This window comes from Pseudorca crassidens, chromosome 11, assembly GCF_039906515.1.
Source record: "Pseudorca crassidens isolate mPseCra1 chromosome 11, mPseCra1.hap1, whole genome shotgun sequence".
Taxonomy (NCBI): Eukaryota; Metazoa; Chordata; class Mammalia; order Artiodactyla; family Delphinidae; genus Pseudorca; species Pseudorca crassidens.
This window is the reverse complement of record NC_090306.1, coordinates 551,563-673,458: the sequence shown is the minus strand read 5'-3', so window position 1 is coordinate 673,458 and position 121,896 is coordinate 551,563. Positions and strand designations below refer to the sequence as shown.

At 48.9% G+C, this 121,896-nt stretch overlaps 3 protein-coding genes and 1 long non-coding RNA gene across 38 annotated transcripts in view; 2 read left to right on the top strand and 2 right to left on the bottom strand.

Annotated features, from left to right (window-relative positions):
• Positions 1-1,314: 1,314 nt before the first annotated feature.
• On the top strand, positions 1,315-67,195 carry BCL2L13 (BCL2 like 13). 6 transcript variants are annotated; one of them, XM_067755945.1, is made up of 8 exons: positions 1,321-1,496; positions 12,557-12,727; positions 37,874-37,981; positions 40,228-40,384; positions 44,531-44,600; positions 49,969-50,112; positions 54,294-54,359; positions 65,054-65,147. In XM_067755945.1, exons 2-7 carry the CDS (start codon positions 12,607-12,609, stop codon positions 54,333-54,335), a joined length of 642 nt encoding a protein of 213 aa, XP_067612046.1. In that variant the 5' UTR covers positions 1,321-1,496; positions 12,557-12,606; the 3' UTR covers positions 54,336-54,359; positions 65,054-65,147. The 6 variants fall into 6 exon arrangements, 5 of the variants coding, with proteins under 5 accessions (XP_067612045.1, XP_067612048.1, XP_067612044.1 ...); XR_010947404.1 differs by lacking the exon at positions 54,294-54,359 and adding an exon at positions 64,846-64,931 and having other exon boundaries at positions 1,322-1,496; positions 65,054-65,193; XM_067755947.1 differs by lacking the exons at positions 54,294-54,359; positions 65,054-65,147 and adding an exon at positions 43,068-43,152 and having other exon boundaries at positions 1,318-1,496; positions 49,969-50,106.
• Positions 67,196-70,471: 3,276 nt separating this feature from the next.
• LOC137233423 (uncharacterized) lies at positions 70,472-86,706 on the top strand. The gene is made up of 7 exons (XR_010947405.1): positions 70,472-71,124; positions 71,216-71,356; positions 72,008-72,342; positions 72,789-72,935; positions 73,630-73,725; positions 84,691-84,808; positions 85,477-86,706. It is a non-coding gene; the product is annotated as an uncharacterized lncRNA (long non-coding RNA).
• Positions 72,720-92,594, bottom strand: BID (BH3 interacting domain death agonist). 4 transcript variants are annotated; one of them, XM_067755949.1, is made up of 6 exons: positions 92,479-92,587; positions 80,841-80,902; positions 77,313-77,517; positions 74,983-75,122; positions 74,099-74,311; positions 72,720-73,175 (listed from the first exon to the last, which is right to left on the bottom strand). In XM_067755949.1, exons 2-6 carry the CDS (start codon positions 80,850-80,852, stop codon positions 73,164-73,166), a joined length of 582 nt encoding a protein of 193 aa, XP_067612050.1. In that variant the 5' UTR covers positions 80,853-80,902; positions 92,479-92,587; the 3' UTR covers positions 72,720-73,163. The 4 variants fall into 4 exon arrangements, with proteins under 4 accessions (XP_067612050.1, XP_067612049.1, XP_067612051.1 ...); XM_067755948.1 differs by having other exon boundaries at positions 77,313-80,902; positions 92,479-92,563; XM_067755950.1 differs by lacking the exon at positions 80,841-80,902 and having other exon boundaries at positions 92,479-92,561.
• Positions 92,595-99,601: 7,007 nt separating this feature from the next.
• The window catches only part of MICAL3 (microtubule associated monooxygenase, calponin and LIM domain containing 3), a 178,404-nt gene continuing 156,109 nt past the window's right edge, over positions 99,602-121,896 (bottom strand). For 17 of the 27 annotated variants that reach the window (XM_067755911.1, XM_067755917.1, XM_067755915.1 and 14 more), the window contains 8 exons: positions 118,939-119,049; positions 116,931-117,024; positions 112,581-112,631; positions 110,210-110,275; positions 104,596-104,661; positions 102,496-102,595; positions 102,266-102,339; positions 99,602-102,192 (listed from right to left, as the gene is read on the bottom strand). In XM_067755911.1, the coding sequence (XP_067612012.1) occupies positions 102,008-102,192; positions 102,266-102,339; positions 102,496-102,595; positions 104,596-104,661; positions 110,210-110,275; positions 112,581-112,631; positions 116,931-117,024; positions 118,939-119,049 (747 nt within the window). In that variant the 3' untranslated portion in view covers positions 99,602-102,007. The other 10 variants (XM_067755921.1, XM_067755923.1, XM_067755930.1 and 7 more) reach the window with 8 other exon arrangements.

Genomic DNA, 121,896 nt, shown 5'->3' with positions numbered 1-121,896 from the left:
TGGTTTAAATCAAAAACTATATGGAATCTAAAAAAAAAAGGTTCTGATGAACCCAGGGGCAGGACGGGAACAAAGACGCAGACATAGAGAACGGACTTGAGGACACGGGGAGGGGGAAGGGTAAGCTGGGACGACGTGAGAGAGTAACATTGACATATATACACTACCAAATGTAAAACAGATAGCTAGTGGGAAGCAGCTTCACAGCACTGGGAGATCAGCTCGGTGCTTTGTGACCACCTAGAGGGGAGGGATAGGGAGGGTGGGAGGGGGGAGACAAGAGGGAGGGGATATGGGGATATATGTATACGTATAGCTGATTCACTTTGTTATACAGCAGAAACTAACACACCATTGTGAAGCAATTATACTCCAATAAAGATGTTAAAAAAAACTATAAGAGCCATTACTTGGAGAATCGGGGGGATTTAATATGGCCTGGTTAATAGGTACTATTAGGGAACTATTGATAGTTTTCGTAGCTCACTAAGTCTCTCCTTGGCAAATCTGTCCGATTTCACTATGAACAGCACCACCCGAGTTCTCAGTCACTCGGGCCCAAAGCTTCGGAGCTCCAACCTTCTTTCGGATTCCGCCACCCACCCTCATTATCAGTTCAGGTTTTTATCACTTCTTTTTTCACGGCTGTATTGAGATATTCACCTTTTTGAAATGTACAACGGAGTATAATTAAATGGCTTCAAGTGACTGTATTCACATAGCTGCGCAACCACCAGCACAATCACCCTGAGAACATCTTCGTCACCCCAGAAAGAACCCTTGACCCCACTAGCAGGCACTGCCCATCGGCCTTTTGTCCTCAGGCAGCCTTCAGCTCCTCCGCCCGACCATGTCAGGCGCCCGGACACAGTGGCTCCTCCAGGGCGCGGTGGAGACACCGCCCCGCCTCCCAGTGGCAGCTGCAGATGCGTTCCTTCCTCGCTGCGCTACGGCGCCCCGCTCCCCCGCCCGCTCCGTACCCTCAAGGCCCAGCCCCCCACCCGGCGCTGCGGCGCCGCAGCTCCCGGGACTCCACGCTCGGTCAGCCGGCTCGCCTACAGCTCCTCCGGCGAGCGTCGCCAGCCTCCGCACCCACGACGGTGGGCCCGTCCGAGTCCACCTCTTTCCCAGCGGTCCCCGGCCGCCGCCGCCCGGAACCATAGAGCTGCTCCCCAAGAGGCGAGCAGGCCGGGAGAGAGCGGCTCTTCCGGCTCACACCTGCGCCAAGAGGCCTCCGGGACTCCGTGGTCCGGGCTTCCTCTTGGAAAGGCGGATCCGCCCTGGCGGCGCGCCCGGCTCCCCGCCCCGACGCCGGCGCTGACGGAAGCACGCCGGGTGACCTCACCCGCCAACATGGCGGCGGCGGTAGATTAGGACCGCGGGTCGGAGCCGCCGCCGCCACCGCCACCGCCACCGCCGCTGTGGGATCCTGTGCGGAGCCGCCGCCGCCGCCGCCACCGCGTTTTCACCTCTTCGGGGACACGGGCCTGGACCAGGTGAGGGGAGCGGGGTTGCGGGCAGGCCTCGCCGGGCCCTTTCCCAGCTTCGCCCGAGGCGTCCCGAGGCCGACGCGGGAGATGGGGGGCAGTGAGAGGCTGAGGGCGCGAGGCCGTTCCGCTGCCCCTCAGACGCGTCCGGGCGCGGGTCGGCGGGCGTGGGCCTCGGGCGAGGGGTGCGTGCGCGGGGCTCGCGGCCTGGGTCCCCGCCAGCCGGCCGCGCCGCGGCTTCAACCCAAGGTTCCCGGTGCCCCTCCCGGCGGCTCCGACGCCGCTGTCATTGCTGTTGCTATTATTTCACGTGTTCGTTTTTGCCACCCTTAGAGGAGGCACGGTTCGCGCTAGGTCGTTTCTTCCTTTGGTCTTTCTTCCACCATCCCAGGCCGACCCCGAGTGTCTCTCCTTCGTGCCGGGACTTTCCGAGATGGGGCTTCCCGCTGGGAGCCGGGGCCTCGGGCCCGCTGTCTTGGGCCCTGGCCGCCGCCCTGCGGAGTCGGCCCGATGCCCGCACGAGCGCGCGGTTACCCGTGCAGCCAGCGCCCGGTTTCTGTACAAGTTCTTAACGAAACTGACGGTCTCCCCTCTCCCCTGTTTCTTTGCGACGTGGGGCAAAACAAGCAAGTCCTCCAGCGAAACTGTCAGTGCGATTTCCCCGGGAGGTTTGGTGTAAACCAGAATGCTGGTCTCTGCCCTGACTTGTGTGACCTTGGATGAGTTGCCACACCCTTCTAGTACCTTCTTGTCTTCAGTCTCCCAGAAAATTAAGCAAGTGTTCGTGTAGGTGGTGAACTGCTTATACCTCACGTACATCGCGGGATAAATAAATGTACACTGTAAATTGAAAATCTTTAAACCACTATGGAATATTCTTCGTTTGATAATAGGCCGTTAGGGACTTTGAAAATTCTTTTACTCTGATTGGTCAAGTACCATTCTCAGTATTTTTTTTTTTTCCAAAGGATGGATTTTCTTACGGAGGACCGTACCCCAGTAATTGAGTTCGGTTGAGGGATACAGACGGTTGAGTCCAAGGCGTTTTGTAGAGAAAAGGTGCTCGTTAGCCCGTCAGTTAGTCAATATTTACTACATATCTTGCTCAGCTTTTAGGACAAGTGATTTGCAACAATAAGTATTTTTTTAAGAACATGTTTCTCTTATGAAACATTTTAGACATACAAAGCAGCAGTTTTAGCCAATCACAGTACCACCATCCTGCTTTTTAATCATAGTTTTTTCAAACTTGATTTTGATGCATATGTTATTCCAAATAAGTGGTCACCAAGAGTTCTTTTTTGTTTTGGCTGCTCTGCGCAGCATGCGGGATCTTTGTTCCCGGACCAGGAATGGAACCCCCGCCCCCTGCCATGGAAGCACAGTCTTAACCACTGGACCGCCAGGGAATTCCCAAGAGTTCTTTTTTTTTTTTTTAACATATTTATTTATTTGTCTGTTTAAGGTGTGCCAAGTCTTAGTTGCGGCACGTGGACTTCTTAGTTGCAGCATGCATGCGGGATCTAGTTCCCCGACCAGGGATGGAACCAGGCACCCTGCAATGGGAGCACAGAGTCTTAACCACTGCGACACCAGGGAAGTCCCCCCCCAAGAGTTTTTTTTTTTTTAAATTAATTAATTTATGGCTGTATTGGGTCTTCGTTGCTGCATGCGGGCTTTCTCTCGTTGCGGCGAGCAGGGGCTACTCTTCGTTGGGGTGCGCGGGCTTCTCATTGTGGTGGCTTCTCTTGCGGAGCACGGACTCTAGGCACGCGGGCTCAGTAGTTGTGTCTCGTGGGCTCTAGAGTGCAGGCTCAGTAGTTGTGGCTCACGGGCTTAGTTGCTCCGTGGCATGTGGGATCTTCCTGGACCAGGGCTCGAACCCGTGTCCCCTGCATTGGCAGGCGATTCTTAAGCACTGCGCCACCAGGGAAGCCCAAGAGTTCTTAATTAATATATGTTAACAGGGTTGAAGGAAGGGGGCTACTTTCAGAGTTGCTGATTTTTTTTTTAAGTAGTGTTTTATTGAGATACCATTAAGTTGTTCACATGTGTAGTCACAGAGTGTGCACCTATCACTGCAGTTTTCATTCCCGAAAGAAACCTTGTACTCATTAGCAGTCATTCTTTATTCCCACACTCCCCCACCTAGGCAGCCACTGTTTTACTTCTCTGTAGATCCCCCAGTTCTGGATATTTCATATGAACAGAATTATACAATATGTGGTCTTTTGTGACTGGCTTTTACCTCCATGTTGTAGCAGGTAGTGGCATTGCTTTCCTTTTTATGGCCACATAATGTTGCATTGTATGAATAGACTACGTTTTTAAAATTCATCAGTTGACGGGCAGTTACTTCCACTGTTTGGCTGTTATACGTAATGCTGCTGTGACCATTCATGTGAACGTTTTTGCATAGACAATGTGTTTTCATTTCTCTGTGGCACATACGTAGGAGTGGAACAGAGAAATTGACTTTCATGTTTCCCTTTTATGTGCGTTATCTACTCATATATGGGAAGCTTGACTATGTGTTTGTGGGGAGAGTGAGAGTGAGGCATTTCTCTTTAAGTACATTATGTTGGAGTGCCAGCTGCTGAATGGAAACATTTTTGGACGGCCCTTAGCACAGGATTGAACTGGCGTCTTCAGTTAGGCACGTTCCAGTTGGAAAGGGACAGTGGACACTGAAATAGTTAGTGTCTGCTGAGTTTTCAAATGCTTAGTTGCATTTCTCAGTTGGACCCAGTGAAATTTTTACAGTTTCACAATTTTAATTAAGATTATGTAACTTTTCTTTTGCAGAAAGTCCTAGAATTGTATGATACCTAATAAAGTACAGATTGAAGAAATAAAGTCATTGGACTTCATGCTACTTCGTGGAGCTTAAAAATTCTTTGCTAAAACCACCAGTGGGTCTGGAGACTGGGATCGGGGAATCAAAAACTTTGTCCGTGCTTAAAACTCCAGAGTTTTCATTTGTGACTGAATTATCTGTGGATTTTCACTTTTCTCTTTGTAAACTGGGATTGTATATCTACTCAACTCCACATTATTGCAGTATTTAACAATCTTATTAAAATTTTATTTTAGTGGGAGGAGATAGTCTAAATACAAAGCTTCTTGAAATAATTACATCATGTTAGATTGTAATATTTTTCTGCTGTGGTTCTATGGGGTTAAGAAATAGAATATAGGTATGATATTCTAAGTTAGTATTTCTGATGTGGGTGCTAGAAATTGGTTTTTTTGGTTTTTTTGCGGTATGCGGGCCTCTCACTGCCGTGGCCTCTCCCGTTGTAGAGCACAGGCTCCGGAGGCGCAGGCTCAGCGGCCATGGCTCCCGGGCCCAGCCACTCCGCGGCATGTGGGATCCTCCCTGACCGGGGCACGAACCCGTGTCCCCTGCATCGGCAGGCGGACTCCCAACCACTGCGCCACCAGGGAAGCCCTAGAAATTTGTTTTTAATAGCCTCCAAGATGATTATGATCAGACAAGGTTGGGAAACAACTACAAAAAACTCATGTTGCTGCGGATTTGCTTTTCATAAGAATTTAAAGTAGAATGTAATAGTTGCTGTATACCTTCTGGTTACTGTTCATAAAATGTGCCTAATTCCCACAGTACTATCTATTAACATCCTGGGATTTGCACTGGTACTCAGAATAGAAATCTGGTTTTAAAGAAAGACGATTTATTGTAAGATTGTGGATATTACATTTGTTATTGAAGGCTCATGGATGTTTCGGAGATGCCACCAACTGTGTGTATAAACACAGGATTAAGTTACCCAGAGCTTCCTCAGGCTGTCCATCTGGCTGACAGCTACCTGTAACTTGAGAGAAGAGCAAATTAAAGGTGTAAGGCAGAGAAAGAAACAGCTGGGTAACACAGCTGTATTCAGTAGGTTGTTAGAATTGTGTAAAAAGCAGGAGTTTTTATATTGAAGATCACTCTTGTATTTAATCACTTCTTGATACCAAGAACACTTATACCTAATTTGAATTCTATAGGGTTCTAGATAAAATTTAAAGAGTAAAAGTAGCTATGTCTTTTTCATCATTTAAAAGGAAGCTTGAGCTGTCTTAGGCATGAACTGTCCTCTGGTTGGTGAGTAAGTAGTGGGGTGGACCTGAGCCTGGTCCCCTGCTTCCAGGAAAGCTCTGGGTGGTGGTCTCAGATCATATTTACTTTTTCTTTAACCTGTCTTTTTCCTTTTTGCCCCCCTGTCCCGTTCTGAAAATTGACAAATTTGCTTCTTTTGGTATTGTGGGTGTCTGATATTTGGGAAATTGCCTTGTTTTTCTACCATTTTTTCCTGTTATCATTAGTGTTAGTGTTTCCACCTCTGTGTTCCTCTCACCCAGCACGTTGCCTGGCTTGCAGGAGATGTGTATTGAATGAATACAGTTAAGGCCTAAGAGTTCGGAGCGGAAGAGGATGTACTCAACCAAGTGGTTGCACTGTTAACTAGCTGTTACGATTTTGGGCAAATAAATTGTCTATTCTTGTTTGTCCATTAATAAAGTTGAGACTGTTATCTTTTCCTTCTGGTGTGCAGGATTACTGTGACAACACGTGGAAAAGTGCTTCAGAAATAGAGGTCTCGTGCAGAGGTGATTTATTTATGGTATCTTATAGAAATGCAAGAGCTCTTTGTGCAATATGCAGATTAGTCACCACCGAGTATGCAGAGGGAGTGATGCCCTCTCTCCCCAGAATACCCTGCAGCAGTGCTGCAGAGTTCACACTTGGCATATTTTCAGTGCCTTTGAGAAATTGTAATTTAATACAAATGCACGAGACCTGTGATAGCATTTCTTTCTGTTTATTTATTTTTAATTGAAGTATAGTTGATGTACAATGTTGTGTGTTACAGTTGTACAACATAGTGATTCACAGTTTTTAAAGGTTATAGTTCATTTATAGCTATCATAAAATACTGGCTATATTCCCTGTGTTGTAGACACATAGTAGTGTTTCTGAGGTCTGCCTGCCCCATCACCTAAACACAGGCCTGAACGAGCTGCTTCGCTGCTATAAGCTGGCAGCTCAGGTGAAGTTAGAGGAGTTGGAAGGATGTTATATCCTGCGGGTCTCGTTTGTTTATGACTGGAACGTCAGAGACAAATTTGAAGCCTAAAGACCATGCACTAAACTTAAATGATGGAAGTATGTATGGTCAGCTTCTCCATTAGTGTGAGTCATTGAGAATGGTTGAGTGTCATGGAAGCAGTCACCAACTGTGTGGACGTATGGATAGTAACATGTGTACTAGAGCTGAGGACTTTATAGTGGAGAATTATGAAATCCATGATTAAAATGGCATTTATGGGGCTTCCCTGGTGGCTCAGTGGTTAAGAATCCGCCTGCCAGTGCAGGGGACACGGCTTCGAGCCCTGGTCTGGGAAGATCCCACATGCCACGGAGCAACTAAGCCCACGTGCCACACCTACTGAAGCCTGTGCTCCGCAACAAGAGAAGCCACTGCAATGAAGAGTAGCCCTGCTCGCCACAACTAGAGAAAACCAGTGTGCAGCAATGAAGACCCAACACGGCCAAAATAAATAAATAAATAAAATTTAAGGGAAAAAAGATGGTATTTATGGTTAGTTGATAGGGATTTGTAAGAAAATTTGAAGAGCACTAGGTTAAAAATCCAGTTTGGATACTTGGTAAACTGTGCTTTGTCTGTAGCATCTGGGTTGGTGTGTAACTAAAAGTGTCTTAAGAGGTACGGATTTTTGATAAATACAAGAAATTTTTTTAAAATTTTGTTTTATTGAAATATAGTTGATTTACATGTTACGTAAATTTCTTTTTCTTTCTTTTTTTTTTTTTTGGCTGCGAGGCTTGTGGGATCTTAATTCCCCAACCCAGGGATTGAACCTGGGCCACGACAGTGAAAGCGCCGAGTCCTAACCACTGGATCGCCAAGGAATTCCCAATGTTGTGTTAATTTCTGCTGTACAGCAAAGTGATTGTTATACGTATATATATACACACACACACATATACATTCTTTTTCATATTCTTTTCCATTATGGTTTATCACAGGAAATTGTATGTAGTTCCCTGTGCTCTACGGTAGGACCTTGTTGTTTATCCATCCTTGATATTATAGTGTGCATCTCCTAACCCCAAGCTCCCAATCCATCCCTCCCCCACCTCCCTCACCCTTGGCAGCCACAAGTCTGTTTTCTATGTTTATGAGTCTGTTTCTGTTTGTAGATGGGTTCATTTGTGTCCTGTTTTTGATTCCACGTGTAAGTGATATATGGTATTTGTCTTTCACTGTCTGACTTACTTCGCTTAGTATGATAATCTCTAGGTCCATCCATATTGCTGCAAATGGCATTATTGCCACCACATCTTCTTTATCCATTCATCTATCAGTGGACATTTAGGTTGTTTCCATGTCTTGGCTACTTTAAATAGTACGCAGCCAACATTGGGGTGCATGGATAAATACAGGAAATTTGATTATAACAAATTCTAGAACATCAATTTTTTTAAATATAAAATATATTTAAAATATAAAGCATTATTCAGAAGATGAGTACTTCTTTTTTCCTGTTACCAAAAAATTCTGAGACTTTTTATACGTTAAATTTTGTTACTGATTTGCTCTTTTCTCCTCTCTTTTGGAACTTAATCATTTATTCCTTGCTCTCTATTTATATCTCATTGGCTTCTCCACTGACTGTAAACGTGCTTAAGTCTCTTTCATTGTATATAAAACAAAACAAAATTAATGAACTCTCAGACCCTTTGTCTCTCTCCCCAGCCTCCATTCTTGTCTTCCCTTCAAACCATGAAAGAATAGACTAAAACCCATTTTCTCTACTGATTCACTTTACATTCACTCTTTTTTTCTTTTCTGCTCATTTCTTCCTTTTTATTTTTAATTAATTTATATTTTATTTTTTGGCTGCATTGGGTCTTCGTTGCTGCACACGGGCTTTCTCTAGTTGTGGCGAGCGAGGGCTACTCTTTGTTTCCGTGCGTGGGCTTCTCATTGAGGTGGCTTCTCTTGTTGTGGAGCACGGGCTCTAGGCGCTTGGGCTCAGTAGTTGTGGCACGTGGGCTCAGTAGTTGTGGCTTGCGGGCTCTAGAACTCGGGCTCAGTAGTTGTGGTGCATGGGGGATCTTCCCAGACCGGGCTCGAACCCGTGTCCCCTGCATTGGCAAGCGGATTCTTAACCACTGCATCACCAGGGAAGTCCTCCATTCGCTCATCACGTCCCTGGCCTCTGCCGTTGCCCTGCCAGTCAGATTAGCCCATCCTGTCGGGGACATCATCTTGACGTTGCATTTTTTTTGGTGTGTTGTTTGTACTGCCTTCTTCCCGAAGCGCCTCCCCCGACTCTGAGCACACCCTCCTGTCCCCTTTATGCCTTTCTGCCTGTCCACTGCAGACCTTAGCGGGCTCCTCTGCCAGCTTCTCATCTTTTTGGCCAGCCCTGAAATGGTAGTTTTGCCTTGAATTCTAATTGGGTTTCTTTTTCAGATTAAACCAGTGTTTCTCAACATGTTTTTTAAAAACCCTTTTTCCCTTTGATAAATAAAAATCTCTGGCTCCTCTTCTGGTGGTGCTCGGGGTTGGGGCGGGGGTAATGTGATTCTTCCCTCCCATCCTCTCACTGAGAGTCAGTGATACAAAGAAGATTGAAGGTTTACTCAGATTTATTTTCTATACCTTATAATCTGAAAACAGTAGGTAATGTTTGCTTTTCCAAGCATGAATATGCTTTTTCAAACCCAGCCACCCCTTCTCCCACCTCCTGGAAACTTTGGCGCTTCCTCCCCTTGGACGTCGCTGCTGTCCGTCCACTCTCCGTAGGTGACGCTGTAGACCCGCCTCTGTGCAGGCCACAGCTTTCTATCTCCAGTGCAGACCTCGTTCTGAGTTGAAGGCCTGTATGTCTAGCGTTTTGTTCATCTCCACCTTGCCGGCTGTGGGCATTCTACAGCTCAGTACGCCCCCAAGTGAACTGGTCGTCCTCTCCACCAAGCAGCTCTTGCTGTACTGTGTGACTTGGGCAGTAGGAGCAGCGCCACGTTCTGTACAGCTGCCTGGTGAGTGCCGTTGAGTTGGTTCACAGATCTTCAAACGCATCTGCAAGTTTTCCCTGTGTCCCCTTCTCCTTCCCTGTGTTCCTGCTCTGGGTCGTGCCTTCATACGCTCCTGTTCAGGTTTTTCCAGTATTACCCTAACTTGTGTCCTTGCCTCCAGTCTCCGTTCTGGCTTCCACACTGCCTCCAGGATGATTTTTCTAGAATATAATCTGTTCATGTGCTTCTCTTGCTCAAAACCCTTCAGTGATTCCTACTGGTGTTCTACAGAGTTCCTAGCGTTTTTTTGCATCATGATCTAATCTGAGAGGCTACCGAAAGAAATTGAGTGGTTTTTTTTCCCTCCAGAAAAAATGCTCATGCGCACAGAATTTGCATACAGTTCTGCGGGTTCGTTAATGGACATGGTTAAAATAATTTTCCAGCTTACAGGATAAAACCCGAGCTGCCAAGCATCCTGTAGCATACGAGGCAGGCCACATGCTGACTACTGTGAGCCCCATCCTCCTTGTATCATAGGACTTTGCCATGTCAAGTGGGTAATTTTTGTGTTGTTCCCTGCTGTTCCAAAACACTTCTGTGCCTTTTCCGGGTCTACTTGACATCTAAAGTTCACGTCGTCCCATTCCCCAGCTGGGTCAGTTGGTGACTAATCACTCACGTTCCAAGATCTGCTCAGATTTTACCTTATAAAGCCTTTCCTGATTTCCACTTTTTTAAAAAAAATTTATTTATTTTATTTATTTATTTTTGGCTGTGTTGGGTCTTCGTTGCTGTGTGCGGGCTTTCTCTAGTTGCAGCGAGCGGGGCCTATTCTTCGTTGCAATGCATGGGCTTCTCATTGCAGTGGCTTCTCTTGTTGTGGAGCACATGCTCTAGGTGTGCAGGCTTCAATAGTTGCAGCACAAGGGCTCAGTAGTTGTGGCTCGCAGACTCTAGAGCGCATGCTCAGTAGTTGTGGCGCACGGGCTTAGGTGCTCTGCAGCATGTGGGATCTTCCCAGACCAGGGCTCGAACCCGTGTCCCCTGCATTGGCAGGCAGATTCTTAACCACTGTGCCACGAGGGAAGCCCTCCACTTCTTTTTTCTTTCTCTCGAGAGAATTACCTGTTCCTTGTTTTGGGTTGCCCTTCCCACTCATGTATACTGACTCGTATCACAGAATTTTATTGTTCTTATTTGTTTCTATGCTTTTGTTTTCCTCTACTTGATAGAAAACTCCTGAGGGCAGGCGATTGAGCTTAAGCCTTTGTGCCCAATGCACAGATATTTCTTAAGATCTTAAAACAGTCTGTATCATTGTTTTCAGTAGAAAACAATTATTTGGAAACTTCTTAATAAGACATTTTGGTTTGAAACAACTATTAAGGTACGTAGTAGGGGTCAAAAGATACAAACTTCTCATTGTGAAATAAATAAGTCCTGGGGATGTAATGTACAGTCTGGTGTCTATAGTATATAATTCTGCCTTGCATATTTGAAAGTTGCTAAGAGAGTATGTCTTTTAAAAAGGGGGGTACATGGTATGTAAAACAGCTGTTAAGTCCACATGGAGAAGTGAATTTTACTTGCATTGATTAGGATACAAGTTAAAGTACCTATTGAAGAGATTCAGAATAAAGTGGCTTGAATAGGAGTCAGAGGCTAGTGGTCAAGGCGGGCAGGGCAGCTCTGCTCCACGGGGTCATTCAGGGACCCAGGTCCCTTCTGTCTCGTGCCGTCCCCTGGAGTGGTGTCCTTGTTTGCATGTCAGAGTGAGGTGTCTGCCATATGCACATTTCAAACCCAGAGAGGAGGAAAGAGGAAGTCTTCAAGGAGAGACCCCCGCCACCACCACATTGCACATGTAACTTCTGCTCTTCTTCCTCAGGCTCAGGCTAACCTTGTAGCACACGAAGCTGTAAAGGAAACAGGGAAATGTTGTTTGCAGCTGTGTGGCCATGGACGTAGCTGAAATTTAGTAGGCTTTACTAGTAAAAGAAATAAGAGAACATATGCTGGCTCTGGGGGGAAGGTAAAGAGAGGGCAGAGCTAGTGTTTTTGCCACATAGGTGAAAATAGAGTAACTAGGGAGAGGTAGAAAGGGAAATTTTCTTTTTTTTTTTTAAGGGAACTTTATTGTTTTTATTTATTATTTTTGGCTGCGTTGGGTCTTTGTTGCTATGCGGGCGCTCTCTAGTTGTGGCGAGCAGGGGCTACTCTTCGTTGCGGTGTGTGGGCTTCTCATTGCAGTGGCTTCTTGTTCAGGAGCACGGGCTCTAGGCACGTGGCCTTCAGTAGTTGTGGCTCACAGGCTCTAGAGCGCAGGCTCAGTAGTTGTGGTGCACGGGCTTAGTTGTTCCGTGGCATGTGGGATCTTCCCGGACCAGGGCTCGAACCCATGTACCCTGCGTTGGCAGGCGGATTCTTAACTACTGCCTCATGAGGGGAGCCCAGAAATTTGCTTTTGATTTGATATCCGAATAAATAAATTCCTACTTGTCAATAAATTAAATTATGTTTTTTAAAGATTACTGAGAAAAAAAAGGCCAAGAAATATTTATTTTGGTATTTAGTTGAATAGTTGGAGTCAATGGGAAAATGTACTGGCACGTAATAAACTTTATTTATTTTCTTTTTTATACGTTTATTTATTTTTACTTTATTTTTGGCTGTGTTGGGTCTTCATTGCTATGCACGGGCTTTCTCTAGTTGCGGTGAGCAGGGGCTACTCTTCGTTGTGGTGACTTCTCTTGTTGCAGACCATGGGCTGTAGGCGTGCGGGCTTCAGGAGTTGTGGCATGTGGGCTCAGTAGTTGTGGCTCGCGAGCTCTAGAGCACAGGCTCAGTATTTGTGGCGCATGGGCTCAGTTGCTCCGCGGCATGTGGGATCTTCCTGGACCAGGGCTCAAACCCATGTCTCCTGCATTGGCAGGTGGATGCTTAACTACTGTGTCTCCAGGGAAGCCCCTGTAATAAACTTTAAACTGAAAAAATACTTTTATGTTTTTAGGTTTTACACATCTGTAAGTAGACCTTTCCGGAGCTCTGCCAGCCGACCCCATGGCGTCCTCTACTACTGTGCCTCTAGGATTTCACTATGAAACAAAGTATGTTGTCCTCAGCTACTTGGGACTCCTCTCTCTGGAGAAGCTGCAGGAGCAACATCTTTCCTCACCCCAAGGTATTATCTTTGGCTTGTGGTGGTTGTATTAAGTAGTAATAATTACTTCATGTGTGCAAAATTATATGTATCTACGTAACTTATAGCTCTGGTTATAAGATTGAATAATACTAATAGGCTCTTAAAGAATAAGAGCCACTCCATCCCTTCCCATCCCCTCATCCATTCCCACAAGCATGACTTTTCATGTTTTTTAAGAGCTCGATATTTTATTTATTTATTTTTTGGCCGTACCATGCGGCTTGCGGGATCTTAGTTCCCTGACCAGGGATTGAACCCATGGCCCCGACAGTGGAAGCCTGGAGTCCTAACCACTGGACCGCCGGGGAATTCCCAAGAGCTCCATATTTTAAATGATTGCCATTGGTACAGGGAAAAATGTAAATAAACAGAAACCCATCTGCCTTTAGAGATTTCATACTTAGCAAGCCATAGATTAGAATTATATAATTATTTTTAAAGTTTATAACACAGTTGAGTTCCTCAAATTACCTTTTTTCAAGGCTATTAGGGTTTTTTTTTAATTGAAGTATAGTTGATTTACAATCTTGTGTTAGTTTCAGGTGTACAGCAAAGTGATTCAGTTATATATATATACATATATATCTTTTTTTTTCAGATTCTTTTACCTTATAGGTTATCACAAAATATGGAGTAGAGTTCCCTGTGCTATACAGTAGGTCCTTGTTGTTTATTTTATATATAGTAATAGGGATATTAGATGTAAACAGTCGATCAGACTTAGAGAGTTTTTAGCGCAGTTCTTTGTATCACGAAGTTGTATATGTCCTTCTTTAAATAATTTGCCAAACGAAGCTTGAAACAGTTACTAGAGGCTGAATTAATCTTCTTCGTTAAGATGCAACATCATCATCTTAAATATTCTTATCCATAGATTTTTACTACAGCCATGGAGGTAGTTCTTATTTATTTGCTGCTATTTTAGCTCAAGAATGGGTAGTGTTGGTACTAGGACGACACGGAATTCATGTCTACTCACAACTAGGGCACCTACCAGGCACCAGTGGGGGACCACGGACACCTAAGGGGACGAGAGGAACCCCCAGCGACTGGGGAGGACGTGGGCATAGGGGGAGTGAAGGGGGAGGAGAAGTGGAGGCCGGATGGGACAGGAGCCCCTGAGGGGTGGCTGGGGGAGGGGAAGGGATCCCACGCCCGAAGGGGGAAATTGGGGAACCATTGGGAGGACAGAGGATCAAAAGGGGGCATGGCCAGGTTTCCCCTGTCCACTTGGGCCCCTGGGAAGCTGTTGAGGTCCCCAGCCTGATCCTCTGCCCACCCAGGCCCCCTCCAGCCACGCGGGTCCTGAGGGAGTGGGAGGCAGGGAAGGGGGAGCAAAAGTAAAGGCCGGACCTCCGGGACCGGCACCCCTGAGGGGCGGCTGGGGGAGGGGACCCACCCACGGTTAGGGGTCCACCCACCCAGCGGGACCCACCCACGGTTAGGGGTCCAGCAGCAACTGGGGAGACCCTGGGGGAGACGGTGGGGGAGGGGCGCGAAGGAATGGATGGGAACGGGGCCAGCACTTTCCCTGTCTACTCAGGCACTGGGGAGCCAGTTGGGCTCCCGGCCTAATCCTCTGCCCTTGGAGCCTCCCTCCTGCCGTGCAGAGCCCAAGCCCCGCCCCTGCACCCCCAGCCAGGGCCCCACCTCTACACTCAGAGACCCCCCCTGAGACCCCCTCCAATGTGCTGGGCCTAAGCCCCACCCACACATGCTCACTCAGGGCCCTACCTCCAGACTCCAGACTCCAGAACCCCACACTCCAGAGGCCCTCCTTTCCACATGCTGCCTCTCCCCTTCTGGGCAGGTCCTAAGCAGAGGCCCCGCCCCACACTGAAGGTCGCCCTGCCTAGGCTCTGCCCCATGCTCACACCCCCACCCCCCACCGCCTAAGTCCCACCCTACCCTAAACCCCAGCCCTGCCTAAGTTTCACGCCCCGCCTAAACTACCCCCCCAAGGCCAAGGCACTTTTTTTTTCTTTCTTTTTTCCGCTGTGGTTTTATTTTACCTTATTGCAGTTGTTTCAATTATAGTTTTATTTGTCCTAATACATTTTTTATCTTATTAATTTTATTTTGTTTTTTATTTTTTGATATTGTACTGCTCCTTTTTGTCTTTCTTTCTTCCTTTTGTTTTTCTTTTTTTTTTTTTCTGTGCCATGCAGCTTGTAGGATCTTGATTCCCAGGCCGGATATCAGGCCCAAGCTCCTGTGGTGGGAGCTCCGAGTCCAAACCTCTGGACTAACAGAGAACCTCAGACCCCAGGGAGTATCAGTCGGAGTGAGGCCTCCTGGAGGTCCTCATCTCAGCACCAAGACCCAGCTCTATCCAACTGCCTGCAAACTCCAGTGCTGGATGTTTCAGGCCAAACAACCAGTAGGACAGGAATACAGCACCAATCATCCAAAAAAAAAAAAAAAAAGAAAAAAAATGACAAAAAAATATGTTACAGACAAAGGAGCAAGGTTAAAAACCTAAAAGACCAAATAAATGAAGATGAAATAGGCAACCTACCTGAAAAATAATTCAGAGTAAGGATAGTGCAGATGATCCAAAATCTTGGAAAGAGAATGCAGAAAATACAAGAAAAATTCAACAAGGACCTAGAAGAACTAAAGAGCAAACACACAGTGATGAACAGCACAGTTACTGACATTAAAAACACTCTAGAAGGAATCAATAACACAGTAACTGAGGCAGAAAAACAGATAAGTGAGCTGGAAGACAAAATGGTGGAAATAACTGCCAGGGAGCAGAATAAAGAAAAAAGAATGAAAGGAATTGAAGGCAGTCTCAGACCCTCTGGGACAACATTAGACGCACCAACATTCGAATTATAGGGGTCCAGAAGAAGAGGAGAAGAAGAAAGTGTCTCAGAAAATATTTGAAGACATTATAGTTGAAAACTTCCCTAACGTGGGAAAGGACATAGTCAAGTCCAGGAAGCACAGAGAGTACCATACAGGATAAATCCAAAGAGAAACACACGGAGACACATATTAATCAAACTATCAAAAATTAAATACAAAGAAAAAATATTAAAAGCAGCAAGGGAAAAGCAACAAATAACATACAAGGGAATCCCCATAAGGTTAACAGGGGATCTTTCAGCAGAAACTCTGCAAGCCAGAAGGGAGTGGCAGGACATATTTAAAGTGATGAAAGGGAAAGACCTACAACCAAGATTACTCTACCCAGGAAGGATCTCATTCAGATTCAATGGAGAAATTAAAACCTTTACAGATAAGCAAAAGTTAAGAGAATTCAGCACCACCAAACCAGCTTTAAAACAAATGCGAAAGGAACTTCTCTAGGCAGGAAAAACAAGAGAAGGAAAAGACCTATAAAAACAAACCCAAAACAGTTAAGAAAATGGTAATAGGAACATACATATTGATAATTACCTTAAATGTAAATGGATTAAATGCTCCAACCAAAAGACATAGACTGGCGGAATGGATACGAAAACAAGACCCATATGTAAGCTGTCTACAAGAGACCCACTTCAAACCTAGGGACACATACAGACTGAAAGTGAGGGGATGGAAAAAAAAAAGATACTCCATGCACATGGAAATCAAAAGAAAGCTGGAGTAGTAATTCTCATGTCAGACAAAATAGACTTTAAAATAAAGACTATTACAAGAGACAAAGAAGGACACTACAAATGATCAAGGGATCAATCCAAGAAGAAGATTTAACAATTGTAAATATTTATGCACCCAACACAGGAGCACCTCAATACGTAAGGCAAATGCTAACAGCCATAAAGGGGAAAATAGACAGTAACACGATAATAGTAGGGGACTTTAACTCCCCACCTTCACCAATGGACAGGTCATCCAAAATGAAAATAAATAAGAAGACACAAACTTTAAATGACACATTAAACAAGATGGACTTAATTGATATTTATAGGACATTCCATCCAAAAACAACAGAATACACTTTCTTCTCAAGTGCTCATGGAACATTCTCCAGGATAGACCATGTCTTGGGTCACAGATCAAGCCTTGGTAAATTTAAGAAAGCTGAAATCGTATCAAGATCTTTTCCAACCACAATGCTATGAGAGTAGATATCAGTTACAGGAAAAAAAATGTAAAAAATACAAACACATGGAGGCTAAACAATACACTACTAAATAACCAGGAGATCACTGAAGAAATCAAAGGGGAAATCAAAAAAATACCTAGAAACAAATGACAATGAAAACACAACTACCCAAAACCTATGGGATGCAGCAAAAGCAGTTCTAAGAGGGAAGTTTATAGCAATACAATCCTACCACAAGAAACAAGAAAAACCTCAAACAACCTAACCTTACACCTAAAGCAATTAGAGAAAGAAGAAGAACAACAACAAAAAAGTTAGCAGAAGGAAAGAAAGCATAAAAGCAGATCATAAATAAATGAAAAAGAAATGAAGGAAACAGTAACAAAGAGCAATAAAACTAAAAGCTCGTTCTTTGAGAAGATAAACAAAATTGATAAACCATTAGCCAGACTCATCAAGAAACAAAGGGAGAAGACTCAAGTCAACAGAATTAGAAATGAAAAAGGAGAAGTAACAACTGACACTGCAGAAATACAAAGGATCATGAGAGATTACTACAAGCTACTATATTCCAGTAAAATGGGCAACCTGGCAGAAGTGGACAAATTCTTAGAAAAGCACAAACTTCGAGACTGAACCAGGAAGAAATAGAAAATATAAACAGATGAATCAGAAGCACTGAAATTGAAACTGTGATTAAAAATCTTCCATCAAAGAAAAGCCCAGGGGCTTCCCTGGTGGCACAGTGGTTGAGAGTCCGCCTGCCGATGCAGGGGACGTGGGTTCGTGCCCCGGTCCAGGAAGATCCCACATGCTGCGGAGCGGCTGGGCCCGTGAGCCATGGCCGCTGAGCCTGTGCGTCCAGAGCCTGTGCTCCGCAACGGGAGCGGCCCGCGTACCGCAAAAAAAAAAAGAGAAAAGAAAAAAAAAGAAAGAAAAGCCCAGGACCAGATGGCTTCACAGGTGAATTCTATCAAACATTCAGAGAAGAGCTAACACCTATCCTTATCAAACTCTTCCTAAATATAACAGATGGAGGAACACTCCCAAACTCATTTTACAAGGCCACCATCACCCTGATACCAAAACCAGACAAAGATGTCACAAAAAAAGAAAACTACAGGCCAGAATCTCTGATGAACATAGATGCAAAAGTCCTCAACAAAATACTAGCAAACAGAATCCAACAGCACATTAAAAGGATCATACACCATGATCAAGTGGGGTTTATCCCAGGAATGCAAGGATTCTTCGATATATGCAAATCAATCAGTGGGATACACCATATTAACAAATTGAAGGATAAAAACCATATGATCAGAAAAAGATGCAGAAAAAGCTTTTGACAAAATTCAACACCCAGTTATGATAAAAACTCTCCAGAAAGTAGGCATAGAGGGAACCTACCTCAACATAATAAAGGCCATATATGACACACTCACAGCCAACATCGTTCTCAATGGTGAAAAACTGAAACCATTTCCTCTTAAGATCAGGAACAAGACAAGGTTGCCAAGGTTGCCCACTATTATTTAACATAGTTTTGGAACTTTTAGCCACAGAAATCAGAGAAGAAAAAGAAAAAGGAATCCAAATCGGAAAAGAACAAGTAAAACTGTCACTGTCTGCAGATGATATGATACTGTACATAGAGAATCCTACAGATGCTACCAGAAAACTACTAGAGCTAATCAATGAATTTGGTAAACTAGCAGGGTACAAAATTAATGCACAGAAATCTCTCACATCCCTATACACTAATGATGAAATCTGAAAGAGAAATTAAGGAAACACTCCCATTTACCACTGCAACAAAAAGAATAAAATACCTAGGAATAAACCTACCTAAGGGGGCAAAAGACTTGTATGCAGAAAACCATAAGGCACTGTTAAAAGAAATTAAAGATGATACAAACAGATGGAGAGATATACCATGTTCTTGGATTGGAATAATCGACATTGTGAAAATGATTATACTACCCAAAGCAATCTACAGATTCAGTGCAATCCCTATCAAACTACCAATGGCATTTTTCACAGAACTAGAACCAAAAATTGCACAATTTGGAAACAGAAAAGACTCTGAATAGCCAAAGCAATCTTGAGAAAGAAAAACGGAGCTGGAGGAATCAGGCTCCTGGACTTCAGACTATAGTACAAAGCTACAGTAATCAAGACAGTATGGTACTGGCACAAAAACAGAAATATAGATCAATAGAACAGGATAGAAAGCCCAGAGATAAACCCACGCGCATATGGTCACCTTATCTTTGATAAAGGAGGCAAGGATATACATTGGAGAAAGGACAGCCTCTTCAGTAAGTGGTGGTTGGAAAACTGGACAGCTGCATGTGAAACAGTGAAATTAGAACATTCCCTAACACCATACACAAAAATAAACTCAAAATGGACTAAAGACCTAAATGTAAGGCCAGACACCATAAAACTCTTTGAGGAAAACAGGTAGAACACTCTATGACATAAATCACAGCAAGATCTCCTTTGACCCGCCTCCTAGAGAAAAGGAAATAAAACCAAAAATAAACAAAGGGGACCTAATGAAACTTAAAGGCTTTGGCGCAGCAAAGGAAAGCATAAACAAGGCAAAAAGACAACCCTCAGAATGGGAGAAAATACTTGCAAACAAAGTAACAAAGGATTAATCTCCAGAATATACAAGGAGCTCATGCAGCTCGATATCAAAAAACCAAACAACCCAACCCCAAAATGGGCAGAAGACCTAAATAGACATTTCTCCAAAGAAGACATACAGATTGCCAACAAACACATGAAAAGATGCTCAACACCACTAATCATTCGAGAAATGCAAATCAAAACTACCGTGAGGTATCACTTCACACCAGTCAGAATGACCATCATCAAAACATCTACAAACAATAAATGCTGGAGAGGGTGTGGAGAAAAGGGAACCCTCTTGCACTGTTGGTGGGAATGTAAATCGATACAGCCACTAGGGAGAAGAGTATGGAGGTTCCTTAAAAAACTAAAAATAGAATTACCATATGATCCAGCAATCCCACTACTGGGCATATACCCTGAGAAAACCATAATTCAAAAAGACACACGCCCCCCAATGTTTACTGCAGCACTGTTTACAATAGCCAGGACATGGAAGCAACCTAAGTGTCCATCGACAGATGAATGGATAAGGTGTGGCACATATGTTCAATGGAATATTCCTCAGCCATAAAAGAAACGAAATTGAGTTATTTGTAGTGGGGTGGATAGACCTAGAGTCTGTCATACACAGTGAAGTAAGTCAGAAAGAGAAAAACAAATACCATATGCTAACACATATATATATAGAATCTAAAAAAAACACATGGGTTCTGATGAACCTAGGGGCAGGACAGAAATAAAGACATAGACGTAGAGAATGGACTTGAGGACATGGGGAGGGGGAAGGGTAAGCTGGGGTGAAGTGAGGGAGTAGCGCTGACTTATACACACTACCAAATGTAAAATGGATGGCTAGTTGGAAGCAGCCACATAGCACAGGGAGATCAGCTCGGTGCTTTGTGACCACCTAGAGGGGTGGGATAGGGAGGGTGGGAGGGAGACGCAAGAGGGAGGAGATATGGGGATGTATGTATATGTATAGCTGACTCACTTTGTTATAAAGCAGAAACTAACACACCATTGTAAAGCAATTATACTCCAATAAAGATGTTAAAAAATAATAAAATTTTAAAAATAAATAAAATTTGTAAAAAAGGGTAATGTTGAGATTGAGAAATGATGGGCTCCAGTACCTTTCTAGCAGAAGGGATGACCAAAGATGTCCTAAGAAAGTTCATTGAAATGCTGACATTGTAACTAGTGGGTGTGTTCTGTTTTTAAACTTCGAATCATATTTTAAGTACCCCGAGGTAGGCTGCTGTTTAAACAAAATTACTTCAAAATGGCTTTAAAAACTCATAAAAGGGCCTTCCCTGGTGGCGCCGTTGTTGAGAGTCCGCCTGCCGATGCAGGGGACGCAGGTTTGTGCCCCGGTCCGGGAGGATCCCACATGCTGCTGATCGGTTGGGCCCGTGAGCCATGGCCGCTGGGCCTGTGCGTCTGGAGCCTGTGCTTCGCAACGGGAGAGGCCACAGCAGTGAGAGGCCCGCGTACCGCAAAACAAACAAACTCATAAAAGAAAATGTGATATGAAACATTGATTATTTCAGCAAACTCACACAGCAGCTATTTTACTCTCTGTTGTCCTCTGATATTAATCAGTATGCACATGGCTTTCAAATAGTTGTAGTCAGTTATTTGCGATTTTTTTCACTGTTTTATCTTAAAACATGTTTGCGTGTTTGTGTATTTTATCTCCGTTGTTGCATGTTTGTGTCATCTTAAACATCAGTAGCACTGCTGTGTACAGTTTTTGGTTTACCACAGAGCACCACCCCCTTTTTTAAATGTTTTAAAAATATTTATTTATTTATTTGGCTGTGCCGGGTGTTAGTTGTGGCACACATGATCTTCCTTGTGCGTGTGGGATCTTTTAGTTGCGGCTTGTGGGATCTAATTCACTGATCAGGGATTGAACCTGGACCCCTGCATTGGGAGCTCAGAGTCTTATCCACCGGGCCACCTAGGTGACTAACAGTGGTAGTAGGAATTTAATTGAAAAAGTCAAGGCAAAAGGGTATCCTAAATAAAGAGTTTATCATAAGAAATTCTAACTTAAAATGTTAATGAATGTACATAGCAATTTTGGTGTACAGCCAAGGCTTTTTTGTTTTTGAATATGGGTCTGTTGATTGGAAGTCCATGTCATCTTTCTACCATAAACCGTACCTCTATATCTATTACCTATTGTTTTAAGTTTATGCTTATTTAAAGTGGAGCAAGAACATAGAGACACTTGTGAAGCAGTTTCTGTGAAGAGTCATTCTAAACTTTTATGATTCTCCCCAGTCTTTTAGTTGTTTCTGTCACACCCAATTTGATGTGGTATTTTTAAAGCCACTTCTCAAAACATTTAATTTAGCTTTCATAGAAATATCACGCCTCTTTGCATGTCATCTTTCAATGATATCTGTGATTTTAAATAAATTACAGAATTTCAGTGACCAGTATAATGGTTTTTTTTTGGCCGTGCTGTGCAGCTTGTGAGATCTTAGTTCCGCAATCAGGGATCGAACCCGTGCGCCCTACAGTGGAAGCACAGAGTCCTAAGCACTGGACTGCTAGGGAAGTCCCAGTATTCCCAGTATAACTTTCCTAAACAGGCTGGGAGAACGATAACTGATTCTTGGTAGGCACACGCCCTGTACACATGTGCTCAGCCCGCAGTGGGTCTTGTAACTCAGCACATCACTTGTGGAGGGTAGTTAAGAGAGGTTCTATGTGTTGCTTTTTACTATTCCCCAGTTACTTACTTTTCTAAATTGTCTAGAGTCAAACTGCTGAATCAGTAATATTTTTATGAGGAGCTTGCCATTTAAAATAAATGTGTCCTATAGGTTGTCATACCATGTAGCACATCTTTTTAAGTTTTTACACATATTTTTTTTGGGGGGCTGTGCCAGGTCTTAGTTGCGGCACGCGGGCTCTTTAGTTGCAGCATGCGGTCTCTTTAGTTGCAGCATGCTGGCTTCTTAGTTGCGGCATGCATGCGGGATCTAGTTCCCCGACTAGGGGTTGAACCTGGGCCCCGCCCGCACTGGGAGTGCATAGTCTTACCCACTGGACCACCAGGGAAGTCCCTAAACATTGTCTTAAGAACTAACTGTAACTTCTGAGAATGCTGGATTCTGTTGTTTTAAGACTCAGGTGTTTAGACTCAGTGAGCATCCATCATAATAGATTTGCTGGGCGTCCAGCTGAGTAGCTGTGTTGATAGTGTTTACTCCGTAAATGGTTAGGTCCCCTGAGGCAGGGATTATGTCTTCAATATTTCAGCTTGGGAGAAAGATTCTGGGAATTAATTTTATGAAACATATGTGGTTTTTATACTTCAACCTCCTAATTCCGTAGATGCCCAGAGTAGACATCGGGACTCAGTGGATTAGAGCCAGACAGTTTAATACTCTAGCCCAGCAAACAGCAGGAGTGTTACTGTGGCGGCAGTGGTTCCCCTGCCCTCAAGGACCATAGGGCAATGCCATGAACCCACGTGGTGGCCTTTCAAGCAGGAGTCGTGGTGCAGCTGAGGAACCCGGTCCTGAGGGCTCAGCACCTTCTGCAGCAGACAGTAAGCAAGTCAAGTTCCCTTTGCCGAGGAGTGAGCAGTCACGTGGTCGTTGGAGCTGCCTGATTGCCTTCACTGCCAGCTGTGGAGAGGGCTGGGTCAAAGGGCAGTCAGGCCTTCAGTTTGCCATGCTCAGCAAGGCCGTACAGGGATGCTTGGGGCTCACAGCAGGCTGCCGCTCCCAGCCATCCACCCCTCAGATTACATGCAGTGAAATCCATTCATTTGTTTCATGTAACACCTGATTAAGGTTATCATCCACAGAACCCAAATGAGCGTAATGGAGAGAATAATTCTGCAGTGTTGATCCCAGCCATCTACCTCAGGACCCCAGATTCAGCCAAGCGAGTAAGTCCCACAGGGACTAGCAGGACTTTTTTCAGATAATCACTTATTTTTCTTCCTTAGCATGTGTGGATTGCTCCACCTAACCAGTAGTAATAATCCAACTCAGCAGGAGGTATTGGTAGCCACACGTCCTCCTCCCTCTTCATCCAGGATGTAGGCCAAGACCAGTCTCTTGTACTCCACACAAGGGCATTTAGGCTAACCTGATCTCCTAGGGCTGCCGTCTCATGGGCTGTGGTAGCTAAAGATAAGGATAGGTTCCTGGTTGTTACCTGTGTGACATGAACTCCCACACCAGGGAACAGTGGACCCAGGAGTCAGCGTGTCCTGGGTAGGATGGCCTTCTCAGTCCATGGGGGTGCCATTGACTCTTAGGGACATTGTCCAGGGCAGGGTTGGCAAACAGCAGGCCTTGTGATTTTAGCTTTAGTTCATGAAGAAACATTTTCAAGTCTGCAGTGAAAGCTAGTTTCCAAAGCTACTCATCATTTGATAATAGTGGTTGAGGGCGGTTCTTCTTCCTCAGAAAAACCTTGGTGTCACTTTTGAGCTCAAAAAATTGCAGTGAAATGCTACCACTCTTTAGACATTGAACTGCTATGTGATAGGGTATGTCAGGATATCCAGCTTAGACTTCTGACCAAAATTCATGAAGCTAATGATTAAGTCCATGACAGCGAGTGAAGTTCACTGTTGAAACTCCCGGTTCATTATACAGGATGGATTTAAATATTTTCCAGAGTACCTACTGAGGAATACAGTGAATGAGCATAGGTGTTAAATACCTTGCATTTTCAGTCCTTGTAAATTCGTCTTTTTCTGCTCCACACAGTTTTGCCACTATCAGTAACACAGCTTGGCGGGTTCCGCTCCGGGGTGTGGTGAATCCGCGTCTCCACGGCTTCTTTGCGGGCGTCCCGTGCGTGGTTGCTCTCTGCAGGCTGTGGCGGCTCTTGAGTCGGTTCCGGCGCGGCGCTGCCCCTAGAACAGGTGACCGCTGAGCCTCAGCCATCTGTCGGGGCCAAGGAAGGCCCCTCAGAGTCGTCGCCTTGTAGTTCAGTTAATTGTTGATGTTGTTCTCAGTGTCCTGAACTCACGGAGCAGCTGTTCTCTTCAAAAGACGAATAGTACTCAACTTTTGTTTTTTCTGGACACATTTCTTCAGCTGCTGCAGTCAAACACAAGTTCCTTCCTTGGCTAACAGTGGAGCCCCTTAGGAACTTTGGTTGTGGCCTCGTTTTCGTTGCTTATTTCACAAGGAAATTTGTGATGAGGTGTTCCATTTAAAATTTTCTGATTTTTCTGATGGACTGTCCAGAGTTGGGAATCCGGTGATGAGCGCCTTCAGCCTGGCAACAGTGGCGCACGTCGTGCTCCTTCGCACAGTCAGGCCACCCAGGACTGTGCCGTCTCGTGTGGTGACAGGATGATCTGTGCTCCCCTGTGTCTGAGGAGCGCGACGTCCCAAGTCCAGCTCTGTTCTTGTGTTGGCGTGTGCTCGTGCACAGGTGCAGTGAGGCTGGGGGTGCGACAGTGCCCTTGTGCCCCTGCCGTGTCCCTGCTGCGCGGGCTTTGTGGACGGCTCGTCTCCACTGTCGCTGGAGCTGCGTGGGGAATGCACGGCTGGGTGAGCGTGGCTCAGTTACGCTTTATTTTCGGGCACGGAATTTCCTGTGATTTTTACATGTCACGAAGTACTAATCTTGCCTTTTTTTCAGGCATGTAAAGACGTAAAAACCATTCTTAGTTTGTGGGCTGTGTAAAAATATGCAGGGGGCAGGTTTGGCTGATGGGCCCTATTTTGCTAACCCCCAATGACAGTGCAGAAGGAACATTGTTCTTCTCATTATTGAGGAGCTCAGTCTATTTATGCACAAAACTAAATGCTGTGTTTTTGTTCTTTTATTTTTGGCTGCGTTGGGTCTTCGTTGCTGTGCACGGGCTTTCTCTGGTTGAAGCAAGCGGGGGCTACTCTTGGTTGCGGTGCGCAGGCGTCTCATTGCGGTGGCTTCTCTTGTCGCGGAGTGTGGGCTCTAGGCACGCGGGCGTCAGTAGTTGTGGCACATGGGCTTAGTAGTTGTGGCACACAGGCTTAGGTGCTCCGTGGCATGTGGGATCTTCCTGGACCAGGGATCGAACCCGTGCCCCCTGCATTGGCAGGCGGGTTCTTAACCACTGCACCACCAGGGAAGTCCCTGTTCTTTTTTTATATTAAGCCCAAATCCGTTTCCTTTAATCATATTTCTTTTTTTACTAAAATAATTCTTTTTAATTGTATAAGTTATATATGTGTATTTGAAAGTATTCAGAGAGGTAAAAAAGTGAAAGAAAAAAATCCTATAATCCAGTAACTGAAATAATGAAATATTAACATTTTCCCATTTTTATAGATACATATAAACTTGAATTTATGGTTTACAAAACTGAGATCATGTACATGCCATTTTGTAACATTTAAAAAATTAACAATAGACTTGAATATCTGTCCACATCAATAAATAGATATCTACGGTCTCCTACTGTAGGAGGTGGTTCACCAGTGTTTGCTGGTAGAAGGCAATCTGTCAGCCTGCAGATTTTCTTTCCAGTTCTAGCTTCATTTACGTTTCTATAACCTTCCCCTGCTAGTTATAGCCTGATAGGTCTAGAAAAACACTATTTAATAGAACTTTATGCAGTGATGAAAATGTTCTGTATCTGCTCTTTTCAGTATTACAGTCACAAGTCACATGTGAATACTTGAAATATGACTAGTGCAACTGAGAAACGGAATTTTTAATTTTATTTAATTTTTAAAAAAATATTTACTTATTGGCTGTGTTGGGTCTTCGTTGCTGCGCGTGGGCTTTCTCTAGTTGTAGAGAGTGGGGACTACTCTTCGATGCGGTGCGCAGGCTTCTCATTGTGGTGGCTTCGCTTGTTGTGGAGCACGGGCTCTAGAGTGCAGGCTCAGTAGTTGTGGTGCACAGGCTTAGTTACTCAGTGGCATGTGGGATCTTCCCAGACCAGGGCTTGAACCCGTGTCCCCTGCATTGGCAGGCGGATTCTAAACCACTGCGCCACCAGGGAAGCCCTAATTTTATTTAATTTTTATTTAAACTTAAAAAGCTGCATGTGGCTAGTGGCTGTAATATTATTAGACACACAGGTCTAGAACTCAGTTTTTTATCTTCCTCTCTAAGCTAGCCCCTGTTCTTACAGTGATTTGTTAAGGGTACCACCTGCTATCCAGGCTTGAAGCACAGGGGTCATCCTTTAACTCTTATCTCTGCTTCCTTCCCTATTTGTCGACTGTTATCAGCTGTTTCAATTTTGTGACGATTCTCCCATTATCCTTCAGGTCCTGCCTCAAAGTATTGCAAATGTCTCCTGATTTTTCTTCTTCATTTCATGTTTTCTCCGTCATGTATTTTGCATGCTACAAGCAGACTGAGCTTCCTCATATTGCCTCTTACATGGAGAACCCACAGTTCCTCCCTTTTCCCTCAGGCTGTTCTACAGAAGAGACTTCCGCTGGTTTTCCTGATCCTATTACCTGTTGTGTCTCATGTCTGTCATTGCCTTGGACTGTAAACAAGCTATGCTTATTCCTATCTGTATTTTTCCCCTTGAGCTGAGCTGCTCTAGAATAGTAGACTTCTCTGGTAGTGGTTCCTGCTGCTTCCCCTGTCTGTTCTTGTCTCCTTCCCGGGCCCCTGGGAAACTGCATTTAGGCAGGACCATACGACTAGTCCTAGCCAGTGAAATGTGAGTGCATGGGGTTTGTGGCACTTGTAGGCTGTGACATTTAAGAGCCAGTATGCATCCTCCCCGTTTTTTTTCCCTTGCCTTGTGGATTTAAGGGGGATGTACGTTCCTAAGGGCATAGCTGTAGTAGGGCAGGACCACCATCAGGCAGGATTGCTGAGTGACTGCATGACAGTTTCCTTGCCTCCAATTTCCCGGGTTAGATATGGAGCACAAGGGAGAGATGGGACCTTTGGGTTAAGTTGCTGAAATTGCTGGCTTTATTTATCACTGCCGCATAGACTACCCTGTCCTAATTAACATATCTCCCATATTTACACATCAGGGTGACCAGCTGTCCAGTTTGCCCAGGAGTGAGTAAAACTGGGAAAATCCTGGGCAAACTGGGTGAGTTGGTCACCCTAATACATAAAGTACTTCCCCATCTACCCAAATTCCACTTATTTATGATATTTCTTAACTAACAGATCTCATGCTCACAAAAAACCAGGCCTTTTCAACCCCTGTGGTTTATTAAGTTTGTGAGGACCTTAAGCAATTACATAAACCTGTGTTGATCAACTTTTTCCCCCCTGCTTGAGCATAGAATTTTTTTCTACCTGAACATTGTAGGATCTGAGGAGTTTACCTGCTTTGACGTTTTTGTTTTGTTTTTGAAATTTGGTTGTTATCCTTGTATTGTTTCCTTAAGCCTAAGTACAGAGTATTACGTCAATACATAAATACAAATGTGTATGCTAACTTCTTAGAAGGAAAAATTAGGTTCTACTTGCTGTCTTTGCTGCTTTGCTGTCCGATTTGTTATCTAAAATGTGATACAGAACTCCCTTCTATGCCATGCTGTTATAAATAGGGCCTGCTGTAGCATGCATTGGTGCAGTGTGGTTAGGGTTTGGTTTCAAATTCATGAAGCAACAGGTGTGAAAAGAAGAGGCTGAAGGATGGGACCCTATTCGTGACTCAAGATTTCTGTCACGTTAAATGTCTTTCATTTTTTCCTAAGTGAGTCATGTGCTGGGTACGTACTTTTCCATAAATAGTTAACTCTGAACTTTTCCAGAAGCTGTCAGCTCTTCCAGACTGTGTTAGTTTGTTGAATATGTTCAAGGTTATATATTCTGACTAGTAGAAGTCCTGTTGACTTGCATGTATGATACCAGATGGTAACTTGTCATGTTCAACTTTGCATCTTTTAATATAGAGCACCTTGATGTTGTAGTCATTAATAGGGATTTAGTAAGACATTTCTTAGGTTAGGAAGGAGAGTAAGTTCATGTCTGTTAATTAGTAATGTGACTGTCAAATACATGTCGTGATGCTGGCTTGTTATTCGTTCAGCCGTTAGGCACTAACCCCCATTCTCCCCTCCTCTCCCTCCCTAGGCAAACACTATTCTGCTTTCTGTCTCTGTGAATCTCATTTGAGTGGAATTGCACAATATTTGTTCTTTTGCGTCTGGCTTATTTTGCTTAGTATAATGTCTTTAAGGTTCATCCATGTTGTAGCCTGTTTCAGAATTTTACTCCTTCTTAATGCTGAATAATGCTGTATGCATAAGCACATTTTGTTTATCTGTTTGTCTACTGATGGATATTGGATTATTTCTACCTGTCGACTATTGTGAACAATGCTGTTATAAACATTTCTGTACAAATAATCTGTTTGAGTCTCTGCTTTCAGTTCTTTTGGGCATATACCCAGGTGTAGAATTGGTGGGTCATTCTATGTTTAATTGTTTAGAGGACGTGCCATCCTTTTTTCCCACAGTAGCTGCATCATTTTACATTCCAGTCAGCAATGCACGGGGGTTCCAGTTACTCCACACCCTCACCAGTGCTTGTTGTTTCCTGCTCTTTTTGTAACACTCATCCTAATGGGTGTGAAGTGGTATCTCACTGTGGTTGCTCATTTCTTTTTATTGCTGAATAATATATCATTGTGTGGATGTACCATAGTTTTTTTATCCAGTCTCCTATTGAAGAACATCTTGGTTACTTCCAAGTTTTGGCAATTATATGTAAAGCTGTTATAAACATTCATGTGCAGGTTTTTATGTAGATATAAGTTTTCAACTCATTTGGGCAATATCGAGGAACATGATTGCTAGATTGTGTGGTAAGAGTATGTTTAGCTTTGGAAGAAACTACCAAGCTGTCTTCTAAAGTGGCTGTACCATTCCCGCCAGCAGTGTATGAGGGTTCCAGTTTCTCTTCATCTTTGCCAAACTTGCTATTGTCCATGTTTTTTATTATAGCTATACTGGTGGTGTGCAGTGGCACCTCATTGTGGTTTTAATTTGCATTTCCCTAGTAGCTAATGATGTTGAACATCCTTTTTTTTAAAAATAAATTTATTTTATTTATTTTTGGCTGCGTTGGTTCTCCATTGCTGTGTGCGTCTTTCTGTAGTTGCAGTGAGCGGGGGCTACTTTCGTTGCGGTGCACGGGCTTCTCATTGTGGTGGCTTCTCTTGTGGAGCACGGACTCTAGGGTGCATGGGCTTCAGTAGTTGTGGCTCGTGGGCTCTAGAGTTCTGGCTCAGTAGCTGTGGCGCACGGGCTTAGCTGCTCTGCGACATGTGGGATCTTCCCGGACCAGGGCTCGAACCTGTGTCCCCTGCATCGGCAGGCGGATTCTTAACCGTTGTGCCACCAGGGAAGCCCTGCAGTTGGAAGTTTTGGTAGGGATTACATTGGATCTGTAGATCACTTTGGGGAGTATCACCATCTCAAATCAATTTTTCAAGACAGGTTCTCATAACCCGATCCCAATAGTGGTTCACAATTCATTATTTCCAGAGATGTGTACTGTTTAATTGTTTTACATTCTTTCTATCAGGAACAGGAGATGTTTGATCCTGACTACTATGAACCCAGAGTTTGAGTGGGTGCTCGTTGGATTTTCTTTGCATTCTTCTCTTTAGATCCGTCCTTCCTCAAATCTCTCCCCTAATCTGCAGGATAGCTGGGGATGTGGTAACACTGGAGCCTGAAAACTACTGTTATGATTGACTATTTTGGAATTTCGTTGTTTCTTTTTTTTTTTTTTTCTTTTTTAGCTGTGTTGGGTCTTCGTTGCTGTGCGTGAGCTTTCTCTAGTTGTGGCGAGCAGGGGCTACTCTTCATTGCGGTGGCTTCTCTTGTTGTGGAGCATGGGCTCTGGGCACGTGGGCTTCAGCAGTTGCAGCACGCGGGCTCAGTAGTTGTGGCGTGCGGGCTTAGTTGCTCTGTGGTATGTGGGATCTTTCCAGACTAGGGCTCAAACCCGTGTCCCCTGCATTGGCAGGCAGACTCCCAATCACTGCACCACTGGGGAAGTGTAGAATTTGTTTCTTAAAAATCTGGTTTCTTACTCGTCCAGTATGGTATCATTTGGAGTATTTGTTTTTTCTGTTGAATGAATAATTGAACTGTGTTGTCTGTACTATTCAGTAGATGTTTGATTATAATCTGATTTGATTATAATTTGATTATAATTATTTACTTATAATTATTTGAGTTGTCAAGAGCAGTATTTGTCAAGTCTAATTGCCTGAACACTTACTAAAACAAAGATTATGGAGCCCTGCCCCAGACCTACTGAACCAGATGCTCCATACTGGGTCCTGGGAATCTGTATCTTTAATTATTACTTCATTATTATTTAATATTCTCTCAGTAATTTTAATGTGCCCCAGTTTGGGGAACCATAGATTTAGAAAGCATTTGCTCTGGAAGGTCTAGGCCATACATAGAGCTGTTCTCAGCTTGTTGGTCTGATATTCGTTTTGAGTGCATTTCAGGGCTGGAGTATGATGATTGCTGACTCACCTGACCCTTCCTTTGACACGGAGGTGGGTGGGATTTAGTGTACTAAAGTCTGTTTATCTTTGAGATATTTTTCTGGGTTTATAGTGCAGGATTTATGCTGCATTGGTGCTACTGCATAGCTCTGTGCTTTTGAAAATCAGGGTGAGGTGGGGGCTGGTTGAATGAAAAGCAGTGAATCTGTCTGTGTCATTGGTTATTAAAGAAATAGCCTTTTGTATCCTGACAGCAGTAGACTTTTTCTGGTTTAGGTTTTCCACATGGCTTATTATCAAGTATGACAACTTGTCGTGTGTAATTAGCATCACATTAGTCTCATGAGAATAGGTACGCCTTTAATCAGCTGCTTTTCTTTAATCGGGCAGGATGAGGCATGCGGTAACCAAGACATTCCTGTCATTTACTTTGCGGCCTGGTGTTGGTGTTGGTGGTGCTGTGATGGGTATGAGGGTGTGTATGTGTCTTAGGTGTGCAGATTTTCCTGAAAGGGGCAGATGGCAGATAAAACATTCATATATTCCTTATTTTTCATTCATTGTACTTCAAAAATTGTAATTGTATGTTTTTGAATTCAGTAATAATTTTACTTATCAGAATATCTACTTTCTAATCTTCTTTCTGTATAATTTATTTGAGCTTGGGCAAGTCATTTCTGAAAACTCTCATAAGCTTGGAGATGGCGGTTGAGGTCTTATTCTTTCCATTCCTCCTCCTCAGTGTTCTCCATCACAATCCATCACCATAAATAAATGTTCTCATTACCGTCCTGTGTAGGTAGTTGTTCTGTATTCTTACTCTCTTACATAAAATGACTACTCGTTTTCTTTATTTCTTTTAACTTTTGTCATTTGAGGTAGCCTCAGAATATACTGATAACTTTTTTTAATTCCTCTGAATCTATTTATAACTTTTTTTTTGGTCTTTTTCTTGTGTCCTTTCTTTCCAGCAGAGTTGTTGTGTTATACATCGTAATGCTTTGAGTCTTCATCACAGTGACAGTGATAGCTATTGCTATCAAGTATTCGTGTACTTTTTTAGTCCTTACTTGACCCAAGTCTAGGACAAAGGGACTACCTCAAATATTTTGTAGTTTGTAATCAGGTCAGATTAATGATAATAAACTATAATATCATTGAATGGTATAAGACAGTATATATTTAAGTGTTAAAGTATGTGGCACAGATTAAATGATATACATGTTCAAACATCAGTGATACATAAGTAGTCAGTGAAGTTACTGTGGAAAAGTAGAGAGACTTAAATTGCTCCTTGCAGGGAATTCTCTGGCGGTCCAGTGGTTAGGACTCGGCACTTTCACTGCCGAGGGCCCGGGTTCAATCCCTGGGAGGGGAACTAAGATCCTGCAAGCCGCCTGGCGAAGCCAAAAAAAATTGGGACTTCCCTGGTGGTTCAGTGGTTGGGAATCCGCCTGCCAATGCAGGGTATATGGGTTTGAGCCCTGGTCCGGGAAGATCCCACGTGCCACAGAGCAACTAATCCCGTGCGCCACAACTACTGAGCCTGCGTTCTAGAGCCCGCGAGCTACAACTACCGAGCCCGCACGCCTAGAGCCCGTGCTCCGCAACAAAGAGGAGCCCCCACTTGCCGCAACTGGAGAAAGCCCCTGCGCAGTGACAAAGACCCAACCACAGCCATAAATAAATATATTAATTAATTAATTTTAAAAAATTGGTCCTTGCAGGGTGGACAGAATTAAATAATCAGGAAAAGGAAGAGCAGTCCAGGTTAGGTAAAAATGTCTTTTTTGGTTAGTGAAGAAATTGGCAGTGAGTTCATACTGGGTGGGAAGAGGAATTAATTTTTAAAAATTTCTTACCATATATCATTTAATGTGCCTTATAATTAATACATAATGGGAATAAATAAATAAATTCCAATCAAGTCAGAATAGGAAGACTCTACATTTCCATAGTGGGAATAATAGATCATAGATATGTAGTCTATAGGGTCCTATACAGTAATCCTAGCATTGAGCAGTGAATTTGGTTCTGAGGCAAAGCCAAAAATAAGTGAAGGTATACAGTAGGTCCTCCTCCATGGGGAATATGGTCCAAGATTCTCAGGGGATGCCTGGAACGGTGCCAGTTAGTACCAAACCCTGTGTGTACTGGTGTTTTCCTATAATAATGGGCGGATAGTGTATACAGTCTGGATATGCTGGGTGTGTTTCAGGTCTCAGGTGGGATGGAGCAGGACCCCACCAGATTTCACGACACTAATCAGAATGGTGTGTAATATAAAAATAACGAATTTTATTTCTAGAATTTACTATTCAGTATTTTCCAGCTGTGGCTGATTGCAGGTAACTGAAACCACAAAGGGGACTATTGCATTTAGTTCCCAGGATTTTTTTCCCATAACCAGAAGCTATACTATTTTCTTTAAAGTGGAATGTTATTCTTTAAGAGAATTGTTTTTTCACTTAGAGCTTTATTACATAAGGCACAGAGAAATGCAGTAGAAAATGTCAATATCAAATACTGTATTACATTTCAAGACACTTTCTTAATGTAATTGTGGATAAAAGCTAAGGAAATGGCACCAAAGTGCAGCTCAGTTATAACAAATAGGTAATATTATCTGGGGATTTTTCTGATGATCCAGCTTAATTTGAGTATAAAATCTAGAATGCAAGGAATGGAGGGACTACTTCTCTTGTCAGGAAGCCTTATAAAAAGGTTCATCCAGCAGGTTGTATTCCCTGGAAAGAGTCTGAAATATTCAGGAGTTCTGTATTTCTGATTAAGGGCAGGTCAGAAGCAAGCTGGCCGATGTTGAGTTTGAGATGTTTTTGCAGAACTTAAAAGGCTAACCCAAGCTCTTCAGCATGGTGCTCACCCTGCTTCTGCTGTGGAAGTGCATGTGAAGGAGGATCAGGTAGGTAAGAGAAGGGTTTGTCTTAAAAGTACTGTGTTCACTGTAGCTCATGGCAGTGACTGATCAAAATTCTTCCATTGTTGAGCACGCCAGAGATTATTTGAGCCTGGAAAAAGTTTGAAGGCAAGTCTCTTTGAGGCAGTCACATCTGCTGGAAATTTGGAAAACCAGGGACCTTCTGGTACTCAGAACTGTAGCTTCCTGGTAAAACTTCCCAGATGAATTTATTGTGAAATGTACCCTTATATTTAAAAAATTAACTTTCCTTCTGTGTTTTTTAATATAAATTAATGAAACTCTGTTGGACATGTGTTCAGGAAAAATATATATTTTAGTTTTATTTTTTTAATATTTATTGGTTGCATCGGGTCTTAGTTGCAGCATGCAGGCTCCTTGTTGTGGTGCGCGGGCTTCTCTCTAGTTGTGGTACGTGGACTTAGTAGTTGCAGCATGTGGGCTTAGTTGCCCTGCGGCATGTGGGATCTTAGTTCCCCGACCAGGGATCGAACTGGTGTCCCCTGCATTGCAAGACGATTGTTAACCACTGGACCACCAGGGAAGTTTCTGTGTTTTAGTTTTAGATCAATTGATATTAAGCCATTCTCTCTTGCAGCAATTGAAGAGTGAGAGTAACTGCTGGTGTTATAACAGACACTTTATGTCACTTAGCATTATCTAAACTGTCAGAAGGTTGTTTCTGCTGGTCCAGACTGTTAGAGTACTTAAAGCAGATTCTGTATAAGCATCATTGATTAGAAATCTATGATAAGCTGATTCTGTTCACAGGGACAAGGTTTGGGGAAAGATCACTGTGCAATGGTAACAACCCATTTTAGAGAGTCAAAAGGATTGGTGGGTGGGAGCCACTATCTTTTGAGCATTTTTGATGTGGTGGAGCTTAACTAATTTATCTCACTGCCCTTGACAGCTTCTCTTTGTGGTAGGTATTATTTTCCTGTTTACGTAAGAGGAGAGGTTCAGGAAGATTATTTTCGTTGCCTAAAGTCACGTGTAATGAGCTGGAATGCTTGGCCTCAAAGCTTACCTTCCCCTTTACTGAGATGCCTTCCAGGAAGCCAGATGGAGAGAGAGAATTTCAGTGAAAGAAATAAGATTGACCCCAAATAATTTCCCAGTCTGTGTTTGCCTTGTTTTAATAATGTTACGTATATTCTGGAAGTCACTTTACCTAGTGTAATGATATTAATTGGTGAAGTTGTAGAGCCGTCTAAACTACAGATTACTTTTAAAAGGAAAACCTGTTCTAATTATAAGCAGTACTTGAGATTTATTACAAGTCTGGAAGTGAAATAAGCCAGTTCCTGAAAGACAAATGTTGTATGATTCCACTTGCATAAAGTACTTAGAGTAGTCAGAATTGAGAGAGAAGTAGAATGGCGTTTGCCAAGGGCTGAGGAGAAGAGGTAATGGACAGTTACTGTGTAGTGGGTCTAGAGCTTCAGTTTTACGAAATGAAAAGAGTTCTGGAGATGGATGGTAGCACAACATTAAGAATGTATTTAATACTACTGAACTGTACACTTAAAAATGGTTAAGATGGTAAATTTTGTGAGATGTATTTTACCACAGTAAAAAAAAAAATTGGAAAAACAAAGCCTATATGTAAAGATAGATGTTTATGCTTTTTGAGAATTTACAAAGATTACCTTATTCATAGGATACATTTTGTCTTCAAATTTTGCGTAAGATTGTGTGTTTTTTTTAAATTTATTTTTGACTGTGTCAGGTCTTAGTTGCAGCATGCGGGATCTTTCTTTGCAGTTCATGGGCTTCTCTGTAATTGTGGCACTTGGGCTTAGTTGCCAGGTGTCATGCGGGATCTTAGTTCCCTGACCAGGGATCAAACCCTTGTCCCCTTCATTGGAAGGCAGATTCTTTTTTTTTTTTTTTTAATTATTTATTTTTGGCTGCATTGGGTCTTTGTTACTGCGTGTGGGCTTTCTCTAGTTGCAGCGAACAGGGGCTACTCTTCGTTGCGGTGCGCGGGCTTATCATTACGGTGGCTTCTCTCGTTGCGGAGCACGGGCTCTAGGCACACAGGCTTTAGTAGTTGTGGCACGTCGCGGGCTCAGTAGTTGTGGCGCACGGGCTTAGTGGCTCCGCGGCATGTGGGAACTTCCCAGACCACAGCTCAAACCTGTGTCCCCTGCATTGGCAGGCGGACTCTCAACCACTGCGCCACCAGGGAAGCCCTGGGAGAGGTTTTTAATTACTGATTCAGTTTTATTACTGGCAGTGGGTTTATTCATATTTTCTTTTTCTTCCTGATTCAGTCTTGGGAGATTGCATGTTTCAAGGAATTTATCTATTTCTTCTAGGTTGTCCATTTTATTGGTGTACAGTTGTTTATAGTAGTTTCTTATAATCCTTTGTGTTTCTGTGGTGTGGATTGTATCCTCTTTCACTTTTTATTTTACTTGGGTCCTCTCTTTTTTTCTTCATGAGTCTGGCTAAAGGTTTATCAATTTTGTTTATCTTTTCAAATAACCAGCTCTTAGTTTCATTGATCTTTTCTGAGTTTAGCCTCTGTTTCATTTATTTCTGCTCTGATCTTTATGATTTCTTTTCTTCTAACTTTGCACTTCATTTGTTCTTCTTTTTGTAGTTCTTTTAGGTGTAAAGTTAGTTTGGTTATTTGAGATTTTGCTTGTTTCCTGAGGTAGGCTTGTGTTGTTACAAGCTGCCCTCTTAGAACTGCTTTTGCTGCGTCCCATGGATTTGGGATTCTTGTGTTTCTGTCTCCGTTTGTCTACAGGTATTTTTTAATTTCCGTTTTGATTTCTTCAGTGACCCACTGGTTGTTTAGTAGCATATTGTTTTAGGTAATGTTTTAAAATTTTTATGTATATAGTTTCAACTAAGATATATTTTATATATATATGTAGGCAGAAATGTTAAATGAAATGTCATTAAATAAAATATATATTAACCATGACATTGAGGGGATCCTTTCTGTTGCATTTCAACTAGAAATACCTAAGGAATTTTATATTTTCCACAAAAAATCCTTTTGAGGGTCTGAGTTTTATTTTAGTTAGTCTCAGCTCAGAAGGAAAGTGTTTTATGTAGCCTGAAGGCAAATTATTTTGGTCAACTTTGAAAGTTGAAATCTAATCAGATAATCTGTGAGATATAGAAATGTTTACTGACCTTTTAGTTTTCAAATGAATTTTAAAGACTTACAGATGCTATAAGTTTCTTGACCTAAATTAAATTAGTAAGCTCATCTTTGAATTCAGAATTTTTTGTTTGCAAAGGATGAAAGCATATTAAAGCCTAAAACCTCTGTTTAGAAAACTTGGCAGTGATACAAACAACTGTAAAAGTACTGGGAATATATAAAATAAATATATTCTGAATGGGAGGAGTGAGCTATCATGGTTGGATTCAGGGTTTCAGATGAAATGATGACACTCTGCCCCAAATATCTGGGGCAGGAAAAATGAGTAAATTGTTCAGCATCTGGTTTATTTTTCTCCTTTGGAGTCTTCCTCTTTGTTCTCCATTCTGTGCTACAGACCAGGACCTTACTTTTCCTTTTACTGCATGAGAATAGCTTGTGCCCCATACTTTTGGTATATTCATGGTTTTCTTAATTTGGAGGATATAAATCTTTTGATGATAATGGGCCTTCTCTCTTGAGCTGCAGTTTGCAAGAAGATGTGAAGGTAAGGGGCCGTGAATGTCATTTTCAGGAGACATTATCACTGATCTAGACAGCCTTTTAGGTTTCCTTTCCTGTTATGTCAAAACTGTTTCTGAACTGTTTCCTTCCTAGCAGCCCAGCCAGATGAGGAGGAGGACACAGGCTGCATCAGTGGCTCTGTACTCACACTGGCCTGAATTCCAGTCACAGCTCCTCCATAGTCGTGGGACAACCTACCCAGGCCTCAGCTTCCTCATCTTTATGTTATCTCCTAGCCCCTAGTCAAGATCATGAGTTTTGATTTTGTATTTTCTGACTTAATGCTTAAAATCCTACCCATATTCTAATGTTTTCTTTCCCCCTCTTTCACTAGTAACCTTTCTTATTGGTTTCAGGGGTTCAACAGGATATAGCTTCACAATCTCTGGATCAAGAAGTTTTATTAAAAGTTAAAACTGAAATTGAAGAAGAGCTAAAATCCCTGGACAAAGAAATTTGTGAAGGTCTCTTTATCCTTATTTTCCTAGTTAATTAGCGGGTTGTTTGGTGTGGTGTTTTTTTTTTTTTTTTTTTACAGTGGAGTGTTCACAACATTACACAGCTTCATGGGTATAGGATTATAGGGGTGAAACTAGAAAGTACCTCTTTCTTTCCTGGGGGAATCTGTTTATAAGTTTCTAAACTATACCCAACAGAGTAGATGGAACCTTTTCTTGTGTTAAGTAATGGACTACACAGTCATGTTAAGGTACTACTTTCCGTTCAGTGTGATTGATATCTTTATATTAATAACACTAAAGGGAGAAATATAAGTATGCGGCTTTCATTTCTCATGTGCTATAGATGGTGGTGGCAGTGATAACATTTTTAACACTGCCAAAAGAAACACTGTATACGTTGACAGTAACTTCCCACTTCTAGTCCCACCAGCCCCCTGTCTCCATCCCCAATCCGTCTGCTTTCTGTCTCCATGCATTTGCCTGTTATGGGTCTACACGTAAATGGAATCATACACTGGGTGGTGTTTTGTGACCGGCTCTTTCACTTAGCATAGTATTTTCAAGGGTCATCCACGTGGTAGCACAGATCGGTACTTCATCCCATTGTATGAAGAATAATGCCCCACTGTGTAGATGCAGCACATTCATCAGCTGATGGCTGTTTAGGTGGATTCCACTTTTTGGCTGTTACGTATAATGATGCTGTGAATATTCATGTACAAGTTTTTGTGTAGATGTGTATTGCCCAGTGATTTTTATTTTTTTATTTTTAATTTTTGGGTTTTTTGTTTTCTTTTTTTTTTCTTTTTTTTTTGGCCATGCCACGTGGCTTGCTGGATCTTAGTTCCCGACCAGGGATCAAACCCGGGCCCTCGGCAGTGAAAGTGCCGAGTCCTAACCACTGGACCGCCAAAGAATTACCTGCCCAGTAATTTTTAACAAGAAAAAATAGAAATCGTGTTTATAAATCAGCTCCCTTTTGAACATTAACAAGACCTAATGTTAATGTTCTCTTTTATTTTCCTTTACTGACATTTTTTTTTTTTTTTTTTTTTTTGCGGTACGCGGGCCTCTCACTGCTGTGGCCTCTCCCGTTGCGGAGCACAGCTCCGGACGCGCAGGCTCAGCGGCCATGGCTCACGGGCCCAGCCGCTCCGCGGCATGTGGGATCCTCCCAGACCGGGGCACGAACCCGTGTCCCCTGCATCGGCAGGCGGACTCTCAACCACTGCGCCACCAGGGAAGCCCCTACTGACATTTTTAACTGATTAATGTTATAATTCTGTTTTAATCCTTGCCCATTTCTGGTAACAGTACTGCATGGCAAAATGGGCAAAAGGCAGAAAAGAAAATGGCAACGAAGGCTTATATGCACTTCCTCATCGAACCTGTATTCCCCAAGACTTAGCATCAGAGTGGGCGTTCTCAGGCTTGCTCAGACCGTGCAGCATCTGTGAACTTTGTAGCCATGTATATCTTTCTTGAAGAAATACATATTTAACTCTAGTGAAATTTGCAGCCTTCTAGGAGCAAGCTTTGCATTAATGCAATAAATGCTTTGTGGAGGTTATTGATAACCCTTGGGAGTGGGTACAAGCCACCTGCTTTCCTGGAGGTCTGTGCCCTGCACCCCATTTGTACCCTGGACCAGGGATGATCTGGCCTCTCCTTCCTGCAGTTAGAGCAGGGCTGCGTCTGTGTAACAGGGGGTGAGGAAGCAGAGGAGAAGCTGGCTGTGTGAGTGGGCAGCTTGTATACTTTTAAAATATATCCATGTGCATGATTGTGAGTTTGGAAGTTCACTCTAAAAGGGAATGAAAGTCATGAGGTCCTCTAAGGTGGAATAACTGATTAGAATCTGGTTTAAGAAGAGCCACATTTGTAAAGGTAAAAACCTTGAGATCTTGAGGGGTGATAGAGCTGGGCGTTGCTCTCACTTATTCTCTGACTGAGCGGGGCTGCGGTGATAGACAGAATTGGTTTGTGTATTTTGCCATGTCAGTTGAACCTTTTTCTTCTCTTGAAACTAAGATTTTTCATAAAAATCTTTCCTTAAAAAAAAGAAGCCTCTAAATTGAAGGCCTTCTAAAGGAAACATTAATATCCCATGACGATTATCTGACATTTTTAACTGGCTTATAACTAACTATTAGCTAGTTCCCGGTAGTTGGCATCTTAACCCCCTGAGCTTTTACAGCACAGCTTCTGACGTTGCTCATTAACTTGGGTTTTCCTTCTGTCGTCTTCAGCCTTCGCCAGCACAGGCTTCGACCGCCACACTTCGCCCGTGTTCAGCCCCGCAAACCCCGACAGCTCCGTAGAGGACTGCTTGGCTCACCTCGGGGAGAAGGCGTCGCAGGAGCTGAGGGCGCCTCTGCTAGGGGCCTTGCAGACGCTCCTCAGCCGGTGAGTCCCCACGGCCTCTGCGCTCTTAAGCCTCCGTTTTAGGTGAACAGTGTCACTTCTTTTCTCACTTACTTGTCTTCACTTTTTCTTTTTTCTTTTTTTTTTTTTTTTCCCGGTACGCGGGCCTCTCACCGTTCTGGCGTCTCCCATTGCGGAGCACAGGCTCCGGACGCGCAGGCCCAGCGGCCACAGCTCACGGGCCCAGCCGCTCCGCGGCACGCGGGACCTCCCCGGACCGGGGCACAAACCCGTATCCCCTGCATCGGCAGGCGGACTCTCAACCACTGTGCCACCAGGGAAGCCCCTACTTTTTCTTTTTTTGCTTTCCCAAATCATCTCTGTTTGTGTTTTGAGCAGTGATTTAATTGTTCCAGCATGAATTTGACCATTTGTATTTACTTGTTGGGCTGTCAGGTTTCAACAAATGCTTTCACCGGTTGTAAACACAAGCTATTTCGCTTGTGCTGACCACTTTTTACCAGCACTCCCTCGTGACCAGCGTAAGTGGAATGACTGGGGTTTTATTCATTGTACTGTGGGATTGACATTGTGTCCATATTTGGAGTGTCCCGGATGTTGCTACACTTTCGGGTTGCACACCTACCTGTGGAACTGATGCCACATTCCTACTGTGGAAACTTCTTTCCTAGCTGTCGTGCTGGCTATTAAAGCCAAAGGCAAGAAGCTCATCATGAAAGTATATTAAGTAGAACCAAGTCATTTATTGTAAACCTTAAAAATTTTTTTCCCTTAATTCTTTTATGAGAATCATTAACAGATTGGTGTGAATTTAAAAAAATGTTTTTTAATGAAGATTGACGACTAAAACAAGGTGAAGACTGTTCCTTCACTCAAGAGGCCAACATTCAGATGCCAGATTACTGTTGCAGTAAAGTAATCCCTTACTTCCACAAAGGCAAAGCTTATACGTTACCATTTGTTAGGAGAAAGCAGTTTGGGTCTAAGGATGATTCAGTTTGTTTCCGCATATTTTGGTGACATGAGCAAATGTAAAAATCCCAGCTATACATAAGAAACAGTGAAATGAAAATCATATTTGGATTTTCTTAACTTTATACATAGAAAGTTTAAAAATAAATGTGGAGAGAAGATTCTGGGTGTGGGGAAGTAAAACTGAGACAGGAAATCTGGAGGCACAGCGGTGGCTTTCAGAGTGCCGTGAGGAGGTGAGGCCCGCCCCACTCTGCTAAGCCAGAGCAGCCATACTCGCATGGAGTTGGTATATTTAGCTTTCATCTTAGATTTGAAGGAGCCTACGCTTCGGCCAATACAAACATAAAGAACTTGTAAAAGCAGTTGGGACTGGGAGTAAAGTAACTGAGAAGCATAAGGCAAAAAGTGGTCTCCAGCTTTGATGCAGACTATTTGTGTCAAGTCATTTCCCTCTGTCCTAGCTTCTCTGTTCATTTCCACTTTACTGGGATACTACGAGCTCTCCAAAGAACAGCATTATAGTTTTATATATGTACAATGTATGTGAAGAACAGTATGATAGTATATGTATTTGGAGTCCTTTTCATGATATACAGGACAAATTGATCTTTTCACTGCAAAGTAAATTGTATTTTAAAAAATACAGTCTTAGATGAATATTTGTTTTGTCTTCCCCCAAAACTTAACAACTTCAAAAAGTTATTAATATCCTGAAAATAACTGATGATGAACTAGAAGTATTATACAGGTTGATGGCAGTATTTTTAAGGTGGAAAATACTACTTATTCCCCCAAACAGTTTTGTTAAAGTAGGGAAGCTAATCCTGAACTCTTCATACAGCCAAGCACCAGCAATCTGAAAAGTTTTTCCCCTGGAATTCCCTGGCAGTCCAGTGGTTAGGACTTCACCAGATTTTCACTGCCGAGGGCACAGGTTCGATCCCTGGTCGGGGGATCTAAGATTCTGTGAGCTGCACAGTGCAGCCAAAAAAAAAAAAAGAAAAGAAAAGTTTTTCCCCTCCCCTTTCTTCTTTGCTGAATTCAAGTAACTCATTAGATAGGGCTGATTTTTTAACTACTTATTTTTCTACGTTTAAGATTTCCTTTGAGGGCTTCCCTGGTGGCGCAGTGGTTGAGAGTCCGCCTGCCGATGCAGGGGACGCGGGTTCGTGCCCTGGTCTGGGAAGATCCCACATGCCGCGGAGCGGCTGGGCCCGTGAGCCATGGCCGCTGAGCCTGCGCGTCCGGAGCCTGTGCTCCGCAACGGGAGAGGCCACAGCAGTGAGAGGCCCGCGTACCGCAAAAAAAAAAAAAGATTTCCTTTGAGTGTTTTAATCTGCTGGATCTTTTATGTGCATATATGTGTGTACGTATAATGTTTCAAATCATGTTTCATTCTGAAGGATGCTAAAGTACTTTAGCCTGATAGACTCCGCGTAAGGCCTGGCGTGGTGCACAGCGCAGCAGGCAGTTCAGGAAAGGCCATGAAGGGACTGATGCACGCAAGCAGAGCTGCAGGGAGCAACAGGCAGGTTAGACGGTGGCGTGTCTGCTTCAGGCCTGTGTTACAACCACCTAGTGTGTCGCCCGGGCCTTCAAACAGTTCTACGCTTACTTTAATGGCAGTGCGATAGCAGGAAGGTCGCACATAACATCTTATTAAGACGGTCATCCCTCATATCTTAACTCCTTCAATGTCACTATGCTGTTACGTTATATTGACTTACAGAAAAGAACTATACCTGTGTCATCAGAACTGTTTCCTGAAACATCTAGAGCCACACGCTGTCCAGCAGATAAAATGCAGGTCACATGTATGTAATTAAAAATTTTCTAGCAGCCACGTAAAGATATTAAATACAGATTTTAAATATATTTTATTTAACTCAATGTGTTAAAAATATTATAGTTGGAACATGTATTTATTATAAAAATTATTGGTGAGATGTCGTAGGTTCTTTATTTTTAGCGAGTCTCTGCAGTCTGGTGTGTTCCTCAATAATAATGAGGATTATTGGACCTCATTACCCTGGTCCAGATGCTCCTTGGCTACATGGGGCATCAGTGTGTCATGGCCCATTTCAAAATCCTAGGAGCAGCGGCGTGTCCCTTGGAGCCAGCACTAACTGGGTGTGAATTCCTATTCCTCTGTTGCTGCTTGCAGCCCTGTGGATTTGGGACAGTCTCTTAGCTTTTCTGAGCTTCAGTTTCCTAGTGTGCAATAGAATATAAAACACAAATGTATAAAAATATAAAACACAGCAGTAGGCTACCAGTAAGTGTACCTGTTATCAATCTTAAATATTCATGGGCTGAAGAGATCACAGACCCGGGGTGGTCAGAGCAGAAAATGCCTTTGGAATGGATTTTAAAATCCTATAAAAGCAAGGCGCCTCTCCTTTTTTACATATATGTTAATTCTTTGCCAACAAAAGGCGGTGGGGGGAGGGGGGAGGTCAATCTTTACTAATCTGTTGTCTGAGAGCCTTGGTGCCTTCATGTGTAAGTTGCTACGGAGTGTCTTTGTCGTTGGTGTTAATTTGCACGTGGGCCCACGCTGAGAATGCAGCACTCACGCCCATCCCCTCAGTAAACGTGTCTGTGTGACAGGAATAATCAGAAGGAGAGCCTCGCCCCAGGGTTGGGTGTCACAAGACTCCAGGTTAAAAATAGAGCTCATTTATTGACCTTGCTTATTCCAACTTATGTCCCCAGTTTGAAAAGTCTTCCAGTGACAGTGTCTCTTTAATTTTTAAATATTTTACATTTTTTGCCTTTAACTTGTTAAAAAAGTTTAACTTGTTCTTTCAATTTTATTAATGAGGTAATTTTTGTTATTTGTTATTACTTGATTCTGTATTAATAACCCAAGTGTTTATATTTATCTCCAACATAGAAGCCTTGTTGGATAAGTTTCAAGCAACTGTAAAAAATTTGTTATTTTATATTTTTCTCTTTTTTGTTGTAAACTGCTTTCCCAAGCTGGTAGCATAAGTCTCAGCCTGTAGATAATGCTTAAAGAAAAACGCATGCCAAATGTTAAAAGCCATGTCTCACAGGAAACTATATGTTGGCAAATCTGTGTTACTTTAGCAAAAAGTTCAACAGCAAAGTAGTGACTGTACGTTTATTTATCTGGAAATGTAGAATTTTCCTTCTTTGTGACACAGACTTTTAAAAAAATCTCTACAGGCCATTGACATATCAGGCATATCGGGAATGTACAGTGGAGACCACAGTTCATGCCAGCGGCTGGAATAAGGTATAAACCAAGTTATCGTTTCTCTTACAAGATTTTAGTGTGTTAGTGATAAAGTACAGGAGGGATTGATAGCATCGTACAAGAGAAAACTGTTAGAGCTTGTTGTTTAATGCATAAATCCAGCTGTGTTATGCAGTGTTTCTGATTAAGGCTGGCGCAGAACCACATGTTCCATAGTTGTGCCATCTGCCTTCCCATCTGTCCTGAATTTCCCATGATCTCTTCATTTCTCTGCCTTAGATGTGACATTTCTTTCCAGGTGGTCATTTGTTCACAGGTGAGTATGTTTTGGGGACACAGCTTCTTGTGGTTCTTACAGGGGTACCATCTGAGCATTACAGCCATCCCTCAGAGATGGCAGAATGAATTTTATTAACTTTCGTTTTGTTGTTTAGTTAGCTAGTCAGTTAGGTCAGGTGATTAATCAGGAAAAAAAAAAGTTAAAGTACTTGCTTAAGACCCCTTGATTAATCAGGTGATAATCAGGGGGAAAAAAAGTTAAAGTACTTGCTTAAGACCCCTTGACTCGTACATTTTGGAACCAGCACTGGAGCTGAGATCTTTTGATTCCAGCCTCAGTGTTCTTCCACTGAACCATGCTGCTGATCCATTGTCTCAGGCTGTATTACCCCCACTTGTCACCTTGCCGGGGCGAGTCTCAGGGGATGCGGTATGGGGTGGTCCAGCTCACTGAGGAGGAAGTCTGGCCCTTAGTGATGTGGTGCTAGGGATGAGAAAGTGCAGTACAGTTATTTTTACAAATAGCCACCTCTACTCAGAATTGTCACTACTGTGAGCCAGACTGTGTGACCTTAGGTACCTAATAGATGTATATTATTTTTACTCACCTTAATACAGGCTTTGGAGGCATTAGAGCATAATCATTAGCATCCTAGGCCTGTAATCGGACTTGTTTCAGTATCAGCTTTGCCACTGACTAGATGCATATCTTTGGACAGGTAAATTAGCACTGGAAGTCTTAATTTTCACATATGTGAAGTGGAGATGATACTACTAACTTCAGAAGTTTTATTAGAACTGAGTGACATAATGTGTGGTTCGGTGCTGATTTTAGTGCAGTGTCTGGACCCATAGTAAGCACTCTGTAAGCAGGGGCTATTATGTTAGATTTGACACACGGAACCTTGTTACCAAATAGTCACTATTATGGAGTTTTAGTATGTTACTTAGCTGTAAAAAAATTTGTTAAAATATCTGACTGTTTCATTCGCTTTCGTGGAATAAAACAAACCTCTCGTTTTATAAATAACAATGAGCTTGGCTATGATATATTTCTTAGTATATCAAACAACAAATATTTAGATACCTAATATGACTCGCCTTCTCCCCCTATTTTATGTTCTTTTCCTGTCACCCTTGTCTAGGACTGTCACAATCAACTCTCGTATGTCTCCCGGCCTTCCCCACCCCCGCCCCCCATCCTATGCTTATCCTAAAAAATTGGCGTAAACCCCAGTCTTTACTCTCCCTCTTCACCCATCCGTTTTTCCCATTCCCTGCTTCATTTTAGTCCCTCATCTTGCCAAGGTTGTGGCTTGAATACCTCATGTAAATGAAGCATGCCAATTAGAATATGACTTGCTCTGATGAATCCAGTATTACTCTCCTAAGTCCTTCAGGGCTAAAAAGAACCTGGCTTATTATGATAGGAAACTGAAATGCCTCTTTCCACCCCAGTCAAAATCAGATTGGCTTATTTAAGCAATTAGCCCATACTTTGCATTTTATGTTTTGCATGAGTGTTTGCAAAATTCTGATATAGCATCATTATATGAATATGGCTATCTGGTAGGTACATAAGACTCAAATAAAAAAAATGTCCACAATCATGTCAAGTTTCCAAACTGAATGTCAGTTCATCTGTATAGGGATTTTAAAAGCATCTTGGTATAATGCTCTTTAAATAGATCAAAAGAAGTGGAGGAATAAAGCTGTCACAAACCCATATTAATAGAATGTTTTTTTAAAGTACATGTATAAATGTAGGCTGTATAGTATGTATATGCCAAGAAAAATAATTGGAATGTGTGCCAAAGCATTAAATAATCCATAGTAGTTATCTCAGAATTGTAGGTTGTTCTTTAATTTTTCCTCATGGGAATTGGTTTTCCTATGAACTTAACTGCTTATAGAAAAAGAGGAGAATGGCCATTAAAGGGAAAGGCTAGAGTGTTAGGGCACAGTGCTCACATGTAATAAACAGACTTTAGAGAGGAGTGAACTGTTTGCCTTGGTTAAGTTTTACTGGCATATTACATCACTCATCTTTTAAAATCTTTCATTATTAAAATGTCAGGCGTGCGCAAAGCGGAGCGAATAATGTAACAAACCCGTGTCCGTCCCTCAGCCTCGGCGGCTTTCAGCATGTGTCTGGTCTTGTTTCATCTGTTCCCCACACTGTACCCCTAGATTACCTTGAAGCACACCTCATAAATACATTAGTATGTATTTCCAGGGATAATTATATCCCTTTTTTAACAACTGAGAATACCATGATTACCTCAGGTATTAACAGTCATTCTAATATCAGCATATAGTCTGTTTATTCAGTATTCAGATTTTCCCAGTTGTTTCACAAAGGTCTTTTCCTAAGCTGATGTGTTTGAATCGAGATCCAGGCAAGGCTCATGCATTGTATTTGGTTGATATGTCTCGTCTTTAAAGATTTTTTGAAATATAATTCATATACCATAAAATTTACCCTTCTGAAATATACAGTTTAATGTGTTTTAGTACAATCACAGAGTTGTGCAGCCATCTCCACTGTCTAATTCCAGAACATTTTTATCTTCCCTGAAAGAAACCCCGTACCTTAGAGTAGTCACTCCCCATTTCCTGTTCCTTCCAGCCCCTGGCCATATGGCTTGACTCTGTCTGTGAATTTGCTTGTTCCGGGCATTTCATGTACATATGATCACATAATACGTGACCTAAGTCTCTTAATTTGCAGACTTACTCTTCCTCTTGGGGTTTTTTTTTTTCTCTCTAATTACTTACAGATTATTTGTTCTGTTAAATTTTCTACCTCCTGGATTTTATTGACTGAATCACTGAGATGCCAGCTAACATGCACAGCTGACCCTTGAACGATGCAGGGGTTAGGGGCACCGACCCTCCCTCCAGCTGCAAATGTTCATATAACTTAAAGTTGGCCCTCCTGTCCTCATACATGCATCCCTCCATACCTGCAGTTCTGCATCTGCGGATTCACCAAACTGCGGATGGGGTAGTACTGTAGTATTTACTGTTGGGAAAACTCAGTGTATCACTTACAGTTAGCCCTCAGTATCCGTGGTTCCTCCAGTTCAGGCCCATGCTGTTCAAGGGCCGACTGTATCTCCTTTCCATTGGTAGGTTGCTCTAGAGGCCTGATCATATTCAGGTTTAATCTTTGTGGCAAGACCGTGTCAGTGGTGGTAGTCTCTATTTCCTGTGGCGTCACACGGAGTGACACATAATGTCTCGTCTCTTAAATTTTATTTTGAAGCAGATATTTCAAAGGCATTCAAACCTAATCAATGGATTAGGTTTAGATATCAGGTGTACACATGATAATAAAATGCGGAATTGATGGAGAAGATCCAGGAAAGGATAACTTAAACGATAAAAACAGTGGAGGAATTGCTATGTGAAGAACGGACTAAATTAGTAGATTTCAGCGTAAAAAGTATAGTGAATGAGAGGGAATGTGGTTAAGGACTAAAGACAGTAGTGAAAGAGGATTACAGATTTATCTCTAGAATATTACATAGTAAAACGGGGGCAACTACATTTGATACATGAAAGAGGTAAATTTGGAACAAATAAGAGTATTATTTTTATATAGCAAGTATGAAATATTTGCAACTCATTTTTTTAAGAGGTAATAGAGCTTAAACATGAATAACTTTAAAATATGCATGTTCGTAGATTATTATGGGAAATGAGAATGTTTTGAGGTATGGAACATCCCAGGCCTTTGGAGCTGGTGTGATGTGAGTCTGTAGGGCTGGTTCACAAGCTCCTCTCCTGCTCCAGCTGAGACAGATACTAGGCTGGATGAACAGCCGTGTTCGTTTCTGTTTTCAAAAGTGTCACAGGCCTCTGATTGTAGAAAAGCCTAACGGTCTTCTCTATAGCTCTATACCCTCCATTGGTGCCAAGTAGGGCTTTTTGCTGCATTTTGGGCTGGAGTTCGTTTAGAATATCAAAAAGTGAAGATGTGTGTTTTTCGCATTTTTCTTTCAGACTTTGATAGAGATTCCTTCAGGGCTGCTTTTACTTAAAAAAAAAAAACAACCAAAGAATATTAGTAAGGACATAGACTCATTGTCTTTTCTGTTTGTCCTCTTCTGCAGAAATGTGTTGTAATCCCTCAGCCATGACTTCGGCGGGTCAGTGACAGGAAATTGGAATTGGTTTCATTTCCTTTCACGTCCTTCCCAGTTGTGTGGAGACCTCTTGATGATTTAGACAGAAGAGACTGCCTGCAGACAGTTAATTGAAAGTACTTAGTTCTTTTCAGTATGCAGGGGTTTTTTTGGAAGGAAAGGGACTCCAGTTAGGGACTAGGGACTCCGAAATAAATTTTTATGATTTTAAAATATTGAGCCATAAGGTTGTTAGGAGTGATGATAACACCTCTGGTTTTCGATGACTTGTATAAGATAGCTCATAATTTTGAAAGTTCTTGTTTTCAAATAGAATAAAAGGCCATGGTACAAAACGCACAAAGTACAGAAGACATACACTGGAAATACTTTCCCACCCTCGTCACCACTTACCTAGTTTTCCTCTTTTTAGGCTGCCACTATCACCAGTTTCTTAGGTATTTTTCAAAAATACTATAGGGTTATACAGACGTGTGTGTAGATGTTTTGTTCTGTTAACAATAATGTTAATAATAATGGTACCATTATTGTACATACTCTCCTTTATCTTTTTTCACTGCAAGTAAATCTTGGTAATTGGGCAGTGGACGATCTTATGCTTTTTAACAACTACTTGATATTTTACTGGATGACCAAAATTTGGTCTGTTGGGTTGTTTCCGGTCTTTTGCTATTATAAATAATGCTTCAGTTAATTTCCTGTATATATGTTGTTACGCATGCACGCGCGCATGCACACACACACACACAGGCCCGGTTGTTTTCATTCATATAATATTATTTCTACCACCCCGTGCTATAAAACATACATGCGTTATTCTCAAAAATTCCAGTAGGGGTCACTATTTTATTTCCTTTATTATAATAAAAATGGAGTTCCATTATGATACACTGGAGTGTATTTTCTAGTAGTTGAACATATAAAATGAACGGTAAGAATTTCAGTTTGTTTTTTACTCTCTCATCTTTGCCTTAAAGGTTTTGGTGCCTCTGATTTTGCTACGGCAAATGCTTTTGGAGTTGACAAGACGTGGTCAAGAACCTTTGAGTGCATTGCTGCAGTTTGGTGTGACTTTCCTGGAGGACCATGCTGCCGAGTACATCATTCAGCAAGGTGGCTGGGTATGCACTTTCAAGCTTTTTTTGGGTTTTTTTTTCTAATCATCTGAAAAGAAAAATAAAATTAAGCCCCTCATGGTTGTTTTTAAAAGCATAGGTTAAATATCATTAACATTATTGTTCAGTGTTATTTAATATTGTGATTGGATGGTGATCAATGGAAAGACTATTCTTGCAGTTTAAGTTAAATTAAGATTTTACTCCTAAATTCATATGTGGTTTTTTTTAATATTTATTTATTTATTAGGTTGCGCTGGGTCTTAGTTGCAGCAGGTGGGCTCCTTAGTTGCAGCTCGCCAGCTCCTTAGTTGCGGCACATGGGCTCCTTAGTTGTGTCATGCGGGCTCCTTAGTTGTGGCATGTGAATTCTTAGTTGCAGCATGCATGTGGGATCTAGTTCCCTGACTAGTGACCGAACGTGGGCCCCCTGCATTGGGAGTGCAGAGTCTTCACCACTGTGCCACCAGGGAAGTCCCCATGTATGGTATTTTTAAGTGGTTATAATTATGAAACATTTCATACTAGCAAAAAGTGTATAAATAACTTCTATATACTTAATATATAAAAGTATATAATAACATATACTGAGAAAAAATATATAATAAGTATATAATAACTTTTATATACTTACACTTTAGAGGTGAGGAATAATAAATGAACACCTATGTATTTATTACTCTTCCCAGTTGAAGAAAAGAACACAGTCAACACTTTTGAGTCTCCTTATATACCTCTCCTAGATATCCACATGTTCCTACCTACTTCACAAGGGCAACTTCTATTCTGAATTATAGTTTTAATATGTATATATCCCTAGACAGTATATTATTTTGTATGTTTGGAACTTTATGTAAATAGTATCATACGTATTCTTCTGTAACTTGCTGTTTTCATTCAGTGTTGTATTCTTTTTTTTTTGTGGTATGCGGGCCTCTCACTGTTGTGGCCTCTCCCGTTGCAGAGCACAGGCTCCGGATGCGCGTGGGCCATGGCTCACAGGCCCAGCCGCTCCGCGGCATGTGGGATCTTCCCGGACCGGGGCACGAACCCGTGTCCCCTGCATCGGCAGGCGGACTCTCAACCACTGCGCCACCAGGGAAGCCCCAGTGTTGTATTCTTAAGATTCACCTAGGTCATTATTTGTCAACTTTTTTTTCATTATCACCCCCCTAAGGTTCCTTTTTAGACATTTTTATCCTTATCATCTCCTTCCTCCCCACGTGAAATTTTAAAAGCACAGGTATAAGTCTGTTTAGGTACTGGGGACTTTTGGAGGGCGACAGGCCTTTGTAATATCTAAGATTGCTCACATCTCCCCAGACCAGTTTTAACCGTCGACTTCATCCCCTTTGAGAACACATGATCCAAGCTGATGTGTTGATGGGCGTTTGGTTTCCATGTGTAAATATGTCACAATTTATCTGCAGTTTATTTATCCACAGGCTTGCCAGTAGACATTCCTTCCTTTCTGCTGTTGGAAAGAGTCTCATCCATATGTGCAGGAGTTTCTCTGGGGATATACTTGGGAGTAGAATTGCTGGTTCCAAGAGTATAGACATGTTCTGATTTACAAGATGATGCCACAGCATTTTCCACAGTGGTTTCCAGCTTGCCCTCTGTCAACAGCATATAAGACTTTTTCTTTTTAAATATGAGAACTTTTGTTGTTGTACCTCCTCCCCAACACTTAATATTGTCAGACTTATTAATTTTAAAAATTATTTATTAAAATAAGATTATTTAGGAATAATTTTAGATTTACAAGAAAGTTACAAAGATAAAGCATCCCCACATGCCCTTCACCCGGTTTCCCCTAGTGTTAACATCGTGCATAACTGTGGCTCCTTTGTCAAGTTGGCTTTTCCACATTGACTTTATATCCAGCAGATTTGTCCAACTATCTTATTATTCTGATTATCTCTGGGCTCCTTTGGGTTTTCTACATAGAACATCACACCATGTGTGAATAATGTCAATTTTTTTTTCTTGATGAGTCTATCTTTTTAAAAAAATGTATTGCACTAATCATCACCATATTAACAGAATTGGTATTAGAATCCATCCTTGTCTTTTCTGATGTTAATGTGAGTTAAATTTCCTTTAATCGTTCCACCATTTAGTTGTATCAGTCCCGATGAGTGAGGTTGGCCTGTACTTTTTCTTGTTTGGTTTCAGTTTTAAGGGTGTGCTGGCTTCATAAAAGAATTTAGAGTTGGGAAGAATGGTTCCTCCTTTTCTGTACTCTGGAACAGTTTGTATGAGACTCAGATCATCTGTGCCTTGCTTCCTATAACATTCCTTCAAAACCACCTGGTATTTTCTTTGAGGGAAGGTTTCTGTTTTTTCTTGTCAACTTTTGATAATCTTTCTAGAATATTATCCGTAAATTTTCAGATTTGTTGGCATAGAGCTATTCATATTTTCTTTTTTTGGAGGAAGGTACAGTGGATTTTAATTTTTTTAATTCTCTTACACTACTTACTTTTTTAAAAAGTTTTCTTTTGGAGAATTTTGTATATATATGAAAACAGACACGAGAGTATAATGAACCCCCATCACTTAGTTCTAGCAGTCATTAATTTACTGCCAGTTATGCTTTATTCACATCCTAGTCACTTCCACTCTTAATACAGTAGTATTTTGAAGCAAAATCCAGACATCCTATAATTTTATCTGTAAAGATTTCACTATGTGTCTCTGAAAAATAAAGGTTCTTTTTTAATTTTAAATCACAATACCATTGTCACATCACAAAAAAATTAAAAATAATTTCTTCATATCATCAAATATCCTGTTAGCATTCAAATTTCCAAATGTCTCAAAAATATCCTGTCTTTAAGTCTATGCAATGCGTGGGTCTGTAGTTCCTTTTTTATTTTATTTTACTTTATTTTTCACTGTGTTGGGTCTTCATTGCTGTGTGTGGGCTTTCTCTAGTTGTGGCGAGCAGGGGCTACTCTTCGTTGCGGTGCATGTACTTCTTATTGCGGTAGCTTCTCTTGTTGCGGAGCACGGGCTCTAGGCACGCAGGTTTCAATAGTTGTGGCTTGCGGGTTCAGTAGTTGTGGCTTGCGGGCTCTAGAGCGTAGGCTAAGTAGTTGTGGTGCATGGGCTTAGTTGCTCCGCAGCATGTGGGATCTTCCTGGACCAGGGCTTGAACTCGTGTCCCCTGCATTGGCAGGTGGATGCTTAACCACTGCACCACCAGGGAAGTCCCGAGGCTTATTAATTTTATTTATTTTCTCAAAGAACCAGTTTTTGGTTTTGTTGATTTTCTCTATTGATTTCCTATTTTCAATTTCATTGATTTCTGCTCTATTTTTATTATTATCTTTTCTTCTGCTTACTTTGGATTTAATTTACTCTGCTTTTTCTAGTTTCCTAAGGTGGAGGCTTAGATGATTGATTTTTGATCTTTCTTCTTTTCTAATATATGCATTCAATGCTGTAACTTTCCACTTAAGCACTGCTTTCACTGTCTCACACAAATTTTAATAAGTTGTATTTTAATTTACTTCAAAAGATTTTTTATATTTTTCTTGAGATTTATTCTTCGACCCATGTTTTATTTAGAAATATATTGTTTAATCTCCAAGTACTTGAGGATTTTCTAGCTGTCTTTCTGTTATTGATTTCTAGTTGCATTCCATTGCGGTTTGAGAGCAGGCATAGTATAATTCTGTTCTTTTAAATTTGTTAAGGTATGTTTCATGTCCCAGAATTTGGTCTGGGTGAATATTCCACGTAAGCTTGGGAAGCAGGTGTGTCCGCTGTGGTTGGATGGAAGTAGTCTATAGGTGTCTATTGTACCCTGCTGGTTGTCTGCCTGCTGGAGCTGTCCATTTCTGGTGGAGGCTGTTGAAGTCTCCCGTTGTCTTGGTGGATTCATCTGTTTCTCTTGCAGCTCTTTGGTTAGGTGTGTACATATCAAAGACTATTACATCTTCTTGGAGGTTTAACCCCTCTATCATTATATAACACCCCTCTTCATCCCTGATAAGTTTCCTTGCTCTGAAATCTGCTCTGTGTGAAATTAATGTAGCTACTCCCTCTCCCTCCCTCCCTTCCTTCCTTTAACATGCAGTATTTGTATTTTAGACATGCAGGGAAAGCTATTTGAGAATCTACTAATTTAAAGCAAGCAGCTGTATACAGATAACAAAAGAAACAACATCTTGTTACAGCTCGGCACACAGCATCCAAAGCAAATAGGCATGAGACTGTGAATATTTGTGTAGCATTAAAACCAGGTGAGTAACATGCTGCAGGGCTGGGAGAGGGAAAATGGAAACGTGAAGACCAGTGTTTCCAGCGCTCTCAGTGTGTAATGCTAAATTTCTCATTTGATGACCCATCCGGGTGCTTCAGATGTGATGTGCGGTGAGAATGGCAAGGAGGGAGACAACCAATCTGCATACCTGCCTAACCTATTTTCACAGGTCTTCTTTCAGTGGTAAACCAGTTTGAGCATCTCTTGAATTTGTTGTTTAATGATAGCTTTCTTATCTCAGGCTTTAAACTCTCTGGATATAAACAGTGAAGTATTTGGTACTTTCCCCTTTATAATAAAATACGTTCCACGTTTCATTAACTATTTATTTATTTAGGCTGCACCGGCTCTTGCGGCATGTGGGATCTTGGTTGTGGCACACAGACTTTTTAGTTGTGGCATGCATACAGGATCTAGTTCCCCAACCAGGGATCGAGCCTGGGCCGCCTGCATTGGGAGCACAGAGTCTTACCCACTGGACCACCAGGGAGGTCCCCATGTTTCATTAAAAGTATACACAACAGGGGCTTCCCTGGTGGCGCTGTGGTTGAGAGTCCGCCTGCCGATGCAGGGGACACGGGTTCGTGCCCCGGTCTGGGAAGATCCCACATGCCGCGGAGCGGCTGGGCCCGTGAGCCATGGCCGCTGAGCCTGTGCGTCCGGAGCCTGTGCTCCGCAACGGGAGAGGCCACAACAGTGAGAGGCCCGCGTACCGCAAAAAAAAAAGTATACACAACAATGATCAAATTCAAGGTTTAAATACTTAGAAATATAAAACCATAGTTAACAAAGCATTAAGTATCTAAACGAAGACTTACTAGATTATAAAACAATAACTAGTAAAATATTGGTATTTAAACAATATTAGAATTTTGACTATATAAATAAACCTCATTAATACTTTGAGAAGGTGGCTTACTATTGAGCAGTAGGTATTGGGGAAAAGCCTTTTCTGACGTAGCTTTCTGATAGTTCAGGGGATTGTTCGGTATCGTGTAGCATAAGTTGATCCAGTAAACGTGGCTTACGAATTTCTTAAGAGCTGTGAGTGTTTACCTTGGATATTATATAATAGTACAGACTTTACTTTCTTCTATTATTTCCAAATACACTTTTATGTGATACATTAGAACACATTAGCTCATATAGACTGTCGTATAATCAACTAAATACAGTTTTGTAGGGGTTTTTTCCCCAGCACTTTGAAGACCAAACCACACTATATTATGGGACTGAGGATTCGACCTAACATTTCAGCTATATTTTCTTTGGTAAACATTTTAACGATTGCTAGGTTTTCCTCTTACAGTATCAATCACAGATGGTTTATAAATGATGTGTGTGTGTTTAATATGAAATACTACTCAAAACAGTCATAGGTCATATATTTTCAAGAAGAAATTAAACCAGTTGTGAGCAGGAAAAAGCTATATCAAGGTCATATATAGAACGAAAATAAAACAGAAAAGAGGAATAAGAACAGGGAAAAAAATTACAGTTGTAAAGGTGTTGGTTCTGCAATGTTCTTTTTTTTTTTTAATTTTATTTATTTGGCTGCATTGGATCTTCGTTGCTGCGTGCGGGCTCTCTCTAGTTGTGGCGAGCAGGGGCTACTCTTCATTGCGGTGCGTGCACTACTCATTGCGGTGGCTTCTCTTGTTGCAGAGCATGGGCTCTAGGCGCGCAGGCTTCAGTAGTTGTGGCTCGCGGGCTCTAGAGCGCAGGCTCAGTAGTTGTGGCGCACGGGCTTAGCTGTTCCGCAGCACGTGGGATCTTCCCGGAGCAGGGCTCTAACCCGTGTCCCCTGCATTGGCAGGCAGATTCGTAACCAGTGCGCCACCAGGGAAGTCCCTGAAATGTTCTATTATTATTATACAAGATAATCAGTCACCAAGCTGAGGATATTTTCTTTCATCAGCATATCAGCTTTGTTGCTCTGTGGATTCCGCACACAGGATGAGTGGCCACTTGGTCCACGGGGACATTGAAGCACTCGTGACGTGGCCCCTGTACCAGATCAGCTTGCTCACTTGCTTTAGGGACACTTTTCTTGAATGTTTCGCCTCCCAAAAGAAACCCATCCAAAATACAGTAAGCCTTCTCAGAATTCAGGATGATATCAAGCTCAAGTGCACAGCCAAGGTCCTTGTCAGGTTTTTCCAGGTAGCAGTGGGTTGTTTCCAGGGCCCCCAGCCCCTGTCCTGACCCTCAGTGGCACAGCAGGCACACAGATGAGCACGTCTTCCGTGAACATTCCTCTCCTCTTACCACTCAGGAAAGCTGCACCTTTTAGGTTTTGGTACTTAAATGGTTTGAACGGTTCTCTTGTCATCTTTTCCTTCTCTTTGTCTGATAGTGGGATGTACCGTTTCTGCAGTTGAAACTCCCCTGTGACGAAGAAGCAGTGTAAACTGCCTGGCGGCCGCGGGCAACAGCTCGAGAGGGCCCGGCTGGTGGCTGCTCCCACTTGCCTCTGACGAGTGTCTGCATGGTCAGTTTACTCTTAACGCGTCTGTGTCTTTACGTGAAGCGAGTTTCTTAGACACAGCAGACAGTCGGATCTTATCTTTTCATCCAGTCTGACAATGTCTTTCTTGTAGTTGGTGTGTTTACACTATTGATGTTCAAAGTAATTATTATTATTATTTTTTAAATTATTTATTTTTATTTTTGGCTGCACGTGGGCTTTCTCTGGTTGTGGCGAGCGGGGTCTACTCTTCGCTGCAGTGCATGGGCCTCTCACTGCAGTGGCGCCTCTCTGTGCAGAGCACGGGCTCTACGTGTGCAGGCCCCAGCAGTCGTGGCACACGGGCTCAGTAGTTGTGGCCTGCGGTCTCCAGAGTGCAGGCTCAGCAGCTGTGGTGCGCAGGCTTAGCTGCTCCACAGCATGTGGGATCCTCCCAGACCAGGGCTCAAACCCGTGTCCCCTGCATCGGCAGGCGGACTCCCAGCCACTGTAATTCATCTAATTACATCAAAGTAATTATTGATGTAATTCGATGAATATCTATCATATTTGTCATTGTTTTCTACTTGTTGCCCTTATTCTTTGTTCCAGTTTTTGTCCCCCACTCTTTTTCTGCCTTTTGTGGTTTTAATTGAGGATGTTGTGTTTCCATTTTCTCTCCTTTCTTGGCATGTCCATTACATTTCTCTTTTTACCTCTTTAAGTGGTTGCCCTACAGTTTGCCATATACGTTTACAACTAATCCAAGTCCACTTTCAGGTAACACTGTACTGCTTCACGCGCACTGTGAGTGAGTGAGTACCTTGTAAGAGCATCCCTTGTGTCATTGCTGTCATTCATGTCACTTGTATAAGCACACATAATCGAATACATTGTTGCTGTTATTACTTGGAGCAGCTGTTATCTGGAAGATCAATTAAGAATAAGAAAAATAAGTTTTGATTCTCCCTTCACCTACTTCTTCCTCAGTGGCCTCTCTTTCTCTGTGTAGATCTGCGTTTCTGACTTATATCATTATCCTTCTCTAAAGAACTTCCTTTAACATTTCTTACAAGGCATGTCTACTAGCAATTCCTTCAATCTTTGCTTGTCAGAGAAAATCTTTATTTCTCCCGTGTGTGTGTGTGTGTGGTGTGTTTGTGAATAGTTTACTTTATTGAGATATAACTCACAGCCACACACTCACCCATATGAAGTGTAGAATCCAGGGGTTTGTATATCTTACTTGTACAACTTAATACATTTCTTTTTAAGATCACATGTCTTGCCTTAATTTTTATTTTTCTTTCTTTTTTTAATATCTTTATTGGAGTATAATTGCTTTACAATGTTGTGTTAGTTTCTGCTGTACAACGAAGTGAATCAGCTATATGCATACATATATGCCCATATCCCCTCCCTCTTAAGCCTCCCTCCCACCCTCCCTATCCCACCCTTGTAGGCGGTCACAAAGCACCGAGCTGATCTCCCTGTGCTATGCGGCTGCTTCCTGCTAGCTGTTTTACGTTTGGTAGTGCATGTATGTCCATGCCACTCTCTCACTTCGTCCCGGCTTACCCTTCCCCGTCAAGTCCGTTCTCTATGTCTGCGTCTTTATTCCTGCCCTGCCCCTAGGTTCATCAGTACCGTTTGTTTAGATTCCATATATATGTGTTAGCATGCGGTATTTATTTTTCTCTTTCTGACTTACTTCACTCTGTATGACAGACTCTAGGTCCATCTACCTCTTCGCAGATAACTCAATTTCGTTTCTTTTTAAGACTGAGTAATATTCCATTGTATATATGAGCCACATCTTCTTTACCCATTCATCTGTCGATGAACACTTAGGTTGCTTCTATGTCCTGGCTATTGTAAATAGAGCTGCAATGAACATTGTGGTACATGACTCTTTTTTGAATTATGGTTTTCTCAGGGTATATGCCCAGTAGTGGGATTGCTGGGTCGTATGGTAGTTCTATTTTTAGTTTTTTAAGGAACCTCCATACTGTTCTCCATAGTGGCTGTATCAATTTACATTCCCATCAACAGTGCAGGAGGGTTCCCTGTTCTCCACACCCTCTCCTTCATTTTTGAAGGATAACTTCTCAGGAACAGAATTCTAGGTCAGTAGGTTTTTTCTGTCAACGCTTTAAATGTTCCCCTCCACTCTCTCCTTGCTTGCTTGGTTTCTGGTGAGAAGCTAGATGTAATTCTTATCTTTGTTCCTCTCTAGGTAAGATACTTTTTCCTCTGACTTGTCACAGAATTTTTTGTTTACCTCTGATTTTCTGTAATTTGAGAATGACATGCTTAGGTGTAGTTCTTTGGACACTTACTGTACTTGGTGTTCTCTGAGCTTCCTGAATCTGTGGTTTGCTGTCTGACGTTAATTTAGGGACATTCTTAGTCATTATCGTTACAGATATTTTTCTCCTGTTCCTTTCTCTCTTCTCCTTCCGTGTTCCAGGTGTGTGTGTTACACCTTGCGTAGTTGTCCCACAGTCCTTGGATGCCCTGTTGTTTTCTTTCCCCCGTCTTTGTTGTCTTTGCCTTTCAGTTTGGGATGTTTCTGTCGAGACATTTTCAAGCTAAGAGGTTCTTTCCTCTGCAGTGTGGAATCTAATAATAAGGCCATCAAAGGCATTCTTCAGGGAGTTCCCTGGCGGTCCAGTGGTTAGGACCGGCGCTCTCACTGCCAGGGCCTGGGTTCAATCCCTGGTCGGGGAGCTAAGGTCCTGCAAGCTGCTCGGCGTGGCCAAAGGGGGGGGGGCGTTCTTCATTTCTGCTCCGTGGTGTTGTGTTTACATCTCTAGCACTTTTTCTTTTTGGTTCTTAGGATTTCCATCTCTGCTGACATTGCCCATCTGCTCTTGTGTGCCGTCTGCTTTATCCGTTAGAGCCCTTAGCAGATTAATCATAGTTGTGTTAAATTCCTGATCGATAGTTCCAGCATCCCTACCATGTCTGGTTCTGATACTTGCTCCCTCTTTTCAAATGTGTGCGTGTTTTTCTTCTGCCTTTGGTTTGCCTTGTCATCTTTTCTGGATAGCCGGACATGATATCCTGGGTAAAAGGTAAACAGGCCTCAGTGACGTGGTGGCGAGGTGTGTGGCGGGCGCGTTGGAGTCCTGTGACTAGGCTCTGTGGGTGAGCCTGTGCCCCCCCGTGAATTTGGCCAGAGTTTCTGTGTCTCTCTCCTCCTTTACATGGGGCAAGACTGGAAGGTTGAAGTGGGCTGCCGGCGAGTATTTTCCTTCCTCTTGGGCAGTTAGGCTGTGGTTAACTGGTTCCCCCTGAGGACACAGCTTGTCAGGAAGATCAGGGCTCATTTTCCCCCTCGCCCGGGAGCAGGGAGCCAGGGGGGTAGAGGTGAATCTCAGAATTGCAGGGCCTCCCTGGGACTGGTCCCCCGGTGACCCCCAGCCCCGCCCATCCGTCTCCAGCCTCGGGACAGCGGTTTGCCCTGTGGCATCACCTCTCTTCTCCTACAGTCTTTGAGATTTCTGGTCATTCAGCTTTTTAACCCACTTCGGGGTGGAGTGGAGACGTCCAGGTCCTTCCACGGGGAAGCTGCAAGTCCCTCGGCAGGTTTTGCTTCTCAGTTTTGTGCACACTGAGCCCCCAGCGCTCCGCAGTTACAGTGTCGGTTTTCTACCCAGTAACCCTTAGCTGATTGTGGGTGCTGTGCCCCTCCGCTAGGCGCTGCCACCCAGAAGCTGAGTAAAATGGGCCCTCCTTGGGCTCAGGGCAGGGCGGGGTGGCATGTTCTGTGCTGTGAGGTGGCTGTGTTACGGGGCTCGGAGGACAGGAGGAGGCCGGGGTCGCTGGGGCGCAGTCAGGGGCACACGTCCGCTGGCGGCCAGCTTTCCAGAGAGAGGAGTGGAGAGTGACTGTCTGCTACTGTTGGTGCGGGGACTGCAGGGTAGCGGGGGGTGTGCACGCTCGCTTGTTTGCTTGCCTTCTACCTTATTTTCTCCCTGGCCAGAGCATGGGCGTTGAGATTGGAATCACAGTTTGTTTGTGGCCCCAGCTCTGCCAAACATTAGCCCTGAGTTTTGGGGGGAATTCATTTAACTTCGCTGAGCCTCAGTTTCATCAATTACAGTATGGAAGAGCAGCTTCTGTAGCTCACAAAAATGATGGTGCGAAAAAGTATTCTGTGAAAACAGTACATTTTTACAAATATCAGCTTTTCAGATGTGTCCCTAAGAGTGTGTGTTTTTCCGCTTCTCGAGTCTGAAGTTTCCTTCGAGTTTTGGTGGTGACTGTCTTTGCTGGGCAGCAGTCAGGCACAGCCGGGTATGAGCCGGGACAGCCCAGCTCCCGCTGCTAGTAGGCCTGCGAGCCCGCAAGGGGCCACCGTGGGGTGGGCTTCTCCTGGGTTTTCTCCTGCGGCATGTGCTAACCTAAATACTTACTGTGAAACATTTAGATTACATGAAAGATTACTGGGGGAAATGTCATCTGTAATAATATTAAATAGTTTGAATAAAATTAATTTTGGGGGCTTCCCTGGTGGCGCAGTGGTTGGGAGTCCTCCTGCCGATGCAGGGGACGCGGGTTCGTGACCCGGTCCGGGAGGATCCCAGTTGCCGCAGAGCAGCTGGGCCCGTGAGCCGTGGCTGCTGAGCCTGCGCGTCCGGAGCCTATGCTCCGCAACGGGAGAGGCCACGGCAGTGAAAGGCCCACGTACCAAAAATAAATAAATAAATTTTTGTCTATTTTTTCCGACTTGAAGCTTCTCATTTCTGTTTTAAGAACTGCAGACCTCAAAAAGTTTATGTTTGTTTTCATCAAGGACGTTTGAAGACTGACTCTTGGGAACTTTTAGGTCAGAACTGGTTAGAACAGAGTGTGGGAGGTGACACATAGTTTGTGATCTAATATCAGTTAAGTGGGTTTTGCAACTGAAGTAGTTTCAGTGTAGTAAGGGTTTGGTTTAGTGTTTCATGAGATCTGTTTATTTTATGTGTGAGTGTGCGTGTGTACTGCACTGTGTTTAAAATGTATTCTTTGTGGTCTTGGTCATCACATTAGGTGGAAAGTTACTTCTCTGAGTCTCTCTCACAGTATTTTCTTTGGGGTTTTTTGTTGTTTTTGTTTTTATTTTTTTGGCTGCGCCTCAAGGCTTGTGGGTCTTCGTTCCCCGACCAGGGATCGAACCCGGGCCCTTGGTGGTGAAAGTGTGGAGTCTTGACCACTGGACCACCAGGGAATTCCCTCTCTTTTCTTATTTTAGGTTAATAGCGATCTAAGAGACATTTGGTCGTTAGTACCCTGTTTGACTGAATGTAGAGAAGCAAGGTATCTGTGTTTGTCTTTTCCGGTGAATACTTGAGAGAGAGATCGTAATGATACGGGTTGGCTGGTACACTCCAGGGGACGTGGGTCTCTGAGCTACCAGGGAGTGGGGTCTTGGGAGTTGGCCCCGGTGTCCTCGGCTGGAACAGTTAAGTTCATTGGCCGCTGTGACCCTGTGTGTGAAACACTGCTTGAAGTGGCAGAATAATTTGTAACTGGTGTGAACCAAAACAAAACTCGAAGCAAATGTGGTTAATACAGACGTGGTGAAGCACTGCCGCACACTTTGAAATGGTTCTTTGAGTCATCTCCAAGCTGTTTTTACTTCGTTCCTACCACTAAAACCAAGGTTACGCTTACATTTTATCTTACGTTTATTCTACAAGAGTCCCTTTACCTCCGTATTTGTTTCTTCTCTACTTCCCTTTTTCTTTGAAGGGTTTCATGAATATATCTTTGTGTATTTGCTTGACGAAAACACCAAGCATAACCTTTTCCATTTGCTTCTTGCTGTAAACTGAGGAAAAAGCACCAGTGTGGAAGTCTGGGGTTGGGGGGAGCCTTGGGCTCGAGCGTTAGGGGAGCACAGTTGACGAAAGCGTGGGCCCTGCAGGTGAACGGCCTGGTTAGATCCAGTCCCAGCTTTGGACTTCAGGCCAATTACTTACCCATCTCAGTTGCTTTAGTTTCCTTATCTGTGAAAGTGAAATGAATTAATTTCAGTAAAATCTTCAAAAGGACACTGGCGTCCAGTTCTCACAGCAGCTGAGGGACCTTGGGCAAGTTACCTGATCTCACTGGGCTTCATGTGTTTAAACAAAACATAGTTTTCTGATTCTTTGTACATATTTATTTACTTATTGGCCACGCCGTGCGGCTTGCAGGATCTAGTTCCCCAGCCAAGGATTGGCAGTGAGAGTGTGGAGTCCCAACCACCGGACGGACCTCCAGGGAGTTCCCCCTTCATGCATATTTAAACTCTAGTTGGTCCCAATCCGTTTTATATTTTTGAGCCCTTGAAGTTACTCCTTTCTGTTTTTTGTATCAGTGGGACTAAAGAGATAGCTGTTTCCAGCAATATACATATTTTGTGCTAAAAATTATTTAAATTGTTGGAATGGATCTAAGCCTAGTTGTAGATGTTAGTCCCCTAATGTGCTAAGTTTTAGGTAAAGTATTTCCCAAAACAGTGCTTTATCTTTTATTGAAAGCCTAGTCTTCATTAATGACAGTAATAGTCAAGGGAGAGGCCTCTATTTTTATATTTTTGCTTCAGATGACCAGGAGTGAAAGTCTCAATGGTCATCTATTCTTTCTTTAAAACTTCTTACATAAAAGCACAAAATTTTTGGTGAATCGTCATTAAAATAATCACGTCCAAAATACAGAAATAAGTCGTAAGGTAGAGAGTCCATGACAGCAAGGAAAGAGGCAACTAAGTCTGACTGGCTTTGCGGCCATATCGTCCCCCAGAGTTGTCACTTGACAACCGTGTTGATCCAGTATCTTGGTTGGATGAAGAAGTCTTCCAGATACGGGATGAAGAATGTTCCTGACTCTCAGCCTTGAGCTGTTAAAAATAAAGAGAACAGTAGTTTTACGCTAAATTCTGTTTTAGTTTGTTAACTTTTCCCTCATTTCTTCACGATGCAACTTGTGAAATTTCCATTTCACTTGTTTTGGCTTCGAGCCCTAAATAAAAAGTAGCAAAGGTCTCCTTTCTGAGGATTAAAATTTTTACCTGTTTTATTACGGTTCCTTTGTTTTGCTTTTTAAATCAGTTCTTGCTGTTGGAGGTTCTGTTTTTAGCCCTTGGTGGGAGTTCCCACTGGTGAGCACGTGGATCTCTCTGACCCTCAGGCCGTCGGCTGCAGATGTGAGTCTAAGGATAGGGGACACAAGGGACCATATTGCTTATCTCCAGACAACTCGAGTGTGACCGGATCACAGAGCAGAACTACTCTGCTTCGTATAAACGGCACCGTAACCACAAAGTAGAGTGGAAATTGGTTTGCTTGCATATGCTCTGCAGACTCCGTAGCATCCGCGGGTGTCGTCCAGACTCTGGGTGACTTCCCGTCTGTCTCCGCCACGAACCTCCTGGTCCCCGTGTGTCCCCTGCCTTAGGGCTGCCGGTGTCGCGGTGAAATGTGTGCCTCCTGTGTCGGTCTTCACGTCTAGATGGTGAATTTGTCAAGAACCAAAATTGAGTCGTGTTCTTCCTTGTGACCGGAGCTGACACAGCCCCCGCAGGGAGCCTGGAGCGCCCGTGGCCGTGTTGCTGCCGTGTGGCTCCCGCCGCCAGGAGGGCGGGAGGCCTGCGTCCCCCGCACCCTCCCCATCGTCGGGGCGGCTTCATCCATGACCGAGTGGCCGATGACCGTTCCCTTGCCGTTGAGTCAGGGCCGTGGCGTCTGCTGCCGGCACCTCCCTGGTCACCGCAGGCTGCTTCCTGTCCCCGGCTGACGTTTCTGGGCCTCTGCTGGGCGGTGGCTCTTCCCCGCCCCTCACACGTCCCTCCGCCAGGCTCCTGCACCTCCCCAGCTGCCAGCAAAGCGCGTCCTTCCCTGTCTGGGCTCCTGACGGCACCAGCCCGGCCGAGCGATAGATCCCTAGGGCACAAGCTGCCTGCCTTTTTCTCCGCTGTGTTGCATTATTTATTGCATTAAATGTGTATAAATTGATTAGAATATAAATCAGCTTTTTGCTTTTTCAGCTTTGAAGAAACTGGTCAGAGGATCGTCTTGTTAAAAATTCTTCCCCTGTGTTGGTCTACAAGCAAACACGTTCAGTCCAAAAACTGTAGGTTTATACAGTGCATTTATCCCTGGAAGTTCAGTTTAGGAAAGGGGCTGCCTCCAGATTTACATTTATTTTAGGTCTGTTTCCCCTTCTTTGCACTGACCGCCCCCCTCATCTCCTAGGGCGCTGTCTTTGCCCTGGAGCCAGAGGACGAGGAGCGCCCCGCGGGCGCCGCGGAGGACAGCAACGACATCTACATCCTGCCCAGTGGCGGCTCCACGCTCGCCAGCCCCCCGGAGTCTCCGACGACCGCGACGGCGTCCTGGCAGGCCGAGGGCTTCCCCGTGTCGCTGTCCAGCAGCCAGAGCTGGCGCACCGAGAGCCCACCGGTGTCCCTGGGTCCCGAGTCGTGGCAGCAGGTCACAGTGGACCCCGAAGAAGTCAAGAGCTTGGACAGCAACGGGGCTGGAGAGAAGAGTGAGAACAACTCCTCCAACTCTGACATCGTGCACGTGGAGAAAGAGGAGATTCCCGAGGGCGCGGAGGCGGCGGCTGTGGCGGCCTCTGCCCTGATGGCGGCCGGGGAGCCTGGCCCCGAGGGGTCGGCCGGCCAGCCAGCCAGTCCCACGACATCTCTGTTCGTGGAACTCGCTGAAGAAGAGGCGGGAGCGGCCAGGTCCGGAGCTGCCGAACTGGAGCAGGAGGGGGTCCCGCCGCTAGAGCCCCCGGTGGAGCCCCCAGCAGCCCCGCCGGGCGGAGGGCAGGCGGTCCGCGGGTGGGGGGGGCTGGGCGCAGGGCCCTCCCCGGGCGGCCCCGAGGAGGCTGGCCTGCCGCCTGAGGGCAAGTCCCTCCTGCTCCTCGGGGGGGCAGCCGCTGCTGTTGCCATCCTGGCGGTGGCAGTTGGGGTGGCACTGGCTCTGAGAAGGAAGTAGATTTTTCGGAGAGAGAACACAAAAAGGTGTAAGGTTTTAGTTGTGTCGACTGGACTGGAGCGGCCAGAAGCTAGCTGGACATCCCTTGGACACTCCGGGGTCAGGAGGACTTGGGTCCGCAGGGCAGGGGGCCGACCCACGTGTTAGGGCTTGAGCTGGAGGCTGCGCACAGTGGTCTGATTGGAGGTCCCAGGCCTGGGCGCCTGCTAGGTTCAGGGTCTTGTGTGTAAAGTGCCCCCCGCCTGGCGTCCACAGCCCCTGGGTAGCTCCCGGGCCTGGGGCCTGTGCCCTGTAGGGTGCGCAGCCTCCGCCCACCAGCCCTGTAGCGCCTTCCCCAGTGGTGGCAGCCCCACCCCACGTGTCTCCCCGTGTTGCCAAACGTCCCCCGGGGATAACGTCATCCCGTGAGAGCCACAGTCTCAGAGCGAGAGGGTCCCCATGGGGGCGCCTGGGGGGCAGACCCCAGGCAGGAGGGCGTGGCTGTGGGCCCCTCGGCTGCTGGCGCACTCCTGCCTGGAGTCTCAGCTCCTCTGTTCTTCCCGCCCTCAGTCCCGCAGCCCAGGTGCTCTGCTGGGTCTCAGCCGCCTCTCAGGTACTGCCCTGCCCGCCTCGCCCCAGGGTGCCCCGAGGCCCCGTGCAGAGGGCTCGCCCGATGCTTCCCGCAGTTCCCCTTGTAAAGATGCTGCCTTTAGTCTTTAAACGTACGAGACGGAAGAGACCTGGGGCCCCTGTCCGTGACTGCGGGGCAAGTTTGTCTCCGCGTCGGAAGCTGGAGGGTGGCTTAGCTGGCCTATCGAGGTTGCTCGCAGCCCTTTTGTCTGTGGGCACCCTTGAGCCGACGGGGACTCGCCAGCCGGCAGCGTCTCTCTTGCTGGGCCTCGCTGTCCGTGACCTGGACTAGCGGGATTCCCAGGTTCTGGCCTCAGCCTCCTTCCCAGTCAGGCCGCTCCTCGGCGGTCTCTTGCCAGGTGATAAAGGTTTCCACATGTGGGCTTACAGACTGGGGAATCATAACTCTCATTCAGTACACAAAGTCTCCTAAATATCATTGAAGTAAAAAGCAGGAAAGAGAGGCTGCCCTTGAGGGTCTAGCTTGGCTTTCAGAGTTCCATAACGGAGGCTCACACTGAGCTCGTCACGGCCCAAATGCCAGAGTGACAAACCGTAATGATCACGGTCAGCACGTGCCCGTGGAGACTCAGCGTAGCCTCATCCGCTGACAGCATCCCTCACGGGTGGACCGCGTCTCATCATGCCTGAGGTCAGTGTCACGGATGGGGACACACGTGCTTGAGACAGGTCATCTCAGATTTATCCTAGTAAATGTAACAGGTTACTTTTTAAATCCTGAAATTTGTAATAAAATTACTTTACCTATCCTGATCACCAAAACTTGATGTTCTAAATGTGCTTTAATTTTTTAAATTTATTTTTTTAAATTAAATATTCTTCCTAAAGCGATACTGTTTAGAAGTTGGTCAGAAAGGTCTGGAGAGTGTGTGTGTGTGTGTGTGTGCGCGCGCGTGTGTGCGCGTGTGCGTGTGTACAGCTTTACCAGGCAGTGTATCGTGCGTTCTGAGTTTTTGGGTCTCGTTGGGGAGGGATGTTGGTCAGGGTCTTGGTGTCCTTCACTGAGGAGCCAGAGGTGAGGGAAGTGGGGTTTTCCTCGTGTGTTCCGACTGCAGCACTGGTGCTTCGTAGGGGAAGAGCGAACTGCTGAGTTGTCTTCATTCTCTTCCCTTTTATGATAGAATATTCTCTTTCCAGTGTTTACATGTAAACTCTGGATCCTCAAGCCCATTGGCTGAACGCACTGAAGCAGTAACAGGAGCCGGTTCGTTTCTGAGCTGCTGGCGGGAGGGCGGCTGGTGGGAGGTCTGCGCTGCGGAGGCTGAGGTCTGCGTTCTCCACGGCGGAGGGGTAAGGCGGGGCCACGCTTTACTCAGCAGTGACCCAGACAGCGTGGCCTTCAAGCACGGGGTTCCCGAGTGATAGGAGGACCTCAGCGTCCCCTCTGGTTGTGGACAGGAGGAGGGAGCGCCTAGTAAGGACTGTGGTGGTAGTGGCTCCCATGTTTTGCTGTGACGTTAAAAACTGCTTCTCAGGTGCCCACCCCCTTTTTGGTGGGACTGGAACGTCTGAGTCTAAGGTAGAGGGAGGATGATGGCGGGACGCAGGTGTGGAACTCAGACTCGTCACCCTCGTTTGAACTGCTGTGTTGGTACGTCCTGCAGAACCCTTAACTGCTGTATTGAATGTAATGATTTCTGATCACTTGGCAAAAGCCACTGAAGGTTTCTTGAGAAAAATACCAGGATTAAAGAATGCTAGTTTATGTTCTCTGGAGTAAAGTGGTGACAACTCCGGGGCCTCAGAAACCAGTCAGTCCCAGCGTGCCTTACGGCCATCAGCACCGCCCCCAGAGAGCCTTCTAGATGAAAAGCCATCTGCTGACCATCTGGTTCCCAGAGGCTGATCCTCCGCTCGCCTGTTCTCTCTCCCTGGGTGTGAACCGCCCCTGTTCATTTCCCATAGAAATTCATTTCCTCAGGCTCTTGCTGATTCCTGCTAATATAAAAGCTGTGCCTGTTCCTTGCCTTTTCCCTGAAGGCTTTGGCATGGGGACAAATGTCATACCCGTAGAATTTTTAAATTATTTTAAGAGATGTTTTATAGAAATGAAAGGTATTGTAGGTAAGATTTTTTCCCCTCTTCTCTTAATTTCTTATGTCTGTTTACACAAACTTTACTTACCAAGAATTTGACGTGGTCATTTCATCAAGAGGGGCTGTCTGGTCTCTTTGTAGAAACAGCTTCTAGCCTCTGGACCAGTTCCACGCAGGCAGTATCTCGCGTCAAGTCTCAGCAACACACCTGACGCCAGGAGAACGTGTCCTCTTCCCCAGAGGACCAGGATCTGTCCTTGGTGGAGCCCCCCTGTTCTCCACTCCCCGCAGGGGTCGGCTGTGAGCTGGGCTTGAGTCCAGGGAGCGTCTCTTTTCCTTTCCCTAAACAAGGGTGGTCATTATCGTCTCAGCAGAGGGGCTGAGCAGTCAACAACACGCCAGGGGCTGTTGGAGGGCCTCCCTCGTCACGCTTCCCCTTCGCACCCCCTTGGGGTCACTACTGTCCCGAAGGCGTCTGGCATCTGTGCGGCAGGCAACAGTCAGAGCTTCTGACTCAGGTCTAGGGCTTCCCCGGCGTCTCCCATCCTTGTAACCTGCAGAGGTACCAGCAGGTACCCTGTCCCGCGTGGAGCGGCCCGTGCCCCGGGGAGGCTGCGGTTGGGCAGGGGCTGAGCCAGCTCCGTGGGACTGCACGCAGGAGCCAAGGTTTCATCAGTCTGTCCCAGGTGCTCACCGCACCAGGCCTCTCCCAACATGGACCTGGCGCCTGGCGGTTCCAGAGCCGCCCCGCTGGACTGGGGTCTCCTTGGCTTCCTTGGGTGGTGTGGGGGACAGGTGCCTGTCTGTGCCGCCCGGGGTGCAGGGGGCACCCACTCGGACACAGGCACGTCTTGGGAGCTGACGCTGGGAGCGCGACCTAATCGGGAAGTCGTTGCTGAAGTGTTGATCCGCATCTCCCCTTTCTTCGCACAAGACGATTATTCCACCGTCCCGTCTACACCGCAAGCGCTGCTGTAGCCCAGGGGGCTGTTCCCCAGGCATCCGCAGGGCCGCCAATCCCGCCGCCCCTCACGGCCACACCGCACCCTCCCGCGAGCTATTTAGAGCAAGTGTTGGCCTCCTTCCCCAGGGAGAGCCAGGAGGTGGGCCCCTCCCTGCTACGTCTGGACGACGATTTCTGGTGAGAGAACTGTACTAAGCGGCTGGGTTCTTGGTCAGCACCGAAGGAAATGACAACTTACTGTTTTCCTAGACCTGCTGTGTTTTCCTTGCTGTCACATTTGTTCATTTCCTCCTTCAGGTTAAAAGTGCCTCTTTCTACCTGACTTGTTCCTTGGCTGCGGTCTGCGTATTACGGATTCTGACGCTATCATCCCTCCTAAGGCCTGTGGTGAATCGGTCACCGTGGTAACACCCTCTTCCTGTGTGAGGTCCCTCTGCTCGCCCGCACAGCTGGCTTGTGGGTTATTCCGGCTCCGCTTGCCTTCATCACTGGCCTTCTGTGCTCGCTGGGGGAATGCAGCAAAGCGCAGCTCTGTGAATGGCGCTCTGTTGCAGGCGGCGCGGGGAGCAGACACCAGAGGATGTAATGAAATGAGCCTTGAAGACACTGATGTTCACACAGCAACCCCCTGCCTCGACCCGGGAGGGCTGCCTCCAGACCATCAGCCTTGTCATCTTACGTGCGTACCTATGTGGTTTGATTGCAGGTTCTGTAAGCACGCTAGCAACACCCAAAGGCCCACTCGCACAGCTAGTGAACTTGCTGGAGAATAGCAGTGGCTCCGGGGCTGCCGCCCAGCAGTCAGTGCCGGCTCCTGAGGGGCCGGTCTGAGTACACCGGATGTCTCTGGACTTTCAGCGATGCCGAGCACCTTTGGTTCTCTTAACCATCACTTAATTCAAATACTTCAAAAGCAGGATGAAGCGTTCCCTTAGTTAAAACACCTCAATTCTGCCCGCGAGGGGGTGATGTAAAATGCGCCGATTTCCAGGGTGTGCCCGAGTCCTGGCGGCCAGGGCGCGCTCAAGGCTGGGAGCTCTGTATGGCGCTGGCTTGGGGCGAAGAGCGGCCATCTTGCTTTATGATCAGGAAAGTGTATGTGACTCGGTCTGGAAAAATTGACACCAAAACGTGTGTAAACTGCATTAAAACGGTGGCTTACTGTATTAATGTACGCAAAACAGTGGCAGGTGAAGATGCTGTGACACGTTATTTATTTACCTACTCACTGCACCACACGGCACGCGGGATCTTAGTTCCCCAGCCGAGGGTCAGACCCGTGGCCCTGCAGTGGGAGCGTGGCTCTTAACCACTGGACCGCCAGGGAGGTCCCTGAAAACTTTAAAGTATTGTAAGAGATAGTCTGGGATGATTTGGTGCTTTAGAGCTCCTTTCTCTTCCATTAGTTTATAGAGTTGACTACTTGAGTTTAAATTGCTCCTGGGCCTGGAAGAAACTGTCTCCCTGCTGAGACACATTGTACTGACTGATCCCTGTGTCTGTGTTCATGTGTGATTCACCCTGTTTGTTTCCACGGTGACATGAGCCCTTTAAACCTAGAAGATTGTTTCCAGAGGCGCAGCCACACCTACTTGCTTTTAGGACTTGCAGCGTTCTGCAGGTGTCAGCCTGAGACCCAGCCCTGGGGTGCTGTGTTCGACGCTGAACCATGGAGTCATTTTTCTTTTCTGGTAAGTTTAAACTCAGGGAACAGGGAAGTGGTTTTGGTAACAACGTATTTATCAGTACTTAATTACTCGTGTTCGAATTGTCCTTCCCCAGAGCATCATGGTCACAGTAACGAGGGCGTTTCTATTACTGGTGATGTGAGACCTGGACCCTACCCACCGTTGAACTTGGACGCAGACCAATCCTAGTAAACACTTAGCGCTCGGAACAGACCGGGCTCTATTGCTTCTAATCGTAAGTACTCTGGTTTACTCTGGTGCTAAGTGATTGCGTTTTGTTATTGTATTCTTTTTTTTTCAAATTTTATTGGACTATAGTGTTTTGTTTTGTTTAAATTTATTTTTGGCTGCATCGGGTCTTAGTTGCCCCGCGACATGTGGGATCTTAGTTCCCCGACCAGGGATCGAACCTGCATCCCCTGCACTGGAAGGCAGATTCTTAACCACTGGACCACCAGGGAAGTCCCTGTTATTACTTGTATACTGACTGTGTGTCTAGAAAAGGGAGCCACCACAAATGCTGTCTAACTGCTCTTTCACCTTTATGCCTAGAGATAGGTGCAGATGAGCTGGGGGCACGGCTGAAGATGAAAGCGTAAGACTCTTCACAGACATGCCCCACAGGACAGATGCAGTAGCTTCTCCAGTAGCTTAAAATTTTTATCAAAACCTTGACTTCTTGGAAAGAGAAAAGGGTGCGTTTAGTTACATGATTTTGGAAACTGGTTGACATAGGCCTTGAAATTACCTCCACGTCTTTTAAATGCCTGTGGTTCCTGACTCAAGTAGAAGGAATTCACGGTGAAAAAGTCAAACACACAAAAGTCTGATTTTCCTGTTAAACGTTCGAGTCCAGAACCTCTTGTGCTGCTTGGTTTTTAAACAGGAAGACCGAGTGCGCCTGAGCCAGCGGGGCCGGGGTCACCCTGAGCCGGGACAGAGCCACGATGCTGCTGGCCAGAAACCGGTCACCCACAGTGGGCCAGCGGGGCGCTATGGGAGCCGTGGGGCTGGTATGGGCCACTGACTGATTCTGGACCGGGTGCCCTACATCAACGGCAAGTTCAAGGAAGACGATTAATTAAACCCATCCCCTTGGACCCCTCCGGTATCTGGTGGTGCTGCCTTCTTCCATCTGCATCTGGAATGGCCCAGGCTCTTGGGATGAACCTCGAGGAAATATACAGTGAGAGATTTCCTGTGCTGGTGGAATTAGCTTTGGTATGTGAACACACACAGCATTAAACCTCTCTATGAAACCTTAAAAAAAAAAAAAAAAAAAGACTGCACTTCCTTACTATGAAGGTGTCCCTGTTTTGAGGGGAATTTATCACTTGTAAGAGGTCCATGCATTCCCTCTCCAATCCCTGGTCCCCTCACACTCGGCACTGCCTGTGGTAACACCACCACCACCACCAAGGGTGCGCTTTTTTTTTTTTTTTTTTTTTTTTGCTGCACTGCACGGTATGTAGGATCTTGGTTTTCTGACCAGGGATCAAACCTGCACCCCTGCAGTGGAAGCACGGAGTCTTAACCACTGGACCGCCAGGACAGTCCCAAGTGGGTTTTTTTAAAAAACAAAAAAACATTGTGTGTTCTTTTTCTTCTGCCTTTTATTTGTCAACCTGCTTTCATTTTGTTGTTCTTTTTTTCTTTTTTGGCTGCAGCTTGTGGGATCTTAGTTCCCCGACCAGGGATCAGACCTGGTCCCTGCAGTGGAAGCACAGAGGAGTCCTAACCACTGGACCACCAGGGAACTCACGATCTGCTTCTAGATCTGATTTTCCGGCGGGGACCTTTCCAGCAGACATTAGGTAAAGGCACAGTGTGTGGATGGATGTAGATGATGTGAAACACTCACACACGTACATGAAGAAATTCCTAAATGGTCTCTGGCTTTAAAATGGTGAGACACAGCTGCCACCTCGTGCCTGTCTTCTCTGAGCACGTTTAAGTGGCCGAGGCTCCATCTCTGTGGAGACAGCTACACCGCTGTCACCATCTCAAGTTGTAACCAGTCGCACTTTTGTTGAGTCGTCCCTTCAGTCCATCTCCTGGAGCAAGAAAGGACAACAGCCGGGATTAGCCAGCCTCCCTCCTGAGCCAGGACCCTAGACCTGAGCCTCTAGGGCCACAGTCAGCAGAAGTGCAGCTGGGGCTTTGCAAACAAACACAGCTTTCACCAAGTCACTTACGGTGCCAAGAGGCATCTCAGTGGGTGAGAGGACTGGACCAAGGTTCTGTTTCAGTCCCACAGTGTCTGGAAGCTGTTTGTTAACAGAGGCTTATCTCCTTCCAACAACAGCTCAGCTTGGTTTCGCAACGAGTTGGGGTTTGTGTTCTCCCTCCGGTTTTTACTTTTAAAAGCCCGTATAACCGAAGGCCACGCAGAGAGAATGCTTTTAAGGCTCATCGACTACATGTTAAGAGGGTCAGACACCTGAGCAATGCTCCCGACACATAAAACCCCCAAATTTATAGATAAGATACATCCACTTTCCCTTCCAGGTGGTCTACGAAACGGAAGCACCAGACTTTCTAATATCCTGGGTGGAGGACAGGCGTGTACAGTTTGTACCCCCTTTTGACCGCTCACCCTCCTTGGTAAGCATGTTTTAATTTAAATTTTACTCCTTTCTGTGACAAGGTGAGGCTGACAGCAGACTGGGGAAGCCCAGCGTGGGCCCCTCTGGCCCCCTCTCCTGCTCGCCCCCCAGCAGCTCTTACAAGCCTGTGAAGGGTGCACAGTCGGCCTCCGCTGCCCTGTGACAGCAGCTCCTCTCAGAACCAACCGGACTCCCGGACGCAGAACCGAGCCTTTCCTCCTGAGCGGAAGGGCCGCGACCACCTCCCCTGGGGCCTGTCCCCAGCAGGCAGCCCTGCAGCGAGGGTCCCAGAGCTCAGAGGGGGCCGGGGTGGGGAGAGGCGGACACCAAGGGGGCTTAAGAGCCCAGGAGCTGCCACCACTGGCTCTTACGTTTTGGACCAAGTCCCTCACGCAGGCGAGAAGGTTCTGGCTGATGAAGGTCACCGTGGTGTGAAAGACATTTTGGAGCGCAGCTGGCGAGTGGTCAGCCACCTTTTTGGCCACGAGCATGGTCAGCAGGAGCAGGGTCTTCTCGCGGTCCACATCCGCAGGGTAGAGCTGTGTGAGTTGTTGCAGCGCGGCCGCCAGGCACCGCCTCCTGTCCTGCACAGGTGGAAGCAGAGGCGCGGTTGCCAGCCTCCCGCGGGGAGGAGGGAAGTGCTGGAAACAGCGGAGGAGGCAAAGCCGGGGGCAGGCGAGGCACCCCCCCACCGCGCGTGCGCGGGCGGGTCCTCGTCTCCTGCTTGGAGGCACCTGAGATCAACGTCAGCCACCGCCCAGGGGTCCAGCCTGGTACATGGGAGCAGGGAGGGGGATGGCGACCTCCTGCCAGGAGAGGCCTCAGGCACCGCCAGACCAGAAGGGACCTTCCACACGCCAACACGTGGCAGCAGGAACGGCACGATCAGCCTGTGTCTGATCCGCCGGCCAGCGAAGCTCAGAGGGAGGCTCCCTGACAGACGGGCCTTCCCGGAGGCAGGACTCGACCCGCCGGGCCCAGCCCGAGGGCGTTTCTAGGTCACGGGGCCCCGCCACCTCAGCGGTCAGAGGAGTGGAACATGTTTCAGGAAGAGTCACATCCGTCTCGTTAATCTTTGGGGGGCTCTGTCCCCAAACTCGAGTCTGACTTCAGGTTTTCAGCTGTCAAGTGACTTTTTGAGAGACAGTTCACCAGGCTGGCTCTCTCTCCAGCAGTCACGAGCTGACCAACCTCCCTGGACGCTGGTCTGTCTGCCAGGAGGCAGAGGACAAGCCCCGTGGGTTTTCTCACTCACCTCCTCCGACAGGCTCGAGTTACTGAACTGCGCGGCCAGGCCAGCCACCAGCCCCGGACAGATGCTGCACTCCATCCTGTCCCCAATCTGGGCGAGCTGCCTGGCAATGTCCCGGACCACTTCCTCCCGAGTCTCAGAGTCTAATGTGCAGAAAGGCGAGGGGGGGGGGTGTGTGTGTCAGATGATGACCCGCTCACACCCCGCTCCTGCTCCAGGAAAGGGGTGGGTCCTGCATCCACAGCCCAGTGAGGACAGTGTGAACACGGGTCCAGGCGCAGGGGCCGGGCGGGAGAAGGACCTGGGATGCCGGGGTTGCCACAACCTGGGCTCGAAGCCCAGCGTCCAACGGCTGTCGGCAGAGGAAGCGGTCAGGACAGAGGCTCCGCAGCCTCTCGTCCTGGACTCTGCCTCCTCCCCACCCCCCCACCCCTCCCCAGATGCCACGCTCTTCCTTCCTGGACACCATCTCAGCCCCTCCCCAGAACAGAAGCTTCCATGGGCTCTGGGGTTCCCAGCTGTGGGCTGACTCCCAGGTACGCAGCTGGGGACCCAGGGCACTGAGTGACCAGCCCCCTTGCTGCTTCTCCCCGCAGCACAAGAGTGTACTCGCCCCACCTCCAGCCCCTTTCCGCCCATCACACAGGTGAAAGGCATGTGGCAGCCAGCCCTGCATTGAGAGAGTTGTTGGCATTGTTTTTCCAACAGCATTTGCTCACTCTGTGTCGTCTCTGTGTCACATTTTGGTAATTCTCGCAATATTTCAAACTTTTTCATTATTATATATTTGTATGGTGACCAGTGACGTCACTGCTTCAACACACTGCAGGCTCAGAGAATGGTTAGCATGTAGCAATGAAGAAGTCCTTTTAATTAAGGCACGAACGCTGTTAAGACAGCGCCACGGCACACTGAACACACCTCCGTGTAGTGTACACGTACGTCTACACGTGCTGGGAAACCAGAGGGTCCAAGTGCCGCGCCTTGTGGTCTGGACCCCGACCAACAACCTCGCCTAGCTGCCTGCACACTTGTCCCTCGGGGTCTGGGTGGGCGCCGGCCCAGGACCCCTGCGGGCACCAAACTCCAGGGGCTGGCGTCCCTCACGTGATCACCTCCACCTCATACAACGCCACTGCACAGCAAATTCAACTTTTGCTCTGGGGAACTTTCTGGAACTTTTCCCCCCAAGCATTTCCAACCTGTGGTTGGTGGAATCTGCCGGCAGTGCCTGCACAGCCCTGCGCCCGTGGAGTTCCGTGGGCCTGGCTGCAGCCCTGACCTCACTGAGACGTGTCCGTGTGACCCCAACACGAGCCCTCCTCACCCCAAAACCTCCCACTACCCGCCCATCTCTGCTCGGGGACAGGTCACCACTCGCCTGCCAAGACCTCCGAGACCTGGGTCGACAGCCCGGCCACGCTCCACCCCCGTGGTCCCCTTCGCGGCCCGGCCCGTGCGCTTGTCCTCACCCGCCTCCCACACAGCCCCCGACGGCCCCGCTCTCCCACCTCCTCCCGTCCAGCCGAGCGAACAAATCCACCGACAAGTGGCGGCCAGGCCTCCGTTGTGCCCGTTGTGGCCACACCTCCTCAGGCTCCTGACCACACACCGCTTCCTACCCGAGCGCCCACCTTGCCCTGTGCGTCCAGTGAGGCTCCACGGTCTGAGGGGCGCTTGGTGCAGATGGGGGCCACCGGGGCAGCAGATCTGAGAGCAGAGCTACTCCTGCCCCTTCCCAAAGGGGGCCTAAGGCAACCCTGGCTGGTGGGGACCCCCTGCTGCGCCGCTGGCTACCTGAATTGAGACAGCTGGCGGCCCAGAGGCCAGATCAGCCTCAAGAGGTCAGTGACCCCCACCTCCAGGCGGCAGACTCCAGCCCAGGCCTCCCGGGCGCGTCGGGAACACGTGGGAGCCTGCCCCCAACGCACAGGCTGGTTCAGGAACCCAAGAGAATTCCTCAGGGAGCTCCAGGAGGTGCTGTGCCTGGCCCACCGCCAGAGGGGCGCCCAGCCGTCAGCTCCCAGTGGCCTCCGTGGCGGCAGCACTGGTGGCCAAAGCTGAGGCCGGGAGGACAGGACGCACACCTGGAATCAGCCACACACGGAGGATGGCCCGGCCCAAGAAAAGAGCCCCAGGTCCCCGCTGCCCTGGTGACCGTGCAGATCGTCACGGCCATAACATACACAGGAGTAAAGCACGGGCGCTGCACAAACGCAAACAATCCTCAGGAGCCCGAGTGGGTTTCAACTGCCTGGACTCGGCGAGGCCTGCTCCGCTGGACACGGGGTGGACCTGAGCATCTGGGCCGCGGAGGCTGGCCCGGCGCCTACCTGTCTCTGCCGCCCCCTCAAGACGGAAGTGGCTGCACCAGTTGCCATCCGTCTGCAGCTCGTCGTCGTGGGCCGCGCGCACGGACAGCTTGTGGCCCAGCATCTCCAGCTCCTGGCGGCAACGGGAGTGCGGGCAGCTCTGGAGGAAGCTGAACACCAGCAGGCTTGTGGTGCGCTCATCCTGGGGGCTGGCGCCATTGCTGACCTGAGAGGAGAGTCCTGTGGGAACATGGCCCCAGGCCGGGCAGCCGGGCCCGCGATGGCCTCCCTGGCCCGGGGCCTGGACACCCTGCCAGTCCGCAGGGCCATGTACAGATGCTGAAAAGCTCCAATCCTGCAGAAGGTGACCCATCTGCCGGCGGCCAGCTGGTGCAGCCCGGGGAGGGCGGCCAGGCACGTATGTGTCTAGGTGCCATGCTGGCTCTGCACGCCTGTGCCAGGCCCTGCGTATCTTTTACCAGCCAGAGCCCATGCTCACTGGGAGTGCATCCAGCAGGTAGAAGCCCATCCTCTTCCATCACGTCCTTTGTGGGCCCAGGAGGGTGCTGTGCAAAAGCAGATTTTCAATACAGCCTGGGCAGGAGTGACCACAGGCAACACCTGCCTCTGGGCAGGCCTGGCTGACCTCAGGTAGATTAACCCCTGGCCAAGCCCACGAGCAGCACGGGGGAACCAGGAGGGCCACTGCACGTGGCAACAAGAAGGCAAGTGCAGAGCAGGACCAGGGGTGCTCAGGTCACCCCCAGACCTGGGATGAGAGGGCATCGTGAGAGGCTAGGATGCCGAGACCGCCCAGATCAATACACACGAAACACACGGCCTGGGCTGGGAGCAGTCACGGGGAGAAAATGAAGGTGCAGGTAAAATTGACTTCTGAGTCCATAATGTTTTTCATTAGAAAATACTAGAAAAATATTGATTAGGAAAATCAGAAAACTTTGAGAGGACAGTTTTTAGAGGACAAATTGTTTTCAACGAAATGCATAAAATAAGGTGCTTATGTATTGCTATTCAGCCTTTGCTTCTCCAGAATTACTCCTAAAAGGGGGAAATGTATGTAAAAGCTCTACTCTACTAAACCTTTACAGTGAGGCCAGTGGCACAAGGCAGCTGAGAGACTGAAGAATGTGCTTCGTCTCTACCTCAGGAGACGTCCTGGTCAGGAGAGAAGAGGGGCTGAGGCAGGGCTGCGGTTGAACCGTGTCCCCCAGAGACAGGCCCAGGTGCTGGCCGCCAGGACCTGAGAGCAGGACCTTATTTGGAAATGGGGTCTTTGCAGATGTCACGTTAAGGCCAGGTCATCCTGGATCTGGGCCCTAATCCCATGACCCATGTCTTTACAAGAGAAAGGGGCAGGCTTACAGACACACACACAGGGATGCCAGTGCAGACGGAGACTGGAGCTGGAGAGGCCAGAGCAGACTCCTCAGAGCCTCCAGAGGAACCAACCCTGCAACACCCTGATACCAGACTTGTGGCCTCCAGACACTTCAGGAAAATACCCAGCCGGTGGGGTTTCCCTACTGCAGCCCCAGGGAACCAAACCAGACCGTCTTTTTCAAGAGGTTGGTAAACAGGGTCCAAAGTCTGGGCGTGCAGCAGCGGTTGCCACCAGCTACGCCAGGTCAGGTATCAAACCCAGATGCAGTGACCCCTGAAACACAAAGAACAGAAGTGGCCGGGCGAGAAGGAGAGCATCCGGTGTGAGAGGGCTCAGGCCCTGGAGCCAAGTGTTTAGTGCCATCGGCTGGGAAGCGTGTGGACAGACTCCGTTCTGAGCATGTCAAGAACAGGCTGGCCTGGACTCCCACACAGGCAGCCGGTCCAGAAGACCAACAGCATTTAACACCAAGAACAAGCAGGGCTGGTGACAAGCCAAGGACGGACGAGTGACACAAGCTGAAATGGATGTCTCAGAAGGGGGAAGATGTGATAGCTGTTTATCCTTTTAGGTCACAGGAAAAAGTATGTCAAGAGAAATGATCAAGACTTAGGAAATCTTGCCAGACATAATACAGATTTCATCTATAGGAGGCAAAAATAACTCGTGCTATAAAGTCAGTTCCCGTGCAGAGAAAACGATGGAAAGCTGTCCAATGTGTGTGATAAACTAGACTAATCCTGGTGTCCAAACCTGGAGAAAACAGCACCAAACAAACAGTAAAAACAAAACAAAACAAAAAATCAATCTCATTTTCTACATATCAAAAAAAAATCAAAGAATGCTACAGTATAGATGAACAGCGCCATACAAACAGTAAAAAAAAAAAAACAAAAACCAAACCGAGCCATCATGCTCAGTGATATCAGCAGACACAAGAGGACACACACTGCTCCATCCCTCTCATCTGTGTGGTCCCTGAAGCAGAGAAAAGGGGGCGGCGGTGGCAGAGCGACGCGAGTGCTCTTAATGCCACTGTGCCGGACACTTAAAAAAGGTTAAAATGGGGACTTCCCTGGTGGCGCGGTGGTTAAGAATCCGCCTGCCAATGCAGGGGACACGGGTTCAAGCCCTGGTCTGGGAATATCCCAAATGCCGTGGAGCAGCTAAGCCCGTGCGCCACAACTACTGAGCCTGCGCTCTACAGCCCACGAGCCACAACTGCTGAGCCCACGTGCTGCAGCTACTGAAGCCCGCGCGCCTAGAGCCCATGCGCCACAACAAGAGAAGCCCGCGCACTGCAATGAGAAGCCCATGCACCACAACGAAGACCCAGCACAGCCAATCAATCAATAAATAAAAGGTTAAAATGGTAAATTTTACTGTAATTTTAAAAAAACCTGGAAACAAAATCAAAGGGAAAAAAGAAAATCTATAGCAGGGTGAAATTTCTGACGGGGGAAGAGGAAGCTGCTGGATGTCTCACCATGAACCTGACTGTGGGGCACGCCTGTGTCTCGGTTTCTCAGCTTGAAGGAAAGAAAGGGGAAAGCAAAGCCCTGGGAGTGTGTCTGCCCTTTCCCACTGAAGTCATCAGGAGAAGCGGCACCTGGGCAGCGCCCAAAACCTCTTCTGCTCAAGTAGCTGACGTTTCTCCTGAGCTGCTAAGCTGGGAACCACACGGCTCCCAGGCCTGCAGAGGGTTGTTTGAGAAGCGCACACCCAGCCCCCAGGCGCTGTCTGCTCAGAGATGCAGAAACCGGGCCAGGCTCGTGAACCACCTAGTAAGTCCTCAGGCCCGCGGCCGCCCCCATGGGGCTGGTGGCGACACGGAGGGCCCCGGGCTGGGCACCCGAAGATGCCACACTGCCTGGCAAAGACAGGAAGGAGGTGAAGAAGAGCTTCTGCTGGGCCAGGCGCGACTTTCTCTTTTAAACTCGCTTAAAGCACAAGGCGCCATTTAGGCCCCATCCTGCTGAGGCAGGGGACTGGCCCACGCGACCTCGGCGACGCTATAGCTCTGAGCCTGTCCTGCACAGGAGCGGGCGGAAGCGGTGCGGGGACAAGGGGGTTTTCCGCCCTGTGCTCCCGAGAGCTGGGATCCGAGGCTCCGCCGCCCACACCCCCAGGACCACCGCCCATCTGACCTTCGAGTCCATGGCCCAGGCAGCGTCGTGGGCTCCAGCTCACAGGGGTGCGGGTCAGCAGCCTGGAAGAGGACACACACAGGGTGGGTGCAGGGCCCCTTGTAGGGCAGTAACTGTCAAATTTGGAACTTCCATACGGTTCCGAAATACACGGGGTAAAAAGAGAACAACCAGCTCCTCTCCAGGGAGAAAGGGCAAGGCTTCCCCCACCACCACCCCGGGAGCTCGGGCGGGGGCCTTGGGGGCCTGCATCCCCAGGACCCAGGCCACCCACCGGGAGCGGATGAGCCCACCCTGGGGCCGGGCAGGATGCAAAGGTCGCAGATGAACTGGAGGGACAGACAGGAAGCAGCAGGACGCTGGCCCGAGGGCCTCCACGGGCCTCCAGGACAGGAGGCAGAGCTGCAGGACAATGTGCCACAGAGCAGGCCCCTGGGGGAAAGGCCGCAGAAGCCAACCCACGTCCACAGTCACAGCCTCAGCCTCCACCACACCCTCTCAGGAACGAGCTTCCGAAAACCGGGGAGGCCGCCATCAAGGGGTAACTCACATAAAATCTGCCTTCCGCCTGGGCCCGCCCTCCCCACTGTCCCCGCGGCCCTGATCCACTGTGCTCATTTCCCACCTCAACAGATACTTCCACCAAATGTTTTAATGCCTTTACATAGTGACCCTTGAACAACGCGGGGGTCAGTGGGCGTAGAATGTAGTTGTATCCGCGATCTGCATTCTCCGATTCAACCAACAGCAGCCCGTGGGGCATTTACTAGTGGAAAACATCCCCACAGAAGGGGGGCCCATGCAGTTCAAACCTTTGTTGTTCGAAGGTCACCTGTGCATACATGTCTTTATAGCTCTCCCTCTATATGTAAGGATATAGAATGAGAGCAGAACACGGATGCTGACCCAGACGGGACGGATGCACGGGAGAAAGTGCCTCTGCAGGATGGCTGGGCCCCGGTGTTTTCCTCAGAAAGACAGTGGGTTTGGAGAAGGTGGATTTCCTTTTTTCCTTCTGAAATGAACACTTACTAAAGATTTTATATAACTGATTAATGGGGGAAACAAAGATGTTAAAACCACTCAGCACACAAGCACCCACGGCAGAGCACCTGTATTTCTATGGACAAATCACCTGCATCAGCATCCGTTTTCTGCAGCTCACAGAGGCGTAAAATAGCTCAAAGACAAGAAAGGGGTGAGCTGGCCAGAATATCCAGGTTTTTTGCCCATTTCAAAGTCTTTCACAGATTTCCTGACAGTCTCCGGACTGGTAATGATCTCAAAGATTATTCTTTGACACACACAAACAGGGCGGGTCTCATAAGAATGTTAATTAACGAGCCATGCCTCCTAGGTTTCTTTTTCAAATTCAGATTAAACAACGACTAAAGCCACAAGATCAGCTTCTGTCTGGAAATTCTCACCAGGAAGCTCAGGCTGGACTCTGCTACCCCGAGGGCGGGCAGGAGCGCCAGGCCAAGCAAGTTCACAGGCTCCACCTGTGGCCCCTCTGTATGTGTGCGGAGAAAAGGAAGCCCAGCCAGGGGAACAGGGGCCACGGATCCAGACACTTGCACGTGGCAGAGACTCAAATGCAGGCAGTGGGTGGGGAGCTTTGCAGAGGAGGCCGCGGGGGAAGCAGGGGGCCCGCTGGCCGTGGCTCCCTGTGCGATGGTGTCCTCTGTGTCGCCCCACGTTGGAGGCACAAACAGAAAGGAGAGAAGCTGTCGGGTATCAATCGAGTCCTGAAGTTATTTTTAGGTCCCTGGACTGTCCCAGAGAGCACTCTGACTTGACCTCCGGGCTGGTGGTCACTGGGGGGGGCTGGGGGAAGGGGCCGGGCAGGCTGCTCTGCCATCGTCCACTCATATATTCAGTCCCAGCCTCTCTTACTCGGGTCCCCACTTATCTCAGATTCCCTGGCCTGCAGGAAGCGACCTTCCCATCACGGAGGGCGGGGACCCCAGGGCCAGACTGGCTTTACTGGGAGGCTCTGTAGCCTTCACTCCCTACAGGCAGCTCAGTTCTGTGACAAGTGGCCTGTCACAGTCGATCACACAAGCATCATTCAGAAATAGGACGTTCTGAGGAAGGCGCTCAAGTTGTCCAATTATATTACATCCTGGTAAAAAGAACAAAGGACAGTAGGCAGTTTCTCACCAACTTATACACAGAATTACCTTTGTTCTAGTAACTCTGCTTCCGGGTACGTGCACACCTATCCTCCTGGCTGCGTCACTCACAACAGCACAGGTGGTGACAACGCCACACCCACTGATGGGTGAGCGGGTGGACGCAGTGTCCATCCCGCGGTGAGTCTCGTTCAGCCTCAGAGAGGAGGCTATGGCACCTGCTGCACAGGGAGGAGCCTGAGGGCCCTGAGCTGAGTGACACGAGCCAGACGCACAAGGGCAGCTGCTTCTCTGCTGGAAAGTGGACTGTTGGCCCGGGGCGGGGAGATGCGAGGGTCCTGGAGAGGACGGGGGTGGTGGCATCTCAGTGCGGGGCACATTCGGAAGTGGTTACAGTGGAAAAGTTTATGTATAAATATTTAACCACACACACAACAAAGAAGGAGATTCTGGCGCCTGCGACGATGTGGAGGAACCCTGAGGATGTTACACCGAACAAAACAAGCCAGACGCGGGAGGACACACACCGTCTTGCCCCACTTACATGAGAAGTTGTGCCTGTTTTCTAGAGAATTATTAATTCCTATTAACGCCACTGAGCTGTACACTTAAACTGATTAAAACGGTAAAATTTTAATCTATTTTACCACAATAAAGTTTGAAAGAAAACACCCCCCACAGAGTCGTCTTTTTGAACCTATGCAAATAGCGGTACCATCACACAAAATGAGGAAACTTAGCAAGAATTCTGTCAGGAAGAACTAGTTGTCATTTCCCTCTACCAGGTTTTTATGGGTTACAGACAGTTGAAGAAAGAGAAAGTTTCGTGTGTCTAGAAAACAGAAATGGAAATGTCAGCAATATTCCGAGCAAACCACCAGTTTCCCACCTTGGTCTGTGGGTCCCAGCAGCTGCGCCCACGCCGTCTGCACCCAGAAGAGCCTGGAAACCCTGACCTGCACCCGGCGAAGCTCTGAGTTGTTGAAACCAGGAGAACACAAACCAGGAGAACACAAACGTCTGTTTGTGAAGTTTCACTAGTTCAAAGTACCTAGTACCAGTCCTCTCCACAAGTCTCTGATTCCATCCTTCTTTGCTGAGGACACACACGAAAAGCCCCAACTCATCCCCAGAGGGCACAGGCTGCCGGGGGTGATTCATGTGTTTCTCTAACTGACAACATCAGAACGGAAGGGGTCAGATTCTCTTTTGGGGTACAGTACGTTAAAAAACGTGATCAGGGCTTCCCTGGTGGCGCAGTGGTTGAGAGTCCGCCTGCCGATGCAGGGGACACGGGTTCGTGCCCCAGTCCGGGAAGATCCCACATGCCGCGGAGCGGCTGGGCCCGTGAGCCATGGCCGCTCAGCCTGCGCGTCCGGAGCCTGTGCTCCGCAACGGGAGAGGCCACAACAGTGAGAGGCCCGCGTACTGAAAAAAAAAAAAAAAGACCGCGATCAGTGTTTCCCCTGAGAATGAAGGCGTCCCCATATGGCACACCGCTTCTGGAACATTTCAGTGAGTGGCGGTTTCCTGCAAACATAACCAAAGCAGCCTCACAACAGTGGCACCTCGGCCAGATCTGACTGACTGCATAATCGCTCTCTATGAGTATAAGGCAGGCGGCCCGTGGGATTCTCCAGGGGCACTCTGGGAAGTCTCAATACTAGTTTTAGGTGTCAAAGATATCCTGAAAACATTTTTTTTTCTAAATTCAGGGTCCAACCTTTGGAAGCTCTGTCAGAGTCCACTTGGGCACTTAAGATGGGGTCACGGATGCCTGAGAAACAGGACATGGTTATCAATGAACGAAACTAAGAAAACCTTAAGCTCCTCGTAAGTGATCAACCTTTGTTCTTTGTGGGGCTGTTTTTCCCCTTAAAACATAAAGCATCAAAAATTATTGTTTTGGGGACTTCCCTGGCGCTCCAGTGGTTAGGACGCCGTGCTTCCACTGCAGGGGGTGTGGGTTTGATCCCTGGTCGGGGAACTAAGGTTCCACAAGCTCCGCGGTGCGGCCAAAAATAAACAATTAAAAACAAAACAAACCCAAAAAAACTCGTTTTGACAGTAAAGGAGGCAAGACCATCAAAATAAGCAAACTTTGCTAAAACTGTGAGATTTCATAGCTTCTTCTCAGACTCAGACATTTAAGAGATTTACAAAAACATGAAACAATGTTCTCACTAAAAACATTGTTTTGTAAAATACAGTATCTTTTAAAAATATTCGTGAAGCAACAGGCATTGATATTTTCAAACAAATCAACAATATTTGAAAATTTTCTCCAGTCTTACTTTCTCACACAGAAAATAGATAAAAACCACTTAATCAAAAGCTTTTCAGGGTCCTCAGTAATTTTTATGTGTAAAAGAGAGACCAAAAAGTTTGAGGGGGGGTGTGAAGACCCCCTTTCCTTGAAAATAAAAGCACATATACAACAGTTTTTCTCTGTCATCCATTTTAATTAAGACTCAACCCAAGTGACTGACCTTCCTTCACAGAAAACCAGGTGCCCGGGTGTCACACAACTCAGACGCTATCTCCAGCAGCACACGTGCCCTGGGCGTCCCCACAGTGCAGACACGCTGAGCGACACCAGCCAGAGACGAAGCCTCTGCTGAGGACACTGAAAACACTTGAACTTACACCTGGTACGCAATGCTTCGGTATCCTGTCTTACTTAGAAATTACCTAGGTAGACAGTGATTGCCATCATTAACTCAATTTAATGTGCGTCCAAGCTGTACCCTGGAATACTGTTAAAGTAAAATCAATGTCAGAATTCTATTCAACTTAGTTGAAAACAAATTTACATTTCTCTTAACTTTAAACATCATGTAAGAGTAATATTAGCTGATTTGATAAGTAAACCTGTAGAAGTTCGGGGGGAAACCAATTACAATAAAATGTATTGTATCAATGTTATATTGATATATTGATTATTACATGTAATCAATATTAAGTATAATACTGATAAATCAGAGAAAAGACACAGCTTTTTAAAACCCCAAATTATTAATTTATCCTCATTTGCCAAAGATTTATCTTAATTATGTGAACCTGCATTCTTTTTTGTGACACAGTTGATGTATAGGTTACAGGTGTACAACATAGTGATTCACAATTTTTAAAGGTTATACTCCATTTATAATTATTATAAAATATTGGCTGTATTCCCTGTGGTGTACAATATTACCCTTGTAGATTATTTATTTTATACATAGTAGTTTGTACCTCTTAATCCCCTCCCCGTCTTGCCCCTCCCCCTTCCCTCTCCCTCTGGTAGCTACTGGTTTGTTCTCTGTACCTGTGAGTCTGTTTGTAAACCTGTATTCTTAAAACGTTTCTGAGTTTGGACTACCCTGGTGGCACAGTGGTTAAGAATCCGCCTGCCAATGCAGGGGACACGGGTTCAAGCCCTGGTATGGGAAGATCCCACATGCTGCGGACCAACTAAGCCCGTGCGCCACAACTACTGAGCCTGCGCTCTAGAGCCCGTGAGCCACGACTACTGAGCCCACGTGCCACAACTGCTGAGCCCGCGTGCCACAACTACTGAAGCTTGCACTCCACAACAAGAGAAGCCACCGCAATGAGAAGCCCGCGCACCATAACGAAGAGTAGCCCCCTCTCGCCGCAACTAGAGAAAGTCCGCGCACAGCAACGAAGACCCAACGCAGCCAAAAATAAATAAATAAATAAAATTTGAGTTTCTTTCTGTGCATTTAAAATTTTTTTAAAGTCTAATGCGTTTAAATTATTAGAAACGAGATTTCCAGATTTTCTGGAAATTTTAGAAATATTTATATAAGCATTTATTTAGGTCCATAAGCCAATGAGAACAGAGTTCCTCCAATCTGAGACACTTCACAACCTAACTGCCTAATGATGAGAAAACGTTTTGCACATTTACACGCCAAGAGGCCAAGGCCTTGCTGAACTACAGACCCACAGGGCACACGGCGTCGGTCCCACAACTTCAGGGCCAGGTCAAGAGTAAACACAGAAACACCAAGGCTCACGGGTCCGGATGCCAAGGAGTGGTTCTCCGTGGTGGCACGAAATAGGGAGGGTGGGAGGGAGGGAGATGCAAGAGGGAAGAGATATGGGAACATATGTATATGTATAACTGATTCACTTTGTTATGAAGCAGAAACTAACACACCATTGTAAAGCAATTATACTCCAATAAAGATGTAAAATAAATAAATAAATAAAATAAAAATTCTGAACTGAGCTCAAAAGAGACCAAGGACGCAAACCACCGTCTGACCACCCAGATTCTCTGTCCTCTCCCGCTCAACACAGAGTAGACCTCTGACACCTGCCCACAAGGACCACAGTCAGCAAAGGCACCAAAGGAGTAACTGGTGCACATGTGCAAACGCAAAACCCAGCCAAACACAGGACAGAGGGAGCCATCCACTGGCCCTGAGACGTGGCCTCTGGGGGCTGAGACCCACCGGCACGCTTCCAGGGACGGCTCCAAAACTGCCAGCCAAAGAAAAGGGAGAAACCATGACTTTCATACAAATACAAAACAATAAAATGAACACATGTCCAAGATTTTAATTATTAGCTCATTAATTAATAAGGGAACCAGTAAGATAGATGATACAACCAGTTTCTAGATAACGTGGATTTCTAAGGCGCCCGCCAGGTCTGCTGAGGTCACGTAGACAGTCCTTCCCCCGAAGCGGGTGAACAGGGTCAACGCAGAGCCACAGGAGGCCCAGGCCAGTGTCCATGTGGGCCCCTTCTGACGATTCGTGGCGGGGTGGGAGCTGCCACTCACCCAGAACACAGTGTGGCCTCACTTCCAGCCCCTTGCCACCTGGATTCGCCAGGACAGAAGCTGGAGTGTGGACGCTGGTCTGTCTCTCTGGCTCCTCTGCACCGAGCTCTCCGTCCCTCAGGCCTCCCCAGACGCTGGGCACCTCCTCAGAAACCCCAGTGATTGCTCTGCTCCTCAGCCCTCCCCTCCATCCCACAGGCCTGGGAACCACTGGCTTTCAATCCTGGCTGCACACACTGGGAGCAACTGAGAGACTTTAAGATACTGATATGACATGACCTTACATATGGGAAAGCCCAAGGAATCCACTAAAACACCCCTGGCAGTAATAAATGAGTTCACCAGCGCTGCAGGACACAGTCTCTGCAAGATCTGTTGTACCTCTACATGCCCGCAATAAACAACCCAAATATGAAACGAGAAACAGAGCAGCATCAAGAGAAATGAGGTACTTCGGAATACACTGCACAGAAGATATGTAAGACTTGTACAGCAAAAACTATGAACATCGTGGAAGGAAAGTAAAGATCTAAATAAATGGAATCGTTCCTGTCCATGGACTGGAAGGTGTATTCCATTCCGCCAGTGGGAGCCCCCCACAGACACCCACGGACTCAACACAGTTACCCTCAGGCTCCCAGCTGGCTTTTCCGCAGAAAGTGACAAATGGCTCCCGTTTCATGAGGAAATGCAAGGGGCACAGAATAGCCAAAGTCAAAAAGAACAAAACTGGCGGGACTCACGCTCCCCAACTTCACAACTTATGACTGACCTACAGTAACTGAGACAATGTGGTACTGGCAAAGGATAACCTCACAGATCAATGGACAAGAAATGACAGTCCGTAAATAAACCCTAATATTTATGGTTCATCGACCTCTGACAAAGGGGCCAAGACAGGGTAAAGAACAGGCTTATCAGCAAGTGGTGCTGGGACAGCTGGTATCACAGGGGCGAAAGCATGAATTTGGGCCCCTACCTCATATCATATACAAAAACTAACTCAAAACATGTCATAGGCCTAAATATAAGAGCTAAAACCATTTAAAAAAAAAACTCTTAGAAGAGAACAAAGGAATAAAACTTTATGACCTGGGGAGAGGCAGTGATTTCTTAGATATGACACCAAAAGAACAAGTTATACAAGAAAGAAAAAGATAAACTGGACTTCTTGAAAATTAAAAACCTTTGTGCTTCAAAGGAAACGATCAGTGAAAACACAACGCACAGAACGGGAAAAAGTGCTCGCGAATCATTTGCCAGACAAGGGACGTGTACCCAGAAAATACAAAGAATTCTTGTTAACAACAATAAAAAGACAACCCAGTTAAAAATTGGGCAAAAGATTTTAATAGGATCCAAAGATATACAAATGGTCAACAGGCATATGAAAAGACGCTCAACATCATTAACCACTACGGAAATGCTAATCAAAACCAAAATGAGAGGGGAATTCCCTGGCGGTCCAGTGGTTAGGACTCTGCACTCTCACTGTTGAGGGCTCAGGTTCAATCCCGGGTTGGGGAACTAAGCTCCCCACAAGCCACGTGTGCGGCGCGGCCCCCAAAAAAAGAAAGAAAGGAAAAAAACCCACAGTGAGATACCCCTTCACACCCACGAGGACGGCTAGAACCAAAAGGATAATAGCAAGTGGTAGCGAGGATGTGGAGAAGCCAGGAGCCTCATACCGTGCAGGTGGGAATGTAAGATAGCGCAGCCACTTTGGAAAACAGTTCTGCAGCTCTTCAGAATGCTAAACAGAGGTATCACAAGACCCAGCAATTCCACTCCTAGGCATGCATATATACAAGAGAAATGAAAACACACGTCCACACAGAAACTTGTACACGAATGTTCATCGTGACATTATTCGAGGTAGCAAAAAGCCGAATGTCTATCAACTGGTGAATGGATAAGGAAAATGGAGTAGATCCATAAAATGGAGTATTATTTGGCCATAAAAGGGAATGAAATTCTGATACAGGCGACAACACGGATGAACTCTGAAACATTATGCTGAGTGAAAACAATCTAGTCACAGAAAACCACAGACTGCATGATTCCATTTATATGAACTTCCCAGAATAGGCAACTCCATAGAGAAAGAAGTAGACAAGGGTCACCTGGGGCTGTGGGGATAAGGGGACTGGGGGTGACTGATAATGTGCGTGGCTTCTCTGGGGGCTGTTGAGAGGCTCTAAAATTAGACTGTGGTGATGGCTGCACAGCTCTGACAGTAAACTGGAAACCACGTTAAATGGGCAGATTTTATGGTATGTGAAATATCTCAATAAAGAGGTTTTAAAAAAAAAAGCAGCCCAAGGGAGGGTGGAATAAAGAGGGGGAGCCACCCCGTCACACAAGCCCCAGAAGTGAAACCCACCCCCAGTGCAGAAAGCCTCCGAGTCCCAGTGTCCTCGTCCACCGCCGCCCAACCTGCACAGGCCCTGGCCGAGAGGTGTGTGCACACAGGGTGCAGCAAGACGGCCCGCAGGGGCCGTGTGCCGGGGGGCTGCTCCAGAGCGTCGAGGTGGGCCTCTGTCCCAACAACCTCCCTTGCCTTGGAGCCAGGGAGAAGAAAAGGGATGTCCCACGGCCCTCCTGGTGACCCGGACCCCTGGCCCCGGAAGAGCCCTCCGCCACTCGTGGTAGCCACGCTCCCGGCCGCCACATCCTTCCACCGCGGCAGAAGGTCCCCGGGACGCACGGCACTCCTGTGCCTGAAGGTGACCAGCCCCTCTCCAACCTGCTCTGTGACCCGGAGGGAACTCGTTTCCTCCCCGCCCGCGATGACAGGACACTGAGGGAAGGGGATAACTGCCAACGAGCCACTTCCTCATTGTCCCAGTGGTGGCTTCTAGAACCCTGGACACAAATACACAAAAGGCAACCGAGAACTCAGTCTGCAGCGGAAGTGGTTGCTCTGTGGTTCACCTAGATGATCACGTCTGCTGTTCACTGGAAACTTCCCCATTCAGCCCATCACAGGCAGGAAGAGGAGGGAGAGGAAGGAGGGAAAGGACCGGGTCGGGCACTGGGGAAAAGGTCCAGAGCGGGTCCAGGGCACCGCCCCACGCTTCCCCCAGCCCCCAAGGCTGCCCGCAGGGAGGGGTCTGCGGAAAGGCCAGGCCCTCCCCACCACCACCGCGGGTCTAACAGGTGCAGCGGAGCAGGGCTGAGACGTGGGGCGGCGGCCGGGAACCCAGGCAGCGCAGCCCCGCAGGGAGAGCCGGGGCTCTGGGGCGGCAGGGTACTCAAGCGTCTTGTCTCGGATCAGCATTCGTCCAGACACAAATCTCTGCCCGCGTGTCCCGCCCAGTGAGCTCCGCGGGTGCTTCGGGCGAGCACACGCGTGACCCCCGGGGGCCCAGGTGCTGCTGTCAGATCTTGTGTAAGGGAGGCCCAGCGGGGTGGGGGGCACTCCGGGCCTCCACTCCCTCCACAGCCCCCACCTGACATCCGGCCACCAGAGGCGCAGCCACAGAAGCACCTGCCACAGCTCTGGAGCGAGGCTTCTCAGGGCCGACAGTCCAGACGCGGCGTCCCGGGCACCGGCGCACGACGCGTGCTCCTCCATCGGAGCACAGGCCCCACCCCTCCCCCGCCACAGGCAGGCGGCCGCAGCGCCAGGCCAGTCCCCCTCCTCCTTGCCCCTGGGTGCCGGGGCTTCCGGGCAGGCCGCTCGCATCTGCAGTAAGTGGGACCTCCAGTCCTGGGTCTGCGAAGGCCCGGGAGTGGGGACCCTCCCCCAGCACTCCCGCACTGCTGGCAAGCTCCTATCCACCCCTCAGAGTCCACCTCGGATGGCCTGACCTCCTCAGACAAGACTTACGGGACCCAGCCCCTGTTCCGGCAGCTCTCTGCTCCAAAGCCTGCATCCCAGTGTCCCGACGTCGCCATTCCCACCACACAGCACCCTGTCCCGCGGAGCCTTCTCTGGGCGCAGCCCAGAGAAGTCCGTTCTTGGACCCCAGCGTTAAGGCTGCCCCTGTGCGCTGCGCTCCTCCCTCGCGGCAGGAGTCCAGAAGCCGCCCCGCGGGCCGCCCCATCCTCTTCCCCGCGGTGCCTTCCTAGAGCCAGCTCAACCCTTGCTGCCGGAGGGCTCCTCCCACCCTCCCCCAGCTCGAGCGCAGACCCTCTTCCAGGGACAGTCACCCGTGGCTCCCGGCGGGCTCAGGGTTTGCCCGGAGATGGCAGGGACCCGGGCCCAGGAGAGCCCCCAGCCCGACCTGCCTTTGTCCCGACGGGTGGGATGGGACTGGGAACCACGTTCCCCTGCTGAGGCCGCCGACGGAGGCCTGGGCAGCAGACAGACCCGCAGGAGGGGCATGGCCGGGGCGGAGTCGCCCGAAAGGGTCTCAGGGGTGAGGCCCCCTCAGTGAAGACCACCCCCTCTCCCGTGAGGGCCATCCCACCCCCGCAGCGCAGCGTGTCCCGCTCGCTGGATGAAAGAAACGCTCCCCACGCCCCGCGCCCGGCCTGCTGGCTGAGGGTCTCGGAACTCTCGGGGTTTCCGGTCACTAAGTCACTCAACAATCCACTTCCGCCGCCCGCAGCGTGTTCAGGGCAGCGCGAGCCGGGGAGGCGCCAGGGCCCGCACCCGCGTCTGCCTCACGCGGAGGGAGCAGCGGGACGGAGCGCGCGGGGGCAGGGGGGGACGGCCCAGGGATGGAGCGCACTGGGACTGGGGACGCCGGGGGGTACTCACCTCCCACGGCGGCGGCAGGCGGCGAGACGGCTGCGCACAGGGCTCGGGCGGGAAAAAGCCGACATTCCGGGGGCGGAGCGCGCAGCCGCCGCATGCCCACTTCCTGTCGCTCCCGCCCCGCCCCGACAAGGCTCCGCCCCCTCACTGCCGGCCACGGGCGCCCCGCCCCGGCCACGCCCCCACCCCATCATTTCCTCAACCTTGCTGCGGCCCCGCCCCTTCCCGGCCGCACCCCGACAAGGCTCCGCCCCAGGCCCACCTCCAGGCCCCGCCCCTCGCCAGGTCCCTGGAGGCCGCGCGCGGAGAAGCAGGAACAGAGGCCTCCAGGGACCAGGGCAGTCGCTACACGCGAACTCAGGAATAGAAACCGAATTTTAAAAAGAAGAAAAAAGACCGGAAAGAAATATAACCAGAAACCATGGGCTGGTTACAGTGAAATGATAAAATCGCAGGATTTTCTACTTTTTTGTACTTTCCAATTTTTCTTAAATAACTGTGGCACCAATTTTACAGTGAATAAAAACTATGTAATAGGGACTTCACTGGTGGCGCAGTGGTTAAGAATCCGCCTGCCAGTGCAGGGAATACGGGTTCGAGCCCTAGTCCGGGAAGATCCCACATGCCGCGGTGCAGCTAAGCCCGTGCACCACAACTACTGAGCCTGCGTTCTAGAGCCCGCATGCCACAACTACTGAAGCCCGCGTGCCTAGAGCCTGTGCTCTGCAACAAGAGAAGCCACCGCAATGAGAAGCCCGTGCACCGCAACAAAGAGTAGCCTCCACTCCGCAACTAGAGAAAAGCCCGCGTGTAGCAACGAAGACCCAACACAGCCAAAAATAAATTAATTTAAAAAAAAAAACTATGTAATAAAGATCACATCATGGGAACTGGGAACCACGTGCCCCTGCAGAGGCCACTGAGGGAACAGTTTTTAAATCTAGGCAGTGTTATCTGTCTGTGTCCCAACTTGATTTCTTTATCAGAGCTGCATATCCAAGTGATAAAAGTATTAAACATCAAGTACTTTTAAATGGGGCTCCTGGCAGTCAAAACAAGAGAGAGAGAGTGAGGGACTGATTTCACAGCCCTGCAAGGAAAGGATGGAGCTGCCAATTTCCACTGCAAGAGTCCAACTTTGTCTCACACCTAACTTTAAGTGAAAGTTTTGGGTTTTGTGTGCAGCGCTGAAGGAAGTATGAACAGGGACAATCTAGAAAATCTGAACGAGAGCAGGTTCATCCCAACAGACACATGACTGGTGTGAAGGCACAACAGGGCCAGCCACCCATCAGGGGTCCCAGCTCATCACTCTCTCCCTGCAATGGCCAGGGACAGAACTCCTCACCTGGCCGCTGAGGCTGCCTGCATAAGCCATCAGCCCCTACCCCCCCGCACCCACACTCTAGAGCCGTAAGTTCATCTCTAGGACCACAAATGCGTTGCCAGTACCCTATGTGGACCAGCCAGGCCAAATCATGCTGCCTAAAAGCTGCTCCCAGGCTCTCACTGTGGTCTTGTCAGGAGGAGTTTAACTTCAAACCAATGCATCGAGCCAGTAATCCTTCCAGCCTCAGCACCACCCAACTCTCCTCTTACTCTCACAGCTTCTGACCGCTAAACTTGGGTGATGGATGACATGAGTCTCTGCCTTTTTACACAGACCTCTGACTGTGATTTCACTTTCCACATCACAGCCTCCTGGGCCGTGAAGGGCTGCTGTGGCTCCGGCAGCAACACCATGTTCCCCAGATGGCAGTCACAGTAGTCCTGCTGTGAACACTGTCCTGCCAACCTTTTTGTAGATGCGTGTCCTCACTCCTCTTCAGTCTCATACCTAGGAGTGGGGCTGCTGGGGCATAGTGCTGGGGAATGTTTAATTTTATCAGAAACTGTCGGTTTTCCAGAGTGGCTGTGCCGTTCCGCACTCCCGCCAGCCATGTCCAAGCATCCCGGCAGCTCCCACCTGCGCAGGGTCGAAGCTGCCCCTCCTCCCGTCAGGGCAGCTGCCTCCTAACCGCTCTCTCCCTGCCACCTTGGCTCCAGTATCTTCCCTCCTGCTGTAAAATGTCAGGTGTTAAAAAAAAAAAGTCAGGTGTTGTTACCCCACTCTTGAAAACCCTCTTGGGTTTCCTGGGGCCTTTTCAATAGCCCACGAAGTCCTCCGTGCTCTGCACCCTCTCTGCTCGAATCCTGCCACTGTCCCTGCACTTCCCTGGGCCTGGCTCCATTCTGTCCAGCACGTTTCACCTGAAATATGACGTAATTGTGTGTGTGTGTTGGAAGGTGTCCCCTCCCTGGAATGTCACTCTCTCGCCGCGGTACCCAGGGGCACTCAGCGTGGAATGAACGTGTGAACAGGAGGTGGGTGCCGCACTGAAGGCTGAGCAGGGTGCTGTAAGGGCAAGTGGCCAGCAGGACTGGGTCGTCTAAGAAGGTGACATCTAAACTAGCAGCTGAAAGCCAGAAAGGGACCAGATGTGGCGAGAGGGGAAGGGCATTCTGCACGCAGGGGATGTCGCTGTGCGGAGTGGGTGACACGGGAGGGCAGGAGGCTAGGTGAGCAGTGGGATCTCATCCTGAACACTGTGCCAGCCACTGCCCATTAGGCCAGGCGGGACCCACACCAGTAGGCCCCCCAAGGTCCCTTCTCCCCGATCCAGCCCCCAGTTCTAATTTGCAGCTTCTGCTATGCTGTGGACTTTATAATCCATCCATGTGTTAAAAATGAGAAAATAAATACATAGATAGACAAACAGAATGATGGTCTCGGCAATGAAAACAGAACACAAAACCCAGTGCGTTTTGTTTTTTTGTTTTGGCCGCACTGCACGGTACCTTATTTCCCCGACCAGGGATCGAACCCACGACCCCTACATTGGAAGCACTGAGTCAACCACTGGACCACCAGGGAAGTCCCGCAGTGTGGTTCTGACTGAGAGGTGTAGCCGGCTAAGCAGAGCCAGAGCCTGACTTCGGTTCTACTTTTTCCTGAGGTTTCTCACTGCTGCTTCTGGCTGCTGGCCGCTCCTACAGTGACCCCTATCATGGTGATGGGAACACTGGACAGCTACATGCAAAAGGATGAAACCACTGTCTTACCCCACACACAAATATCAACTCAAAATGGATTAAAGACTTGAATGTAAGACCTGAAACCAGAAAACTCCTAGAAGAAAACGTAGGCAGTAAGCTCTTTGACATCAATCTTTGCAATCATTTTTTTGGTTTCACACCAAAAGCAAAGGCAACAAAAGCAAAAATAAACAAGTGGGACTACATCAAATTTAAAAGGAAACCATTAACAAAATAAAAAGGCCATCTATGGAATGGGAGAAGATATTTGCAAATCATACATCTGATAAGGGATTAATATCCAAAATATATAAAAGGGACTTCCCTGGTGGTCCAGTGGTTAAGACTCCACACTTCCAATGGAGCCTGGGTTCCATCCCTGGTTGGGGAACTAAGATCCCACATGCTATGCGGAGCTGCCAATATATATATATATATATATATATATAAACTCACACCACTCAACAGCAAAAACAAGCAAAAAAATTGATTAGAAAAATGGGCAGAGGAACTTGGACATTTCTCCAAAGAAGACATACAAATGGCCAACAGGCACATGAAAAGAAGCTAAGTATCACTAATCATCAGGGAAATACAGATCAAAACCACAGTGAGATCACCCACACCTGCTAGAATGGCTATTATCAAAAAGTAAGAAATAACAAGTGTTGGTGGTGAGGGTGTGGACAAAAGGGAACCCTTGTGCACTGTTGGTGAGAATGTAAACTGGTGCAGCCACTATGGAGAACATTATGGGGGTTCCTCAAAAAATTAAAAATAGAACTACTATATGATCTAGTAATTCTGCTTCTGGGTATTTATCCAAAAAATGAAATCACTATCTTGAAGAGATACCTGCATCCTCCTGTTCACTGCAGTATATTATTCACCATAGCCAAGACATGGAAACAACCTAAGTGTCCATTAGCTGATGAATGGATAAAGAAGGTGTGAGCCACATGTGTGGTGTGTGTGTGTGTGTATCTATAAATGGAATACTGTTCAGCCACAAATAGGAGTTCCTGCTCTTTGCAAGAATGTGGATGGACCTTGAGGGCATTATGGCTTAGTGAAATAAGTCGGAGAAAAACAAATACTGTATGATCTCATATGTGGAATCTAAAAACAAAAACAAGACCTGGGGACTTCCCTGGTGGCGCAGTGCTTAAGAATCCACCTGCCAATGCAGGGGACACGGGTGTGAGCTCTGGTCCGGGAAGATCCCACATGCCGCGGAGCAGCTAAGCCTGTACATCACAACTACTGAGCCTGCGCTCTAGAGCCCACGAGCCACAACTACTGAGCCTGCATGCTGCAAGTACTGAGTCTGCCTGCCTAGAGCCCGTGCTCCACAACAAAGAGTAGCCCCCGCTCTGCAACTAGAAAAAGCCGCACGCAGCAACGAAGACCCAACACAGCCAAAAATAGAGAGAGAGAAAGGAAGAAAAACGGACACAGAGCAGATTCGTGGCTCCCAGAGACAGGGACAGGGAGTGGATGAAATGGGTGAAGGGGGTCGAAAGGTACAGACTTCCAGTTATAAAATAAATGTGTCCTGGGAATGAAATGTTCAGCATGGTGACTGTAGTTAACACTGCTGTGTCGTGTGTGTGCAAGTTGCTGAGAGACTAGATCTTAAAAGTTCTCACTGCAGGAAAAAACTATGTGAGGTGATGGATGTTAAGACCTACTGGCGATTGATCTGTAATGTGTACAAACACCAAGCCATGATGTGGGCAGCCGGGAGCCAGAGGTCTGCGTGTGGGAGGTGGTCCGGGCAGAGGGAGCTGGGCTCTAAAGGGGCAGGAAGGGGAAGAAGGGGGCACAGGGACGTGCCGCCGTCCTCCTCCTGAGCTGCCTGCACCGCGGGGCCTGTGTGGAGCTGGACCAGCCAGGGGCCCTGGAGCCTGCAGGGCTGAGGTCAGGGCTCCGAGGGGACTCCCACAGTCGCTGCTGCTTCGACGGGCACCTGTCCCCTCAAGCTGAGGAGGTGAGGCCTCTGACTTCCCCAAGACAAATCCCTTCGGGATGGGGGCTCTGGGCGGCAGCTAGGCTCACACTCCACCTCCCATAGCACCCCCGCCCCAGCCTTCTCTAGGGGTCAGGGTTCCACGGCCGCAGACGCCACTTCTTCCCTCCTGGCGCCCAGCTGGCTCGGGATTTGTGGGGTCCAGCCTTCCTCCATCCCGGCCACCCCATCCCGTCACCACAGGATGCAGACTGACAGCCAGTTCGCGAGGGCTGACATCTCACATCCCGAGGGCTGTGGGTCCCAGGCGTGCAGTGGGAATCGGGCCGCGGGGCCATGGGCCCTCCCCGCTCTAGACCAAGAGCCAGACCAGCAGAGGCCGGGAGAGCTCTTTCCAGCACCCAGGCCCCTCCAAGCTGCTCCTCTGTGCTCCCCGCCCACCCCACAGAACCCAGTGGGTCGAGGTGCATTCAGAGGGGCCAGTCTGGGAGGCCAGGGAGGCCCAGTAACTTGCTTGGAGGCTGCGGGAGGTTGGCTGACGTGTAGGGAGGGCCACCCCAGCCCTGGAGAAAGGTCTGGCCCTGGGCGGGGGTGGACCAGCTCCCAACCTTCAAGGCGCTTTCCCACCAAGACAGAGCCGAGGCTCTGGACCTCGAAGGACAGGCAGAGAGGTGAGTACCGCCCGGGGCCCCCAGTCCCCACGCCCTCCGCCCCTGGGCCACCCCCTCTCTGCCCCCACGCGCTCCGTCCCGCTGCTCCCTCTGCCCGAGGCAGACGCGGGTGCGGGCCGAGGCGCCTCCCCGGCTCGCGCTGCCCTGGACACGCTGCAGGCGGCGGAAGCGGGTTGTTGAGTGGCTTAGTGACTGGAAACCCCGAGAGGTCCGAGACCCTCAGCCAGCAGGGGCAGCGTGTGTGCACGTGTGCACCCCGGGCACTCTCTCCACGTCTGTCCTGGAATCAGGGGCCTTCTCCACTGCCCCACTGAAGTCCACGCTGCAAGGCCACCTCAGAGAGGGGACATGGGCGTGGGGCTGCCACAAAACGCTCCCCGCCAAGCCCGGCAGCCCCGGCCCCTGGGCACCGCACTGGAGGTCTCTGTGCGCTGTGGGCGCTGGCCCACCCGAGGATGCTTCCTCCCTCCCCGCCGAGCCGCACTCGGGGAGTCTTCTGGGCAATACAACAGCCGGTTCTGTCCTTCCCATTTCCCACTCTGGGACCGTGGGGATCAGGGTTCAGGAGGGGTTTTGGAGCCACGGACATGGGTTCTTGGTCGAGTGGTGGCAGCTGTGGGGCAGCCTTCCCTCAGTTGTCTGCCTGAAGCCACCATCACCTCCTACCACGTGGGTGCCTGTGAACCACAGCCAAACCCTGCCTGTCTCCATCTCTGATCAAGGGGCCCCTCTGAGAAACAAAAGGGGGTCAGCACAGATGGTACCAGCCCCACTGCCCCCACCAGGCACAGTCCCTGACCCAGACTTCCTTTGAGGAATCGAGGGCCACGCTGCTTCTGTTTTTCTACCCGATGCGCACGTGGTGCCGGAGGCTCTGGGAATCAGCTGGCCCGGCACTGACCCCGCCCGCTGCCGCCCCAGAGGGAAGCCCTGTGCCTTTGGGATTAGCTCCACGGTGACAGAGGCCAGCCACACGCCCCGCGGCCAGCGCACGAGGAGGGCACTGGGGCCGCAACATCAGGGATCCCAAGACCCTGTGCTCTGAATGTACTTGGGGAGGTGGATACATCTCATCGACTTAGGCCTGCAGGCTGCAGAGCCCACAGCACCGGGCTGCCAGGGCCTCGGGGTCACCCTGACGAGGAGACACTTCACGGAACGCGCATCTCTCCGGGAGGGTCCTGGCGCCGCTTTGGAGGGTGGCCTCGTACACCCTGGGTGTTACACACACTTTCTCAACGGGTGTCAGCAGGTGGCCAGAGCAGGACAACATGGACAAAAATAAAGTCGGCTGAGAAAGCACAAAGGTTGTATTCCTCAAACCCATACACACACTGACAGGTGCCGCCATGTATGGACACCAACCCACCAAAGAGCGTGCCCTGGCTCATGCCAAGAATACCCTCTGTACTTGTTTTAAAAACTTTTATTGCGCATAAAATGGCCCATTCCCCTTTGTAGATCAGTTGTTACCACCTTTAAACTTTTCTTTAAACTCTCTCCACTTTCTGCCCCACTGAAAAAATTCTGCTCTTTGAAAAGATAGCGGATAGTCTATCACTGCTGGTCAGAGCAGCTGGAGGACAGCTCCCGGGGCAAAGGCCACAAGACGCCATCTGAGCAGGACTGGACCCCCAGGTGGAGCCGCTGGTGGCCTCGGACTGAGGCGAGGTGCGCTGCCGCCCTGGCCCTGCTGGAGCTGAACCTGGCTCTCCCTGCACAGGCCTCGGGCTTGGGCCTGCTCATGCCGTGGCATTTCAGAGAGATTTCCTGCTGCCCTGCCTTCAAGGGACTTGACAGGAGCTGAGTGCATTTCCAGAGCTGGGAAACACTGCATGCAGCCCGTCAGCAGGGCACTACAACAACCTGCAAACTAGTGGTTATAAAACGGGAGCTTTCAGAAAAAGTGCTCTACTAGAACCTGAAGTCGCAGCCCTGCGGGAGGGAGTGGGGAGCATTTCCAAGCTTCTCTGCAGCCTCCAGGCCGTCCTCGTTCCTGCAGGCACGGTGTGCTTCCGCAGCGGCGGGTGTCATGTCCCTCCTGGCCACTCTGTAAACTTGTCCTCGTCCTGGGTGGGCAGAAGCTCGAGGGACGGGCCTGGCAGTTGCGGTGCACAGGGGCGGTGGGTAGGAAGGGTAGGCAAAGGCCACACAGGCGATGAATCCTGTCCCAAGCCCAATTGTATTGGAAGGCTGGGATTTGAGGATGGATCTAGAACACCCTCCGCTCCCCCTTCTAAGAAACGAGAATAGAAACGGAGGCTCTACCTCATCAAGCAAGAGGTGAAGGTCAGAGCCGCGAGGGCTGGAGCAGCGCGTGCCCTGGATTCCAGACGGCAGCTTTGGGACAGACTGAAGAAAAAGACAGTTCTTTGCTCCTTTGCAGTGAGAATGACTCTGTTCAAGTTGAGGCACGATGTGGTTCCCCAGGGACGTCCCAAGGTCGGTGTGGACGCCCCCTGTCCTGCCCTGAGGCCTCTCTTCCCTGCACGCAGTCCCGCTCCACCAGGAGTCGGCTGGAGGGCCTCGGGACTGGCCTGGCGCTGCCCTCGCTCCTCTGTGGACGAGCACGGCCCCTGCAGAGTCTAACAGTGGCTCTGCAGGCTGGACACTGCCGGCCTCTGGCTGAGCCACGGCACGAGCTGGCTCCACGGTGCTTCCTGTCCAGTGCCTCCCCACGAAGAGGTGCTGGGCTGGAGCTGGGCCGGAGCTCATGTGTCTGTGTGGGGGACCCCAACTGGAGTCCCCCAGTGTGCCGTCACTGCAGCTCCAGCTGGCTGGATCTGGGCCTCGCTGAGCAGGGTCCCACGCGCTGGTGCAGCCGGCCTAAAACTTTCTTCAATAAACGTGCTGTGGCAGGTGAGATCTCGGCACCAAAACGGAGGAAAAATGGGTTCTGCAGAGCCAGGATTCCAACAGGGAGGCCAAGAGGCATCTGTGCCTCATGGCGTGCCCTCCAGCAGCTCAAACGCGTACTTGACAAGCGAGTGGTGTAGACACGGACGCCCGGGGCCGGGCACAGGAGGACGGGCGCTGCACGCCGGGCCCACACGGGGGTCTTGCTGACCTGAGGGTTCAGGTCAGCCCCACGATGAAAGAGTAATGAATGGAGTGACAGCGCCGTCAGCTGGGACCCACCTCCACACCCCTACCCAGGTGCCAAGCAATCAGTGTCCTGGTAAAGATATAAAAGTGAAGTTGCTTCTTTTCAAGTATTAAAAAAATAAGTTAATTGACAAAGAGGCCACGCCTCCCAGGCTGTCAGCTTCGTTCGGGGCAAACCCAGGAACGAGGCGAGGCCTCCCGACCGCCACGAGGAGCCCGTGACAAGGCCGCAGGCCTGTGGCGGGGCCAGAAGAGGGTCTCTGCCCGACCCTGAAGTCAGTATCTTCCAGTGTTGTGAATTAAAAGCAAATGCAGCAGCCTCAGGCCTCAGGCCACAGCCAGGAGAGGCCTGGAGTGTGGCACTGGGCCGCGGGGCGGGCCTCCTCAGCCCTGGATGAAGTCTGCGCTGGCCCCCTGGGCCTGGGGATTGGGGCGGAGCCGCGTCCCTCCGACCAGGCGTCCCCCCAGGATCCGCGTTCCCCGTCTCTGAAGCAGGAGGGCAGGGAGGCCTCTTCGAGGAGGCTGCGCTACTGGACCACCGTCTTCACTGGGGCTCCCACAGCTCAGCGCTTGACTGCTTCTCAGAGCCACGAGGAGGTCTGAGTGCAAACTCCCAGGAGGCAGCAGGCCCACTCCGACCTCGGATCTGGGTGGTCTGGGAGCAGCCAGCCCGGGTCGGACGGTGCACAGACCAGCCAGGGCCGGGCGGCGCTCAGGACCAGTTCAGGCTGAAGCCCTTGGACAGCATGGCGGCCTCCAGGTCCTTGTCCTCCTCCTTCTCCCGGAGCCGCTGCTCCTCCAGCAGGGCCACCAGAGCGTCTCTCTGCTCCACCACCTCCAGCATCTCGTTCAGGATCCTCTTCTCCTCCGACAGCTCCTCCTCTGTCTTCAGGTGATCTGGGCAGAACCAAACACGTGAGTCCCCAGCGCCAGAGGCAGCGGCCCGCACTTGCCTCCCCACCCCTCCTACCTTCCATGGCCATCCGCTCGCGGAGCTCCTGCTGCAGCCGGCTCTGCCGGTCCTCCAGCTCCAGCTCCCGGGCGCTGGGGTTTCCGGGGATTTGGGGGGAAAACGAGCCAGTGACTGGTGAGGGGTGGCACAGTTCCGCACCCCCTAAACTGGGAGGGGGCTGCGCTCCTGCTGCGACGGGCCCTGCGCCCACGTCCCACCTTGGCTCCCCCAGACCCGAGGCCACTCACAAGATCATGAGCTCCGACTCATAGCGCACCACGGCGTTCTTCTCCTGCACCAGCTTGAACCACTCCTGCATCAGCTTGGGGTCGTCCTTTTTGCCCATGCCTGCCGAGAGAGGGCGTGTCGGGCAGGCCGTGCCGCTGTCCCCAGCCCGGACGCGGCAACGGGGCAAGTGTGCAGAGAGCCCAGCAGGGCGCTGCCTGACGCTCCTGGGCCAGGCCCAGTCTGCCTTCGGGCACGAGGACGCCCACCCCCAAGGGTCCCCAGCCTGCACCTTCCTCTGTCCCTCCGGCCGGCCTCACGCCCCAGCCACTGGAGGCAGCTCGCCTGGACCTCTCCTGCTCGGCCGCTTGCTTTCTCTTGGCATGTTTTCGGTGCTCTGCCCTCCTTTTTTCTCTTTTTCATTCATCTAGCACGTATTTGGTACTTGCTAGGTACTAGGTCTGCTCTGAGGCCAGTCTAATGAAGAGGCAAATGGAGATTAAAAGGGTACTCGGCCCTCCTTTCCGGGGACACTCACTACGGCACCTCCACAGGGTCACTGCCCCGAGGCCTCCTCGTTTCCCATACCCTGACCAGGGAGGTGCCTCTCAACTTGTGGCTTCCTGACAGATGCTGCCGCGACCCCTGCATGGCAGACGCAGTACGTCCCTGGGAGGTGTGGGGACTCTCACCAGGGCAGGGAGACCGCAGGCTCCCCCCAACCCCCTGCTCTGATCCAAGCCCAGCAGCAGCTTCTGGGGCTGGTGCCACCCACACTCGGCTGCCTGCACCCTACTCAGCTGACACCCGTCTCCACCAGGAGCGGCCTGACCCCCTCGGGCTCAGCCGCAGCAGGAGGGAAGGAGACCTTTCCAAGGAGCCACACCCCCCGGAGGGGACACAAGGAAGCCCACGGCCGTAGTGGGTCCTGTCCAGACGCAGAAGCCAGACTGCGGTGGCTCTTCGCTGTTTGCAGATTACAAGCCACTCGACAGTCTCAGGAAACTTGGGGACTCTCTTCCTGGAAAACTGCACATGAATACATCCAATATCTCTGCCAAGGACTCCAGGTGTTCATGGGCCCCACGAGTCCACCCACGGCTGGGCTAAGAGGCCGGGACGGGGAGGTCTCTCCAAGTGCCTCTGCTTTATGGGTCACTGGTCAGAAGTCCTCTCCCAGTAAAACCAAGCCCAGGAACACACGGGGTGGCTCTCAGGGACCCCGACCTCCCACCACACGCGAGGGCAGGGGCCGCGTCTGCACTGCGCTGTCCTGGGTCCTGGGTCCTGGCCCAGCACGCGGAGTGCGTGCTGGGCACCGGGGCCAGAGCACTCCCGACCGCCCGGTAGCCCCCATCCAGCTCCGCGCGTTCCTTCCTGAGCGGCTCTACACAGGGCACCCGCGGGGCATATGGGGAGCACGGGGCCCGGGGCAGGTAAGCTCTCTGGGCGCCAGGATGCCTCCTGAAGCGCTCGAGCCAGCTCCGGAGGGACGGCCGAGGTGGACGCAGCTGGTGGTGGTCAGCGGTGAGCGAGCGCCGGGGAGAGCAGAGGAAGGTTAGCGGGTTAGCCGTGGTCACACTCCCCGGCCCCACCCGCATGCCTTGTCAACGACAATCACCACCACAAGGGACTGCAAACCAGACAAACTTAAAACACACACACTCAGCAAGACACAGGGCAGAGAAGTCTGCTTTTAGTGGTTTGGAAGGAACTGGGGCATCTGTGCAGAACAGTCTTTGTAAGGACAGTATTCCTCGACGTCACCAGCACAAATCACTGCCACACGGGGCAGGGCTCCTCACCCGCGTCCCGGTCCCTCTATCTGCGGGACTGGAGGCTGAAAGGCCCGACCACGAGTGGTGGCCCGGAACCGTGGATGCCTGCAGCCTGAGGCCCCCAGACCTGGACCTGCTCCCTGCCTGCACCCGCCCCCCAGCCCCCTGAGACAGTCGAAGGGATACTGTACCTTGTAAGGGACTGCCACATACTCAGGGGGTTTGTAACAGGGCTACCAGGTACCAGAAGAAGAAGGAGAAAGAGCTGGGTTTCGGGTCCCTGTTTGACTAGTGTTGCTACGGCCCCCCGAGAGGCGGTGGGGAGAAGGTTGGGGTTTACTTTACCTTCCTGGACACAGCAAGGGCAGAAGGAGAGAGGTCTACGTCGTGGAGTCCCGCCACTGGGCTCAACTTCAAAAAGGGCCAAACAAGGAGGACGAGGCGAGACGGACAGAGAGGAGGGGGAGGTGGAAGTGGAGGGGGAGGGAGAGGAGAAGTGAGAACAAGCAGAGGACAGAAAGCAAACGAAGTGAGAAAGGAACAACAGGAGGAAAAGAAAAAATACAAGAAATGGAAAAGCAGAAGCGAGGGAAACACGTCTACAAATGAATTCAGTCCTGTATCCAGCACAGAGACTGAGCGGGAACAGCCCCGGGCCTGGGGAGGGCGGGCTCCCTCCTCCTGTGGTCCTGCCGGGAGGGCGGGAGAGCTGGGGATGACAATCTGGGGGCCTTTTGGGTTTGGGGATCCCTCCGTGAAAACATCCAAAGTGCCAGCAGGCCTGCCCGCTGCCGTGGAACAGCCAGGCCTGAGTGAGAGTTCTCAGATGTTACCACGTGGGTGAATCTAAGGGCTGGGAGGCTCTCTGGGCACTGAACCCAGAGAGGAGCTCCCTGCCATGGAGGCAGCGCCCAGTCTTTGATGGGCCTCCAGGGCCGACACCTGTGATGCTCTGATTCTGAGCCAGGGCTCGTTGGTCCAGCGCGTCCTCACGGAGGCGGTCCCCACTGCCCAAATCTCTGTCCCCGCACAGCCAGGGAGAGCCGATCGCCCCTATTCCTCTGCCCCTTCCCTCTCCGCAGAGGGTCGACGCCACAGCTGGGGACGCTGTCACACTGCGGACTGCACGACAGGACACGCCAAAAACTCACAGAAACAAAGCTGGGAAGTCGTGCAGAGGACATCTCTAGACTCGGGGCCTGGGGCTCTCAGGAGCAGGGACCGTCAGCAAGGGACCATCACAGAACCACAGGGCACACGCAGGAGCCATGGCCCCACGTGGTAGGCAGGGCCTGGACCATTAGAAACAAGCCTGTTTAGGTGAACACAAGGGCCAAGCAGCCACGTGTTGGTTGAGAGGCCCTTTACTTTGCAACGGGGTGAGTGCAACTGCCATGTTTTCTCTTTCTTTTAAGCTCTTCTCTGTGTTCTCCACAGGGCTTTGTGCATGAATCTGATATTGGGTGAAAATTCACGACTAAGGCCAGAGGCTGTGTGTGTGGTGGGTGTGCAGAGGCTGTGTGTGTGTGGTAGGTGTGCAGAGGCTGTGTGGGGTGGGAGTGCAGAGGCTGTGTGTGTGGTGGGTTTTCAGAGGCTGTGTGGGGGGTGGGTGTGCAGAGGCTATGTGTGTGGTGGGTGTGCAGAGGCCGTGTGTGTGGTGGCTGTGCAGAGGCTGTGTGCGTGGGGTGGGTGTGCAGATGCTGTGTGTGCTGAGACTGTGTGTGTATGGGTGTGCAGAGGCTGTATGTGTGTGCTGAGGCTGTGTGTGTGTGGTGGGTGTGCAGAGGCTGTGTGTGAGGTGGGTGTGCAGAGGCTGTGTGTGAGGTGGGTGTGGACGCTGTATGTGTGTGCAGAGGCTGTGTGTGGTGGGTGTGCAGAGGCTGTGTGTAGTGGGTGTGCAGAGGCTGTGTGTAGTGGGTGTGCAGAGGCTGTGTGTGTGGTGGGTGTGCAGACGCTGTGTGTGTGTGGTGGGTGTGCAGAGGCTGTGTGAGGTGGGTGTGCAGAGGCTGTGTGTGTGTGGGTGTGCAGAGGCTGTGTGTGTGTGGTAGGTGTGCAGAGGCTGTGTGGGGTGGGAGTGCAGTGGATGTGTGTGTGGTGGGTTTTCAGTGGCTGTGTGGGGGGTGGGTGTGCAGAGGCTATGTGTGTGGTGGGTGTGCAGAGGCTGTGTGTGTGGTGGCTGTGCAGAGGCTGTGTGCGTGGGGTGGGTATGCAGATGCTGTGTGTGCTGAGGCTGTGTGTGTATGGGTGTGCAGAGGCTGTATGTGTGTGCTGAGGCTGTGTGTGTGTGGCGGGTGTGCAGAGGCTGTGTGTGGGGTGGGTGTGCAGAAGCTGTGTGTGTGGGGTGGGTGTGCAGAGGCTGTGTGTGAGGTGGGTGTGCAGAGGCTGTGAGTGGTGGGTGTGCAGAGGTTGTGTGTGTGGTGGGTGTGCAGAGGCTGTGTGTGTGGTGGGTGTGGACGCTGTGTATGTGTGCAGAGGCTGTGTGTGGTGGGTGTGCAGAGGCTGTGTGTAGTGGGTGTGCAGAGGCTGTGTGTAGTGGGTGTGCAGAGGCTGTGTGTGTGGTGGCTGTGCAGAGGCTATGTGCGTGGGGTGGGTGTGCAGATGCTGTGTGAGGTGGGTGTGCAGTGGATGTGGGGGGGTGGGTGTGCAGAGGCTGTGTGTGGTGGGTGTGCAGAGGCTCTGTGTGTGGTGGGTGTGCAGAGGCTGTGTGTGAGGTGGGTGTGCAGAGGCTGTGTGTGAGGTGGGTGTGCAGTGGATGTGTGTGGGGGTGTGCAGAGGCTGTGTGTGGGGGGTGGGTGTGCAGAGGCTGTGTGTGTGGTGGGTATGCAGAGGCTGTGTGTGGGGTGGGTGTGCAGAGGCTGTGTGTGTGGGGTGGGTGTGCAGAGGCTGTGTGTGAGGTGGGTGTGCAGAGGCTGTGTGTGTGTGTGTGCAGAGGCTGTGTGTGGTGGGTGTGCAGAGGCTGTGTGTGTGGTGGCTGTGCAGAGGCTATGTGCGTGGGGTGGGTGTGCAGATGCTGTGTGAGGTGGGTGTGCAGTGGATGTGGGGGGGTGGGTGTGCAGAGGCTGTGTGTGGTGGGTGTGCAGAGGCTCTGTGTGTGGTGGGTGTGCAGAGGCTGTGTGTGTGGTGGGTGTGCAGAGGCTGTGTGTGTGGTGGGTGTGCAGAGGCTGTGTGAGGTGGGTGTGCAGTGGATGTGGGGGGGTGGGTGTGCAGAGGCTGTGTGTGTGGTGGCTGTGCAGAGGCTATGTGCGTGGGGTGGGTGTGCAGATGCTGTGTGAGGTGGGTGTGCAGTGGATGTGGGGGGGTGGGTGTGCAGAGGCTGTGTGTGGTGGGTGTGCAGAGGCTCTGTGTGTGGTGGGTGTGCAGAGGCTGTGTGTGAGGTGGGTGTGCAGAGGCTGTGTGTGTGGGGTGGGTGTGCAGAGGCTGTGTGTGTGGTGGGTTTTCAGAGGCTGTGTGTGTGGTGGGTGTGCAGAGGCTGTGTGTGTTTGTGCGTGTGTGGTACGTGTGCAGCAATCACGTCCAGAGTTCCGAGTGGCATGACCAGCTGGTCACTGGGGCAGGCGCGAGCCCTCCTTTCTTACAAACACCCCCAACTTATAACTCATCTACATCCAACCTTCTCTGTCTAAAGGCTGGTGCTCAGGACACCTGGATATGCCCACAAACTACAGGGTCCCCACCTCTGACGCTTCCTGGGATAGATGTTAAATGCGAACAGGCTGCAGTGAAAGTGGAACAGCATCCCTGCCTGTTAGCAAGGGACAGGGACATGACACACAGCCACACGCATCCGAAACAAGGAGGCACGTGCCGGCAGCATAGGTAAGAATGTGCTTCCCCTTCTAGACATCACAAAACGCAGCATTCAGCCCCTTTTATGCAGACCACATTCTCAGACGCCCTTCCAGCACAGAATACGGCATGAGATCGCAGAACAGGACTCAGGACAGAAATTAGGCGAGCAGCACCCTCGTGACAACAGGCAGAGCAGATGTGAAACGGCCAGAGGCCATGAAGGGCAGGTTGTGACTCTCTTCCTTAGTCTTCCTGCATGCTCTGCTATTTCCATAATGTATACTTTATAATCAGAAAAAACACCCAATAAATACTGTTTTATAAAGAAGAAACTGAAGGAAAAAAACAGCCAAACAAGGGGAGTTCCACCCCAGACCTGAACCTGAAACGAGCGTGCAAGGGAGACACAGAGACGCTGGTTTGGAGCTAGTCTCTTGCCTCATTTGGAGACATGAGAGACACAGGTTTGGTTCACCAGCTGTAAGGGCAGAGAGGTCGTCACACTCATGGCAAATAGAAGTCGTTGACATTAGTTACTGTATAACATTGGGGAGATGGGTTCCTGTCCATGTGCATCACTCACTCTGACCCCAGCTGCCACCCAGAGTACCCAGAGCCCGCGTGCCAGGTGCGGCCTTGCAGGGTGGCCGTCAGCACCCACCCTCCCCAACTTCGGGTCAAGCAACACGTGTCACTGAACTTGAAAAGCTGCAGATTATCATCGTGCAGCCAGGCACATCTCATGGATTCCAGAGGGACGCGTGACGTGAGCGTGGCAGTGCGTCAGAATTCAAACCACGGGCACCTGTGTGGCCTCCTCTGGCCCCTGCACTGGCCCCGGGGGCTGCCCAGCCAGACAGGCACGGCAGCTCTGCCGTCAAAGGAGGGACCGGAGGCTCAGAGGGTCTGAGGTGTGCAGCCCGACTAAGACCCACCCTCACTCTCCCGTTCCCAGCACAGAGGGCCCTTCCTAGAGGACCGACATAGGCTCCAGGCAAACCCAACAAAAGGACACAGCTTGGAGGACAGGGGTCACACACAGAGCCCACTCGGGTGCCAGACCTGGAAGGGCCACCAAGCCGCCTGCGCCCCGCCTAACGGAGAGGCCCAGAGAAGGCGAGTGGCTGGGCTGGGGACACGGTGAAGCGGGCCTGAAGCCAGGTTTCGTCTCCCTAAGTCGGGTGCTCTCCAGCGACTGCCTTGCTTCTCTGGTGGCCCGGGGCCGGTCCAGGACCCTGCAGGCTGTGGAAGAGTGGGCAGCCACGACCAGTCCTGCGGCAACCTCCCTCCACTTGTTCTTTCTATATATTTCCATCTCCCCTGCTTCCTCATAAAGGCTTTGCCTGCAGCACTGCATCTTCCCTCCCACCCAATCACCCCACTACAGGGAACGTCAGGGTAGCTGGAGACAGAGTGGCTGGTTTGCAAGCCGTAGGGCGGCATGCAGCATCTGACAGGGCGGAAGGCTCTGCCCGGCAGGCCCGGCAGACAGACAGACAGCTGGGGAGATACCTTGTTAGAAAAACTCAGTATGGAAAAAACCTCTAGACTGGGGGAAAACAAAGGGAAAAAAAATGCATGTGAAAACTGAGCTCCAACACACACACACACACACACACACGTACACACACAGGCTGGGACACGCACACACACAGGAATGCTGGGGAATCTCAAGGATTTAAAGTTCCTAAAGCAAAACCAGAGCCAGGCTAATGCTCAAACCGAACAGATCAGCCAAAAATCTGCCAGCATCAACTAAGGGGGGCAAACAGCACAGGCAGGCTCGGAAGGGGGAGTGGGCAGGTGGGACGTGCTTCCCTGCCTTCCCACCACAACTCACAGCAACAATGAAAGCCCCTCCCCAGTCCTTTACACTACGTTTCTAAACCACTCATGTTCTTTCAATTTCCCCTTGAGACATACAAATCACGAGGTGAGGTCTTGGAAAACTAGAAATCAGGTGTATGTATTTCAATTAATTTTTTTTTTTGGTCACACCATGCTGCATGGGGGATCTTAGCTCCCCGACCAGGGATCAAACCCACGCCCCCTGCATTGGAAGCACAGAGTCTTAAACAATGGACCGCCAGGGAAGTCCCCAGGTGTATATATTTCTAATTTAAAGTTCTCCAGAAGAGATGTTTTTATCTGAAGTTGTCCAGTTGCCTACCTTGGTCTAGTGCAGCAAGACTGGTGGCTGGGCAGGGAGGACGCTGCCTCTGTCCTTTAATGGGTCCTTTGAAATCACAAGATTCAGCTTTGTGAAAAGGGATCTTTATACTCTGTGGCTCAGAAAGAGGCTTTTAACAGCTTTGGTGACTTTAACGGTTAGCTGAGAGCCACCGTAAGACCCCACGGAAGCACGTCTGTGTGGTGGGCAGAGGCCGGGCGGGGATCTGGAGGCTGGCCTCCTCTTACCCACGCAGGAAGGAAGGTTGGTGCTGGGTTTCCCTGTGGCTCTTTGGGGATACAACAGTAGAGAAGCAATCAGATTCTACACTTCGGGCTCCAAATTTCAAAAGGGTAAAATTTCCCCAAATAACGAGATTACCAAGCATTCTAAGAAGGAAACAGCAGCAGGAACTGAAAAGGGGGCTGATTCTGGCATCTGTTCTCCTCCCAGACCCTATGGGAGGGCAGCAGCCTCTGCGTGCTGAGCAGAGCCCACCGAGGCTGGACTTTACACAGAAATCACAGAGAACTGACAGAGCAGGAAGTGAATCAGGCAGCAGGGGTCATAAGGTGTTTAATGCAGGCGTTCACAATTCAGAGATACACTGAGTTCCTTTTTCTATTTATTTCATTTTCCCCTGGAATTTGTGGGAATTCTAAACCCAGAAGGCTAGAAGCTGAAGTCCAGGGACACAGAAGTGGAAACAGCAACATCTTATCACTCAAGCCAACAGGAGCAAAGAAAACAAAACTAGCCACACGAGGTAATCAGTGTGGCAACAGTACTCGAGCTGGGAGGGAAGGGCGAACGTAATTTCAAAGAAACGGGTTCGATACTTCTTCCCAGTAGATTCTGAATTAAACGAAAGAATACTTGTCACATTCGTTTGGAATCGACAGGGGTGTCGGGAAGCGGCGGGAAGGGAGCCCAGGACGTTAGTCAGGGGTGGGGTCTGTTAGTCGGGGTGTAAGCATCAGCCCTTCTACAGCAGCAACGGCCACGAGGTGGCAGCACCTGACACCAGAAGCTTGGGGCCCTGGAGGGCCATGCAGACGGGCGAACCCGTGGACATGGGGTGAGAAAGCAGAGCAGAGGCCAGTGACAGCCCACCCCCAAGGAGGCCGGGAGGCTGGGAGCCTCCTTACTGGTGGAGCCTCTCTAAGACCAGAGCTCTGTCTTGAGTCGCAATCAGAATCATGCTTTGGTTTTTAAATGAATGGGCCAAGAAGTGACTCTCAAAAGGATGGGATTACAGTAAAATATGAGAGACAGTGACCTTTGTCCCCTCGTCTGTCTCAAGAGCACTTTCAGGCATGGAGCCTGCACGGGGAGATGAAGAGGTGACACCGCCTGACCCAGGACTCCGGACTCCAAGGAGGCACTGGGCCCCAGGAGCCTCGGCTCCTGATACGAGGGCAGCCTTCCAGGCGGAAAGGTGCCCAAGGTCTAGAGGTGAGACTCAGGCCTTGGCTGTTTCTCTGATCCGACACAAATGGTGAGCTTTGTATGCAAGACGGCAAACACACTGAGTTTCTTTGAGATGGAGGTTCCACTTTAGAAGGCATGAGAACGGCCTGGAAGGTTTGTTAAAACAGGTAACCAGGCCTCACCTCCAGGGTTCCTGACTCAGAAGGTCTGGGGTGGGGCCTGAGAACCTGCACTTCTAACAGGCCCCCAAGGGGTGGTGCCAATGCTGCCACTCCAGGGACCATACACGGAGGACCACTGCCTGGGACTTTTCCTGTCTTTGTTGAAAAGAGCTGCAAAGTAGGTCCCTGGACAGAGCAAGAAGGGGGGTACATTCTCAGAGGCATCGGTCAACACAGCCTCAAGTCTGGTGAATCTGGGCAGAAATCACCGTGACACCACTCCCAGGCACCTGGACCTCTCAGGGGGTGCCTGAGCACGCCCTGATGGAGACAGTGGAGGCCGAGCTCTCTGTGTGTTTGGTTCCCCAGTGTGGTTGGCAGTGAGCTCTCTGGGGGGAGTGGGAGGGATGTGCTTCGAGGGGAGGTCATGGTAGAGTGTGTGTGTATGCGTGCGTGTTGAGTGTGTCGTGTGTGTTCCTACCGTCAAACAACCCAACGATATTAATGGGACCAGAGTGAAGATTTGAGGTTGACAGGCTGGGGTAGGTGAACTTTTATTTATAAAACATTAAAATAACCCCGGGCAGCAAAAGCTATCTCAGGTTTCCCCCTGGAGCACATACGGGCAGGGGGAGGTCGGGCATTGCTCCCTTGGAGCTGGAAAAGGGCCTGTGCTTTTGCCACCTGCTGGTTAGCGGGATGACTTCTTGCTGTTTGTGAGCAGGTGCGGGGGAGGGGGCATCAGCAGGGTTAGTTCAGCAACAGGGCTGCATACATACCACCCAGACGCAAGTCGATGAGGTCAGTGTAATAAGACTCTCCCCAATAGTCTACAACAAGGAATCGGTGAAGAGAGTTACTGCATCAGATAACCCTCTGGTCCCCCCGAGCCTCGAGCAATGAACGGCGTGAAGCATAAGAAACACCCAGAGACGTAGCAGGAGGGGGACAGGCGGCAGCTGGAAAGCATGTGTCCCCCCGGGTGCCCCCCCGCCCCCCCACGTGCACACTGTAGCCACAGACCTCTGGGTGCGAGGGGCGGTCACAGAAAACCACAGGTGACTGCACTGACAGAAAGCGATCGGCCAGGACAGAAGCCTTGGCTTGGTTGGGAATCCTGCTGGGACTCAACCTCATCTCAGATTTTAAAAAACTCAAGGGCAGATCAAAGGCTACGAACCTCCCTAATTTCTGAATATGAGAAGCCCCAGGCTGAGGGGCTGAAGGCGAAACGTGAACACCCTAAAAAAGCTGTGTCAGGAACCAGCCCTCAGCTTGCCCTGTCCACACCGACCCCACCAGAAGCAGAAGCACTTCTGCTGGACGGTCTGAGATGAAGGAGGCCCTGTTTCTTCTGCGTTCAGGCCCCCAAGGTCTCCAGCCCCTCTAAGAGCAGGCAACGGACGGCAACGTATTCTTGTTCATCATACTCCAGGACCCCGACACAGGCACTGTGAGCGAGGGCGGCCCCCAGGACCGTAACGCACGCAGAGTAGAGTCGGCTGCGGTTCGCTACCTTTTCCTCCACAACCCACAGTCTGACAGCTGGTCCTGGCAGCCTCTGGTTCCACACGAGGGCTCCTCCTTCCAAAACACACACACCGGAAAGCAGACTGAGGCTGATCCAGTGGGTTCCAGAGACAAAGAGGGCTTCCCAGCTGCCCCAGACCAGAAACCTCACGAGTCTCCGTCTTATCCAAGGCTCTGAAGCTAAACTTGCCGTGCGGATATACGTGAGACTCAGAACTACGCGAGCCTTCTCTGGAAGGCAGCTAGGCTACCAGTCTGACCCCTCAGAGAGCCCATCGGGTGAGACCGAATGGCCAGTTCAGGGAAGGAGCTGACCAGCACTACTCAGCCCGAGTGGCCTCCTCAAAGGCTCGGCCGCGAGCAAGCAGACGAGCAGGAGGCATGGGACACAGAAGCCCAAGAGAAGGCACAGCTGAGCCTCAAAGACGACCTCTGCCAGGTGGGAGCAGAGACCCAGGGGCTTCTGCCAAGAGGGAGCCTAGGAAGTGATGTGCTTAAAAGAAGAAAAGCGAAGTACTGGGTTCCTGTGTCGAGTGTTTCCAAATGCATTGTGGGAATCTCCCAACGGAGGTACCACAGCCCGTCTTTGAAACAGGAGACGTGTATTTGGACAGAAGTTCTGGGAAGCTTAGCAGACTCTTGACCACAATTGTGGTTTCAACCTGCTCTCTGGAAGGTTCCGGCTCTTCAAGTGCTGTTCTGGGGTCTCCCAAATACCCGATTCACAACTACTTTTAACTCATAAAAAAACTTAAACATGGCTTCCCTGGTGGTGCAGTGGTTAAGAATCCTCCTGCCAATGCAGGGGACACAGGTTCCATCCCTGGCCCGGGAAGATCCCACATGTCGCGGAGCAACTAAGCCCGTGCGCCACAACTACTGAGCCTGTGATCTAGAGCCCATGAGCCACAAGTATTGAAGCCTGCGTGCCTAGAGCCCGTGCTCCGCAAGAGAGACCACAGCAATGAGAAGCCCGCGCACTGCAACGAAGGGTAGCCCCGCTCGCCGCAACTACAGAAAGCCTGCGCGCAGCAACAAAGACCCAACACAGCCAAAAGTAAAAAATAAATAAATTAAAAAAAAAAAAAACTTAAACAGGACACACCATGTTCGAATCTTTGATCCGCCAATGTGTAACCCACTGAAGCCCATCAACATGTTAATCTGTGCTGCAGGTAAACTTGCTTCTGTGAGGCCCCAGGACCAGGCTTCTTCTGCCCTCTGTGTGCGAGTGTCTGCCCTGCCTGTGACGCGTGGGAAAATGACACTTCATTCATCAACTTCAATCCTGGCCTGCTAGCAGGGTCTCACTCTCGGAGTGTCCTGCCAGGGTGATCCTCCAGGTGCAGGGTGGTCCTCCAGGTGCAGAGTGATCCTCCAGGTGCCAAGGTGGTCCTCCAGGTGCCAAGGTGGTCCTCCAGGTGCCAAGGTGGTCCTCCAGGTGCAGGGAGGTCCTCCAGGTGCCAGGGTGATCCTCCAGGTACCAGGGTGGTCCTCCAGGTACCAGGGTGGTCCTCCAGGTGCCACAACACATAGCACATCTGGTTCTGGGTTCACTGTATGTTTGGGAGTATTTATCTGATCTCTTCTTCATAAAGAATCTGAACTGCAGTTGGATCTGTAGTGATTCCACTGAGAGAGCAACTCCGACTTTAAGCTGCAGACACCCAGACCGTTCTCACTGTGCATGTCCTGAGATTCCCATGGCTGTATACGACCTGCCCCCACCTCTGCGCATCAGGTGCCCACCCTACGTCCAGGGCTGGACTGGACATGGAGGGTATTAACCCTGCAGCTCTCCACAACCTGCATTTTCAAATTGTGTTTATTAACATTTAAGAGTAATTTTTTTTTTGAGTTAAACTTGAACTCATAATTTGTCTTGTAAAAAAGCGTTCTGCTGCTTTTTAAAAAAGTTTGAAAACCACTGACTTAGACGAAATTCTGGTTGTATGTGTTTACAAAAAGGTAATTATGTAAACAACTAGTAAGCGGAATTTCAGCAAAATCCCAGGTCAATCTTCAGTGGTCCCTTTTCTCTGGCCCCTTGGCAGGCAGCAGACTGAGGAATGCAGCCTGCTGTGGAAATGCCGAGGGGCCACCATGGACAAACCGCAGGGCAGCTGACAGACATCTGAATGCCAGGCGGAACCATCAGCGCTGGGTGTGCATCTGAACCTCAGAGCCCTGTGGGGCACAGGGGCACTTATGCAAACTGTGGCCCCTCTCCACCTCGGCAGGAGGAATCTGAGGGTCCAGGCTCCTCCTGGCATCTTCTGCAAGCAGAGAGAGCAGAGAGGGCAGGGCCCGCGGGTCCCCGTTCCCACTGCTTGCAGGGCTGCTCCATCCAGGTGGTCACGTTTGACAGAGGAGGCCAGGTCAGGGCACGCAGGGCGGGGGCCCTGCCGGGTGAACCTGAGTCCCCGCTCCCGGGCACAGGGGCTGGCTCGCCTCCGGAGTCAAGTTCTCACATTTCATCTGGTGGCACAGTGAGTCCAGCATCAGGCACAAGACATCACAGCCTCATCTTCCTGCCTCGTGTCCTGTCTTCACCTGAAGGTCACCCTGAGTCCACTGCTAGCTGCATTCCGTGGCCGTGAAGGGTCAGGACGGGAGACACCTCCTCTGTGCCTGACCCCAGTCCTCCAGAACCCCACGAACGCATCCCGACACCAGCCGCTCACTCGGAGGCCAACCACTGGTCAGTCTTCCAGCAAGATCAGAGGCAGCGACAGGCCGCATTCGTGGCTGCCTCCTCCTGATTCGCCTTCAGTTTACCCTCAGCCCAAAGCCCAGAGGACCCGCCCCCCTTCCCAAGGAAAGCCACGTCACCACCTGTCCTCATCCCTGGTCCCACGACTCTAGTGCTGACCCTGGAGGCCCGTGCTCTCTACAAAGGGATGGAAGCTCCAGATTCGGGGACTTGGGAAGGCAGGGAGGAATCGCTTGTGCCTGGGTTGGGGCTACAGCTGGGGCTGATCCAGTGGTTTCAAGGTCCTGAACCAAGAGGGCCTCCTGGGCCCTCGGCACCTCTTTGCTCTCCAAGCCCCACTGTGCTGGGCCCACCCACAGGCTCTGGGGACAGTGGTGTGACTGCACTGCCCCCATGGCTCTGCCCCAGGAAGGGCAGTTACCAGCACATGGCCCTCACAGCCACTTCCCAGGGTCTGCTCTGCTTGGGCTCTGCCCTGAGTGCCCAGCCTCCAGGACAGAGCCTGGTCCACCCGGGGCACCAGCTCCACCCGTTGGGGCGGGGGGCGGGGGTGGCCTGCACGAGCAGTTCTGTGATGGTTCCTTGTGCACAGCCTGCCCCGTTCCAGTCACTGTCTTCTCAAGGAAAAGATGGGGAGGAGGGAGGAGAGAGGAGGCCCAGGGCGTCAGCAGCAGATGGTGGGCCGAGGGGACGGCCAGCCCTGAGATGCATGGGCCTTTCTCCTCCTTTGCTTAACAGAAGCCCCGGCTCTCAGTGACGAGGGGACCAGAGAGAGAATCCTGCTGGAGACTAGCTGACTCCCAGGGGCAGGACAGGAACTAGCCTCCCGCGGGGCTGGGTGGGCATTCCTCAGGGATCCCCTGTCCACCAGGAACCCAGCCGGTACCTGCTTCCCCACGCAGCGCCTTCTCCACGGCGACGCCCCTCTCCTCCAGCTGGCGCTGCTTCTCCTCCACCTGCTCCAGCTGCCGCTGGATGATCTGCGGGCGACATGACAGCGTGAAGGAGGGAGAAGGGCGAAGCGGGCGGGTGCCCAGAGCGCGGCACGAGCACACGAGGGTGCAAACACCCCAGCGGGGCTCTTGAGAGTCTCAAACAGATCCTGCTTCGACAAGATTAAAACTGCCCAGCGCAGACTTGCGCTTGCTGGGGTCAGGGGTTGGGGTGAGGGACCGGGAGTTTGGGGTTAGTGGCTGTAAACTATTAGACGTAGGATGGATGAACACCAAGGTCCTGGTGTACAGCACACAGAATCACAGCCAATCTCCTGGGATAAGCCATCATGGAAAAGAGTATAAAAGGAATGCATACACGTAGATAACTGAATCACTTTGCTGTACAGCAGAGATTAGCACAACATCGTAAACCAACTCTACCTCAATGAGAAAACATGGCTCCACTCTGCACGGAGTGAGGCTTCTCGGGGATGATTGACACCCGGGACGACCTCCCACCCTGAAGCAGCGGCAGGGACATATCTTCACACAGAAAATGAAATAAAATCCAGGGATCCGGTCATGCAGGGAACGCAGATCCAGAGTAACGTCCGGGGAAAGGACGAGAAAGCTGGTTTTGGAAAACCAGAGGAATCTCTTCGCTGGGAATGGATTTGCTGTTCATGTTTCTTGCTGCTGTAGAGCTTTTGATTATTGTCCGAATCTTTATGAACACAGCTATATACATACGATTTCATTAAAAAAACACATTGTATTTAGGTATCATTTAATACTTTGCGTTAAAAAATTATTTTTTGTTAAAAAAAAAAAATCTGGAGGTTTTCCTGGTGGCGCAGTGGTTGAGAGTCCACCTGCCGATGCGGGGGACACGGGTTCGTGCCCCGGTCCAGGAAGATCCCACATGCTGCGGAGCGGCTGGGCCGGTGAGCCATGGCCACTGAGCCTGCGCGTCCGGAGCCTCTGCTCCGCAACGGGAGAGGCCACAACAGTGAGAGGCCCGCGTACCGCAAAAAAAAAAAAAAAAAAAGAGGGAGAAGAGAATAGTGGCTTTTTAAAAGTGGTTCGTTTTGTTCCTTCATATCTTGACCGCTCTAATGCCGGGAATAAGATATGGCATGGTCCTTGTCCTTGGGAACTCACAGATCTGGAGACGGTCATATAAACTGGTTCCTGGAGTACAATTGAACCTTACAGGCACTGTGATAGACGTCACTGTGGGACGTGGTACAGTAAGCAATCTACCTTTCTGATAGCAGTCATCCTTTTTTTTCCTTTCCTGCTTTGGACTGGGCTTGTCTTTTTACAATAAGTATGGGACTGAAGTAGATGTGGGAAAGCTAGACTTTGGCATTTTCCAGCTTAAAAAAATATCCTCAGAGGATTGATGGGTCCTTGGAAGGACCTGTAGTAGAAGAGTTCCTCACTTAAAAGAAGTAACGATGAGGGCTTCCCTGGTGGCGCAGTGGTTGAGAGCCTGCCTGCCGATGCAGGGGACGCGGGTTCGTGCCCCGGTCCGGGAAGATCCCACATGCCGCGGAGCGGCTGGGCCCGTGAGCCATGGCCGCTGAGCCTGTGCCTCGGAAGCCTGTGCTCCGCAACAGGAGAGGCCACAACAGTGAGAGGCCCACATACCGCAAAAAAACAAACAAACAAACAAAAAAAACTGAAAGGCCTGGGACCCTGAGGACAGCTCCAACCTCTAAATCCCAGGCGCGTCGGAGGCCAGCCAGTCACAGCTGCCTCTTGCTAACAGCTCTGACAAACGCAGGAGCTGGCTTTACAGTGGTTCTTCCAGAGCTAGGGTCTAGGAGACTCAAAGCCGGGCCCCTCCCTCTCCCCCAGCCAGCGCCCCCCGCGAGGTTTCTGCAGTTGCACGAGTGGCGGCCCTGCTCGCCTCCTCTCCCGCCCTCCTGTGGGTGCGGACTCCCAGCGGCTCACCTGGGCGCGGTGCAGCCGCTTCAGCTCCTCCTGCTTGGCCTGCCTCCGGGCTGCTTTCTGCACACGCCGGGTCAGCTTGGTGTTCAGCTCCTCCTCCGTGTAAGTCCTCGGCTGCAGGGGACGATAGGGGTTTATTCAGTCAGGGTCACGGAGGCCGCAGGGCAGGCGGGGGCGAGGTGTGCGCAGACGCCCAGACCCTCAGCCTGGCAGGAGCTCCACGGGCCAGGGGGCACCTGGAGATCCATGGGAGACGCTCCCATGGGGCAGGGACAGGAGGCTGGCTGCACAATGACTGCTGGGCAGTTAGGACAGGAGGGTGGGGCGCCTTTACTGCTGAGATCACCAGTTTCCCATGTAAGGACATCTGCTCTTCTTTAAGACAGTGGGGGTAAACATGTTGATCAAATGTTTCCCCCAAGCCTCTTGCTTGTAGGGGGCACACAGGGAAAGGAAAAAGAAAACCCAGGATCCTGCTACTTTTTGGTTTAGTATCAAAAGCCACCTTTTTCAGATGAGCGCTACTGGCAAGGTTCTTTGAAGAAGCCACGCCTGAAGGCAACAGGGTGCTTCTATTCTAAGTCTGAGCGAACCCAAACCAACTAATGCAGCTGGAAGAAGGGTGCCGGTGAACCTGGACAGATCAGGGGTCTGCACACCAAGAGGAGCGAGGATGTGCTCTGGCAGGGCTGTGGGGCTGTCAACAACGGAGGGGCTCCCAGCCAGACGGCACAGCTGCACCTGCGAGCGTGGCGCGGAGGGCACAGTGGGTGAATGCGGGCGACACTGAGGGACACCTACTTTACTGCCTCCAAGAAAACGAAAAAGGAGCCTTTGCAGACTTTAAAGGAGCTTCCGAATTTAACTCAGGAGTTTATCCTGGTAATCTTTATTCTAAGAGTTCCAGTGCTAGTGGAGAGCCACCACTTAAGGACCGTCTCGGGACTCCCCGAGCATGTACCCTGCAGATCACGGAGCCAAGGGCTCAAAAACTCCCCGTTCCTGTGGCGCCCAGGCCCAGAGGGGCCTCCCTGTCCCCACTGGCATCCGGAGCAAAAGCACCACATGGCCCCCCAGCCTGCGACAAGCAAGGCACCTCCCCGTCCTTGTCCGTTGCCGCCGTCCACGCGTGCCCAGACACGGTTAGTGAGGGTTCGGCTGCCGGGCCGGGCGGGGCTGCAGCAAGGCCTTCCCACAGGGACAGGACACAGCCTTCGATGCACATCATGTCCTGAACATAAACCGACTTTTAAGGGGACGTGATGGAGAACAAAGCAGAATGGCAATAATAACAATGATCAAAAATTAAAAATAGGACCCAGAAATGGAGCAAAATCAGCTACAAGTTTAAAACAAACGTGCACGACTAAAACGCATGATGGCTCTTCCCGTGTCAGCCAGGATGTCTGCGTGTAGGCTGGGAGTGAGACGCCAGCAGCGCCACCTCAGTGAACCCGCCTGAGTGAAGCCAGGAGTCACTCTTCTGCCGAGAAGTCAGTGCCTCCTTCACTGGCCCCAAACTTCCTGTGCTCTGTCCTCAGTCCCCTTGTGTGAAAAGTAACCACAAGGTCACAGGAGCTCTTGCTCTGTGCAAGTTCAGACTCCTCTCTCTGGCCGAACACTGCAGGGTGACGGCTGGGGCAGGTGGTGGGAGACCCGGGTAGACTGCCTGTCAGCCAAGTTCTCTGTCCTGCTGGTGTCCCTGAACAGGGCCCAGCAGCCCTGGGAGGGGGTGGCCATCTCCCGATTATACGCCAAGAAAGGGACCTAAATGGCACGAATAACAGACTTCCATCAGGGATACTGCAAGCAGTCAGTGTGGCCTCTTCTCACCCACTGAGCCTAGCACAGAGTTGCTTGGCAGTCCCATTAACTAGCTCAAAGGGAGGAAGGGAGCGAGAGGGGCAGCCACTTCTCCCAGGTCAGGGCCTCCCAGAGGCCACACCTGGCCATGTGTGCACATCCTGCCTCAAGCCAGAGTGAGGAAGGTTTTCATTATCAGAACAAGGCAGTTAAAAAGGAGACAGGTAATTTCCCCATGTGGCACGTGAAAAAATCCAAAGGAACTAGTAACTACAGCCTGAGGACCAGCACTTATCTATTAAATTAAAGGGGGTGACTGAATAGCCAAAACAACCTTAAGAAAGAAGAATGGAGCTGGAGGAATCAGGCTACCTGACTTCAGACTATACTACAAAGCTACAGTAATCAAGACAGTATGGTACTGGCACAAAAAACAGACACATAGATCAATGGAACAGGATAGAAAGCCCAGAAATAAACCCACGCACCTGTGGTCAACTAATCTATGACAAAGGAGGCAAGGATATACAATGGAGAAAAAACAGTCTCTTCAATAAGTGATGCTGGGAAAACTGGACAGCTACATGTAAAAGAATGAAATTAGAACCTTCTCTAACACCATACACAAAAATAAACTCAAGGGCTTCCCTGGTGGTGCAGTGGTTAAGAATCTGCCTGCCAATGCAGGGGACACAGGTTCGAGCCCTGGTCCGGGAAGATCCCACATGCCACAGAGCAACTAAGCCCATGCGCCACAACTACTGAGTCTGCGTTCTAGAGCCCGCAAGCCACAACTACTGAGCCCCCATGCCTAGAGCCCGTGCTCTGCAACAAGAGAAGCCACTGCAATGAGAAACCCACACACCGCAATGAAGAGTAGCCCCCACTAGCCACAGCTAGAGAAAGCGTGCAAGCAGCAACAAAGACCCAACACAGCCAAAAATAAATAAAATAAATAAATTTATTTAAAATATGGCAGGGCTTCCCTGGTGGCGCAGTGGTTGACAGTCCACCTGCCGATGCAGGGGACATGGGTTCGTGCCCCGGTCCAGGAAGATCCCACATGCCGTGGAGCGGCTAGGCCCGTGAGCCATGGCTGCTGAGCCTGCGCGTCTGGAGCCTGTGCTCCGCAACGGGAGAGGCCACAACAGTGAGAGG

What these genes read in the sequence shown, in the direction of transcription:
- BCL2L13 (XM_067755943.1), top strand. Translation starts at nt 12,607, where the DNA reads ATGGCGTCCTCTACTACTGTGCCTCTAGGATTTCACTATGAAACAAAG. An exon ending in ACATCTTTCCTCACCCCAAG is followed by an intron (nt 12,728 to 37,873) that starts GTATTATCTTTG and finishes TATTGGTTTCAG; the next exon opens with GGGTTCAACAGGATATAGCT. An exon ending in GGACAAAGAAATTTGTGAAG is followed by an intron (nt 37,982 to 40,227) that starts GTCTCTTTATCC and finishes TGTCGTCTTCAG; the next exon opens with CCTTCGCCAGCACAGGCTTC.
- BID (XM_067755948.1), bottom strand. Translation starts at nt 77,664, where the DNA reads ATGGGTCACCTTCTGCAGGATTGGAGCTTTTCAGCATCTGTACATGGC. An exon ending in TGAGGGGGCGGCAGAGACAG is followed by an intron (nt 75,123 to 77,312) that starts GTAGGCGCCGGG and finishes TCTGCACATTAG; the next exon opens with ACTCTGAGACTCGGGAGGAA. An exon ending in ACTCGAGCCTGTCGGAGGAG is followed by an intron (nt 74,312 to 74,982) that starts GTGAGTGAGAAA and finishes CCACCTGTGCAG; the next exon opens with GACAGGAGGCGGTGCCTGGC.